A 144,179-nucleotide genomic window follows, 5' to 3' on the forward strand; every position below is an offset into this window, starting at 1 on the left:
GTACTGTTGTTGGAGTGCAAACATTATTAATAAAAATTGTGTCACTAAAATATAACATGAAATAACGTATTAAAAGGCCTATTTGAAATCATGTAATAATAAATAAAAAACCTGTAGCTGATATGGTGGACACCATAGACAACATGTATTAATATGAAATAATAATGTCTAATGAAAATGTATTTTGCTTTATTATAATTAAATGTAGTGAAAAAGATGATAATTAATATGTACTAAAAGTATAAATGGTTTAAATACTATGAAATGTTTTACTGGTTTAAAAGGCCTCACATTTTAGTAATTTTCCAAAGGCAGGATGCTAAAGAGTGTTAACTCTGCGAAATAATGGTCCTTCAAGCATCCTGTGTGACTTGCTCACTGTGGAAAAGTTATTTTCCTTGCTTGTAGCATTTGCTTCTGAAATGTGATAATAACGTACTAACTAAACAATAGACTTTAGTGCGCAATGTCCTATTACATGTTACAATATTTGTGCATGCTTGAGTTTTAGTTTTTGGTAGGAAGCACATGTAATGTTTTTCTACACTGCTTATATGACATTTTTGAGGGGAAACTGGTGATCAGGACTTAAAGAAGATGAGCCAATCGAAAGATACTTCTGAAATGTGGATCAGGGTTTATTTGGTGAACACTAATACACCACATAGTCTGGCCAATAGAAACTCAGCTAGTTGCTTTCTAGGATTTTAATATAGCAAAGTTTAGATGATGTATGTTTAGATTCCTTGCTTCTATGCTAGAGAGATGATGTGTTCCTGTATTCTGAGCTGTTTGCCTATGATTCTGTCAGTTCAGATGCATTAAGGTTAAACATTACTGAACTGTTCCCTATTATTTTATTGCCCAATGAAGAAGACCAGACGATGCTCAAATGATGAAGACACGTCACTGCTTGCTTATCCATTTAAGAGAGGTGTAACCAAATGTGCATTTGTTTTTCTTGTAGATTTTTCTGTTTTCGTTTTCTAGAAAATCCAACCGCTATTTCTGGTTAGCGCCCTAGGTAGATGTTTCCCAAATTGATTTTTGTCTACTTTTTCTTTTTGCATGGAGCCCAAATATGCTTATCGAATTAGAGTAATAGTTAGGGGTGCCAAAATCTAAGTTCGACTATTTTATGTCATTTGATTGTAAACAATCATCTGCGATAACTAAATATATTCTGTGTCAATTATTCATCTGATATTGCTGTTTATTCTGCATTGTGGTTCTTGAATATTTAATGATAAACATTCTGTCTAGACTGAGATTCTTCAGACGATTTTGTTAGCCTGTATTGTTTCTGTTCTTAAATCATTTGGTGTTGCATTTAATTTACGTGATCTTAGCATTGTTAATCTAAAGGGAAATAAATGTTTGAAATGTATTAAACTGGTGTGGTGATACATGGCCACACAGGTCATGGTGTGTACAAATTATTGACTCCAAAGTTAAAATTGATGTTTATTGATTTGATATCGTTAATGTTGATTGTTAGGAGATTATCACACTCCCATCTGAGTTAAAAGGTTAAGGTTGACCTCTAAGGGTAATAGATGGTTACCCTATGCGTGTCACCTTATAAATAAAATATCAAAGGAATATAAGCCTGGACACGCCCACACTGCTTATAAGCATATCTCCCCCTGGGATGAAATAATTCTTTCAGGTTTGGTGGCTCTAGAATCACAATTTAAAATCCTACCTTGTAGTGAAGTTGGATTTTAAATTGTATTCAAAATGCCACTTTTAGAAAGTTGAACCTTTGGTGCTTGCTGCTTGTCTCTAATCACATCTGGGGTGGGTGACACCTGGGCTTTGTGTATTCCCCCTAGATAGCCACACACAAAGGGAGCTTAGGCGTGACTTGATGGGCCATCCTGGTAGTATAGGAGGGAGAAGCTGGACCCAGCCTCACTTACATCTAAATAGGCTGTGACCTTTCCACACACAAAGGGCTGCCTAACCCCTTGTACCGAGTCTGGAGCATGGGCAGGAAGGGCAGGGCCTCTGCACTTCAAAGGCCTGTCTTTGAAGTCTTCCCTCTTCAAAGTCACCACTGGGTATAAGAACTGGATATCAGACACTACCACTTCAGTACACTATTGGATCTGTGGATACTTTGCCAGGAAGGACTGCTGTGCTGCTGAAGGACTGCCACTCTGCTGGACTACTCTCTGCTACACCCCGGCTTTTCAGTGCTGACCTGCTGCCCTCTGCCTGGGTGAGAAGGACTGGACCTGCATCGCTTAAATCCAGAACCCAGAGTGATTTCAAGGGCTAGTTGGCTGGCCTCTTCATCTGAAGTCTCAGGGACATAAAAGACTTCCAACCACACTGCTTCCGCACCTGGACTCTGCCAGCTGTGAGCCTACCCTGCAAAGTATCTCCATGCCAGTCCTGTATCCTTTGGAAGTGGGCCTAGGGTGCTTACCAGTAGAACTGAGGCATCCTCCCTGTGAAACGACACATTCCCGAGCAGAATCAATGCATGTACTTGGCTGAGTGGCACATCCTTAAGCAGAACTAACACATTGCCACTGCTGCATGGATTGGACCCGTCACAAAAGACTTGAATCCTTGCATCCTGCATCTTGGGTTCGATGCATCACCTTCGGAACCACAACTACTTGACGCTTCTCCCAGCACAAGCTCCTTGCATCTCACATCGATGGCAGCCTCGACAATGAAACTCCGAATTGCAGCTAGACTTATCAGAACCTGTGCATCACCTCAAATACACCCCACATCCTCGACACCCACCTTCGCATCCCAAGCACTATCGACAGGATCCTAGACGTTGACGCAACAGGATCTTGCACCGCAGCCTCGCTGCATCTTGGTACCAACGCATTGCCTTGGCTGTGCAACGCGTTTTTGATGCAGAGCGACATAAAGCTCCTCACTCAGCATTTAAGGTAAATTATTTAACGGTCCTAACTGGGCCCTTTAGCCGGCCTGTGCTCCATCATGGTCGGCCTGAACCTTTGACTTTGTCCCAGTTTGGTGCAACCAGAAATCCCCAGTAGAGTTTTGTGCTTCTTGGCGTTACTTTCTTTACTTAAAACTGAAATGCAATATCTCCAGTTCTACTTACTGGATTTTAGTCGTTTTGATCTCGTTTTATCTATTAAATTCAGATCTATTGTTCTAACCTGGGGTGGAATCTCTTTGTGTCATGTTGCCACTTTTCTACTGTTTGGAGTGTTGCACAAATGCTTTACACATTGCCTCTAAATTAAGCCTGACTGCTCTGTGCCAAGCTACCAGAGGGTGAGCAAAGTTTAATTTAGTGTTTGCCTGTACCTGACCCTGACTAGGATTGTGGTTGCTGCTTAACTAGGGCTCAGATCCCAGTCAACCAACAACCCAGTTTCTAACACACAAATATTGCTGTTGTTTTAATAGAGGCTTAATCATCTTTTTATAACACATGCTCGTCTATGGGATACGTCTTTCAGAGACCACATGGATGATGAGTTCCCAGAATACTGGTTGGTGCACGGGTAACACCTGCCCCCTCAAAGTAACAGATTTTCTGCCTGTAACATATTTTCAACGAGATTAGCTATTGTCTTTAAAATCACTACTTATATGGGATGCTGTTGGATCTGAAGATGATCTAGACTTGCAGGGGCAGCCAGTGAAGTAGGATTGGTCTTAGTAGGCAATGTGTTCAAACTATGATGTTCTTTGTTAATCCACCTGACAGTTATATAAGATGGCTCTCATAGAAGGGCAAAGGAGAGTGAGATATGCTAATAAAAGTCCTTTGTGGCGTCAAGGTGTGATAGTGGTAAGACTTCAAGGATTGCTTTAAGGTTTGCTTCAGTGAGGTATAGTTTTGTCTAGCATAGCAAGACGAGCTAGAGACAGGGGGAGATGTTTTCTTTATTTGTGTCCTGAAGAAAAGATAACTGTTGATCACGAAGCCCAGAGAGGCTGTGTCAGGGACATGATGCCGGAGAGATTGCAGGTACCCACTTCACAGCCGAGTTTGGATGAGGAAAGTGCGTTCACTGTGGCACAGAATGACATAGAACGAAAAAGCTCCCAATACAATTGGTTCTTGTTGGCCCGCTTGCAGGAGATGCATTTCACTTTCTTTTCCCAGCGAAGTTATGGGACGAGAAGATGATGTGGCATCAACGGCCAGAGCCGCTGACTTCGGAATTAGGAACCTAGGTTCGAGTACCAGCTCCGGTCCAACATTATGTGACTCTGGGCAAATCAATCAATGTTCCCGTGCCTAAAAAAATGAATCTGAAGCGCTCCAATACCCTTGGGCTGAGTTCGCATCATAGGGAATTTTTTAAACAAATGTGTCTTTCTTTCGTAAAGAGGAGAAAAATCTGAACTTGAAATCCAACTCCACAGTTCCGTGTTGTCAGACTTAACAACAACCAGCACTTCATTTCGAACCCATACTGAAAAATCAAAAACACACCAGTTAATGCAACAATTAAATAAATCAGACCTTTTGAATTCGTCTGAGTACGAGTCAGACTGGTCCCTGTAGAGTCTACAGTGTCTGATTTTGGACTTACGTTTCACAAAGGCTGACATTCATTCGGCTAACACTCTCCATTTCTTCAGTATGAAATATGTGTTTTGGTCTTTAAACTTTGCATGGTGCTTCCTCACAGGGGACATATAATTCCGGAAACAGAGGTGAAATAGATAGGGGATACATTCTTCTGAAACATGGTTTGCCAGGCAGCATGACTGTGTTGGAGTCTGCGAATAAATGAACAATGCTGCGAGTCTCTGAAATATGTATACACGTCATTCAATAACATAAAATAAACCACACCTTTACTAAACAGCGTGCTCTTTCTCCGGGTAGTTAGAATAAGAGAATGAGGGGGAAAAATTACTAACGTTTTACACTGGGTTTGCATCACAAAAGTGATGAAAGCTGTCACAAATTGTTGATTTTGGGAATTATTTTCCAATAAAATCCCGATTTGTACTGGAATGTAGCTTTAAGTAATGCAAAGAAGCGTTATGCTCTGCTTTGCACTACTTGGCGTCAAGGGTCCACACTGGGTGGTACATGTGCGTTCCCAAGCAACCAGCCAAGGATTTTGATGCAAATCTCTATCTCCCAAAAAGATATACAAGGATTTGCTTCAAAACATTGCAGGCCAGATTTAGTAAGCCCTTGTGTTGCCGTAGCATCACGCAATGCAAAGGGTTTACCTCCAATTTACTATGCCACGCAAAGCCACCTTGCATGGTCCTTCGTAGCGTGGTAAATCCAGAGTAACCCAAGGCAGTGCAATTCAATGCTATGCGTTACTCTGCATAGGGAAGGCATTCCATGGGTGTAGTATGAACGTTCCCATGCATCCACCCATGGATTGTGGTGCAATCCCAGATTTCCAAACAATGGTAATCCTGGGATTACATTAAAATGCTAAACCAGCCCAAAAGAGGTATAACAAGGAGAAATATCTTTATTTGTTCTGTTATTTCTTCTTTCTATATGTGGTGTATTCTGCAGCCCATGTAGAAAGAGGAAAATGCCTCTGAGGATTTTTTTGTGTGGGAAGTTGTTCCGTCCTACACAAAAACAATCCTGCCTGTAATACAGGCACCCTTGCACCATGGCACAAGAGTGGCTGCGTTACCACTAGGCAGCACTCAGTGTGCAAGCACAGGAAGAGAGCAGGAATGCACCGTGCCTTGAAAAATATTGTGCATTCCTGCTTTCTCCATTGGATGCAGCATTTGTAAATCTGGCCCTATGTCTCTTCAAGGCAGGAGTAACGTGAGAAAAACGTTATTTTCTCAAACATTTCTAAGTTTGCATGTATGCTGTAATGTAAAGCCCACATAGAAAACGTTTTAACAATGAACAAGCATACATTTTTTCACTATAAAGATCCCCTTCCAGTGTAAAAAAACACAACCTCACACACACACACACACACAAACACCCTTGCACTATGGTGCAATGGTGAGCACGTTTGTGCATGGCAGCATAAAGTGCTCCAGAGCAGGGAGAGAGAAAAACAGTCACACCTTCGTAGACAGGTCAGACTAGCCTATAAGGTAATCAAGCAGTGCCCAAGGGGATGGTCAGATAGGTCAGTGTGTGGGCTGGATTTTTAGACCTTTGTGGGCCTGTTTTATGGTGTAGTTGGATGGTCGTTAGTGTTCATTTATTTGATATTACCACAAACGTGCCTGTGGCAAGCATAGATATCTCCCATACCTTGCAAACACCTAATCAACATGTCTTTACAAACTTCCCTATTTGCAAATGTGGGCCACTTATTTAGCTGTCTGATTTGCTAATGGGGCCACTTTTATTTTGATGCTGGACCTATTTTCTGTTTCAGCTTAATCCTGTTAGTATATATAGCACTGTTCTGCTCTCTCCTTTTCAGGCAATGCAGCAACTTAGGTTGCCTCACTACATCACCAATCCTCAGTGAATTCATCCCACAGTGTGTGTGAGAAACAGAGTGGAGAAGAGAGCGCAAGAGATACAGAGAGAGAGCAACAGAGTGTGCAAATGTCATTATAAAGCTGAGAAAACTTAGAAAATGCATTTGTTTTATGCTTACAGAGGAAAATTAAAAACTAGCATAAAAGCTTGAAACTAATTGGAAATTCCAGCATTCACACATGAATGAGCAGTCGATGGATTAGCTGAGTGAGATGTTTCGTACGTTGGATATTTAAAATGAGATTCTTTCTAGCAGAGTATGTGTAGACATAAAGGACAGCATCTTCACTACTAAAAACTGTGGCTGAGTGTTTTCTAAGATCTACTGATGTTGGTGTTTAAGACAGGGTACTGAACAGGAGGGATGATAAGAGTTACTACTCCAGAGGCGTATTCAAACTAAGAGCTTCATTGTGTGTGTGGCTTGGAAACTGGAGTGATAACACCACTGGCTTATACCAGTATTGAAGTATAGAATAATGTCTGGATTCCCTATCACTGCACTATTCAGAGTTTCAATGTGAACAACTGATGCACAATGATTCTCATTTGTTTTGAACTCTTTCTGCTGATCTTTCCCTGTGTGCATTTCACCAGGTTTTTCCTGGCAAAGTGAGGCCTACCAACGATGGAAATAGTTTTACCATGTGGCAGGAGAGGACCAGGACTTAAAGTAGCAAGTTCTGAAGTGGGGGCAGGGCCTGGAGCCTATCACCACCTGAATAACCAAGGAGGGGTTGGAGGCAAGGAGAGGTGGTGGAGCTTAGAGACTTGCATGCCCCAAACAGACTTCAGAAAACAAAAAAACAAAGGCTTCTGAGGCTGTCGCAAATGTCCTGGAGATGTCGTAAAGCTTCAGATGGACATCATCTACCAAGGGCATCCAAATAATGAGTGGAAAAACCTGCACTCTCCAGAGGGTTTGAACTCACTGTGTGCACACCATGAGATATTGGTTCTTCAGCCGATATCGTGTGACACACAGTGGTGCCATGTGAGTTGGCAGGTCTGGAAAATGTGCTCAGGGATAGGAATTCAGAAGCCAGGTATTCCTGCACAACTCAGAATCCCAATTCAGCCTTAAACCTTTGTTGAGATCTGAATAGGGAATCCTGCAACTCACATACAGACAGCCTAAAGTGGAGGATGTGCAATCTATCCTAACTGTAGTTTTGACTTAGCCAAGTATTTACCGTACCAGGCACAAGGTTACATAGAGAAGGCCTTTGTGTTCATGCCATGTGGTTTCGTTTTCTGTTAAACCAGTGGTTCCCAACCTTTTGACTTCTGTGGACCCCCATTTTATCAATACTGGAGCCCGGGGACCCCCACTGAATCATTATTGGAACACGGGGACCCCCGAGGAGTCATTACTGATAGCTGGGACCTAATATTATTAAATGTTTTAAGCAGCTACGGACCCCCTGAGGAGGCTTCGCGAACCCCCACGGGTCCCCGGCCCACAGGTTGGGAACCACTGTATTAAACCATAAAGATTTCATATTTCCGAGTTCAGACCACCATTTCCCCGATCTTTGGGAAAGCAACATTAAATTTAAAGTACAATGATCGTGCCCAGTATCTTGCACACAATTATACTTAAACCTAAACCCAGCAAAGACAAAGTGGGGAATACATTAGTCAAAAGTCACCCAAGCTTTGGAAACTATGAATACTAAGTTCATTTTCTAGTTTCCTTTCGTTATCCTTTTTTTTTTATCACTGGGCGTGACTGATACTATATTGGGCTTGGAGAGAACCAAATGTGCTTGAGGCCGTTTTCCTACATGGGTATTTCATGTATTTGTGATATCCTACTTATTGTTCCACTACAATGAATTTAATCTCTGCCTGTTTCTCAGTAGCTTCTCTTATGTTCGACTAGTCAGTCTCGGGGTACAAACCAGGCCCACATCACCGCCAGCCAGCTAAAGCGTTTGGACTTTTGTTTATTTACTTATTTATTTATTCATTTATTCATTCATTCACCCATTTTATACACCACAAAAGCACTAGAACATTGTATTGTTTTTTTACATTTCAAGAACATATATAGCAATTCTTAACGAGGCAAAGTAGAGCACAAAGCGATATGCATTAATGCCTTTTTCATGGCAGTAGAACATACAGTTGGCCAAGAGAAGAAGAATTCAGTGTGCCTAGTTTGGATAAAGTTTGAAAATTGTAATCTTTCAATCGCAACGAATAGATTGCAGCAAAGTTCTCTTTCTTAAGATACCCGGTGGCAAATTCAAAAAGGTAGTGGCTGCTCCATAAAAGGATCAGTGGTGCACATGGAGTGTTTTGAATCCTGGGCTTGACAGTAGAAGCTTGTCCTGATTGTGAATCCTCTTTGCCTGCCTGAAAAATAGAAGATTGGCATAAGGTGGTGTGTTGAGGTGTTGGGCTTTGTAGGGGAGTCAGTCCAATTTGAACGTCATTCTTACCTCAATTTGTAGCCAATGGAATTTGGAGGATAGGCATAATGTGGTCAAATGTCCTTGTTGTTAACAGGAGTCTGGATGTTGGCTTCATGGTTCAGCGAAGAATGAATCAAACCTTGAAGGAGGGCATTTACAAAGTCAAAACGTGATATTATGGGGACACAGGATGAAATCTTAAGAAGTGCTGCAGCAGAGTGAGTACATGGAAGTTGGCAGCTTTGGTGCTTTATTTATATGCAGAACCTTTGAGACAGAGAGAGAGATATCACGTTGATAGTGATGTCACAGTGGATGATAAAAATGCCAAAAAACTCAGTGACTTGCAGTTCACTGTGTAGAGTTGTATCAAAATAGTTTTTTAGTTTCTGGGATGGCAATAGAAATTTGGGAGGTTGAGTTTCAGGAAAATGTTGCTCATTCAGCATGGTAGCTTGATGCCTGTGGATCGCGGGGTGGGGATATTGCGTAAAGAAGACGTTTCTAAATAGTGTTGGGTGTTTTCCATTTACTGATGGATAAAAACTGTTGCTTCCCTAGTATGAATTCAATGCCTCGACTTGCAAATTGAAAAGCATGGGAGCCAGTTTACTGCACTAACAGAAATCCAGGATGTGCATACATTACTTTCAACTGAAGGCTTTTCCATGATGATGCCATGCACTTCCACTTCACCACTGACAACATCTCAGCTAGTTTATGCTTAGGTTCAGTTTATTCTGCATACCTGCAGCAAGAGGAAATATGGAAGTTTACATATGATCTTTTGAAGCACAGCAACACATGAGGGCTTTAGTGTGCTACTATGCTTTGACAAGAGAGTATGAATCATATGCAAATAAATTTTCTTTAGAACAAACAATTTAGTCCTCTCTTTTAGCATTGTGTCTGGCCAAACCATCAGCCTCACCTTTTTTTTGATTATTGGGTTACATCAACTTTGGCAGGGACTGAGAAGACATCCTCTCTATTCTAACCTTATTTTGCTTGGGATTCCTTGTACCACCTGACTGTGCCCACTTACATAATGAAGCTCTCCATGAGAGAAATTGTGGTTACACCACTGAAAATAAATGCCTGACATTCATTTCACTCCCTCCATTGCAGCAGTATTATTACTGAATGTTTTTATTACCTCAATTTATGTGTCTGATTTTTCCCACACAGTCACACTATGGCTCAGAGCTGTGGTGATGCACGCGGCAATGGAGATTTAAGTCCCAATCTGCCATTTTGCATTAATAACCTTCGCCGTTCATGAAATAACAGGGTTTGCATCTGTAAAACCATTTTTTATTGTGCTTTTTGCAAGTCACAAAATTCGTTTTCTGATCCATTCTAATTCAAAATTATGAGGGAAGTGAAAGGTGCACTCCTTTGAATTGTGAGTCACAATAGTATGTATCAATGGGTTATGACCACAATTGAAATTGTTAACCATTGGTCAGTTACCAACAATTCAAAGGAAGTGGTAACTGATTTGCAAAGGTAACCCCTGGGACAACTTCCCACCTTGCAGCCAGGAAAGTAGTCCAAGCAGAAAATTACTCATAAGAAGACTGGTAAAAGACATGCAGAGGCCATATTTGCTTGACACCTTCTTTCAGTCCACTCTCAAAGTGAGTAGGAATCAAGCTTATACTTTTCAATAGTTAGTGGTCACAGAGAGCAGGTGTCCTAAGAGAACAGTATTTCAAAAGACTTAAAGCTTCCAAGCAACACCTGGCATTGGAAATGACAAAGGAGAGAACAACCTTTACAGAGAAATTCGTCCTGATCAATATATGAGATGGAATCAGTAATTTTGAATGTTTTTGAATACAGGCTAACGCTGAGAGTCTGGTGTTGGTGCTGGGATGGGACTTCATCCCCCAGCTTGTCTTTGAATTTTCTTCACACCTGAGGGCTATCACATCGCAGAGGAGACCTACATAAATCGTTGCAAAGCCCCACAGTACATGACACAATGAGAGTCGGGTGCTTGTGCTGGGGTGGGACTTCATTCCCCAGCCTGTCTTTTAACTTTCCACACACCTGAAGGCTATCACATCGCAGAGAAGACCAACATTAACAGCTGCAAAGGCCCACAGCGCAGGAAGCGCTGAGAGTCTGGTGGTGGTGCTGGGGTGAGACTTCATCCCCCAGCCTGTCTTTGAACTTTCCTCACACCTGAAGACTATCACATTGCAGAGGAGACCTACATTAGCAGCTGCAAAGTGTGGAATGGGCATATGCCCGGCAAAAACTGGTCCAAGAGCAGGCCTGTCTGCACCCGTCCATGGTCGTCGAAGGCTGGGCTGGGCCACCTCTCTTTCAGCTTCCTAAGAGGGCACCACTAGCTGTATCTACTGTGAGTACACAATCACTCATTAAAATTCCCCTGCTACAATATAGTAACCCAGTCTGACTGGTCCCTTAAGCTCGATTTCTATTTAGTACCTTCTCATTCCTCACTCCTCTCCCACTACTTGTAAAAGAGGGAAGTAGAAGGCGCAGTCAAGCCTAATACCCAAGGGCAATCAAACTGTCGCCTCCACTACACATTTTTAACTGAAGTGATGAACATTATCAGAAAAGAAATAGGAAACATAGAGGAAAGGCTGGTTGCTACTGTAAGAGAGCAAACATTAGTAATAAAATATGAGTAACTAAAAAAAAATGATTAACTTGTATTAAAAGGCCTAATTAGAGAAACTCATACTTGAAAAATAAAATGTGCATGTTTAAAACGTGGTTGACATGGTGTCCACCACTTAAATTTCTACGTGAAATAATAAATGACTGTAAAAATGTATTTTGATTAATATAATTATATGTACTGACAAAAGATGATTAACGGTATTGTACTACAATACTAATGGTTTAATTATTATTGAATTGTTTTATTCTTCATGTATTAGCATTAGTAAAAAGGCCTATGTTTTAGTATTTTACTAGAAGCACAGTGTTGAAATGGTATGCTGACTTTACTGAAATGCTGTTGCAAACATTGTTTATTAGACATCCTATTGAAAGTTCATAGTGGAATACTACTGCTTTCTCAGTTCTGTTCACTTCGTACTTCCTTGTGATAAATATGAGTTTAACAATGAGTCTTAGTTTCTGGTAGGAAGTAATGCTAGCTCAATGTCGAGTTCTGTGTTGTTGTTAACAAAGTTATTATTGCATGGAAACTGCTGACCGGAGAGGAGCTTGAACATGAGCCTATCTTCAAGAAGGAATAAAGAAATATACAAATGGAAAAGTTACATATTCCAATTGGCTGCTCACTATCACACACCATAGGCTTGTCCAATAGAAACCTAACTAGTGATTTTTGGGACTTTAATTCAGCAAAGTGTTAGGTGATTTAAGCCAGATTCTGTTTAGTTTCTGTTTAGTTCAGTTCCGCTATTCAGCTCTTCTCTAGCTACTTACGATTCTAACAGTTCAGATACCTCAGGCCCAACATCATTGAACTGTTGCCCCTTTCCATGTTCCTGATGCTGACCACTGAAGACCTGCTGCTCCTGTGCTCTACTGATGAAGACTCTTCTAGCTGCTGTCGAATTTAGGAGAGATATAGACAATGTGCTTTTGTTTTTCCTTTGCAGACTTTCCCCTTAGGAATCCTACTGCATTTTTGTTAGCGCCATAGTTAGATGTTTTCAAAATTAATTTTTGTCTTATTTTTAATTTTTGCAAGTGACAAAGCCCAGGCCCACGCATGCTTTCTGGATTAGAATTTGGTAGCCAGGAAGTTTGACTCAACAATTAAATTGAATGTTTATTAATTGATTGTGATTGATTCAACTGCACAACTAATGAATTCTGTTTCTATTTCTCAAATAATTATTTTGTTATTCTATATAATTCTTTTGGAGTGCTCTTATAGATTATTCAGACTCTTTGGACCACCTGTATTGTTTCTGTATTGCTATCCTTTGGTTTTGTGCATCATTTATATGACTTTCGCATTGTTGATATAATGGAAATAAATATTTAAACGTTACTAAATTGATGCAGTGATTCATGACCACATAGGCCATGGTGCATATAAATTACTGACTTCTTATTGGATATTGTTGATGGTTATGGCTATTATTTCTCGTTGTTTGATTTGATCATCTTATTACTCCTTTCTGAGTCAAAAGATTTGAGTCGATCTCTGAGGGCAGTAGATGTCACTGCCCTATTACTTGTCACGTTAGCCTAATTTTAGGAGGTCACACACTACTCAGTGCATGGGTCCTGCTGACGTTCTACTTCAGCCTTAAGCACAGTCAGCAACATCTTGGTTCCGTGTGTAATAGTCTCGCCCAATGATGAGATTGAGCCCTTGCCTGTCTCACCTCTGCAGTCCCCTTTGGGAAAAAAAAAAGGCATGGGCTAGGACCAGCGAGTGGCCGTAGCTACACAGGAGATACCATCTGGTAACCTTTCCATAGAGACAATGTTTCTTGAAAAACTGGTACACACTGCAATAAAGGATATTTAAGAGACTAGATAATTTGGAGAAAGGAATGAGTAAAGTATTGGAGTTACTTCAGAACCAACTACAGTTGGTACAGCCAGGCTTCCCCTGCCATGTGGAGCAGCCACAGGCAAATCAAGAGATAATATCTTCTGAAATGGGTGGGGTCTCTAAAACATCAAACTCACAAACTCACGTGGAAAAGCCAAATAGGTTGCCCAGACATATGCCTCCTCTTAACAGGGTGCACAGGGATACGCTGCAGGCAATGGGATTACACCTACTTCAACTCAGCTGACAGAGCAGATAGAGCCAGTAAGGGGGCAACAAAAAAAGAAAAATGGGCCGGTCTTTCACCTCCCACCGAATCAATGCCTTATGTCATAATCCTAATGGGCGTACCCACACTGACTTCTGTAAAACTCAAGTCGTATCAAGACCTGAAAAATAAAGTGGTTAACTGGCTTGCATTCAAGACTTTGATGGTTAATATATTGTACAGCCATATACTAACAGTTAGAAGAGTCAGGTGTATTGGGCATCAGATGAAGGTAAGTGACAGGGACTGCATAATAATTACCTTTAGATATCTGCGTATTCTAGAGGGACTGTTAACCAACAATAAAATCCTGAACTGTGGGAGTAACATTCAAGCGGTTTCTTTGAATTATTTATATCCCCTACCTTGATATCTTCAGATCCAAATATAGCAAAACTTTAGATCAATATATAGCTTAAACCGGCCTGCGATCTCATTGAGCAAGTGGCTCTCCCCTCTATCGAACTTGGAAAACATAGACTGACTCTGACGACCCATCAATTATCATGTTGCTCCTCAACGGGAAATTCTTGCACAAAGTAACCTAGGGCCAGATGTATCAAGGTTTTTTGCATTCGCAAACGGTGAGAATGCCCGTTTGCGAATGCAAAAAGCCAGTTCAGACTGTATGAAAGACATTCTGAACGCAATTTTAAGGAATCGCAAAAATAGTGATTCCTTAAAATTGCGACCCTGTTTAGAGAGTCGCAAATTGCGACTCTCTAAATAAGAAATGCAAATAAGGATTCCTTATTTGCGATTTCTTAGCACATGTATGAAGCCATTCCTAAATGCGATTTGGGCATTTAGGAATCGCTATTTACCACCAGGTTGAACCTGGTGGTAACCATGTGCAAAATTTAAAAATGCATTTAAAATGCATTTTAAAAATGTACATGTAAAGCACACATGCCCTTTTGGCATGTGTGCACCTTACATGTCCCTCCCAAAAATTTTGGGGTAAGCAGAGGAGGCCTTAAGCCCCCAGCACCCTGGGGTTTTGCATTTCCAAAATTGCGATTTCTGGTTAAGAAATCGCAATTTTGGAAATGCAAAAAATTTGCAGCTATGGGCCAACAGGCCCATAGGTGCGAATGGGGACAGATTCTCTATTTGCGATTCGGTAATAGCATTTGCGATTTTTAAGAAATCGCTATTACCGGATCACAAAAATCATACATACCTTTTTGCATTTCTGAAATAACGATTTATTAAAAATCGCTATTTGAGAATCGCAAATCGGTTGTATGATACATCTGGCCCCTAGTCCCTGGTGGCATTAACGCTATGGACATTGGAGCAATTGGCTATAGCAATCCCACTAATCTGACTACAAGATGATCTAACATCACTGGCTTCGCCTCATGGAATAATGCCGGACTGGCTAACAAACCTGTAAAAAAAGACTGGGAAGCCTATCTCTTGGGCTTGGATATTATCTGTCTCCAAGAGGCCTGGCTAACTACAGATATGGCGACAGATGATTACACAACTATCTGTACTGCAGCCTCTGCATCTCACAGGGGAAGCACAAGAAGGGGCTTATTGTCTTTGATCTCCACTGTGGCTCCTTTAAGTCTTGTTAAAACTAACGTGGCCTGAGCCCATTACCAATTCATTCTGTTAAACAATGAAGGAAATTTGGATCTATTGACCTTACATTTTTATAACAATGTATTTGATAAATCCAGGGAACAAGTCATTACTGAACTGGGATAAGCTCTTGAGGACTTTCTAATAGAAAGAGGAAAGGAGCTGTACATATGAGGGGCTGATGATTTTATCTAAAAGTACTCTCACAGTGAATAACATACGTAGCTTTGAACATTTCCAGGAAGATGGCACTGATCATTTTACCCATTATCTGTATGACACCCATCTTAATAAGTTAGCATTTAAATATGATCTTATGATCTGATCCCCTAGGCTCCCAACTTAAATGGAGAAGATTGTAAGTGCCATACATTTATTGGACCTATGGGGCAGAGTAGCATTGCCCATATACTGGTCTCAAGAAATCATAGAGTGATTCCATCTAATGTGGAGATAGGTAAAATCTGTGTCAGTGACCACAACCCTATAACAATGTCCCTTACACTGCCTTCACCCAAGAGCACAGATAAGGAATCTCTTGATCCTGATTACCAGGTTGGGCAGAAGTCCGTCCGGATTAAATGAGAGAATGTAGATCCTAACCAATTCATGGATGAGCTTGTAAAGGCAAATACAAAGCTTATTAATTCCTGTTTTGAGCGTAGCGTTGCACCTAACGTTGTGATAGACGTGCACAATCAAATCTCAAACTCTATAAAATTGAGTAAAAAGATTAAGGCAAAAACTAGAAGGCAAAAGGGGTGGTTTGACGTCTGTGCACAAAAGCACATAAGGAGTTAATTTGTTACTTACATGCATTTCCAAGGAACAGGTAGCCATCGCCAATTGCAGACGGCAATATAAGAAGGCTATTGCACTAAGAAAGAAAAACTTGTAGGACAAAGCCAGGGCAAGTCTTGTACAGGTGGCTGACACCAAGGATAATAACTTATTCTGTAGGACAGTCAATGCCCCCTTTCTTAATGATAACACCAGCCTGAATTTATCAAATTCTATCAGGGCAGACACATGGGTGTACCATTTTACCTCAATCTTTGCTCATCAATCTTAGTTATTTATTGATAATGTCCTTCTATATAATACAACTTCCTTTGATATTACTTTCGAGACTGGGGAAGTCCAGAGAGCTATAGGTAAATCCATACAGGGGAAGGCTCCCGGTCCTGGCAGAGTACCAATAGATGTATATAAGCACCAATTGGACTTATGGGCACCCCTACTTACAGAGGTGTGTAATGCAGAGAAAAAAAGAGCATCCCACCCTTTTGGTCAGAGCCTAGTTTAATACCTATTTACAAAAAAAGGCTCTAGACAGGACCCAAAATGCTACCGACCCATTTGGCTGATGGATCCCTCAGCTAAATTATTGGGCAGGGTATTATTGGAGAGATTAGAGGAATTGGCAGAGAACAATAACATACCTATGTTGCACTGTATGGTTTCAGAAGGGGCCTAGGTAGTGAGGAAAAATGCCTAAACCTGCACTTTAGAATAGGCAAATATCTAGATGTAAGGTCTGGCAATTTGTATAGGTGTTTCATGGACTTCAGTAGTGGTTTTGACCTGGTGAACCACAATAAGTTACGGCGCTGTATGTCTGCCTTGGGGGCCCCTAAGGGAATTATCCCTCTCCTTGCCTACATGGTTAAAGTACGTTATGGTAGGCAGGGGAGGTAACGGATCCCTTTCATATATGTAGGGGAGTTAGACAAGGGTGGTCCTGGCCCTTTTCTTGTTCACAATCTATATTGATGCCATTGATGTACACCTTCCATCACTAGGCAAAGATTCACCCAAATTAGGAGCCTGGTCCGTACCCATTCTGATATATGCAAACAATGCTGTCCTCATAGCTTTAACCCCAGTGAGCCTCGAAGCCCTCATAAGCCCCTTTAGTGACTCTATGGAAGACATTGACCTTGCAATAAATCAGGGCAAGACCTTTACAATGTCATGCTGCAAAACGAAAGGAAAATCTTATTCTTTGTACCTTAACGGCAGAAAAATCACCAGCACCAACCACTTTAATTATTTAGGTCTTAGGTTTACAGAAAACGGGGAATGGAAGAGCACAGGGAAATGGGTGTCATGAACATGGTTAGAAATAACGAGGCAATTTTTTTTTTTGCCACTAAGCTGGGGTCTAAACGTGTACTAGAAATGTTAACATTATGGGGCTGGCATATGGGGCCCAGAGAAAAATAAAACCTTGAAGATGCAAGAGGAGAAATCCCTGAAAAGTGTGGTAGCGGCCTCAAAATCAACCTCAAGCACTATCATTCAGTTCGAATTAGGTATACTAGAGGCAAAACCTCTGCTACTTTGGCACTCTATTTGCAACAAAAATGCAGCACAGCTATATAGTTGATAGATAACTAGGGATTGTATGCCATTGGACTGTATGCATAAAATCTCGTGGCTCACAAAGATTAAAAAGTCATTGCGAATTACTGGTGAGAACATAGATCTCTGGGAGGTTCAGGCGGACATAGAACAGTTCCCAAAAAAAGCACTGAAGAAAATGCTTGTGGAACAAGGTGGGCAAGAAAATGCGGGGAAGTTGCAAAGTCCAAAGGTCGTACTTTACTTATCCCACACTTTCCATCAGGGTCCCCAAGGCCATCTTGGCTGGATTCATAATTCTTACCATAGATTTCTCCTAACAGGATTCCATTTTTCTTTCACCACATGGTAACATTGACAAAAGGATTTAAGGGCCTGATGTATACTTCTTCAGCACCGCATTTTCAACTGTTTTTTGATGCAAATACAGCACAAATTTACAAAATTAAGTTATATTTTGTAAGTTTGCACCGCTTTGATTAAAAATTATTACACAAATGCGGTGCTAAAAAAGTATAAATCAGGCCCTAAGTGGGCTCAAAATGACATCAAATGCCCCTGTGACAATATGTCCATGCAATCACCCCTACATGTTACAATTTTTGTAAGTTGTATCTCGATGGCAGGAAAAAGTATGGAAGTGAAGGCTTGTCATCGTATAAAATAGCTCATACCTTCCTGATGGAAATGAATAACATAAAGACCAGCTATACTTTACCGTCTTTCCTAGCTTAAGTAGTTAGAACCTATAAAGCACTCAGGGCACTTTGATAAGCAGGGGACAGACCGGATTACAGTAGATAGTTAGGGTCTCTGTTTTTAACCTGCTGCGCCACTTTTTAGCTGAATGTTCTTAACTATTATCTTATTCTTTCTAACATTTTACCTTAATCTTCAGCTGAGGTGTTTGTCTTCTGTTTTTTCTTTGTTATAATGGACATATTACGTGCTTTTATGGTTGCATTGACCATTGGACATATTGATATATGGGCATAATATGTGCTTTTATGGTTACATTGACTTGTGCCGAATAAACATATTTGACCTGACCTAACTACAGGCTCGTTATACAACATCTAAAATGAAGATCTCACTCTTAGGCCCTCATTTTAAAGACAGCAGTAATGACCGCCACCGCCATACAGCAAGGCCGTTCAGACCGCCATATGATGAAAACAGTAGTGAACTGGCTGCAAAGCAGCCAGTTTACTATTACCCACTGCCAGGCCAGATTGACCGCCGGGCCGATGGTAGGCACTTTCAACCCGGTGGTGGAGGCCAGACCGGCGGTGGGATAATGTTCCCATTTCCACCATGGATTTCCTGACGGGATACCCGGCCAGGAAATCCCTGGTGGAAAGCAGAGGGGTGACAGGAATTCTCATTCCTGTCACGTGTATGTGACACGCCAGGGGCCCCCCTGCCACAACCCCCACCCACCCCCCCAAGCCCCTAGTACCGCCCCCAACCCCGAACCCTGAAAATCGACCCCCAGCCCGCCTCCCTCCAATCTCCCTGAAGGCCCTCCCCAACCCCCCTGACCATATTCCGACATACACACACGGATTCATACTCGCAGACGCACATCCCCCTTCACAAACACACACGCACACCCCCATGCACGCACTCACTCAACACACACACCCACACCCCTTCTCCCCCTTTCTTCTCAGGCACTGACCTGTTCCATGGCACTGCCCCGGGAGGGAACGGGCTCCTAAGATGCTGCCCTGCCGGCATCGCTGTGCCTCCATACACCACCACATCTATGACTGCATCATTATAGGCGTGGCGGTGTCTGGACTGATGTGGTGGTGAGGGTGGAGCAGCATCCACCCCCGCCACCGACCGTCAGCATGGCGGCCCTCACCGCCATCAATGGCAATGAGCTCCACCCGTCAGAATATGGTCGGATGTCTGCTGCCGCCACTAGCAATCTTCCGTCGACCGTCAGCATGGTCGGCAGCGGGCTGTCCCGTCACGTTTAAAATGAGGGCCTTAATGTTTTCTTAAGAATGGTTGCCTTATTTATATACACTACGTAGCCAGTGCTGTCTCAAGATTCTACTGTGCCAGCTGTATGTTTTCAAGGCTCAAAAGCTATCCAAGCTTACCATGATATCACCCATTCCAACCTGGATTGCGGAGTTACCAGCCACTTATTACATTCACATAACCAACTGGGCCCAGATTTACTGACATTTTGTATCATGGTTGAGCAACTTTCTTGGCGCAGCCACCATGGAAAATGTTAGTTTTGATTTACAAAGCCACACAAATTAGATTTGTACAGCTTTACCTGGGATTTTTCCCAACAAGTAACTCAATGCAGCGCATAGCTTTGCCTTGCATTACTTTGCATTTGGGAGGCGTTTCATGGGTGGAGCACGGGCATTCTCTTTCTTTGTGGGTTCGCCAACAACTTCTACTCTTCTCCAAAACTGCTACACAGTTTGGTGACCACAGTTTGGAGCATAAATTTGAAAACAACAGCCCTGCTTCTCAGAAGGGGATCTTCAAGGAAGATCAACAGCCAGTACCCTGGACAAAAAGGAATTCTGATAACCTTTTGTGTTCTGCCATATCCATCCCAAATAATACAATATGATCTTGGGGAATACAATATTAATAAAGTAATTTACCCATGGGTTAATAATTTTCTGGAAGAAGTGAGTTGCAGATACAAGTTCAATGGCAACCCTGCTTCTGAAGTAATTAGAGCTGTAAAGGCCTTGAACCTTTTATGCAGTATGATTTGATAGTATGATAATTTAAGGCAGGTTTTATGAAATATTTTGCATTTCCATAATCCAAATAATTTCATTTATATGTGTTGGCCACAAAAACATAATTTTTGTTGGGATAAACATTTCTCAGGTATACACTTAATATCGTGGTTCCTATCTATTTGCATGTAACAACTATAGGTAAAACGCCTTTGAGAATTTGACTTCAAAACGTTCACTTTGACAAATATCTTCAATATTTTCTTTACTTATTCTCTGATTATCACTTCAATCCTTATTCTCCTTACATGTATTCAGGACATTGTTCAATTTCAGTTCCAACCATTTAAAGAGGCTATTTCCACTACAATTGTAATTGACATCAGGCTTAACATTTAATGCACCGAGCTAGGGGCTGTGAAACGTTGCCTAAAAACCTGAACATAATTGATGGTGGAGCAGCAAATCTGCATGATGTATAAAAAAAAACATTATATTTTATTACAGACAATTACTTCAGGACAAAAGCATATTTAAACATTTTTCTGTGAGCCAGAAATCGCTTCTTACCAATCTCTCCTTACTGAATAACAGACCCATTACTCTTGAGACATCCACCTGTATAATACAGAGCTGTGTAGTAGCTGGGCACAAGTCATAAGGCATGGTACCAGAATATCATTTTTAATATAGTGTCTGACATAAATCATGTCTGCTAAATATTGTTTACAAAAATATTGCCCCACTGGTGGTAATATTAAAAAAAATCTACACGCAATGGCCTAATATTTTTGCAAAGGATATTTAGCATACAATATCTATGTCAAACAATATTTCTGCAAGCAGTGTACTGACAGACAACCAGTGATTCACTGACTTCCTTAGCAGTCAGGGCACCACAATTCTTAACAGTTTCCTCACAGCAAAGCCCTGTAGCTACCATATGAAGTTAGAGGTGTGAACAGTGAACTCTTAAATTCTAATCTCAGAGTCCATTTTTAGCCTGTTTAGCTACTAAATGAAGTTTCTTCTGAAGCGAACTTGAAGTGAAAAATCTTGTTTTCCTCGGGGATTTGAAGTACTGGTACTGGTATCTCCCCTAGAAGCAAGAACAAATGTAGGTTTCTAATAGGAATGTCCCCTGGCTACAATTCAGGAGATCTTTGAATGCTTAAGGCAAAAGCTTCATGCTGAGACCCATAAGAGAGCAATTTACCTCTCCCCAACCCTTTCTGTTTCCAGACACAGCCCTGCAAATAAATGTTATTCCAAGCTGGTGATGCTGCTTTGCAGCTCCTTCCCCCATTTCAACCTCACATGAAAGAAGAGGATACCAACTATGTCAATAATAAATGAGCCAGGAAATATAACCCATGTTGGGGAAGAGTGCTACATCTCGGAACAGGTGAAACTTTCCTTTACACAGGCATAATATCACATAAATCCCAATTACTAAATTTCACAAATTTGGGGTACATTTTCTTTTATGTTAAGTATACTATCATGCCGTTTTTGCATTTGGGAGACGGGTTTAAGTACATACAGGTACACGGATGCCCGCTCATTGAGCAGGTACCAAAGGCAATCCTTGAGTACAACTTACAAGCAGCTCACTGCCCAGTGCATTAAGTAGGTATCTTGTGTGACCTTTGTATGGAAGCACACACCTCACATACACTTGTTATGCAGAACATTTCTTAAAAGTAGTACACATATTACATGTAATATAGATTTAAAAAGTCACAAATTAAACAAGGGAAAAATTACCTGGTTTGCTTTCCTTTTGCTACCCACTGATGTGTGTGGTGCAGGAGAAACGCTGCGGATCCCATGACCCTAATTCCGTACCAATTCGTGTCCTACCCTGTTAGGAACTCCTGACTGATAAGGGTGAGCCAAGACAATTCATTAGAGGTATTTACAATTTATATATGGCATATATGCAGTGGCCATTCCTAAAAGCAAAATACAAAAGACCACTTTAACAATTGTTAAATATAAATATAACACTTGAATGTGAGAGAGATACAATTTTATTAATATATTAGTGGCATAGAAGTTAGCCTATGGTGCTTAATTAACCTACATTTTAAGGCCTAACAGACAAAATAACATGAGTTATAAAATGTGCACATTTGAACTATGGTGAACCATGTGGCCAAAATACGTATTGTGCACCACGTTTTAATATGGGCATTTTGCATTCATATCAAATGAGATACTAATGTGAATTAATATTGAGAGTGTTATTAAAAGTATTGAATTAACATGAATAAATCAATTTTATATTTAGCTAAATGGATTTTATTGATGCAAATTATAAATGTGCAGAAAAATAAATGCATGTTTAAAATTGTTCTAGCATGTTTGAAATGATGTTTGCAATAAAAGGTTTGCTTTGCATATATGAATTGTAAGTTGCATAATAGGGTTAATAATGCATTCATGTATTAATGTGTATTTAGCTTGACTAGGCCTGAAAAGACTCATTTAACAGCAGCAATGTAAAATTATTTGGCTATTCTCTCCCCTCTGACCTTTTCCTTAGGTTGCTAATGTGATGTTGAATGTCCTTTTGTACTGAAGGCAAGAGATATGTTTTAGAAATAACATTGTTACTTAATTTGTTAGAGCTGTCAAACAGAACAGGAAACTTTTAGGGCCACATGTAGCAAAGTCTGATTTTGAGAATTGGAAATTGCGAGTCGGTGCGACTCGCAATTTCTGATTCGCAAAATCGGATGCAGAACGGTGTCTCAGACACCGACTGCAAGTCGCTATGGGGTCACAAAGAACCACCTCATTAATATTAATGAGGTTGGTCGCATTTTGCGACCCCATAGCGAGTCCCTGCACTCACAGGGATGGTGGCCTGCTGAAGTCAGCAGACCTCCATGTCTGTGACTGCTTTTTAAATAAAACATTTTTTTTTTATTTTGCAGCCCGTTTTCCTTAAAGGAAAACGAGTTGCAAAATAAAAAAAATAACGAAACCTTTTGGTTTCGGTTTTTCAGAGTAGGCAGTGGTCCAATGGACCACTGCCTGCTCTGAAAAACCCTTATTGGCAACATTCACAAAGGGGAAGGGGTCCCATGGGGGCCCCTTTCCCTTTTGCGAATGGGTCGAATTGCTTTGCGACCGCATTCGCGGTCACAAAGCAATTTAGCATAGCGATGCAAGTCGCAAATAGGAAGGGAACACCCCTTCCTATTTGCGAGTCGCATTCACAATTTGCGAGTCGGTACCGACTCGCAAATTGTGAATGTGCATCGAAAAAGGCTTTTTGCATGGCGCAAACTGCGATTTTCGCAGTTTGCACCATGCAAAAAGTTGTTTACATCTGGCCCTTAGTTCTCATGTTTATTGTTTGTCATGAGAGAGGATCTCAAGTAACAAATAAATAAAGAATGTATTATTTTGTTGGAAGCGTGTGAAATCATTTGATGATAACTCACTTTGGCTGAGAAGATTCAGAAAAGTTGCAAACTTGGTGGCACCACCTCTAGCCATTGGATGCTGAAACTGACGCCCAGAGTGTGACACCTGAAGGAAAATGAATGGATTGTACATATTTTAATTAATGAGGAACCTTGAAATTTAAGTCAGTCTCCCTGAGGCAGTCTTCACTTTGTTTCCCTCCTGCCTCAAAGCTGTTCACTCCTGTATTAAATCTCCTGTCGCACTCCTAGTCTTTAAGTCCCAGGATTAGTTTTCTCATCTTAGTTTAATTGCCCTATTCTGTTATGTGGTTCAGTACAAATATGCCCAACTGATTCTGTTCTATTCTGCACTGTCCTGATGCTGCTGTCAATTGATGCCGGAAGATGATGACCGTCCTGCCTGATGAACTGTTCTTATCTGCTGTCCCACGAGGAGAGGTATAACGAAATGTGGTTTCTTGTTTCCCTTTCAGTTAGGTACTTTACACCAGCATCATTTTCTATAGTGAGTTACTCTAGTTAGATGTTTTTCCAAATTATTTTTGTCTTTCTTTTATTTTTCCTTTTGCTAGCATGTGTTAGCCTGCTCCCACACATGCAAGTCCTACTTTGGGTTAGTGATATGAATAGCCCAGCTCTGAAATCTGAAATCTGAAATTGAAAGTTAAAAACCGTATTTTGATGTCTTACTGATGTCACCATCGTCTGCTTTGAATTTCGTTTTGGTCCGCCTAATGTTTTCATGTATGTTTATAACTTAGTTTTGTGAAACATATTTGTGATATTGATTTTGGGATTGTAATAAACTTTGAAACTTTATTCAGTTGGAAGTTTGATTAGTGTTAATTTGTCAATAGTGTTTCAGATTCAGTCGACCTCAATAGGTGAGATTGGTGATGGTGTCTCACCTGCGCAGCAATGATTGTTGAACCAGAATCATAAACATGAGGAGACATCAGATTTATGCAAGTAAGAGGTGAAAGGATGCTATTTTAGCCTCAATATGAAAACAGGGCTTGCAGACCACAATAACAGGAAGATCTATTGCTAATATCTGACGGTATGCCTAATAATAAGACGCAAAACAGACGTCCTACACACAAAAAACAATAATTACTTTTTGATGTGACTGTTAAATGTCCTTAAAATTGAGATATTATTTTGTTTCGGTAATAAAAAACTGAAAATATAAAATCCTATGTTAGACCTTACAATGGTGCAAAGGTGTGCTCGTGGAACAGGCAACCTGCAAATTGCAGCTGTCAGAACAAACTTAATAGCAGATGCAGGATGCCGCTCTTAGAGTGAGCATAATTATTGCAAGTGAAAGTTCCAAGATGGGAAAATTACTGGCTTTGTCACTAGTTAGTAATGTGCAAATAATTATGCATCATATGACTTATTTAAACTTATATAACATCGTTACCTCAACTATAATAAAAGGATTTATCCAAAGTAAAAAATGTAAGACATTTTTATGCTCTTATGTGGCTTACGAACGTAATAACACAAAAATGCACACAAACAAGAAACACATGGATGTTTTAGTATATAGAAATTGCAAATAGAAAAGTAGCATTTAGTCCACAAATGGAGCAAAAGAAATTAAATTTGACAAGTTACTCCGTAAACTTGTTAGAAGTACAATGGTCCGTGAAGAATTTACTACCCGATTCCGGTTCAACTGTAACTCGCGCCCTTGCCATGCACAGTTTTCTTATCAATAGTTTGATTGAAAATGTTGCAGTGATAATATCAAAGATGCCATACAAGATCTCACCAATGATATAACATGTAGAGTAATAAGCTGTGCATGGTGAATGCATGAGTTACAGTTACCTTAGGGCGCGAGTTATAGTTACTTGAAATAACTATAACTATAACTGCTGAATTTCTATGGCTTTGTATGAGTAAATTGAGAACTTTTGTTTTTTTCAGTGAATTTCTATGTTTTTTTTAATGTAAAGTAATTGTAACTACTATATGTTATTCCAACGCCTGCAAACGCACAGCTGAGGCGGGGGTAAGTCACGTGGCGTGGCCAGCAGCCAGGCCTTGCAGCCAAGCCCTTATAACCACCCAACCTCCGGCCATGCACGTCCTTCAGCCGTCAGAAGCACAGGTTGGCCCAGGGCCTGCCTCTGTCAGCTGATCTGTGAATGGATGCATAAGTATTAGAGTGGTTTTGAAAGTGGGTGTGTGAGTCTCTGAGTGCATGTATGAGTGAATGAATTAGTGTATGAATGAGACTGTGGTTTTTGTTTCAAATTTTTTCATATTCACGAACATCTTGAGAATAATTGGTGGAAATTTGTGAAAATTCGGGAATATCACACATGGTGATGCAAAATTATTTAAAACCCATAATTTGCCAGTAAAACACACCTATATCACACCCCTGGGTTCCCTTCATCCTGACCCCTTATGCCACTTTTAATTTGGATTTTCACCCCTGGGGACCATGTCCCATGAAATAAAATGGCAGCCGCAACTTTCTAGTCAGGTTGCAGTCAGCCAATAACAGCGCTACATTTTGCATGCACAGTTTTCTGTTTAATTTCTCAAAAACTACTAAACAGATTTACAATAAATAGACGAAAGCACAATCTGCATATGTAAAGCTAGCTTTCTGCCAAATTTGGTGAAATTCTGTTCAGCGATTCGGGCTGTAGTTGTGTCTAGCGGTCCTATGGGAATTAACATAAGAAACACAACTTTTTGGACACCCCCTTTTTCTTGGCCCCTGCTTGACAGATCACCCTGAAACTTAGAATCACTGTGAAACTTTTTTGGGAAAAGTTTGTGAAGATTCCTCAAACGGGGCCAAAGATATAGGCAGGTGAAAACATAATTTTTCTAAGGAAACATGGACCACCTAGGTAAAGTATGTATGTATGTGTATATATATATATATATATATGTATATATATATATATAGGGGCCGAGAAAAAAGAGAGTCCAAAATACGAATTCATTCATTACCTAGGAAATTTAGACAAAGCTACAGCCCAAACCGCTGGACAGATTTACACCAAATCCAAATTCGGCAGAAAGCTAAATCTTGGTCCAGAAAGAGTGCTTTTTGTGATTTGATGTGACCTGTACAGTATTTATTGAGCAATTAATGCTCTTGTTTTAAAAAACGCTTCAAAGATGTTGTGTGGTATTTGAAACTTGTGATTGAGTACTGCTGTGAACTATAAAGTCTGACATTGTTTCTATGTTCTGCCAAAGTACTGAGGTGAGTTGGTACGTCTACAGTGTTGATGCAGAAGCTCTGCTTTTGTTTGTTCCAAAGAAAAGGAAAGTAAATTACTTTTTTTTACATTTTGTTTTCCCAACAAAATGTTCAGAACAAATACATTTTAACCTCAGCCTTTACTCTTTTCTGCTGCCATCACAGCAACATCTCTGGTACAAAAGCAATTATGTTTTGGACAACTTCAGATGTGTACCTTGACCTGAAAGAATGTACCTAATAAAATATGAGTAACAATATCAACTTGTACAGAATACTAATGTTTTACCTGATGGTGTTGGTGATAGCATATATTGTAAACCGAGTGAAGAACCAAATTATGCTACTGGTTTGTCTACTTAATTGCTAAATAATGGTAAAAAAGGTAAGCTATGGAAACACTTCCATGGTAGAATTATTTTCCAATTTTGTCATAATCAACCTTTATTAATTATGTGGCCAAATGTTTCATCTCATTAGTACCTGTTTAATACATTAATACTGTAATTTTCCGTGGAAAGGTGACCAATATACCTTTACAAAAGGTCTGTCACAACACAGCACCATGTGTGGCCCTTTTTGTTTTAGTAGCTTTTGATTTGTTTGAGATAGGAACAGATTCTGTTGATATCTGCAAATCAAGCAGCAGATGGTGGATTATGTGGCAAGTGGAGTAAATCCATAAACAAAACAGAAACTGCCACTGCGTAGAATCACTGAATTCCAGTGGCCAAAAAATATACATGCCATGCCAGATGCAACATTATTGGCGATGTCATTGGTGATGTTAAAATCAATGTACTAAAGGGATGTTAACATTAAGGGCTTGGTTACAATCTTGGTGGATGAAATATCATGCTTTCCATAGGATGTATAAATAATTGTAAAATGGCGGACGGGACATCCATCATATTTGTGATGGAGTAACCCAGTCTACCAAGTTCCTAATCAGGCTCTCAGATTGTAATAGTTGCCTGATTTCATGAGCTTAAAGCTTCCACTGGGTTCCATTTTTTCCCTTTTTGAAAACTGTGTTAAATATGTTGTAACAGTATGCAAGCTCTTCAAATGGGTTCTTCCAGGGTTTAATTTTGTGTTCATTGGTGAATATCCAAAACATTTCCATCACTAATCGAATGTCATAGTGTAATTATTATGTTTTACATGTTCTGTTAAGTTATAATCCTAAATTGTTATAAAGAGTTAACAAACCTTTTTTTACATGAGGAAAATGTAGCAGAAAGGCAGGCAGCATTAAGAAGGAATTTTCTTTTATTTTTTTAAATATATCTTCAAGAGTGCCATGCTTGATAAATTACATCAAACTCAGACCACATTGCCATGTTTCTTCTTCTTGAGGCCTTTATCTCATAAGCAGCTCTCTAAGCTCCTTTTGTGAGAAGGCAGAGGTTCCTGCTTATAGCTGCAGCTCTTCAAGGTGAAACTCTTTTGGTTCCCAGCTTCGGCAAGTCTATTAATTTTACTGTGAGCTCACTTGCTGGGCAGAAGCATATTTTATTACTGACCGAAGACATGTGGCAGCTGTGGCAGTATCTAAGGAATTTATTTCCCAGAGACCTTATTGCTTATTGAGGTAAGTATTTTGAAGCTCAAATATAGAAGATCTACTTTGAGAAATGTATAAAACAAAAGACTGCATATATTCTCCCTCATCCTCTACATGATTTCAGGTTCGAGGTCAATATAATTCCAATAAATGTGGATTACCTTGGCAGAATATGGATTTTTTTCTTCTTAATCTCATGATCTCCATATTTAGAAGCCATTGAACAGCAGTCTTGTTTTTAAGTTCCTAAGACTCTCTGGCTGTTTTTATATTGCTTTTGTGAACTGTACATACATGGGAAAAACCAGGAAATTGAAACTCATACAGAAAATGTAGTCTGATATGTCTATTGTAATTTCTGTTGATCTTGTTTTATTTTATCTAACAAAGGAGGACTTGCTCTTCTTTAAGCAAGATACAGCTTGTTCTGGGTCATCCAGATCTTCCACTTCAAAAAAGATATCTGTGGCCATATGCCCAAAGGTTACCTTTGCATGTGTAGATCTCCCCTTGTGTAGCTCTACACCTTCACTTAGGTGTAAATGTTCTCACGGATGGAATTTACCCTTTGTATATGTAGATTTACTTCTAGATGTAGATTTACCAGTTTGCAACCCCTCAAATGAGGAGGTAGAAACTCCTCTGACAAGAGTTATGAGTGCAAAGTTACTATTAGTGCTTTTTCTGCCCGTTTGTAGAACTCTCCACCACTGGGGTGGGAGGAATTTGAAACAAAACAAGATACTTCTAACTTGATAAAAACAATATTATAAATAATTAAACCATGGTTCCCTAACTCCTGTTCACCTAGGACTATCACAGTGATGAGGCGAAGCACACATGCACTAAGTTGACTAAGTTGTAATACATTAATACTTTATCACATTTAAAGATTTATGTTTTTATTTTCAATAATGTTTAATTTACTAAAATGAATCAAATGTTAATTTCCCTCCCCTACCCTTTGCATTAACAGTTTTTAAAAAAATATATCACAATCTTAAATACAAGTATACATTATTTTATTTGTGATTTAAATATTTTAAAAAAGAAATTGTCATTGATTATATATTGTATTAAAATGTATTTATGTATATGAAAACATATTTCAACATTTGTATTAAAAAAATGAATAATAAAAATAAAAATAATCAGATACAGTTTTATTTAAAATATTATTTTATTTAATTTATTTTGTATGTTTCTCTGTGAGGTAGTGCCATTCTCTACCTCCATTGATTTCTATAGGAGTGTCATTACCAGTTGTTGGGCATGGCTGGTGATTGACTTATTCTTTCCCTCTAAAATTAGACAACATTGAGATATTTGTGGTTTTCAATAAAGAGATATTCAGGTCACAATATCTGTTTAATCAGAAATTATATTTTATGCTGTAGACCCAGACAGATCATTTCCCTTAATTTTTAATGAGATGAATTATTTTTCTAGGGTTACACGATACCAATTAAATGTAGATAAATCAGAGATATTGCTACTTAACAAAATTTGTAAAAATCTACATTTGATCTTGGAATCGTACTAAAATTAAATACTTAAGTATTTGGTTCTCCAAATTAGATATAAGATGCTGTCAAATGGATTTTAGATAATGTTATAGAAGCACTAGGGGCCTCATTATGAGTTTGACAGCCCTACCACGGGACTTCTAAATTCACATGGAGGACGCCACCACCATAATGGTGACATTCCCCAAGTGTATTACAATGTTCTCGCCGGGCTGGCTGCCGGGAACGTTGTACTACGCATTCCTCCCAGGCTGACCAGTGGGAAAGGTGTTAGGATATTGGTCTCTGCTCATTAAAGGGAGCCAAGACCAATATTCTAAAACTCCAGCATCTTCAGAATGCACCCTGTCTGCAAAGCAAACAGTGCACTTTCTGATGGTGCTGGGCAGTGGGGCCCGCTGTGACCCCCAGCACTGGCTTTCTGCCAGCCTTTTAATGGTGTGCTCCCTGCCATGAAAAAGCTGGTGAAAAGAGGAGTTGTAATCAGCTAGGTGGCACTGAGTTCAGCGCCGCCATGGGTGGTTACAAGCCCGACTGCTGTCACCCTGTCGGGATCTGTGATCTTGGTGGGGACGGCGGTCTTTTGGCGGATCCGCCTGCCAATCTTGAAATGTGGCGGTGGGATTACCACAGCTGCAGCTGTCCGACCACCACTGCGAGGCTGGCGGTCCTAGGACAGCCAGTCCTGTAATGAGGCCCTTAATTCTACCATACAACAGTAGAATTAAATAGGTTTATTTTGACTGTGTCACTTAGACTAATGATAATGTGACCCCTATTGTAGTATATCCCTTATCAGTTATTATGTTGAAAAGCACCTAAAAACCTTTTTTTGTTAAAATAGATAACATCCTTTTAACATTTGTATGGAACATTATTAAAGTTCATATACATCTAGCTAAATTAGGAAAATCAAAATTAGAAGGAGGAATTACATTTACAGAAGTTAATATTTCCACACAGTATTTAATGTTAGGCAAGCCTCTTTTTAGTTAAGGTCGGTACTACTAAAAATTGTTAGGTTTGGGTCTTTCTTGAAAAGCACTCCATCTTGCCAAATTTTGTTAAAGGAACTCTTTAGATTAGACTGACTCAAACACCTAGATCTATCTATCCTCTGATTATTAGAAACCCACGCAAAATAATTTGGCATACTTTCTGAATAAATAAAAATACAACTTAATACAATCCACTGTGTTGTGCAATGGAATACCTAAGTGGAATAATAGATCTAATTTTGGCCCTCTTGGATGACAAAAGGACTATTATGGGTTCATCAATTAGTTGAGCTAGAAATGGCTCTCCCCTTTTCTAGGATCCAGCATATCTTTGGCCTTCCTAATTCCATTAAGACTAATTATACCAAAGCAGCTGTTTTTTTGGTAGTTTTAAAAGATCTTACAGAAATAACTGTGTACAGACTTTCTCCCTAAATTTCCTAAAATATATTTAATGTGTAAAAACATTTAACATGACAAAATACCAAATAACAACATCTAGCATTGATATTTTATGGGAAAGAAAGCTTAACATTATATGGTTTGTTAAAACATGGAATTTGATTTGGTCTAGGATTCATAAAACATCACAAGCTGCTGATAATACACAAACACTTTTTGTATACATTGCATTACTGTATACCCCCCCTTGTCTTCTATAAAATGTAATTGGGAAAATATGTTTAATGTTGGTGAAGTACTAAGCTGAACAGTGATCTTCTACATAAGTTTACTAATTATCCCAATTGTTCATAGTTTTTAGTAACAGGTATGGAGTTAGATGAATACATTTTTGATATTAGTTATTCCCTTTTCATTTTCCAACATATTCTTAGATAACGTATGTGATTGGGGTTTGCTAGAGGGGAAAGTCTCTTACTTGATTTACCTATAGCTACTATTTACCACTAATGGGAAAAATGAAGATAATATTTAATTTATAGCTTCTTGGAATCTGCAATGTTGTCACTTTGGACCAAATACTGCTGGTTACCTTTAATGACTTTCCTTGATAGAGAATCCAGAACATGTAACATACATTTGGATTCTTTCTTTAAATCTCCTTGACTTTCTTAAAAGTTGGTATTTCATTAATATTGTTCTTTCATAACAACTCTACACTTACAGTAAGTATTGTATTATTTAATCATAATTTCTATATCTGTATTAATCTTAGTGCAATGTAGATACATTGTCCCTTTCTCCCTCTTTTCCCTAGTACTTATTAATTCTTAAAAGCCACATCCTAGAAAATATTGGAACATTTTATCTTCTACTTTCAGATTTTTTTCACATTTCTAATTTTAGCCACATATGTTTGGTTGTATATGGTATTCAAGAATGTTGGTGATACTTTGAGAATTGTATATTATAAAACTTTCATAAAGCATTTAAACATATGACAAAATAATAGTAAAGAGTACCTGTGGCTGTCTCTCGGGTAAACAAATATAGTATTACTTCAGAAAAGGATGCATAGATGATGCCTCTTAATCAAGGCTTAATTTAAAAATAAAAAATAAAAATAAGTGCAGGGGTTCAAAGTTTTTTCTTCGGATCCTGACGTCCAAATGCCAGGACTTAGCAGATACCAAAGCTATCATGTCTTGGGGCTACTTCATACTTATTTCTTTCCACCACCCAACCAAAACTTTCTGTCTCTTCATCACATTCTTGCTGCCTCACTTTGCCACTGTTTTCCTATCCTTCTCTTTACTGTTTTTCTCCCTTTTCTGCCTAACTCGTGCTTGCACTAGGCCAAAGTCTGATGATGAGAAATAAGTCAGTGTTCTCAGCAAGCACTGGCAATGTCAGTAAGTTTGGCTTATAATAGAAAGTGCCCCTTCGGTCACTGATCGAGCTTAGTCACACAATAAATCATCATACGTCCACTCTGTCACAGTCAGTCAGTTAAATATTCTTTATTCGATTACTTAAAATCATAAAAGAGATATGTACATCACACATTAAAAATCGGAAAAAAAATCGCCACTATGAAATTGATAACCCATAAAATCATTCCAGTTAAAAAATATAAGATACAGGAATAAAAAATGCACCAAGTGTCCAATTTAATAACAGTCCTTAGGACTCGGAATCCAAAGTGGCTAAGCATTTCTTTATAGTATGCAAGGTCCCTCCTAAAAAGCTTACTACATTGAAACACTCCAGCACTTGCTAACATCTGTAAAAATAAAACAGCTGGTCTAGCCTGCACAAAAACCCAACCCTCTTAATACTGGAATAATATATTTTTGTTTCACAGAGCTATAATGTTCACAAAACATTACAAAACATTACAAAGTGCATAGTATCTTGAGGCGAGAAGATGTCAAGGCTACATTGGCCCAATTTGGAAGCCACATTCCAACCTGGTGGGTGCTCTAAGGGCAAATGCAGCAAGTTCATTTTAAATATCGTAAGTACAAACCAGTGCCAAGGAATAGTTACAATATAAAGATAAGTTTCTATTGCAGGGCCTGATTTTAAAAGAATGTGAGCCCGAACCATGAGTTTCTGCAGTTCGTTGGTTTCTCTTTCTGTTTGGGCCAGGAATAAGAAATGCTTCTTCTCTTCATTGCAGCTCCCTTCTGGAGATTGTTTGGGGCAAGCTAAATAATTACGGATGATTCAACTTAGCCATAACTGATCTGACCTAGTTGAGTCATGATATATTGTTGCCCTTCTCCAGTGCTAGGCAATCCTTTACAACCATATGGATCCATTTAAGTTCCGGGATAGCCCACATCCTAAGCCACCTGGTGACTAGGCCCAAGGCTAAGAGGTCAGAATTATAACCAGCTCCCTCGTCCTCCTACTTCCTCATGGACAATACAAGAGGCTACGGACTGAAGGACTGCTAACAGTCTTCTAAGGAACTTATTCGCTCCACCTGTATTTCAGGCATGAGTTTATAACACCAGATATCAAATCTATTGCTACTCAGTGTGATGCTTTTTGAGTGGTATACTTTAAGAAGGGCCTGAATGGGTTTATGGCCTAGTCTTTTAGCAAAATCAAAAGAAGGCTCTCACCATAACATATCCCTTGACCCTCTTTAATGCTGACCAATAACGTCTGTCATCAAACAACACTTCCAGGTATGAAAAGGCAGTGACCCTAATTATCTCAACCCCACCCCCACAAGCTATTCTTCAAACTCTTACTATTTCGTTTGGGGCCCAGAATCACAACATGCGAATTTGAATAATTAGTGGTCAGGTCAAGTGAGGTCATAAAATCCACAAAACTGTCTAAAGACATTAGAATCCTACCCCGTTCGGGCCAATAGCACGGCATTGTCTGCGTATAATAGGTCGGGAATCAAATAGGAACTCACACGTGGAATATCAGGCATTGTTGCTGTTAGACTTGGCATCCTTGGCATGGTCTCCCCTACCTTTTTGCCTCTACTTCTCAGGTTGTTTCTCTGTGCTGTTTTTGCTGTTTTTGTTTGCTCTGGACACTTTACCACTGCTGACCAGTGCTAAAGTGTAAGTGTTCCCAGTATAAATTGTATATGTACATTGGCTTATCCATGATTGGCATATCTGATTTACTAATAAGTCCCTACTAGAGTGCAATAGAGGTGCCCAGCGTCTGTAAATCAAATGTTACAAGTGGGCCTGCAGCACTGGTTTTGCTACCCACATTTGTAGCCCTGTAAACATGGCTCAGACCTGCCATTGCAGTGTCTGTGTGTGTGCACTTTTAAACTGCCAATTCGACTTGGCAAGTGTACCCACTTGCCAGGCCTAACCCTTCCCTTTTTATACATGTAAGGCACCCATAACGTAGGCCCTAGGTAGCCCCATGGGCAGGGTGCAGTGTATGTTAAAGGTGGGCTCATACTTATGTGTTTCACATGTCCTGACAGTGAAATACTGCCAAATTCGGTTTTCACTGTTGCAAGGCCTATCTCTCTCATGGGTTAACATGGGGACTGCCTTTAAATATAATTAAAGTGCAGATTCCCTTTGGGAGCAGATAGACATGTGGAGTTTGGGGTCTCTGAAATCCCAATATAAAAATACATCTTTTAGTGAATTTGGTTTTTAGGTTGTGTGTTTGAAAATGCCACTTTTAGAAAGTAGGCATTTTCTTGCTTAAACTTTCTGTGACTCTGCTTGTTCGTGGATTCCCTGTCTGGGTCAGTTTGATAGTTGGACTGTTTGCACCTCTCCTCTAGACAGTGACACAAAGGGAGCTGTGATGTAGGCTGCCATATCCTGATTGGCCATCCCGGCTGAGGGGAGGGAGAGTAGTCATTTACACCTGAAAGGGCTGTGCCTGCCCTCAAACAATGCAGTCTCCAACCCTCTGGTGTGTGTCCAGGGCCTGGCCTGGGCAAGGCAGGATCTTGAAACAAACAGAGACTTCTCTTTGAAGTAGGCCTACTTAAAGGCAGAAAGGGGTATAAGAAGAGCAACCAAAACCCCTGAAAATTAGATTACTTCTGGAACCAAGAGGTACCTCTGCCAAATAGAAGACCTGGAAGCTGGAGGAGGAGTATTGCCCCTTTGCCAGTACCTGTGCTTTGCTGGGTTGGCCTACAGTAGCTGCTTTTGCCTGAGAGAGGACAAAGACAGACTTTTGTGTGACTTCTCACCGGTGAGGAATCTCCAAGGGCTCGGACTGAGCTTGCTTCCTGTTTTTGAAGTCTCAGGGACATCAAAGACTTCTCTCTGTCAGCACCTGGACTTTCTGCTGAGAGTCCTGCTTGCCAAGTGGTGCCCTAACCTGTCTCTGAGCCCCTAAAAGGTGAAGCTGGTGGAAAAAAACAGAAATCCACACAAAGACCGCTGTGCGGGGAAAACTTTCAGTGCTCCACCCGCCTCGCGGCTGAGAAACGACCCGCCGACGGCCTCGCGGCTAAAATCAACGCTCCATCTGCATTGCGGCTGTCAGATCAATGCAACGTGGCTAGAGAAACGACACATAACACCTGCAGCAGCTACTGTTAACAACGCAAGCCCCCACGCAGTGCGGTTTCCTGACACAGTGCGACTGGATTTTGACGCAACATCGCTGGATACGGAAATCAACGCAAAGCCTGCACGGCTCCGAGGTGCCCCTCTGGATCGATGTATTGCTGTCTTGCGGGAGAGAAGAAACGACACACGCCAAACCGGCCAAAGAAGGAACAATGCACGTTCTCGCTTGCACGTTAGAAATCAGCACATCGCTGCCCTTTTTCGATGCACACTCACCCGTGCGGCTTTATTTTTGGCGCTACCCAGGTACTTTTACACACTAACAGTGTTCTCACTGTTTTCTAAAGGATTTACCACTCTTTTGCTTTTTAATTCGTAACTTGTCTATGTTGGATTTTTGTCATTTTGGTCTTGTTTTGATTAGATAAATATCTATTTTTCTAAACCTGTGTTGTGTCATTTTGTAGTGTTTTCACTGAGTTACTGTGTGTGTTGATACAAATACTTTACACATTGCTTCTGAAGTGAAGCCTGTCCTCCAGTGCCAAGCAGCCAAGGAGGTGAGCGGCAGTTAACTGAGGGTGAATCTCCTTTACCCTGACTAGAGTGAGGGTCCTTACTTGGACAGGGGGTAACCTAACTGCCAACCAAAGACCCCATTTCTAACAGTTGCACATAACCTGAGCCAAATTTGTTAATATACAAAGTAAAGAGTAATGGCGCTAGAATACAGCCTTGCCTAACTCCCCTCTTTACAATAAATGTGGGAAATAGGCTCCCATTCATGTTGTACCTCCCTGCGGCAGATAAATTATGATGTAAATCAAACAAACAATGCACAATCTCAGGGGCCATACCAAGATTCAGAAACAGGGGGCATAATTTGGACCTGTTAACTCACTTAAAAGGTGATGTTAAATCCATGTAACCAGCCTCCCTTGATTACTGTGTATTTTTCTATTATCAAGAGTATATTAAGGGTTGATCAAGAGTACCGATCCCTGATCTAAGACCATATTGCAGAATAGAAATAACTTCATTTTCATCTAGCCAAGACGCAAGCCTAGCAAGGATAACTCTTTACATAACCTTGACCACCCAGTCAATTCCTGAAATGGACCTGTTACACTTGGGTCCAGATCTGGCACCCTTTTTTAAAAAACTGGAATAAATATGGATTTCAACAAAGAGTCAGGGAGGCCAGCCTTTCTGGCAGCATTCATAACATGGGTAAGGATATCTGCCTAAAGTGCAGAGTCGGATTTGTAAAGCTATGCTGGCACCCCAACAGGACCGGGTGCTTTATCTTCATACATCAATACGATTACATTGGTGACCTCTTCTTCTTCAAAACTCAGCTCACAGGTTTCCCTGATGCTCCCCAACTAATCTTTGGGTAGTTCATTTCCCCACCATCGTATACAGACTTAAAGTGAGATACCAATGTGTCTGGCAGTACTATTCACTCCAAGACACTATTATTCATACTGGAGAAAAAAAGTACGACTGACAATCTCCCAGAATCTGGAGCTGTTCTTCCATACCTCTAAGTGAAGTAATTCCTGCCAAGCATCCTCTCTAATGTCCTTTTTATGTCTGGGAGAGGGCTATGTCACACATCCTTGCATACATACATTTAGTCATCAGCCCACTGATTTTTGCATTTTTCCACTCATCCATCCACTAAAGAAAAGACACACAAACCCAATAAGCATATGGATGATGAATTACAAAACTAAAAGTATAAGAAATAAAACATGCCACCTAACATTGGTAGGAATATGCTTGCAATACAACCTAAACTAAGCATAGCAGCTGTGGCGGCTGTCTTGCAGTGGTATTGTACATACCACATGTATTTTAAAGTTACATTATACTTGCCACATGTAGAAGCAATTTGTTGAAAATCTTGGAGCAAAACAAAGAATTATACACTATTCACAGAGTCATTCTATGGCCTCTCATTAAACATCACACTGGATAGCCATCTTTGAATTCTAAAGTGTGTAGTGTATCACTGATATACTGATGCTAGGTGGCCAAATAATGTTTCTAAATATGGTGGATACCATTGAACAGCAAAACAATGATACACTAAAGACAGTAGCATTCCAAGATGGCTGCCCAATTTAGAAATAGTAGCTGTATGGAATGTTGCACACGTCAAATGAAATGAGCAGAAAGCAAGTGATCGATTACGACTAACAGGGGTGCTGCAGGACAATCTAAAAAAGCAAAAGGAAAGAAATGAAAGGGGATGTAAAAGTATAAAATAAAATACCCAATATCTTGCTAACTGCCCAGTCTCTGAAGCTTTCCCATTTTCAGACAGATATGCACGTGATCAAGAAATATGATGTTGTTCACAGGGCAATAGAGTTAATAGCAGAAATTGGCTAATCCATTGTCCCTTGCAGTATGCTGCCATGGACAGAAACAAAATGTGAAAAACACTCATAAACTCATACAGGTTTAAAAAGTTTAACGAGTAGAAGACGGCTGCCCCCGAAGACCCTCAATGTATGTATATGTATGTAGATTGTTTATTTTTTTTATTAGAAAGGCCAGGCAGCCCTCACAAGAGGGTGTAGCACGTAGTATACACAGTGCAAATCTTCTACTCTTAGGGTTTGTCAAATAAAGTAACTAACAACAAAATCTTTGCCTACTGCAGTTATCTGCGAGATTCCATGTAACAAAATGGCATTAAGATAGTTTAATGTCAATCCACCCTTGAGGGAAACATCCTGAACAACTAGGTCTAAACCCCTACTTGCCTGAACCACTTATGCTAAACAACTAAAAAGTCTCTACAACTAAGTACTGAACAACCACTGTCAACAATTGCCTGAACAGCTAATTTTAAGGTAAGGTTTTCTTTTTGGTTTTTATGGTTTATTAGTTGTTTAGAATATATATATGTATATTAGTTGTTCAGGTAATTGTTATTCAGGCACAATTGTTGTTTAGACAGTAGTTGTTCAGTACTTAGTTGTAGAGACTTTTTAGTTGTTTAGTAGTAGTGGTTTAGGCTATAGTTGTTTAGGACCTAGTTGTTCTGTCACATATTCCACCCTTGAAAATCTCCTGATTTATTATGTGCTATCACAACAAATATCCCAGTCCTACTGTCTTTGTCATAACATTTCATAATAAAAAGAACTGTGTGTCAGCATCTGACATAGCGTTCCAAAATAAATAGGCCTATAGCCTTTATCATTGGTTTGTCACCATCACCAACTCAGACTTTTTACATAGAGTCAGTAGAACTAAAATTTTAAAAAATATAAATGACTTTTGGTGAAACAATATATACCCCCTTTAAGAAGGTCTAAAATGGATTGTCACAGTGAAAATATTATAACCCAAGAATTTAACCTTGCTTAATAAATTAATCAGTGAAATTATGTATAATAAAATAGTGGTCTGGAGCCTTTAACACAGTGTAAACCAACCCACCTTTGAATCCCTATTGGCTTAAAGGAATACATTTCACAATAAATAGGTCAAGCCTACTAACTTTGTGGTACCGTTTCATAATAACAAATTAGACCTATGGCACTTAACATAACTTTTCCCAATGAACCAATATACCCTACAGCCTTGCTCACTGGCTTGTTGCTGTAACCAACGGAGACCTCCTATATTGCACATACATTGACATCCATTAAACAAACAGTCATACAATTAGAAATGTAAACACAATTACAATCTACAAAGATAAACACCCCTGTGAAAAAGGCCTAACAAGGATTGCAGCTTCAAGTGTTTCTCAGAGGGGATAACCAAACCCATTACTTACTACAAGAATCAGTGAAAGTCCATGTAACAAAATGTCTATCTGTAACCATTAACACAGTATCCTGACAATTCAATTGTAAGGCCTATTGATTTTAACAAACACTTTTCACAATAGTCTTAGTGAACTTTGTGTATTTTTCCATAATAAACATATCAGACCAATGGCAGCTGACATACATTTCCCAAATTACCATGCATGCCTACAGCTTTATCATTGGCCTGTTACCTTAGCCATTTTAGGTCTATTGAATTCTGCCTATGCTTTACAACTAGGCATCCTTCACTCATGGATCCAAACAATCAATAGTATATATTATTAGTATATAGAAAAATATATGGCAGAACAATGTGGTTTAATTAATAAGTGTTATCAAATTTCAAATACTCTACCTGCAGTGTTTGTCAGCAGATGAAAGCAGAAGGGGAAACCAATACAAAATCCCTTGCCTTTCACTGTAATCTGTGAGAAACTATCTAACATAAGACATATATACAGGCATTAATATTGTGTAATAGCAATAAATCCTTAAAGACCAAGGGTCTGATTCACACAAAGGTAAATTTAGACTTTTCCTCCAAGTTTAGACCAAAAGTCTAAGTTTACTACTTTTAAATATTCACAAAGGTAATTTACGAATGCCATCTTTACGTCTGAATTCGGGATAGAATCTCCACACTTGGGGCAGAATCTCCGCCCGAGTGCAGAGATTCCACTCCAGGTGCAGAGAGTACACTCCAAAATACTATTCATAAATTATCTTTGTGAATAAAATTCGTAAATCTAGACTTTTGGTCTAAACTTAGATCAGAGGTCTAAGTTTACCTTAATGAATCAGGCCCCAAATGCCTTTAATAAACAATTTTTTACAATTGTTAAGTCAGGCTTCCTTCATTTGCAGTAAATTTTCATATAAAAAATATTAGAGTTATGGCCTCTGACGTAACTTTTTCCAATAAACAACTCTTCCTAAAATGGCATAATTAGGATTCTTAATGTACAAATCTTTTATTTCAAAGGTTTGTCATTGGGGTAACACCAAGACCCTTTCTTACAATGGTAGTCTAATACTACCTGTAACAAAATACCTGTCTACAAGATTTAACACATTCCAATAACAATCTACACTTAAAGGCCTATTAGCTTTAACATATTCTTTTCACAATAAATAAGTCCGGCCTACTCGCTTTGTTGTCACTTTTCATATCAAAGAAATCATGCCTATAGCCTTGATCAATGACTTGTCAAACAACTCAGTCTTTCCGTACTGCACAAATGCTTTCTCACAAGGTACAAATTGCAATTCAAGTGGTCTTTTTGAGGAGTGCATACCTTCTGCCCAGTCAAAAGCTGTACTAAAGAAAACCAACATTTGAGTAGAACGAAAGCGCCTCTCAAGGTCAAGGTAGTTGTTTTAGAAGCTCTTTTCTGTTGATCACTTAAGATCTGGCAAATCTTAAGCTTTCAGCTTCCACCTCCAGCACAAATTAAGCAGTGACAGTACTTGGAACGGTAAAGATGCACTCCTTTGCTCCTTTCATTTGTTCTCTTTCAAAGAACATTTTCTAATGTTTTCATTATCACTATCATAGTGTTCTCCTTCAAAGTTATCAGCTGACAAAATGTGTTGTAAAGGCATCCTTATTGGTCCTCTGTCATTCCACGTGGATGACACTTGTAAAAATGAGAAAAGGGCACCTTTTTGCCTTGGTTTAAATATGAAAGGAGTAAAATTGTAAAACACAAAGAGAACTTTGCATGGGCGATTCACATAGATTTTGCTATGACTCCTAGCTTATTCATGACTTCCAGAAGTAGGACCGAAGTGCTATGAGAGAAAGTAATAGCAAAGTCTTTGTATTTTGGACCCTGTATCTTTATCCCTGTATGTGCTTCACCACTTTGCACCTCCAATGCACACTGATGGCCATATATACAACAATAGGGACACATTTGTTTGCAGATCAGACCCATCACTGTTTACAGCTCTGACCCCACAAAGATACGCTCTTGAGAGACTACCCTGGTGCTTTCACTACTTCTATCATATGCCACTATCTTGATAGGATATCACTCTTACATTCTGCAGTAATTTAATGGATCTGTAGGCTTGCATGAATGCTAGATCATGTGTTGCACTATTTGAGGGCTGCACACTTGTATACTAGTATTATTTTCTTTGATCAAGCACTTAAACTGAACTTCGAAAAACAAGAATGGGACTAATGAGACCCTAGAGTCAACGTTTATGTATCTATGTATGCATAAATATGATATTCCTATAGCTCAATCAAAAAGGCAGTGGAGTGCTGTAAAGGTTCAAAGACAAGCATAAACCAATAAGTGATTGGAAAGGTAGTTGGTTTGTGGACTGTTAATGCATTGTGATTTGGTGTTCTTTAAAGGTGTGTGTTTTCAACTCTTTCCTAAACCAGAGCAGCATAGGGGTGGTCATGCTGGATAGTGAGATCCATCCTGGGTGCGTAGATGAAAAGGTTCGCTGCCACTTTTTAGTGTACAATCTGATGGTGCCTTGGTTGCAGCTGTGCTGTGAATCACTAGTGATGGTCAGTTTGCAGGATAAGGGGAAGGGCATGGTGATGCTGATCATAAATTTTGTAAATGAACAACTGGTTTTGAAGATGGTGTGGGCAGACAAATGGTGCCAATTGAGTTTGATCAGGAGGGATGAAGTGATCATATTTCTTCAGCCCCTAGATGATACATGCTACTGCATATAGCCTGCCCATAAGGGTGCCAGTGTGAAGTCTGGGAGGCCATGGAGCAGGGTTTAACCACCATCCAGATGAAGAGTACAAAGGCTTGACCCGCAGTTCTCCTTCTAGATACAGCGTAATTTCCGTTAGAAGAGAGAGCTAGCCCTGGGGCATATTTAGCTTTTTTGGCAATGTGTTCCTTCAAGGTGAGGTTGGTGCCAAGAGTGAATCTAAGTGTGGTGGAATTCAGTGGAATTTGGGAATCAAAGCCATTATGGTTCATGTCTTTAAGCCTGGTGTGTGCTCTTTCTTGTTTGTTTTTCTTGGCAAATAACAGGAATTCTGTCAAGATTAGTGCATGAAAATGGGTTACAATCCATTTAACCACATTAATTTCTTTCTTTTGGAATACCTGGTTTATGAATTTTTACCATGAACGAGATTAACTGTCAGTGTCTCACTCACTATAAACAAATGAATTGAGAGAGCCTGCCACCAGTGTCTGCCTTATAATACAGGGTCCAATGCTGCTAAGAGGCTTTGGGTTGACTGCACATAGACATGTATGCACATGCATGTGCACACATGTGCATGCTGTGTGAATGGGACTACCGTCCAGCTCAGCTAGGTATGTGGGCACAGGTAGACTATCACAGAAGGGATTTCTCGGGAATTGGTGGTGACCTGGTGTAGGCCTTACAGTGTGAGTTGGCATACATAATGTAAATCTGTAGTGCTTAACTTAAAAGGGTGTGTGCTTTACTGTGTTGTTAATTATGGGTGAAATCTACAACTAAGTATAGCTTTGACGTACTTAGGCCTAAAGACTAGTGTGATGCACTGATATTATGGTAAAAATGGATCTAGAGGGCATTTTCAATGTCACTTTTATCATATTTGCACTCTTCTGGCAGTTGAGCATTTGTTATATAGCTCTACCTCCGCTCTTAATTAGATGCCTTTAGTCCCCTTGCTCAGCCACATTAATAACTCTGCTTGCCAGCTGGAGGATAAAAGGCCTCTCTATACAACAGGACCATTTACCAGTGCTTTGGACAGTTTCTGAGAAGGGAAAGGGTAGGGACGGAATCTGCATGCAATAATTACTTTGAATGTTGCACCAGTCTTGGTAAGGTTTACTCCAGGGAAGACAAAGGGGAGAAACCCAGACCTCCTGATCAAATCACAGGAGGGGCTACCATTTGAATTTTTGGAGGGATGGGACCAACTGCTGTTACAACTAGAGGTGTGTTTTCAGGTTCTAACAGAACATACCACTCTAAGTTGCTATAATTAAATGTCCCAAAATGATGTGCAGTAAGTGTGGGACAGGAGTAGAACGATGATGTATCATAAGACGATTGGAAATAATTGTCTACCTGCTAGAACTTTCTGCTCCCCCCCACATCCCCACTAAAACACACCTGTAAAGAGGAGAGAAAGTGAGAGAGAACATGGAATCTGCACGACCCGGTAGAATACACAACCCTGTCTGGCAGCTGGAAGACCCAGCTTTTACCCTGGATAGGACTCTGTGAATTCACAACTCCATGGCCAGTGGCACTGACCCCTTACACCTCTTGAGGGTCTTTGAAGGGATCGACCAACTGGGGTATCCTGAAGGAGAAGAGTTATCCTGGGCCAACAGAGGGGTAACTATATTCAGAGGGTCACCCTGACTTCTGCATCACATGGGTGCTCTTCAAGTGGTCATGGAGGCTATGGGAACTTGAGAGTGCAGGCATGGAGGGCAGTCGTGGCTTGCGGTAAGGAAAATGGGCAGCACGTGGTGGGGAGTGTGGGGGGGACCCCAAAAAAATAATAATAAAAATCAAACTTACCTTTTCCCCACGCCACTCCATTCACTCTGCTCCATCTTTGCACTGCGGCCAATCTTGACACTGCTCAAAGCAGCACAAGGATTGGCTGGGAGTTGCCAGTAAGGGTGCTCCCAGGCAGACTGGGAGCCTTTGCAGGCTGGAGAGATCACAGTGCGCAAGTATGTTTGGCCGGCCTGAGACGGCTGGCCAAACATACTTGCACACTGAGGGGGAGTGCTGTGCACTCCCCCTCCGTCCACGTCACACCTGAGCCTGTGCCCCCACCCACTTTTATAGAAACAACATAATAAACTTGGTTTATTATGTTGTTTCTATTAACGTTTTGCAGCTTCTGCTGCTGGCAGGGGGTGGGTGAAGCTCCTCTGCCGTAGCGGAGGAGCTGCCCCTAATGGAGGGTAGTCTGCCTTGAGGGCTGTGTGTGTGACCTGCTGGAGGCCATGCCAGGCTAAGCAGAAAACCAGGTACTGTGCAGAGGATATGACCTGAGTCTGGAGCTATGGCATAGCAAAAGCAAGCTCCCCAAAGGAATCTAACAGTTATGAGGCCAGGAGGTTAGAGACTGCCAACAAGAGCAAAATAACACCTCCCCATTAAATCTGGGCCCTCTGGGGAAATCAGGAGGCGAAGTACAATCACACCAGGGAGATTGAATTATGGTGGGAAGTGTCATCCTCTACCCAATCTTCTAAGACCTCTATGGGGAGGGCCAAGCTCTTGGGGAAAAGATTGCCATGGGGTACCATGTGTGCTCTCCCATTTTCTTTATTTATATGTGATGAGTCTAAGCATTCCTGCTGTTCTTTAAAGTGCAGTGCAGTTTGAGTGTTCCATTCAGAGCCTTAAAACTGCTAGTATCTCTTATTGTTATGCTCTGAGGCAGATCTAAAGGAATGACTGCACAACAATAACTGATGCTAACTGTTGTTCTTCACTTGAAGTGACACTGTATGGTTACACATTGGGTTTTATGTTACAGCTGTTATTTCTTTGACCAATGCTGTTATGATGTACTTGGTAGCAGAGATAATTGATGGTGCCTGCATTAGCATGCTGATAACTGGAGCTATCCGTTTAATATATTGAAAAAGAGTGCCCATTATTTGTGGAAATACATTTTGAGGGGCATTTTGTGATAAAAACGGCACACCAGTTGGTAAAGAACATTATATTTTGCTGCTTAATAGCACCCTCAAGTCCTTACATTCTTTACCAACAGTCAGAGGCATATTTCTTCCAAAGGTACATAGGCAAACTGAGCATTTATCTAAACTTATTATACCCTTAGGGCCCACATGGCATGCTATAATGGCCATTAAAGGCCCGCTCTAGCTTTAAAGGCCTGAGCCGAAGAGACTTTAATTGCTGGTATAGCTCAGCTACTAGAACATTCTGCCACTAGAGGGCAGAATGTTTTAATAAACAAAACAAAGTCCTCACGGCCCCAAAGGGGATTTAAATCCCCCATGGCTCCATGAGGCCTTTGTTCACTGCTATTGCTGTGAACAAAGCACATTGGAATGTTGACGCTCTGGGATTTTCCAGCCAGTAAAAGCCCAGAGCACTCCAAGAGTCTCCAATGGTGCTCCCAACATTCCAATGTTATAATTTGACTTCAGTTATTAAGCTATACTAGCCATAGCTGGGTCCACCCAGCAACGGAAAAATTGCTATAAAGATTATAGCTTGAGATCTGAAGCGGACTGGAAAAGAAACATCCTATCCTGCTTTAAACTGGATTACTGGTGACTTTTTGGGGGGGAACAGGAGAACTAAACAGTTATCAAGATTTACCATTAATTCTTTTTAAGGAGACTGCCACCTTTGGTGGCAAAGGAGTACTCCTTGTCAGCTATGAATGACACTTCAATTATTTCATTTTTCTTGGTGTTATTTAGGACCAAATGATTCACAAGTTTTCAAATATGGAAATGCATTTAGAGAAATTGCACACAGTGCAGCGACTTTGCTAGTTGCCCTGCGTTGCGTAAACGATTAGTAAATATGCTCATTAATCCTTGAGTGACCATCGACTTCTTGAATATTTCTAAATTTCAGGACTATAAACTGAAAAGCTATTACACAGGTACTGCAGTAGAAACATCTTTTTTTTTTTACAAAACCCATGGCAAAAGTGACTACTAGTCTGAGATCAGTACTTTCTCAGGTTTTTGCAGGGTAAAAGAACAGTGCGTCCACTGTGATAACCTCTCTGTGTTTTTGCTTCTATTGCCCTTTCTACCTTAATTCCCCACCATCTCGAAATCAATATAGAATAAGGGAACATAACGAAACTAACAAGAACCACATTATACCACCGCTGACTTTCAGAAACAATTTAATGCGGTTTTACCCCACTTCATCCTGTCATGCTAGGAATCCAGTGAAATCAATACACCCTAATACAACAGCAATTCACAAGTGATCACTAAATGGCGCATATCTAGAACTGAAAATTGCTGAAATAATAGGCATTACGTTGTTTTTTGACATTTTGTCCTTGCTCTCTCCAGCTGACTGCAGACATCAGAATCAATAACACCACACGGGAAGGGTGTGAAAAAGTTTAAAGCAAAATGGATGCACACAGTAACTATTTTTGCTCTGCATCAGAGCAATTGCTAAGCTCTGCTGGCTGTTAATTCCCGCCTGAAAACAATAACGGTGCAAGTAAGTAACAGCACACCAGCAGATGGCATTATTGCAGCCATTTAGCTGTTTTTCTCCAACAGGTTGTTAAATCGGGCTCATTGTTTGAAGAAATGTGTATTATTTATTTGTTTATTCTCTGTCTTTCTTTTGGTTTGCTTTGGTCTGCCTGCTTCTCTATCTTCTTCGCTTCTTTAGCTATACCTTTATGTTCCTGTGTGTACCTATATAAGGTGGCCATTTCATTGCACACCAGGCGGACGCCATGTATCCAGTCCAGGGCTGTCATTTAAAAACTCTGTACATTCTGGGACTTGTGGTCTTTGTTTCCTTGATTGGAACCAACAGTGCTAACCAGTAGTGGCTCACGAGCCGCGGAAGCAGTGGGGCGGGGAAGACTGGGGGGGAGAGGGAGTGGAATAAACATTAAATTTAATTTTTTTTAAAACACTTACCTCCTCCGCCGCTCCTCTGTCCCTCAACGCCCCTCTGCCTCTGCAGGCACAGTCTCCCAGCCAGCCCTGCGCCAATCCTGACGCTGCTCAGAGCAGCGTCAGAATTGTCTGGGAGTGCCCAGCCAGGGCGCTCCCAGGTAGACTGGGAGCCTGTGCATGCTCTCTCCAGCCCAGCAAGAGAGCCTACAGAGCATGTGTGTTTAGCCAGCCTGAGACGGCCGGCCAAACACACATGCGTTGTGAAGGGGGAGTGCTGAGCACTCCCCCTCGGTGCACGTCACCCCTGTGGCCCGCCCCTTTCATAGAAAACCATAATAAACATTTTTTTTAATGGTTTTCTTTCAAATGTTTTGCAGCTGCCGCCAAACGGAGGAGCCGCCACTGGTGCTAACACATCTGTTAATAACTTGCTTAAACTGAACCTTCCCATAACTACTATACGATATATTTGTCTGTCCACGTACATACTATAAACACAAGGGCCTGTTCACAAAGAAATTTTGGATTAAATAAAGTAGTACTCCTGTAGTACAGGTTTACATAATCCTATAAGCCTTTGTGAATTTGCCCCAAACATCAGTAATGGGAAATAAAATGGGGCTATTCAAGAAATTTTCATACACAATGATTACAAACAGAAAGGACCGTGTCCTCTTTCCATAGATAGTTGGATGTTTCAAGCCTGGCTCATAAACATGTAAAAGTACCTAAGAGAGTACTCCTTTAGTATTTTCTCCCATACTTATAAAAGCTTTTGTGAATCACCCCCCCTATATTCATGCACTTAAATCACCAAGGTTCTATTGATTGTGTGCTATTTAGACAATGCCAAGATTTGTAGCTTTAGTTCATGGTTTCTTAACATGAATAGTTTGGTATTAATTTTACAAAAACTGCTGTGTCGTAGTAAAAATGTATATTTGTTTTGCCATTGGGCCATATTCTCTCTCTCTGTCTCATTATTATTGATGCTCATGCGTTCCATGCTTGGTACCACAAATGATGAAAAAACATATGGCCTAAATAGTCAATATAGGAAGTACGCCAATAATCATAGCACTTAACCAGCTCAATATTGCAGGTCTCAAATAAAACATTGTTGAACAAATTTGATATAGTTAGACCAGTGCTTTGCATTTTACATTCAACCCGCAAATTCTTTGTGGGACGGTATACATGCATAAAAGTAAGGCAATATCTGTCAGGGGAGTTTTCCTAGCCTCCTCCAAAACAGAATATTTTCAGTGAAATGTTCAGAGAAATCTACAGTTACCCAGAAAAACAGAAGTGTAATAATAACCCAGTAACCAGGAACTCTGTAGCAGACAGTTCTGCAGATAGACGTAATTATTGCCCCCAGAGCCAGAAAGCTTTAGGGCCATATTTATACTTTTTGACGCAAAACTGCGCTAACGCAGTTTTGCATCAAAAAAATTAGCGCCGGCTAACGCCATTCTGAAGCGCCATGCGGGCGCCGTATTTAATCAATGACGTTAGCCGGCGTTAGCCGCCGGCGCTGCCTGGTGTGCGTGGAAAAAAACGACGTACACCAGGCAGCGCCGGCGTAGGGGGATATGGAGCTTGGGCGTCAAAAAATGGGGCAAGTCAGGCTGAGGCAAATTTTTCGCCTCAACCCGATTTGCGCCATTTTTTTCGACTCCCAACCCCCATAGAAATGACTCCTGTCTTAGCAAAGACAGGAGTCATGCCCCCTTGCCCAATGGCCATGCCCAGGGGACTTATGTCCCCTGGGCATGGTCATTGGGCATAGTGGCATGTAGGGGGGCACAAATCAGGCCCCCCTATGCCACAAAAAAAAAATAATAATAATACTTACCGGAACTTACCTTAATGTCCCTGGGATGGGTCCCTCCAGCCTTGGGTGTCCTCCTGGGGTGGGCAAGGGTGACAGGGGGTGTCCCTGGGGGCATGGGAGGGCACCTCTGGGCTCCTTCCGAGCCCACAGGTCCCTTAACGCCTGCCTTTTCCAGGCGCTAAAAAACGGCGCAAAAGCGGCCGTACGTCATTTTTTTGGACCCGCCCCCTTCCGGGCGTGAATTTTGCCTGGGAGTGTAAATACGGCGCACATGCCTCGGAGTCAATTTTTTAGACGGGAACGCCTACCTTGCATATCATTAACGCAAAGTAGGTGTCCACGCTAAAAAATGACGCAAACTCCATGGACTTTGGCGCTAGACGTGTCTAACGCCAAAGTATAAATATGGAGTTAGTTTTGCGTCGGAATTGCGTCAAAAAAACGACGCAATTCCGGCGCAAACGGATTATAAATATGCCCCTTAACGTTTATAGCAAAAATTAAGTGGCAGATAACAGGCACAGAGGCAGGGTCGGACTACAACAGAAAATGAACGTGGGACTCAAAATAAAAGTGGCCTCCATTAGCGAATTAGAAAGCTAAAAAAGTGGCCCATGTTTTCAAATTGGAGAAGTTTTGAACTTGAACATACAACCCTATAAGTATTTTACAAGATAAGTAAGACTGCATGGATTTCAGCTTGTTTGGTTTAATATCAGGGAAATCTACAGTAACAACAGGCCTCGCAGACCTAAAATCAGACCCACAAAAAGCCACAACAAGCATTTGCAATGCAATGGGTCTCGGGTTTGCTTGAGTTAGAGATATTAGCATTGTAAATATCTAACTGGACTTTTCTTGACACATAAATTGAAAATGAAAAGTAAAACAGTTGACATAAGCAAGCTGATGCAAAGTGCCACGGCCGCCATGAGCATGAGCGCGAAGGAGAGACACAAAAAAAAAGAAGTTCGCTCTCAGTAAAATGTATCAGCAAACGTGCAATTATCCTTGTATCAGGGTCGATGGCCAAGGCGGTAACAAAACTGCCCCAAGGAGGGACAAACGTAAAGCATTTAACAATGATAACAAAGGATTTTTGAAAGGCAAGTCCATGAACGAGTGATAGTGATGGGCATGCAGTGGGTGTGGTTAAAAGCCCACAGATAGATTACAAAACATCAGAGCGCTTGGCACGCAGCCTAAAAAGGCCTTCACATTGACCTATCAGCCCAGTCCTGCTGGCACTGCCTTGTAGCCCTATAGGTCAATTTGACCCTGCATGGAGGTCTGACAATTTTGCTCACATGCGTTAACAAAAGTGAGCATGGTCATTCTGCTGTGGGTACACAGCGGCAAACACACAGATTGAACATGCACTATGATCTCCATAATGGCTTAAAGCCTGATATTTGGACGCATAACACATGTGTTCATGGAACCAGAATCAATTCTAAGGCCTGGATAACGAGTTTAGGTGTTATTTAACAGACCTGATAAATAACAATACCATGGGGTAGGTTATTTACCGAGTATGATAAATAACACAAATTATGAGTTTTGTCAGGAATAGCAAATTTTGATGTACAACGCACCAAAATGCTCCTGATAAGTTAAATATCATAGCTTTCCCTTTGATATATTTTGGCAGATTTGACCAGCTGAAATGTAATGAACATTGAATTATTTAACATATTCAATAATTATGGGGTGCGTTAAATACAGTCAAATGCATAATAACAACCCATACGTAAAAGATTAAGCATGGGTCGAAATTAACTGACCCACTCGTAATCAGGCCATTAAAACTCTGTTAGCTATTAAAAAAAAAAAACTTGTAGTTATTTTTCATTATTTTTGCTACAACATTACAGTAACACAATCTTAAACACTTCAGATTTTGGCACCAATCAGCTGTGCTATGGTCCTTGCCACTCACAAGAACATTCAGGTGTATAGAATAATATGTTCTGGGTCCTACTTTTAAGACCAGTGTTTTGGCTTAATATTTATTGTTCGACGGTTGTTTAAGGTTATATCAAATGGTTCAAATTATTGATGTTTGTGGTGAGGTGCACCACGATTACTTACCTGTCTAGAAGTTTTGAAAAGTATTACATTAATCTAATTTTCACGATTTTGTCTGGTTACCTACCTGACGGGCTGTTTTATCTTTAAAGAATGCCCACTACTATTTATTCTCTTTAATGTGTTGTAGTAACATGTGACTCTGATTAGTGGTGAATTATTGTCTACAAAAATTTAGTCATTTATTAAGAGTTACAGAAAGTGTAACTTTGTTAGTATCATGCTTTAAGGCTTGAAAAGTCCAACAACAAGGGACCATGCTTTGCACATTTATAAACATCTTCCGTCCCCACCCAGCTGTTTTTCGTTATCCTCTTTCAAGGGAAATACCTGTAATCTCCAAAATTTATCACAAACGAGGTTGAGCAGGTTACTCGACCCAGGTGGTACAGGGTAGACACAAGTTGGTCCATTCAGTATAGTGTATGTACAGCCCTGGATATCTAAGGGATGAATCCTTATCATTAAAATATGATACTATTGTTCGCATTTCCTTACATTCTAAACAATACCAGAAACTGCTAATTTAGCATTAACTGACATTGTTGGTTTAGTACCTTTTAACTTAATGGATCAGTCTACAGAAATTACTGAACAAGGTTCCGCTAGTGCTTAGTAAATTTACACTGAGTTTTGCATCTAGCTACCTGTGAAAAATAAAATTTGCGCTGGCTTACCCATGCAAGATCGTGATTTGGTACTGGTAAACAAGTGCAAACTTTGCCTGTACCGGTGTAATATTTTTATCCTTGCCCCTTGTGAGTGCGCTAATAACAAATAACATAACATTACATTTCCACCTTTCAGTACCACACGTACATGGCTTTTTTACATTTTCATTTTATTAGGCAACTCCTTCCTTCACTGGAGGATAATACAAAGGCAGGTCTGATTTAGGGCTAAACGTAAGTTACATTTGATTTCAGACTAAATCCATGCCAACCTTTTAAGGTTATAGGTTTTGCAATATATTTTTGCCTTGCTGCATTTTTGTTTTATCCCCGTTTTAATGAATAATATTCATTCCAGTTTAATTGCTCATCGGGCCACATAATTTGACATCAACATCAAAACAAGAATTACAATAACAAATACTTTTTTCAAATTCGTGTGATAATGTACAATTCCAATAATCTGATAATGTGCATATATTCTGCTCAGCAATCTGAAGTGGCCACTGCCAGGTATTCAGTGAAAACATATGTACATCACTTTTTGGTATTTCGTTGCTGAGTTTCCAAGAAATCAAAAATAGAGATTAAAAAAACAATGCAACAACTAGTTACCACGTGGAATACTGGAAAATTTCCCAAAAATGCATGTAATTCACCCAAGTAAGTTTTTAGTTACATTTGTCTTCAATTTACAAGCGAAGCTTTTTCTGAGCACTGTCGTGTGTTTTGAAAAGATAGACTGCAACAGGCATTCTGCCCATCTGGTTTTAATAGCAGCACTAGAGGGGGGTTCCATCAACAACTCCCGGCCTCAATTTCAATTTCAAAAATATCCTGGCATAATTTGAAACAAAATGCACTGTTCTAAACATATTTGCTAGTTTACATTTATCAGACACAGAGCTAAAACTGCATCCCAAACTTAAAAATTCAGAAGGAAACTACTGTTTTTTGGTAAGTCAATTTATAAATAGTTTATTTCAGCGTGTTGTTTGAGTTTCAAAAACAGTCAAAGTATATTATTAACTCCCTAATGGCTGAGATCCTTTTCTGGCTAGTCGGGGTAGTTTGCGCTCGGAGCTCTAAGATGTTCCTTTCCACAAACAATATCCATGACAAATCTGCATCCTTTTATTCCAGTATCCTTGGGAGTCTGAAGTTACCAGGGTTGTGGTTTATCCTGGAAAGGACCAAGAAAATATGCAAAATGTAGCTAAATATTGAGGTTATTTGGGAAAATAGGAAAAAGCTCCACAAAAAAGTGTCTGTTTTATTTCCTATAAGTGGCATCAAGGAACAGTTTGCTGCGCTAATGTCTCCATCTTTCAATATTTTAGGAACATGCAGAGCCAAAAGAAAAAAACCTATTTCTTCTCAATAGTTGACATTTTTCTAAGGGATAAGCCGTGTCTCCCATTTTTTGTGCTTTCAACCTACTTCCAGTTTGTGGTGGAAACCAGTGTGAAACCCATGAGTGATCCAAGAAAACTATAGATTTCTACAATGATTTCCTAAATAAACTAACTTTTGAAAGAAAGAAATGTTGAAAATAAGTAGGGAAAAAATGGTGGCTTGTGACATTTTCATCTGTAACTTTTTGTCATGATGGCCAATTTACAAACGAGGTATAGCATTACGTCAGCGAGACTATTCTGGTTGCAGGGATTTATAGCGTTTGTAGGTTGTCCAGGAACTTGAGAAACAGAGCCCACACCGGAGCTGTAGCTTACGATGTTTCTTCATTGTGTACCAAGCATGGACCAATTCATATGGTGAAACATGTAGAGTGACAAATAGGTATCAAGGAAACATATGTATTTCTGAAATGGGCACTAAATAAAGAGTTTAGAATTAATGGTTATTTCTACATCTCTGAATTGTTGGGTACCCATACTAGCACGTGGTTCAGAGGGCAGTTTTCGAAATGTCTTCTTTCTTACACACTGACTTATAATTGGAAGGCATAAATGAAGCAAAATCCAATTGGTGATAACAAATGTTCTACTACTCTAAGGCCCATATTTATACTATTTTAGCGCTGCATTTGCGTCGTTCTTTGACGCAAAATCGGCATAAACTTACAAAATACAATTGTATTTTGTAAGTTTGCGCCAATTTTGCGTCAAAAAATGACACAAATGCGGCGCTAAAAAAGTATAAATATGGGCCTAAGTTTCCACCTGTCCTCCAATAAAAATGGAATCTCACTTGTGTGGTTAGGCCTAGTGCCCGCAACAGGACACTGCTGAAAACACAAATATGGACACATTACATTTTCCCATTGAAAATTGACCCTTTTTTTGCAATGTGGGTAGCTGTGGATTTTGAGACCTAGCCCATCTGCACATTTTTGATAACTAGACACCTAGGGAAATATAGGGTTAGGGTGCATTTCACCAGCTTTTCTTATCCAGGAGCCTTTGCAAACCACAAACTTTGACTGAAAAAACACATTCTTCTCATATTTCTGTGAAGAAACCTTCTGGAGTCTGTGGGGAGCCAAAATATTTCCTACCACCTAGCATTCTCCCAAGCCTCCTGATATAAATAGTACCTCACTTGTGTGGATAGGCGTACTGCCCAAGGGCCCAAACACAAAATGGACAAATCAAATGTTTCCACTGAAAACTGACCCTTTTTAAATTAGGTAGTTGTCTATTTTGGGCCCTAACTCAGCCGGCCACAAGAGAAACCAAGCAAACCTGTACATGTTTTTTAAATATATTTATTCTTTTCCAGAACAAAAATCAAACAAATACATCAAAACCCACACAGTGTGTGTAGATATAATTTGTCAGTACAGCAGAGGTAACGGAAGAGGCCCTAACATATTCAATGAACAGCAGGATGCAGGAATCAAGATCTAGCAAGCGGGAATAGGCAGCTTGTACAATCATACAGTGGAGGCCCACCACATGAGCAGGAACATTAGGTCACAGTGTGCAGGAGACGTTCAGAAGGACATGGTCAGCACTTCAGCTCTGAACATCTGGGTCTATAGATAGCTGGTAGACCTGGAGTGGTTGCCAAATGTTCTTCGGCCTGGCAGTAGGAGGTTGAAGCAATGCATAGACTTCACTCGTCATGTCACACTAAATCATACTGTTTAGCCAGGCATCTACAGTAGGTTGAGCACCACCGGAACAACACAAGGCTATCTCCCTTTTAGCTAACAGCAAAGCTATGGCACTAGACGTACAAGTACTCTTCAGCACATCAGCTTTATAGCTCAGGAGCTCCATGATTTGGTCTGGCTGGACGTCCATCTCTGTCATCAAAGAAAGGTGTTCAAATACCCCACACGAGAATGTGCAGATATGTGGACACGTCCATGTCAAGTGGGCAAAATCGCCTCTGTAGCAATGCATTTAGGGCATTGAGAGGATATTGTGGGGTCAAGCCTGTTGAACGAACTGGGAGTGGTGTACGCTTTATGTAAGAATTTAAAATGGAGGAGGAGCTTATGTCTGTGATTAGGGGAGAATGATTTTGGCTACATGCAGCAATAGTTCCCTTCTTTGTCTGATAGAGGGCGGCCCAGGTCATGTTCCCAAGTCACACAGATTTTCCCATATTGTGTATTCTTCATGGCTATGCATGCATGATAGAGTTTAGAAACCAGTCTTCCCCTGTCTGCATCAGATATTATTAATGTCAAGGAGAGGAAGTCGTCCAAGGACAAAGGGTAGGAAGGGATGCGTGCACTCAGGCCCATATTTATACTTTTTGACGCTAAACTGCGCTAACGCAGTTTAGCGTCAAAAAATTTAGCGCCGTCTAACGCCATTCTGAAGCGCCATGCGGGCGCCGTATTTATGGAATGGCGTTAGCCGGCGCAAGCAGACCGGCGCTGCCTGGTTTGCGTGGAAAAAAACCACGTACACCAGACAGCGCCGGCGTAGGGGGAAAATGGCGTATGGGCGTCTTAAAATGGGGCAAGTCAGGTTACGTCGAAAAAATCGTCGTAACCCGACTTGCGCCATTTTTTTTCGACGCCCATCCCCCATCAACATGACTCCTATCATTGTAAAGATAGGAGTCATGCCCCCTTGCCCAATGGCCATGCCCAGGGGACTTCTGTCCCCTGGGCATGGTCATTGGGCATAGTGGCATGTAGGGGGGCACAAATCAGGCCCCCTATGCCACAAAAAATAATAAAAAAAATACTTACCTGAACTTACCTTAATGTCCATGGGATGGGTCCCTCCGTCCTTGGGTGTCCTCCTGGGGTGGGCAAGGGTGGCAGGGGGGGTCCCTGGGGGCAGGGGAGGGCACTCTGGGCTCATTTTGAGCCCACTTGTCCCTTAACGCCATCCCTGACCCAGGCGTTAAAAAGCGGCGCAAATGCGCCGTTTTTGGCCACGCCCACTCCCGGGCGTCTCTTTTGCCCGGGAGTATAAATACCACGTAAAGGCCTGGGAGTCATTTTTTAAGACGGGAACGCCTCCCTTGCATATCATTAACGCAAGGAAGGGGTTCACGCTAAAAAATGACGCACACTCCGGGCACTTTGGCGCCCGAAGCGTCTAACGCCAGAGTATAAATATGGCGTTAGTTGGCGTTAGTTCTGCGTCGAATTTGCGTCGAAAAAAACGACGCAAATTCGGCGCAACCAGAGTATAAATATGGCCCTCAGTGTGTTGTGCATGCGCCAAAAAATAAAATGGTCCATGGATGCGGCATTGGCAAATCTAGTGTCATTTTGTATGTGTGAGGACATGGCCATCAGGGAAGAGGTCCCATATGGTTTGCAGGTCATGGTTAATCAATGTGTGTTGGATGACTGTCTCTTGGGTTAAGGGGAGCCACAGGTTTTTTTGCGAGTGGGAGGGCAGGTGAATCCAAAGGGCCTCCCCCCAGGAGTCAGCAGAGTTTTTTCCAAGCACCGATCATTGTAGATAAAGTCTGTGTGTCAGGAGGGTCTGACTTAAGACCCTGTGGTAGTATAGATGCTAATGGGATCGCCCCTGCCTTATCCCGTTCTGGTTTAGCATAAGGCAACCAGACATCTACATGAAGACAGGGAGATGCAAACTGGCGCTATACTGCACAGTAGTATAATTGAAGGTCAGGAACCTTACACCCACCCCATTCATAGGGGATGTTAGAAACAAGGTCTCTAGCAGGCAGTCAGCTTTCAACCTGTTCAAGTAGGGACCCTCACTCTAGTCAGGGTAAGGGGGATACCTAGCTCAGATAACCCCTTCTTATCTCAGAAGCATTGTGTAAAGCAGTTGCACCTAACACACAGTAAGAGAGTGAAAACACTACAAAAGGACACCACACCAGTTTTAAACAAATAGCTACAATTTATCTGGGTAAAACAAGACCAAAACGAGAAAAATCCAACATACAGTAATAAAGTTTAGAATTTTGCAAGAATTACTTAAAAATACAGTTCCTTGAAGTCAATAGCTCCAACTGGGGCTCTCTCAGTGCCGTGAACAACAAATCCAACAGTTAAGGCCGGATGTGAGTCACGGGCCAGCTACGGTGTCGGGAAGACCCGCAAACAGTAAATTGGAAATATAGGGCATTGGGATCCTAGTGATGAGATTCTGAGTGCGGTGTCACTGGCGTCGGAAGGCATTAGCGGGCGTCGGTTCCGGAGGTCACGGCAGGGGTCATCGGGCCCTTGAAGTCACATGCGTTGCATATCAAACTCCGGGCTGATGAAGAAGTCCAGAGTGCTGGCGTTGATGGTGTCAGGACTGGGGTGAGAAGCGGGACAATGCAACGTGCAGTGTCCACAGGTCAGGGTGCAGACATTGGCTCGGTGATGGCATACTGAAGTGTCAGTGAGACAAGAGTTGCGGTGTGAAGTGGAGCGGTGCGACATGCGGTGTCTCCAGGTCGTGATGCAGGCAGAGGCGTGGTCGATGCTGAAGTGCTGTTGTTGGTAGGCCCAAGGTGGCTGTATGATGTGGGCGGGCTCCGTGCGGCACCCACGGCCCGCGGTGCAGACAGGGGAATCTGTTAATGATGCTGGAGTCGATGATGCTGGTGTTGGTGGACCGGGGCTGCAGTGTGTGATGGGACGGTGCTTTCTGAACCTCATGAGCGGTGTCCTCAGGCCAGGGTGCAGGCAGTGGCATTGGCATCAGTGTAGAGTGTCAGCATTGTGGATAACAGGGCTGCAGTGTGGGCAAGGCGATGCGGAGTGCAGGGCCCACAGGTCATGGTGCAAACAGCAGCTGAGTGACGGCATCAGGTGGCAGCATCAGTGAGATCAGGGTTGTGGTGCGATGCTGGGCACGGCGCATGGTGGTTTTTCCTCTGTTGCAGCACAAAACGCACAGTTCCCTGTGCTGTAGGCAGATGAAGCTGAAGTTTTTGATATCCCTGAGACTCCCAACAGGAGGCAAGCTCTGCTTCAAGCCCTTGGAGAAAATTCACAAGCAGGATACACAGCAAAGTTCAGTCTTTGCCCTCTTTAAGGCAGAAGCAGCAAGTGCAGGCCAACCCAGCAAAGCGCACACAGCAAAGGGGCAGTACTCCTCCTCTAGCTTCTCCTTGGCAGAGTTTCCTCTTGATCCAGAAGTGCCCTAAAAGTCTGGTGTTTTGGGTCCACTACTTATACTCATGTCTGCCTTTAAAGTAGGAAAACTTCAAAGGACAGTCTCTGTTGTTCACAAGATCCTGCCTTACCCAGGCCTGGCCCCAGACACAGTCCAGGGGGTGAAAGACTGCATTGTGTGAGGACAGGCACAGGTGCAGGTGTCAGCTCCTCCCTCCCCACGTTAGCCCAGGAGACTTATTAAGATATGCAGGACACACCTCAGCTCCCTTTGTTTCACTGTCTAGAAGGAATTCACAAACAGCCAGACTGTCAGTCTGACCCAAACTTGGATTTCACAGGCAAGCAAAGGAACAGAATTGCTAAGCAAGAAAATGCCCACTTTCTAAAAGTGGCATTTTCAAACAGACAATCTAAAAACCAACTAAAAGATGTATTTATAAATTGTGAATTCAGAGACCCCAAATGCCACATTCCTACCTGCTCCCAATGGGAAACTGCACTTAAAAGATATTTAAAGGGCGTCCCCATGTTAACCTATGGGAGAGGTAGGCCTTGCACTTGTGAAAAACAAATTTGGCAGTATTTCACTATCAGGACATGTAAAACACACCAGTACATGCCCTGCCTTTCAAATACACTGTAACCTGCCCATGGGGCTACCTAGGGCACACATTAGGGGTAACTTACATGTAGTAAAAGGGATGGTTTGGGCCTGGCAAGTGGCAACACTTGCCAGGCCAACTTGACAGTGCAAGACTGCACACACAGACACTGCAGTGGCAGGTCTGAGACATGTTTACAGGGCTACTCATGTGAGTGGCACAATCAGTGCTGCAGGCCCACTAGTAGCATTTGATTTACAGGCCCTGAGCATCTGTGGTGCACTTTACTAGGGACTTACCAATAAATCAAATATGCCAATCACGGATAAACCAATCGCCAATACAATTTACACAGGGAGTACTTGCACTTTAGCACTGATCAGTAGTGGTAAAGTGCAGAGAGACAATAAAGCAGCAAAAAAAGAGTCAAGCATACCATAAAAACAGGAGGTCAGAAGGCAAAAAGACAGGGGAAAACATGGCAATAGATGTGAGGTCTAACACATGTCCCCTCCAGCTGAGAGTGGGGAGAACTACCAAACCCCTCAGGAGTTCTCCTCACTAAAGAGGAAAACCCTTGACCGACCATCAGTGTTGGTGAGTTCAGTGCCAGAACGGTGTTCAACCATAATGTCCATCCCCTGTAGTGAAATGAACCACCTCAACAGTTTTTGGCTCTCACCCCTCATCTTCATTAACCATCTTAAGGGCCTGTGGTTGGTCTGAACCCAGGAGTGGGACCCAAACAAGTAGGGTCTTAGCTTCTTCAGTGCCCAGACCACAGCAAAAGCTTCCCTTTCAATTGCACTCCAATTCTGATCCCTGGAGAGTAGCCTACTGCTAAGGAAGACTACAGGTTAGTCTAGGCCCTTTTCGTTCAGCTGTGATCAATCAATCAATCAATCAAAAGATTTATAAAGCGCACTACTCACCCGTTAGGGTCTCAAGGCGCTGGGGGGGAGCTACTGGTCGAAAAGCCATGTCTTGAGGTGTTTCCTGAATGTCAGGTGGTCCTGGGTCTGGCGAAGGTGGAGCGGTAGGCAGTTCCAGGTCTTGGCGGCTAAGTGAGAAAAGGATCTTCCTCCGGCGGTGTAGCGGCGGATGCGGGGTACGGAGGCGAGGGCGAGGCTGGCGGAGCGAAGATAGCGGGTGGGGGTGTGGAAGGTGAGTCTGTCATTGAGGTAGGCTGGGCCTGTGTTGTGGAGGGCTTTGTGTGCGTGGGTGAGGAGTTTGAAGGTGATCCTTTTCGATACTGGTAGCCAGTGTAGGTCTCTGATGTGGGGGAGATGTGGTTGCAGCATGGGATGTCAAGAATGAGGTGGGTGGATGCGTTCTGGATTCGTTGCAGCTTCGTTTGGAGTTTGGCCGTTGTTCCTGCATATAGAGCATTTCCGTAGTCCAGTTGGCTGCTGACCAGGGCGTGGGTGACAGTTTTCCCGGTTTTGACGGGAATCCACTTGAAGATCTTGCGGAGCATGCAGAGAGTGTTGTAGCAGTAAGAGGAGATGAAGTTGACCTGCTGAGTCATGCTGAGTGTGGAGTCCAGGATGAATCCCAGGTTGCGTGCCTGGGTGGTGGGCGAGGGTGCGGTTCCTAGGGAGGTGGGCCACCAGGAGTCGTTCTATGCTGAGGGGTTGGCGCCAAAGATGAGGATCTCTGTCTTGTCTGTGTTTAGCTTGAGGCAGCTTGATTCCATCCAACTGGCGATGGCGTGAAGTCCGTTGTGGAGGTTGTTGTAAAGAAATGCCTCCTTGGCATGGTTACCCCCTGACTTTTTGCCTTTGCTGATGCCAAGTTATGATTTGAAAGTGTGCTGAGGCCTGCTAACCAGGCCCCAGCAACAGTGTTCTTTCCCTAACCTGTACCTTTGTCTCCACAATTGGCACACCCTGGCATCCAGGTAAGTCCCTTGTAACTGGTACCCCTAGTACCAGGGGCCCTGATGCCAGGGAAGGTCTCTAAGGGCTGCAGCATGTCTTATGCCACCCTCGGGACCCCTCACTCAGCACAGACACACTGCTTGCCAGCTTGTGTGTGCTGGTGGGGAAAAAAATTATTACGTCGACATGGCACTCCCCTCAGGGTGCCATGCCAACCTCACACTGCCTATGGCATAGATAAGTCAACCCTCTAACAGGCCTTACAGCCCTAGGGCAGGGTACACTATACCACAGGTGAGGGCATAGGTGCATGAGCACTATGCCCCTACAGTGTCTAAGAAAAACCTTAGACATTGTAAGTGCAGGGTAGCCATAAGAGTATATGGTCTGGGACTCTGTCAAACACGAAGTCCACAGCACCATAATGGCTACACTGAAAACCGGGAAGTTTGGTATCAAACTTCTCAGCACAATAAATGCACACTGAGGCCAGTGTACATTTTATTGTGAAATACACCCAGAGGGCATCTTAGAGATGCCCCCTGAAAACATACCCGACTTCCAGTGTGGGCTGACTAGTTTTACCAGCCTGCCACACACCAGACATGTTGCAGGCCACATGGGGAGAGTGCCTTTGTCACTCTGTGGCCAGGAACAAAGCCTGTACTGGGTGGAGGTGCTTCTCACCTCCCCCTGCAGGAACTGTAACACCTGGCGGTGAGCCTCAAAGGCTCACCCCCTTTGTTACAGCGCCACAGGGCATCCCAGCTAGTGGAGATGCCCGCCCCTCCGGCCACAGCCCCCACTTTTGGCGGCAAGGCCAGAGGAGATAATGAAAAAAACAAGGAGGAGTCACTGGCCAGTCAGGACAACCCCTAAGGTGTCCTGAGCTGAGGTGACTCTGACTTTTAGAAATCCTCCATCTTGCAGATGGAGGATTCCCCCAATAGGATTAGGGATGTGACCCCCTCCCCACCGGGAGGAGGCACAAAGAGGGTGTAGCCACCCTCATGGCTAGTAGCCATTGACTACTAACCTCCCAGATCTAAACACACCCCTAAATTGAGTATTTAGGGGCCCCCAGAGCCTAGGAAGATAGATTCCTGCAACCTGAAGACGAAGAAGGACTGCTGACCTGAAGCCCTGCAGAGAAGACGGAGACACCAACTGCTTTGGCCCGAGCCCTACCGGCCTGTCTCCCCACTTCAAGAGAAACTGCAACAGCGACTCGTCCTACAGGGTCCAGCGACCTCTGAAGCCTCAGAGGACTACCCTGCATCTAAAAGGACCAAGAAACTCCAGAGGACAGCGGCCCTGTTCCACAAAGACTGAAACTTGCAACAAAGAAACAACTTTTAAAGAGCACACGTTTCCCGCCGGAAGTGTGAGACTTTCCACTCTGCACCCGACGCCCCCGGCTCGACCTGCGGAAAATCAACACTACAGGCAGGACTCCCCAGTGACTGCGAGCCCGTGAGTAGCCAGAGTTGACCCCCCCTGACTCCCACAGCGACGCCTGCAGAGGGAATCCAGAGGCTCCCCCTGACCGCGACTGCCTGCTTCAAAGAACCCGACGCCTGGTAAACCCACTGCACCCGCAGCCCCCAGGACCTGAAGGATCTGACCTCCAGTGCAGGAGCTACCCCCAGACGGCCCTCTTCCTAGCCCAGGTGGTGGCTACCCTGAGGAGCCCCCCCTTGCCTGCCTGCATCGCTGAAGAGACCCCTGGGTCTCCCATTGAAACCTATTGCGAACCCGATGCCTGTTTGCACTCTGCACCCGGCTGCCCCTGTACCGCTGATGGTGTACTTTTTGTGCCTGCTTGTGTCCCCCCGGTGCCCTACAAAACCCCCCTGGTCTGCCCTCCGAAGTCACGGGTACTTACCTGCTGGCAGACTGGAACCGGGGCACCCCTATTTCCATTGAAGCCTATGCGTTTTGGGCACCACTTTGACCGCTGCACCTGACCGGCCCTGAGCAACTGGTGTGGTAACTTTGGGGTTGCCCTGAACCCCCAACGGTGGGCTACCTTGGACCCATCTTTGAACCTTGTAAGTGCTTTACTTACCTATGAAACTAACAAATACTTACCTCCCCCAGGAACTGTTGAATTTTGCAGTGTCCAATTTTAAAATAGCTTATTGCCGTTTTTGCCAAAACTGTACATGCTATTGTGATGATTCAAAGTTCCTAAGATATCTGAGTGAAATACCTTTCATTTAAAGTATTGTTTGTAAATCTTGAACCTGTGGTTCTTAAAATAAACTAAAAATATATATTTTTCTACATAAAAACCTATTGGCCTGGAATTGTCTTTCAGTGTGTGTTCCTCATTTATTGCCTGTGTGTGTACAACAAATGCTTAACACTACCCTCTGATAAGCCTACTGCTCGACCACACTACCACAACATAGAGCATTAGAATTATCTCTTTTTGCCACTATCTTACCTCTAAGGGGAACCCTTGGACTCTGTGCATGCTATTTCTTACTTTGAAATAGTACATACATAGCCAACTTCCTACAGTTGTAGGGTAATTCGTGAGGGAAAGGATCAGCTGGGTGACGTCTGTGTAGGATACTATGTTGATGTTGTGGGTTAATGCGATGTTGGCGAGCGGGGTCATGTAGACGTTGAAGAGCTTAGGGCTGAGAGACGATCCCTGGGGGACGCCACAGATGATCTTGGAGGCTTCTGACAGGAACGGAGGAAGGCGGACTCTCTGGGTTCTGCCAGTGAGAAATGACGAGATCCAGTCGAGAGCCATGTTGCGGATTCCGGCGTTGTGGAGGCGTGTGCGGAGAGTGTGATGACATACCGTGTCGAAGGCTGCAGAGAGGTCCAGGGGGATGACTGCTGCTGTTTCTCCTTCGTCGAGCATGGTCCTAATGTCGTCTGTGGCAGAAATGAGTGCGGTTTCGGTGCTGTGATTTTGGCGGAATCCGGACTGGGAGGTGTCGAGCGCCTTGCTGTCTTCCAGGAACCGGGATAATTGGCCGTTCACGATTGTTTCGATGACCTTAGCTGAGAAGGGGAGGAGGGAGATCGGCCGGTAGTTCTTGGGGTCGTCTGGGTCTGCCTTGGGTTTCTTCAGCAGGGTGTTGACTTCTGCGTGTTTCCAGCTTTCTGGGAAGGTGGCTGACTCGAATGAGCTGTTGATGGTGTTGCAGAGGTGGGGAGCGATGATGTTGCTTGCTTTATTGAATAGATGGTGCGGGCAGGGGTCCCGATGGTGATCCGGAGTGGATGGAGGCGATGGTGCTGGCGGTGTCTTCTTTGTTGACGAGGGTCCAGGCGTGGAGGTAGGTGTTGCTCGGGGCGTTGGGTTTGTGGGTGTCTGAAATCAGTTGGTGGGTCTGGGGTTTGAAGCTGTTGTGGATTTCTTCTATCTTTCAACGGAAATGGATTGCGAGGGAGTTGCAGAACTCCTGTGATGGCGGGGTTCGTTGGATCAGGTCCTGGGGGCGTAGGGCTCTTTGATGATGCCGAAGAGCTCTTTACTGTTGTGAGTGTTTTTGTCAATGTGGTTTTTGAAGTTGGTCCTTTTGGTGGTGCGGATCAGCTGGTGATGTTTGCGTATGGCATCCTTGAGTGCGATGTGGTTGGAGTCTGTAGGTTCGAGGCGCCATGTTTTCTCCAGTCTGCGACATAACCGTGTGGATTCCAGTAGGTCTGGGGTGAACCAGCTGGCCTTGGCTCTGTGGAGGGTGTTAGGGGATTTTTTGAGTGGCGCGAGGGTGTTGGCGCAGTCTTCTATCCAGCCATGCAGGGTGGCGGCGGCTGTGTCAGGATCTGGGGTCCCAGGGGGTGGGGCCTGGGTGATGGTGGAGATCAGTTGTTCAGTTGAAATTTTGCTCCAATTGCGTCAGGGGGGTTGTGTGCTGTGGTGGTGAGTGACTGGTTTCTGGTAGGAGAAGTGGACGCTGCGGTGGTCTGTCCAGCTGAGTTCGGTGGTGTGGTTGAAGGAGACGTGGATGCTGGCTGAGAAGATGGGGTCGAGTGTGTGGCCTGCAGAGTGGGTGGCCGAGGTGACAAGTTGTTTGAGGCCGAGGTTGGCGAAGTTGGCCAGCAGGTTGGTGGTGTTGGTGTCGTTGTTGTTTTCTAGGTGGAAGTTCAGATCGCCGAGGAGGATGTAGTCCGTAGAGTCGAGGGAGTTGGCACTGACGATGTCGGCAATGGTGTCGCAGAATTGGGATCGGGGGCCCGGGGGTCTGTAGATCAGAGTTCCTTTGAGGGTGGTGCTGGTGTTGATGTGGATGTTGAAGTGGAGGTGCTCGGTGAGGTTGAGAGTGTCGGGGTGCTGCTCGAGACTTTGATGGTGCTTTTGTGGACTATGGAGATTCCTCCTCCTGGTTTGTTGGTGCGGTCTCTTCTGGTGATTTTGCAGCCTTCAGGGATGGCTATGGCTATGTCGGGTTCCGAGGCCGAGTTTGTCCAGGTTTCGGTGAGGAAGGCGATGTCTGGTGAGGTTGAGGTCAGTAGGTCCCAGAGTTCAATTGCGTGTTTGTTGATGGATCGGGTGTTGAGTAGGATGCAGCAGAGGTGGATGTCAGTAGTTCTGTCGTGGTGCTTTAGGGTACAGGTGATGCGGCAGGCTTAGCAGGAGAAGGGTCCCTTGGTGTTCTTCGGGGAGGACTGGAAGCAGGTGGAGGGGCGTCCTGGATTGAGGGCATGGAGGTCACTGGCAGTATAACGACGAGCGGAGGTGCGGGAGCCTTGCGGGCCAGGGGGAGTGGAGCTGGGCGCGGTCCAGGTGTGGACGGGGGCAGACGGGCTTGCCTCTGGCGCGCCTCTGGCCGCCATTAAGAAGGGGAGGTGGGAGGGAAGAGCAGCTGGGAGGTGAGAGGAATGAGCGAATGGGGGCAAGAGGGGGGCGGGGCTGCAGGGACGCAGCAGCGGAAAGGGAGAGAGGCTGAAACGGCTCGGGGGAGCTGAGAAATGGATCGCAAGGGCAGGGAGCGCACAAGGGGCAAAATGGCCCAGAAAACAAGGCAAACAGTGGAAAATAGGCACAGTAAAAGAAATAAGGCACAATGAAAGCAATAAGGCACAATAAAAGAAATAAGGCACAATGAAAGCAATAAGGCACAATAAAAGAAATAAGGCACAATGAAAAATGGACAGAGAAAGGAAGCACAAGTCTAGGAGCGCTTACCAGAACAGCCCCCTAGACACCAGGGATGAGGCACAGGCGGGTGCCTGCGGGTGGTGGAGGGCCTCGAACAGGCGACAGGAGAGTGGGTGGGGTCAGAGACACAGGCACAACCTGGTGGAGCTGCACTCGTGGGGAGCGAGCTCTAGACCCTAAAAGCGGGTCAGGGGTCACTCCCTGCGAAGCGCAGCGGGCGCCATTAAGAAGGGGAGGTGGGAGGGAGGAGCAGCTGGGAGGTGGGAGGGGCAAGCGAATGGGGGCGTGAAGGGGGCGGGGCCGCAGGGACGCAGCGGCGGGAAGGGCGAGAGTCTGAAACGGCTCGGGGGAGCCGAGAAATGGATCGCAAGGGCAGGGAGCGCACGAGGGGCAAAATGGCCCAGAAAACAAGGCAAACAGTGGAAAATAGCACAATAAAAGGAACAAGGCACAAAGAAAGCAATAAGGCAAAATAAAAGAAAGAAGGCACAATGAAAGCAATAAGGCACAATAAAAGTAATAAGGCACAATGAAAAATGGACAGAGAAAGGATGCAGCCCACTAGACACCAGGGATGAGGTGCAGGCGGGTGCCTGCGGGTGGTTGAGGGCCTCGAACATGCGACAGCAGCGTGGCGGGGTCGGAGACACAGGCGCAACCTGGTGGAGCTGCGCGCGTGGGGAGCGAGCTCTAGACCCTAAAAGCGGGTAAGGGGTCCCCAGAGCAACGCTTCCACACCATAATCTGAAGCATCTGTCTGTACCACAAGTTCCTTGGAGAACTCAGGGGTCAGCAGCATGAGTGCCGTGCACATGGCCTCATTCAGGGTGTCAAATGAAGTTTGGCACGCCTCAGTCCAGATCACCCGTCTAGACTGCTTCTTGGAAGTCAGCTCTGTCAGGAGGGCAACAATGGTGCCATAAGCCTTGACGAATCTCCTGTAATATCCAGTGAGGCCTAAGAAGACTCTCACCTCTGTCTGGGTCTTGGGGGGTGCCCAAGCCCGCTTGGTGTCAATCTTGGGCTGTAGGGGAGCCACCCAGCCGCTTCCTACCTGGTGTCTCGAGTACACCACTGACCCCTGCCCTATCTGGCGTTTGCTGGCCTTGGTAGTGAGGCCTGCGGCTTGCAGCGCTGTCAACACTTCCCAAAGGTGGTACAAGTGGTGGTCTAACAGGGAAGAACAAGTGGACCCCACTTAATTGGAGGCTCACAGTCAGCCCAAATGAGTCTCATCAACATGCTGCGAAGGGTGAGAAAAAATGTGTGGGTGAGAGGTATAGGTATGTTTAAGAATACAGAGAAAAACAGGGGAGGACAACCATTTTGATAATGGTGATACAGCCCAGCATAGAGAAGCGAAGACGCAACCACTTGTGACATTGGACTGTGAGCTTGTGCCATAATTGAGGCGGATTATCTGTTCTTTGTCACAGTGCAAAATAATGCCCAGGTAATTAATGGACTCCTCGCACCATCTGAGTGGTTACTCACAGGGCACGGGTGAGATGATATCCATGAAGGGAAACAGCTCTGACTTTGCCCAGCTTATATTAAGACGAGAGAAGCTACCGAACCTGATGATTTCACGCACAATAGGGGTGCGATTGCCCAAGGGATTGAGGAAAAACAATAATATAACAATAAAACATCGTCCGCGTAGACAGATAAGAGTAAGGGGCCTGAGGTAAATCTAAGGCATGGTACATATGATTTTCCTGTAGATGGCAAACCAGCGGGTCCATAGCAATTATAAAATGGAGTGGTGATGGGGGGAAGCCTTGCCTTGTACTCCTGGCTATGGAGAATGACTCAGAGACCAAGCCACTTACCCACAACCGGGACACATGATTGGAGTACAGCAGCATGAGCAGGGCAGTGACGTCCTTGGGTAACCCCAGTTTTTGCAACATCACATGCAGAAAGGGCCACTCCAAAGCGTCAAAGGCCTTTTTTGCATCTAGCAGAGCACTGGCCTCTGATACATCTGAACCTGTAAATTTTTTTAAAATGGACGAGGGGAGTCGAGGGGTGCATGACTCAGGTGGCTCTCACCTGGTAATTTTATCCGGAAACCGTTGCAATCCTCAAAATGTCACTAAAAACACATTTTTGTCACATTTATGTGACAGAAAGTTCTGGAATCTGTAGGAAGAAACACATTTTCTACCCCCCTGAGTTCCCACACATATCAGGATAAGAACGATGCCCCACTTGTGTGAGTGGGCCAAGAGACTGCTACACAATACTTACCCACTTGAACCCTTACTAACACCTTCAATTGCTGACTACCTAAAGCACATTAAAACCTGTCTTTCATGAGCCTTTAGCACACTCACTGTGCTAAATCCAACTCTTTACAGTTTGTGGATGCAAGTTGGGGATGTCCGAGGCTGCCTTTTAAAGCCCACATTCCTCAAACTGAGTGAGCAAACCTACCTTTGAAACTAAGGCAAACATGCGGGGGAAAACTGCCTAAGTTCTCTAAAGAGCAATTTAAAAACTACTAGAGTTTAAGTTTTGGTCCCAAAGGGTGCTCTGCGACAATGTGGCTTATGTTCCATCCACCTTCATGTGCATTGAGGTGACTCGAATGCCCTTCCTATACAGGGAAGAGAATATCTACCACATTTTGACAATGGAAAAAGGTGTCAAGCAGACCACTAGTAAGTCAATGATTTCCAATTTGTACAATTTGAATATGTTAAGGCAGCTCCATCTCAGTCAATTTCCTAATATTTCACTTTTGTATGGTACAACATAAGGAAAGTTGGAAAACATAGGGCTGATTGAGATAGGTACTTGGGACAGAAACAACAAGTCTCCTGCCTTTTTCCTTGCTTAGAGAAGACTCTGCAACAACAACATGGTTGAGTCTTTCTAGTTGGTGCAGGAATGCAATTGGCAAAGTGTTGATTCTGCAGCCTTGCCACATCCTCCAAAGCATATGAAGTGGAGGTTGCCACTTCTGTAGCATTAAAACTTTGAACAACGGCCAAATGAAAGTCTGACAATAGAAAACATACTCATTGTTGCCACCTGAATCAGGTGGATAAACAGTCTCTTATACCAAGTGCACGTTTTATGACTCACATTGTATGGATGAAGAACCTGTCATTCTTATCTACTCTTCCCATGTACTTGTTGTAACCAAGTATACAGGTGGGCTTGTGAACTTTGGCCAACTAACCACAACTGTGACAAGGGAAGCGCTCTCATCACGGATTGTAGTGAGCACATACCCATCACGCGATCAGATAACTCGACTGCAAGCAGTTTGGAACTCAATTCAGTGCCCTGGGATTTTTGGAGCTTCTTGAAAACAAGCTCTTGTAGGAATCCTTTGCGGCAACATCAAATTCTACAGCATGCCATAGTGCCAACTTTGTACAGCTCAGTGAACAGCTCTACTACGGTATAGAAGATGTCCCTATAAAGGTTACAACCTTTACAACCTTTATGAAGGATTGGCTGGACATGCTCCCATACAACCTTTGCAATGACTTCTAGCATGGGAGAGCGGAGTCCTTCTCTGCATACACTCTCATGTATGTATAGCCTGTTGACATCTCACACAGCATGTGCAATTTGATTGTATAACAAGCTCCTTTTCTCTGTTGGTACTGCCTGACCATCAGTTGCCCTCTGTACAGGATGAAGGACACATCAATGACCAAATTCTTTCCAGGAGTATAAATCTCTGGAAACCTGGCAGACAAATGTTCCTTGAAAGGCCAAATGTTAAACAACCTGTCATGGTCTCGATGGTTCCAGGGCAATGCAGCAGAATTATAATTGAAATGCAGCATACATTGCAATGGCAAAAAATCAATCTCTGCTCATGTATGGTGCAAAGTTGGGTGTTACCCAAACTTAGCGTGTAGACCAACAGGACTGCACGCTTGGTATGTGCACTAACCCTTTTTTTAGTGTAACGCCCAAAAATGTCTTCAACTCCTCAAGTGAAGTGGGAGTCCACTGGTGTCCCCCAGAATGAGGCCCAAGAGTGCCTCCATGCTCCCTAAGAGATTGTTCTGCGCTCAAATTTGTTTGGTGCACGATTTCCTCAAAGAAGTCAACGTCCAAAAAGAGATGGCCTTATTCAATCAGTTAAATATTTACTGAGTTGGACTTATATCCAGATTCTCCAGTGAGCAGGGGAATTTGGGGTTCCACTAAATCGGGGGGCTGCCAAGAGAGCAATCCATCTGTGCTTGCTGCCATCCATCCCTGCTCTCTGGGTTGGTGTACCCTGCTATAGTTGCTCCACTGCACAGACTATGCTTGGGGAGGGACATCATGACTACCATGACCATGTAACTCAGAATCACTGGAATATATGTCATCCAAGAATCACTTCCAGCTTCTGCTCTATTTATCTCTTTCTCAGATGATATCTCAGTACCTAATTCTGCCTCAGAGCTGTCCGTCATAACTCATGTGCGGACCTGGGTAGCAGTCATCCACCAAGACGTCATCTCTGCTGTCTAAAACCTTTCTTCTAAAACACTGTTGTACGTAGCAGGTAGAAGAAGTGTTCTAAATCAGTTGGTTGGTGTGTGCATCTGTAAGGTGTGTGGAACAGTAAAAAAACTAAAAATCACTTAGCTCACTCGATGCAGCTGCAGGTTCTTCAAAGACACTAAAAGAAAAATACCCAGTATTCCTTGACCTTCCCACATACCCCATACCACGGCACACTTCAAAGTACAAAGGGTTGAGCCCACTCCATCCACTGTTCATTAATTATGGCACTGGCATTTAGCAGATACAATTGTAGGTGGGAGATAACTAAAGATAAACATATCTGGTAGAAAGAACCAAAAACTAGGCTAAGGCATGACAATAAGCCCCCCCATTAGAAAATGTGAGATCTAACAGCCATTATCAAAGACGAAAGTCTTGTAGTGATCGCCAGACCTATTTATAAATACTTGTTTTGTCATGTCTTATGAAGAAATATTATTGTTGTGGGAGCTTCTGGGCCACTACCAGTATAAAGATAATTCCCTGAAGGCAAAAATCTCAAAAAGCACGCATTCCCATAGTAGCTCCTGCAATGTTGTATGCAGGTGTGCTCCTTGTGAAAATTCACTGTGCTGCTGCACTGGGTTGAAGAATAATGTGAGTGACACAACAGTCCTATGGATGATACGGTCTGTTTATAAACCAACTTCTACTATTTTTTTGAAATGTTTGTTTTCCACAGGGGGCAGTGGTGTAACATTAGCCCCCATAGCCCCTGCGGTGTGAGTGTAGGGCCCTGAGCTCAAGATGGGCCCCTCAGCACTGTACACTGTGCCCGCCGGCCCCTTGCCTGAGAACTCCTGACTGGGGGGAGGGAGGCCCTCTATGTACTTTGCGGGGGTGGCTCAAGTTCTGTATTTTCTCCTAGGGGCCCGATCTATCTCCTCCCTCCCCCAGGGGAAACACACATTTAAAAATATATATAAATTTGGCCCCGAAAGGGGTCAGCCCGTATGCCAGAAGGACTGATTCCCTGTCTCTTCCATTTCCAAAGATTCCTCCCTGAAACATGGGGAGGTATCATGGGTCCAGGAAACCCCAGCAGAGCGGGAGGGAGCTTTGCCTGCTTGCTTCTCCATGTATGAGGGGGAAAAAAAAGAATCCTATGGTGCAAGCACAGGACGATCCTTTTAAGTCCTCCCAAGAGTGGGCCAATAGCAGATGGACACACTGAGACAGGCAGTGGGGGGTGCTTGCCACTGACTGTAAGTCCTCCACTTATTGGGTTAACAGCTTAAGCTGGGGTGGGCTTGTTAAAGCTGATCTCCACACACAAGGAAGGGTACTCCGCCAGAAAAGATAGAAGAGGTGGATGTGGAAGTCCCAGGGCGTAGGTTTGTTAACAGCATTTGTACTATGTGAGTAGTAACCTTTTTGTAGTACTCTACAGACTTCAAATTCAGTTTGGAATTCTTACTATTCACTACCAGAAACTGTAGTTTTTCAAATAATTCAGGCAGCCTGCTCTGGATGTGTCAACAAATGGATCATTTAAGGTTTATTTCACTGAAATGAAAAGGTAATGGGCTGATGCACACATGCTTATGCCAGGAAGAATAACATGTTGCCCAGAGCTGCGATTCCTAACTTAGCTGCTGCAGCATGCTCAATACTGTATAAACTCTGCTAGAAGGAGACCTCTTGCAAACCTTGAGAGAATGAGCATACCAAAATTGCCACACATGCCTGTCAGAAGTATTTATCATTTTTACCATTCAGTATCCAGGGGCGTTCATCCTATTGTGCAAGAGATAATCAGAAATATATCAAGAATAGCTTCAAGTCAAGAACAGACACCATTGTGCAATGGTAGAAAAATTATATTAATGTCACCCTCACCTCCTATTGACCTTAATCCACAAAGGAAAGAAAAACATACAGAAGTAATCTGATGCACATCCACCAATAACTATATATTAAAACCAAATATTCTCTGGCTATGTAAGGACTGCCAAGAGAGAGCCATCAAGGTGAAAATGTATCTGGAAGACCAGACTGCAACTCATCACAGCTAGGTTTTTCACTTTCCAATCCTATTTAATCTACATGATTGGCATTTCCTAAAGTAAGTCTCATCAGTTCATGACTACTCAAGCCAAAACACACAAAAAAACACAGTTGTACAACCCTACGCTATCGTAAAGCAACCCATTCTTGGAAAATAGTTAAAATTTAATCATAGAACCTGATGCCATCAAACATATTGCACACAGCCTCCAGCTATGCACAAAGGAAACCATGAGCAAAGGGGTTGCATGAAAAAAATCCAACTAAAAAATGTTGGCCTTGATCCTCAAAGGTAAACTTACACTCTATATTAACTTTACTCATTTTCAGTATTCACAAACTGTGCATAAAGTTTTACGACTCCTCACTTCCTATACTTATGTGTGTGGAGTTTTCTACACCAGGAGACTCTACAGTCAGGTTGGAGAACTCCACACTCTTAGGAAGTACTGAGTCGTAAAGCTCTGCACGTAGTTTGTGAGTTGTAGTATGTTTTGTAGCACTAGAAAATGTACTACAAATGAGGCTTGAGGATCAGGCCAATAGTGCACAAAAATGTAAGTCTATGACCAGAGGAATGACAAAGGCCCCCATGGTGCAGGGGGGCCGAAGCTTCAGGGGACCCCCCACAGCACAGTACCTGAGCCTGAGAGTTTGCGAGGGGGGGCCCTCCAGGTACTTTGCAGGGGGGCAAACTCAAGTTTCGTTACGCCACTGCCAATGATGGTTGCACCATGTATGCCGTGAGTTGCATATATTTGGATGTGAATTTAAAACAATGATGTTCAAAAATGTGAAATTTACCTCCTCTATTATTTCACCAACACTCAGGGGCTCATTCTGACCCTAGCGGTCTTTCACTGCCAGGGCCGCGGTAGCGGTACGGACCGCCGCAGACAGGGTGGTCTGACCGCCCCATTCTGACTGTGGAAGAGCCGCCACTGTCCAACCGCTGACACCGCCTGGCTACAGCCAGCCTGCAGCCTGGCGGTCCCGGTGGTTGTAATCCATCAGGGCAGCGCTGCAAGCAGCCCAGCGGAACACTCCAAATATGACAGGCAAAGGACCTCCAGTACTGGCGGTCTTTTGCTTGCAGCGGCTTCGGCGGTCCTGTGAAAGCACCGCCGAAGTCGGAATGACCCCCTTAATCTTTACCATATCCTGAAGCCTCTACCTTAACCATAACCCTAAACCTGTTGTTTACACTCAATTCAAACCTACCATCCTTTACACCAACACTAACCCCACCCCGAAGCCTAACTTTACCCTCACACAATACCACCCATACCCTAACTCATCCCTTAACATAACTGTTCACCTAAATGTTACTCTAAGCTAATCCCATTGCCTAACCCTAAACAAGTACCATATTCATTAACCTTATCTTAATTTAATAGCCTACCCTTGTTCTACAGGCTGAATATATTATAAATTGATACTAAATGTTTTTTATATTTACCATCCAAAAGCAAATGTTTAATATAAGAACAACATTTTCTAAAGAAAAATAAGACCTTTTTGTAACATCCATTAATACCATTACATTTGAATTTGAAACTCGCAAATATTTTATTTCCTGGTTGAAGCTGGGCCTAGACTCAGTCAAAGTATAGTTCTGCTTTAGGCTTGTCTACTACAGAGCAGAGCCACTGATGTGGTTATAGATTTCATGGGACCAAATCTCACAATCTGCCAGTATCTTGAGATGTTTTGGGTACTCATTTTAACATGTTCTAGGATTGTATATCTTCTTAGAGGGTCAATGTTCTTTGATCTCTGGTGTGTGTCTCAGGAAAAGCAACAAGATCCTTCACAGAATGACACATCACCTACCTGCATAGAAACCACAAGGCAAAACAGTGTTTGATGGGAGTTGGATTTCAGCATAGCAAATCTTGCACAGTGTCAGGACATAGATGAAGAAGGCATAGAGTACATCAAGGTATTAGAGTGCTAAGCACTCTATCAATAATAAAGATGAGATACATTATAATGTGCAAGCAAAACATGTAAATAGCTGGCCATCATTAAATGGTGGAGATGTGTAGAAGGTTTTTGTTCTCGTATGCCACAAAAAAGAAAACATATCAAGAGGCACATGTACTCCATGGACAATAAACTAGTGGGCAGAAACAAGCAATGTCAACCAGTGGACATGTTAGATATACAATGGAAGGTCCATGACACTTAATGATAGAAAGATGAAAGGTGGAGAGATGAAGGTGATGTACTTAGAGGTAAAGAGAAACAGGTTTAATAGGAAAAGGTATAGCCTTTAGTAATGAAGGATAAATAATTTAAGGGAGAAGAGTAACAGCTGATTTGAGGGTGAAAAATGTAAGCTAGTTTGAGGGTTAAGGGTTTAAGAAATAGAGCTGAAGGCATTAGAAGTCTAGGGTGAAGAGTATAAGTGTGAAGAGTAGAGTTGGTGGGTGAAAGGTATGGAGGAGAAGGGTTAAGAGTAGACAAATGAAGGGCTTAAAAGTGAACGGTAAACAGTAAAGCATATAGTAGCTATCATTGAAGTGTTTAGCGGTGAATAATGATGAGTAAGATATTAAAGAGTGAAGAATCAAAGACTGAAAGTTTTAAGGGAGAAGGGTTTAGTGAGGAGTGCTTTAGAGGTGATGGTATTAAGAGTGGAAGATTTAAGGGTAAAAACCATATGGGCAGAAGCAGAATGGTTTAAGCTGAAAAATATGGGGTTCAGACTGAAAGGTGATGTGCTTATAGATGGATGTTGAAATATTTTTGAGTGGATATTGAAAGGTGAAACTCAAAAAGAGACGTTTTTCACTAACGGACTGCTAATCAGAACACTTAGGGCCCCAACTTTTGGTTTGCAGTTCATAAATGGATGATCCAAAGAAAAAAGGTCCCTCGTCCAATTATATCATGTCATATTTTAATTTAGCGCTTGCAAATCCACCACAAACCCATATTCATGAAAGGTTCAAGGATTAATGTCGGGTACATCAAACTCGATTGAAAAGTGACATGCATTTTTGGCCTTCTAAAGACACTTCTCCAATGGTAATTTCTCCAAACACAACATATGCAATTTACGTCAAACTAAGCAAAGGTGCTTTCTTGAGTATAGTTCTACATTCATTGCAAATTTCCTGTAATTCTGTTGAGCTGTTTTTCTGTAGCAGAGACAATACATTTTATGGCAATTAAAATGGGAAATGTTATTGTTTTGATCCACCATTTTTTACCCACGCTTGACAGAAGAGCATCAAACCTGCCATGCCAACCGCAAATCAGATGCTTTTTATTTTAAGCTTTCTCGCAGATTCGTCAAATGGTGCTAAAGTTAGGAAAAAATGTAAACTTCTACCTAACTAGAAACATATAGGAGGAAGCCCTACATGTATAATATATATTAGATACAGGACAAAAAACTGACTGAGTGCTGATCTACTCAGTGAGATTGTCAGAGTTCAAAAGAGGAAGGATCTGAAGTTCCATCTGATGGCACGATAGTTGTAATCCAGTTCAATTAAGATGAAAGTGTATTTCAAACACTGGCAATTTACTCCCTACTGCTGATCAACCATCAAGTGTCCTCTCACAAAATGGTGCCCCCTCTGCAGAATGTGACGAGAGTCTCATCGTCTTCGCTAGCTCATAGATATTCATTGGTTTTGGGCTTTAAGGCCCACCTGAATGGTTGAGGGTTCCTGGAGGATTGGGGGACCCCCTGCATGCAGTGGCTGCAGGGGCCTATTTTACACCCCTGAACCCATCACCAAAGGATTGAAAAATAGTGGCAAAAAATGGTTTTGGTCAGATGACCTCAATTTGTTTCAGGAACAAAGGGACAGATTGTACTGCAGAGAAAACAGGAGCCAACCGATGTAAGCAAATGTTGTGAATAGACAGGTATTTGAAATTAATTCTGGGCTCCAACTGGAACCAGTGGAGGGATCTTCCTGTTCCTGAGAGGAGACCTGGTCCTTTATCCCGCACCCACAGGTTAAAAAAATGTCTGCATTGTGGTTCTTTCAAGTTAAAACATTTCAATGGGAGGTTGCGACTAGGAGTTTACTGCAGGAATCTTGATAGGAGTTAACTAGGTGTCCAATGAACACTGGGTGTAAGGCAGCAAGGATTCATTTAAGTATTTTCCTATGGTGAGACAGTTAGAAGATAATACTTTTTTTCATTGAGTGATGATAGCATGCTTTAAACTGAGACTAGACGTCAGTTAACCTGAGGGCTTTATTAGCAACAGTGGCAAAAAAGGTGTGCAGTGAGTGTGCAACATTATATGAGTTCTTACCAGGGGCAGGGCTGTAAGTGTGTTGAATGTCCTTGACATATTTTGAAGAGCTTATCTGGTTGGCATGACAAGTGTGCAACAAAACAAAAAGACCTTGCAACTGATATTGACCCTTCAGCCCCATTATTATGAGAGGCAAGATAAAATTAGGTTTTACTCAGCCCTAATGTGGATCAATCCCAGTTGTGTAAGTTGCCTGGATTTTATGACTGGAGGGAATCCAACACTGAGTTACATAGATGGTGCTAGACCTAGGCAAAGGTCAATAATCCAATAAGCCTCCTTCATCGCACTGTAAATGGAGTATGCTTACCGCCAATATAATGGTTCACCTGCCCGACTTCTATGCGAGCGGACCATAGTCTGCAAACGCCATTGACTACTCCATCTCCGCCAAACTTCTCTGATGCGCTGATGGAGCGAGGGCTTTTAGAGAATTGGCTACATGTCTGCCTGCCCAATTTAGATGGGTGGAGATAAAGAAGTTTTTTACATGTAAGAAGACAAAGGGGGTCATTAGGAGTTTGGTAAGCTCCCAGCAAGGAGACCCCCCATCAAACTCCCAGTGTGAAGACCGCCACGGTTTTGGTGGTCTCGCCACTGGCCCCTTTACAACTTTCCCATTGGGCTGACCGGCCGAAACCAAGGTTTCTGCTTGTCAGCCCAGTGGGAAAGGTGCAGCAGCATTGTTTCCGGGTCATAATTAAGCCAGTGGTAATGCTGCTGCATGCAGGGTGCACCAGCACCCTTGAAATGCACACTGTCTGCACCCTGTACATCTTCTCTGCCACCATCAAAAGACTGGCAGAGAACAAGGTTGTAATCAGCACAGCAGCTCTGACTTCAACGCCACCGTGGTTGATTACAACCACGACTGCTGTCAACCAGTCTGGATCATTATCCTGGCGGAGATGGCGGTCTTTTGGTGGTCCAACTGCCAACATCTTAATTTGAATGTCGGACCGTCAAAGCAGTGGCGGTCCAGCCTACCACCATGAATCTGGCTGTCTAGTGACCACCAGACTCATATTTAGCCCCAAAATCTTTAAAATCTTTAACCAGAATGAACCTGATTACTACATCTGACCTGTGCTCCATTTTAGTCAGCCTTAAATTATGCCTAGGTCCATGTCTACCGCAACCATTGACTATCATTGGGACCGTTTGCTTTATGGCACTATGTAGCCGGGTGGCGGACTTCCCAGCTACATTCAACGCCGGTTCCCGATCGGAGAAGTACCTCGGGGGTCCCGCAGGGAACGAAGCCGCCGAAGTCGGGAATCCGGACATCCGGATTTCCGAAAACCTACCAATAGAAGCAGGACAGAGAGCGCAGCGTGCAGAGGAGGGAGAAGCCGCCGGAGCCGGGAACCCAGATATCCGGGTTCCCAAGAGCCTAAAAAGAGACGAAGGACTGCGCGCGCGGCGCGCAGAGGAAACAAAGGACGCCGAACGGAGAGACGCAGAGAGTGCAGATGAAGGAAACATCGGAGAACATGAGAGAGAGCTTGACTCGGACATTGGGGAAGGAGGACCATTTACCGCCCAAGGCAACACCACGGAGGGACAGGAAGGTCCCAAGAAGCCAGAACTCCGCCACGTCCCTGGAGGGGCGTGGCTACAGCAGGTACGGTCCTGCCTAAGAGATAAATTGCGATCTATTGTGGGAAGGGAGGAGGGTGGAGGAGACGAGTAGAAGGAGGCAGGGAGGGGAGTTTGGAAAGGGAAAGACAACAGCACAAGAGAAGCACTAACCACTGAGCACAGGAATAGAGTGGTTCTATTGGTGTAAAAAGGAGCCTGAGTCCACAGAGGTGAAGGGACGGGACCCTGTAACCCCTAAACATTAATTCCTACTTTCTTTATCTTTCCATTGGGAGTGGAATCCTATACCCAAATCACCCCATTCACACTCTCTCTCTCTCTCTCTCACTCTACACACCCTCCCCACACAATAAATAATACAAACCAGTTCCCAGATACACTACTTACCTATCTTTCGTTCCTCTTTTTCCAGTCTTCCTGACAATACCACCGCCGGGGAACCATCCTCAGCCACTGGGAACCCTGAGGAAGAAGAGAACAGAGGAGATCACCAAACATAACGACCACAGATAGTGACTGTTATAAAGACATCAGTGAATCTCAATAAAATCACGTATATTCAACCACCCACCTGAGTGTCGCTTTATTCCCTATCGCTATACCCACTGCCACACACTATTTCTATCTAAAACTTTAATATTTGATATCTCTGTTTGCCCTCATTTGATTTTTTTTTATCATTTTGCCGTCATGATTTTAATGACATTTTATTCTAATTTTCTAATTCAGTTTGGTATTTCTATTGTTTTGCATTTTGCATTTATTACTGTTTTTGTACTTCATAAATACTTTACATAAGTTAAGTCTGTCTACTCTGTGTCATAGCTTCCAGAGGGTTGAGCTCAGATTAATTTATCAGCTTTGAGGGTTCACCCAGACAATGTTTGTGATTATCCTTATTGAGGTTAATCACCAACCCCAAAAAACACTCCAGTTTCTTACAGAAGCGTAACCAGATCATGAATACTTCCTAACCCACAAGAATGTGTGTGCTAGCCAGCCACCAGCACAGAGAGGATATACAGAAGGAACCCTATCATCAAGTGAGCCTGTTGGTAACTATGCCTAATTCCATAGACAGTATTCCTCACAGTGCAAGGCAATTGGAACAGTCAGATTAGATTTACTAGATTAGGGAACCTACTCAGGAGTCGGCAGGAATTTTACTAAATGTGTCTGTTTTATGTCTCTATAATCAAGCCGAGCCGTAAGGCAAGGAAGATGGTGTATGTAGGTCCTTGATTTATTAATTTTTACTCAGAAGTATTTGTACACAAAAGAAACAAAATATGCCCAGCCCTGTTCCTTCACAAAAATATCAGTCAGTTCCGACACTGAGTCAGTATTCCCCTGTAAAGTCTCACCTGGGCATTATCAAGGTTGTATGTACAGTCTTTCAGTCCCCGGATTCTATTCTCTGGGTTTTCTTTCTACAGCACTGGAATTAGGTGTTATCTCCCTATTGATTCCCTACTTTGGATTCCTTGGGAGGTCAGGTAATGGAGGTGTAGCTTTCTTCTAGACCATGTCCCACCTTGGGATTCTGGAAGGAAAAGAGAGGAAGTAGGAGGCTGGTGTTCAGGTCCCTTCTGCAGGTCATCACACTTTGAATACTCAGCCTTAGAAACTAAAGAGCATCCTTCTTCCTCCCTTCCTCCGCGTTAATGATATATGATTTACTGGAGAGGGTCTGGTCCCGAGCCAGGAAGCTCCCCTTATATAAATGGCACTCCACCTTCTCTGAAGGACAGAGAACCAAGAGGATTGATGGCATTCTTATGTAGCTTTATTGCTAGCCTGGGGAAAAATGTTTCCCAAGCTTTGGGTTCCAGGCCAGAGTTTAAAACAACTCCTGGGGTTTGTGCTGGAGCAATCCAGAGAGATGGGCTGTTCCTGCCAAGCAGAGGTCACCCCCCTGTAGTTCCTTTCATTTAAAAGAGGAACATGGCAGACACACAGGAACAGAGGCATGTCTTTGAAAAGGGTTGGTAGGCTACTCTAAGGAGGTATTTGGGCATCCCTTCTCAGTCCTGTATTAGTCACAGCACCTTCTTTGGAGATCGAAATATCAGCTGGGAGGCAGCGGCATAGGCAGGGTGGACAATTAAATACAGGAAAAAAAGTCAGCCAATCTAGTACCACCAGGGTGAACAATGCGGACAATTGAATACAGTACAAAAGTTCAGCCAATCAAATACCGCCAAGGTGGAGAAGGTGGACAATGGAATACAAGGCAAAAAGCCATCCAGTCTCAAAGGATGGCATGGATGATGTGGTCCTGAAAATTAAAAAAAGGCTGGAGGGCAAGAAACCATAGCAAAACTGTTGTATTCCTGTCCTTATAGAGAGCAAGCCATTGCAGGGGCACGTGGTCTGTGATGACAGTCAAGTGACAAAACAACAATAATACCGAACAGCTTAAACAGTTCATTGAAAGGCCAGACATTGCTTCTAATAATCCTCCATGGCACTCAAAAGTAATTGATTGGGTATATACTTCTTCAGTAGCAAGGTCAGCAGTTCAGCCAAAGAGGAAACATAAGGGAGGGTGCAGTAGTAATTGCCCGCGAATTACAAATAGGAAGTCACTCTTCTTGATCATTGGAAAGAGTATATTTTCCAAAGCCTCTAATTTTCTAACATCGGGCTGTACCTCACCTCTTCCAATTCTGTATGCCAGACACTGGACATAAGCAAAAAGAACAGATAATGGATGGAATGCTGAACAATGCGAACATTCACCCCTAGTCACAAAGAGCTGGGTTTAATCCAGCATTTTTCTGGCCACCATGCCACCCCAGTTTGGACCCAGCCATATACAAATCTGTTTTGACCCTGTTCCCCATGGGAACAGTCCAGCCTGAACTGACGGGTCAGGTCCTCCCTGGACCAGAATGAAGCGTTCTGGGACTTGTTTCAGGGTATCATCCATCATCAGCCAGGCTAGCTTGAATCCAGTGGCGCAGTGAGCATGGGACCAATGCCGGGGCATACCTTTCCCACCTAGGGTGACAAAAGCAAAAAGAACAGAAGATGGACAGAATGCTGAACAATGTAAACATTCATGCTGGAACTAAGTAGCTGCAAATGTACATTTAGCAGGGTTGGCTGTCAATTCCATTGCAACTAGCTCTTCCAAGACTATCACCAGTCTCACACCTCAACCTCTGCTCCAGGCTCCACACAGCCGGCATTTGCAGAAAGGTCCTACAATGGATACGCTCCTTCCTGTCTGGCCGAATACAGAGTCAGACTCCCGCCTTACCTGTCAGAACCTACAGAGATCAGCTGCAGAGTTCCACAGGGCTCCTCCCTGAGCCCCACACTCTCTGTCTATATGGCCCCTCCTGCATCCATCGTCAGGGGCGACGGACTGAACATCGTCTCCTACGCTGATGATACCCAGCTGATCATCTCACTGACCGAAAACCCCACTATGGCCAAGAAGAATTTCCACAACAGGATGGAAGCCGTTGCCACCTAGATGAAGGACTGCTGCCTGAAGCTCAACTCTGACAAGACCGAGATCCTCATCCTGGGACCATCCCCATCAGCCTGGGATGACTCCTGGTGGCCATCAACCCTCGGCTCCCCCAACCACAATAAACCACGCACGCAACCTCGCCGTCATCCTGGACTCATCGCTCACCTTGACCCACCAAGTCAACTGAGTTGCATCCTCCTGCTTTCACACACTCTGACTTCTACGTAAGATCCCAAAGGACTGCCACAAAACTGTAACCCATGTCCTGGTTAACAGCAGACTTGACTATGGCAATGCCCTCTATGCTGGTACCACCCCGAAGAACCTCAAGAAGTTACATCACATCCAAAACACCTCTGCCAGACTCATCATGGACATTCCCTGTAGCAAGCATATCTTCAATCACCTAAGAGACCTCCACTGGCTCCCTATCGAGAAGAGAATTAGCTTCAAGCTCTTTGTCCATGTCTTCAAGGCCTTACATGACCTAGGACCCGCGTACCTCAACCACAGCATCACCTTCTACTCCCCGACCAGACCTCTCCACTCTGCTCAACAAGCACAAGCCAACGTACCCTACATATTGAAGACCTCAGCTGGTGGGAGATCCGTTGCCTACCTGGAATACCCTGCCCCTGCACCTCAGGCCATCACCACCGCTACCCTAATTCAAGAAGGACCTTAAAACTTGGCTCTTCAACTGAAGCTCAGAGGACAAACCCCCTTAGCGCCTTGAGACCCTTACATGTGAGTAGTTGCTCTTTATAAATCCGGATTTGATATTGACCAAATGGTATATGTGGGGCCTTCAATGCAGAATAAAAGCTCCAAAACGGACTACATAACTAGCTGAGACAGACTAAAGATGCACCAGGATTGAGTCCATATAATGTATGACGGTGGTGGAGGCTCTATGCATCATAAGGGCAATACTTTCAATTGGAAAAGGGGTTGAAAATCTGGTGTTATATCAATGTGACTCCAACAAGAGAATCCGCCTGAACCCTTTTGCCAGTTCAAAAGTGCTGACGTACTTGGTTGCTCCTATTTGTTCTATGAGGTCGTCAACCCAAGACATCAACATTATGGAAATTTACAATAAATCTAATTGAACCATCAAGCTTAAGTACCAAGACTATGGGTCACATCCAGTTGCTTTTGGTGGGGTACACAAAGTTTAATTCCAACATGGTGTGCAATTTGACATGTTTAATTCAAATGTGGTGTATGGTTTGGCTTTACAGCCTCCTCAAGGGCTTTGCAGAAGTAGTAGGGCTGAACTCTAATTTTACATTCAAGAGTGGTGTCTATGTTATGGTCTACTAAGATGGTGCAACGAAGGAGAGGGGTAAATACTTGCCTTACTCTTTCCTCCTAACAGGATGCTGGTCTTTATCTGGGAAAGGATATATCAAACAATCCACACCAAGGCATGGGTTGTGGGGGGTCTACCCATTTGTTTTAAACCGATTACAATGATATATTAAAGAAGTATGTTGTCTATCAGGTTGGGCTAATCAGTAAGTCACATCCTGAACCTCTTTAAATAACTAGTAGAGTTCTGTCCCCTTTGGCCAACCCCATACTATCCCCAATGAGTAGCAAGACAAGAGTTTGGTGGCCCACTACCAATGAGCAAAGATCTACTCCTTTATTGCAATACATTTCTTGTTTCTCCTGGGCATTTTCAGCAGTCATTTGTCTGATTGCTCTCAACCTATCATTCAGGGCAAGAACATAGTCACCCAAGGAGATGGGTGGTGATTCTGACTCAAACGACTTCCCTATGGTTGTGTCAAAGATGACCCTGCAGTGTCACCTAAAAAGAAGTTAAAATGGTAAAAAAAACAAGGATGTTTGTCAAATACTATAGAGAGTGAACAAAAAAGGGGTAACACTCTGTCCTAGCATGTTAAGGCCATTCTGCCTTTCTCTATTTCAATTTCAGTGTTTTATTGAAACTTCCTAATAAGCCATCGGTCTGAGGCTAGTATTCTGACACTGCAATCTGCTATCTATAACCAATGACAAAACTGGTCCATGAGACGGGAAAAAGATTGGTGTCTAAATTGGTTAAGATCTCTTCTGGCAAAACCTCTTTGCAAAATAGGGAATAAACACATCGCAAATGTGATCGGTGGATGTACCTTTTAACAAGAAGGCCTCCTGACAGCAAGTAGCACAATTCATTTGTCAATGTCTACTCATTTGAATGGCCAGGATCTGCAGGAGCGATAACTATCCACCCAATTCCTCAGTCGGTTAACCCTCAACACTTGATGGGCAAGGCGGATATTGACGGTTAACCTTCCAAGGGACAGAAGGTTGGGACAGAGAGAGAGAAAGTCCGGCTCGTGACCTCTGGGTAAATCAAAGCAAACTTTTCTCAGGATTTCAAGTGTTCAATGTGCCTGTCAGCTCTCAGCTTGCTTCTTTCAGACTCACTGTGTGTCTGCACTATATGTACACAAAGAGAAAGAATTGAGAATTCCCCACCCCCTGCAATTACAATACTCCTCAAACCCCCTTCCATGACAGCACCTCCTCCCCCAACCCCTTCCATAACAGCATCCCTTGCCCCACCCCTTCCACGACAGTACCCCCCCTTCCTGCATACACGCACACACACACCCACATACACCCTGCATACACCAACACTTACACACATGCATACACCAACACTTACATACACGTAATCACCAACACGCATACATACACTCATTCACACTACAATTCTAACATGCACTCACTTCAACAATCACACAGCATTCACATTTACATTCACACATGCATACACACACGCAGACATGCACCTACTCACACATGCATACACAACAGCCCCACCCTCCCACCCACTCGCCCAGCAAGGAAGTCGTCCGCCATCAGGACACCACCACGCTATATTACTGTTCTAAGTCCTTTTTGCGCGATGGTGACGGCAGTGGAAGCGCCTCTGCGCTGCCGACCGCCAGCACGCCTGCTGAAGGATTTCCACCCAAATTTCAGCGGAAATCCTTCAGTACTCGTAATATGGCAGTCGGAAGAATGCGCCGCTTTGCCGGTCTGTGTAAAAGACCACCAAAGTCGTAATGAGGGCCAAAGTGTGTAATCACAAACTGTAATAATCTGTACTATCCCTACATGCGCAATGGTCTTTCAAGTTCTTTTGTTCAGTGCACTGACCTTTTTAGGTGTGATGCGTAGGCAGAGATCTTTCTTGGAGATGAAACACAGTGACATATAATCACAAATTCTTTACATTTTCCATGGATGCAAAAATGCAGACGCCATCAAGAACTTCTCACCTGGAGCCAGAATTGAGGCGCTATAGAAGATCTGGGGAAAGGGAATGCGGGAGAGGGAGCGGGAAACAGGAGTGAGAAGTCCTCTCTGCAATGCCAGTAAACCAAGCAGAGGTTTGGGAACTTTGGGAACTTGGTGTGGTCTTTATGGACCATGCTCGAACATGGCCCCCAAATCTTGCAGGTGCTTGAGATCCTGCAAGATCTCAAGCAAAGTTCAAAACCATTTGCTCCAAAGATTTGAGCCGTTAGAAGACCTTTAAACTCTATGGGTATTATGAAGAGGCATGATAGGATCCATATATACAGGTGGAAGTCAGGTGGGCATGGCTAGGCGCCAAAAAAATAATACATACGGAAGGAAATACAGCAGATGTGCTTTGGTTACGGTGATGTGCATGGGTGTGCACTAGGATTTTCGGGCATGCAGAGCATACTAGGTGACTACAGTTCTTTGGCATATTCAGTGTAGGAGGCTGGCCTGGTTTGTAGTGAGTACCAAGGGGTACTCACACTCTGCACCAGGTCCAGGTATCCCTTATTAGTGTAGAAGAGGTGTCTAGCAGCTTTGGCTGATGGAAAAGGGTAGCTTAGCAGAGCAGCTTAGGCTGAACTAAGAGACATGCAAAGCTCCCACTATACCACTAGTGTCATATGCACAATATCATAAGAAAACACAATACACAGATATACTAAAAATAAAGGCACTTTATTTTTATGACAATATGCCAAAAGTATCTCAGTGAGTACCCTCAGTATGAGGATAGCAAATATACACAAGATATATGTACACAATACCAAAAATATGCAGTAATAGCAATTGAAAGCAATGCAAGCAATGTACAGTCACAATAGATTGCAATGAGATCACATAGGTATAGGGGCAACACAAACCATATACTCCAAAAGTGGAATGCGAGCCACGAATGGACCCCAAACCTATGTGAGCTTGTAGAGGGTCACTGGGACTGTAAGAAAACAGTGAGGGTTAGAAAAATAGCCCACCCCAAGACCCTGAAAAGGAGGTGTAAAGTGCACCTAAGTTCCCCAGAGAGCACAGAAGTCGTGATAGGGGAATTCTGCAAGGAAGACCAACACCAGCAATGCAACAATGATGGATTTCCGGACGAGAGTACCTGTGGAACAAGGGGACCAAGTCCAAGAGTCGTGACAAAGTCGAGATTGGGCAGATGCCAGGGAAATGCCAGCTGAGGGTGCAAAGAAGCTGCCAACGGATGGTAGAAGCTGTAGATTCTGCAAGAACGAAGAGGACTAGGAACTTCCCCTTTGGAGGATGGATGTCCCACGTCCTGAAGAATCTTGCAGAGGTGTTCCCATGCAGAAAGGCCACTAACAAGCCTTGCTAGCTGCAAGGGTCATGCTTAGGTTTTTTGGATGCTGCTGTGGCCCAGGAGGGACCAGGATGTCGCCAATTGCAGAGGACCGGTGATGCAGTCTTTTGGTGCCTGCGGTTACGGGGGGAAGATTCCGTCGACCCACGGGAGATTTCTTCGGAGCTTCTAGTGCAGAGAGGAGGCAGACTACCCCCACAACATGCACCACAAGGAAAACAGTCGAGAAGGCGGCTGGATCAGCGTTACAAGGTTGCAGTAGTCGTCTTTGCTACTTTGTTGCGGTTTTGCAGGCGTCCAGAGCAGTCAGCGGTCGATTCCTTGGCAGAAGGTGAAGAGAGAGATGCAGAGGAACTCTGATGAGCTCTTGCATTCGTTATCTAAAGAATTCCCCAAAGCAGAGACCCTAAATAGCCAGAAAAGGAGGTTTGGCTACTTAGGAAGGAGGATAGGCTAGCAACACAGGTAAGAGCCTATCAGAAGGAGTCTCTGACGTCACCTGCTGGCACTGGCCACTCACAGCAGTCCAGTGTGCCAGCAGCACCTCTGTTTCCAAGATGGCAGAGGTCTGGAGCACACTGGAGGAGCTCTGGGCACCTCCCAGGGGAGGTGCAGGTCAGGGGAGTGGTCACTCCCCTTTCCTTTGTCCAGTTTCGCGCCAGAGCAGGGCTGGGGGATCCCTGAACCGGTGTAGACTGGCTTATGCAGAGATGGGCACCATCTGTGCCCATCAAAGCATTTCCAGAGGCTGGGGGAGGCTACTCCTCCCCAGCCCTGACACCTTTTTCCAAAGGGAGAGGGTGTAACACCCTCTCTCTGAGGAAGTCCTTTGTTCTGCCTTCCTGGGCCAAGCCTGGCTGGACCCCAGGGGGGCAGAAACCTGTCTGAGGGGTTGGCAGCAGCAGCAGCTGCAGTGAAACCCCGGGAAAGGTAGTTTGGCAGTACCCGGGTCTGTGCTAGAGACTCAGGGGATCATGGAATTGTCTCCCCAATGCCAGAATGGCATTGGGGTGACAATTCCATGATCTTAGACATGTTACATGGCCATGTTCGGAGTTACCATTGTGACGCTGTACATAGGTAGTGACCTATGTACAGTGCACGCGTGTAATGGTATCCCCGCACTCACAAAGTCTGGGGAATTTGCCCTGAACAATGTGGGGGCACCTTGGCTAGTGCCAGGGTGCCCACACATTAAGTAACTTAGCACCCAACTTTTACCAGGTAATTGTTAGACATATAGGTGACTTATAAGTTACTTAAGTGCAGTGGTAAATGGCTGTGAAATAAAGTGGACGTTATTTCACTCAGGCTGCAGTGGCAGGCCTGTGTAAGGATTGTCAGAGCTCCCTATGGGTGGCAAAAGAAATGCTGCAGCCCATAGGGATCTCCTGGAACCCCAATACCCTGGGTACCTCAGTACCATATACTAGGGAATTATAAGGGTGTTCCAGTATGCCAATGTGAATTGGTGAAATTGGTCACTAGCCTGTTAGTGACAATTTAGAAAGTAATGAGAGAGCATAACCACTGAGGTTCTGGTTAGCAGAGCCTCAGTGAGACAGTTAGTCATCACACAGGGAACACATGCAGGGCACACTTATGAGCACTGGGGCCCTGGCTGGCAGGGTCCCAGTGACACATACAACTAAAACAACATATATACAGTGCAATATGGGGGTAACATGCCAGGCAAGATGGTACTTTCCTACATTAAGTCACTAGGGTTAGTCACTACAGTTCTCGGGTATGCACAGCATATTAAGGTTCTCGGGCATACTAGGTCACTAGGGTTCCAGGCATGCAGAGCATATTACAAAGACAGAGTGATTCCTCACATCACTATCATAAGGATTTTTGTGGCCTCTATTCAATGGTTATACAGGACCTGTCAGGTCTATGCCTATCCATTGCTGCGTTCTGTGATCACTGAGAATGGCTTAAGGGGGACTTTTGGAGTAAACCACAGGTGTGTGAGCTGGCACTCTTGAGAATTTCTGGCAGCACCTGTTTCTCTCAACACCCAAATGGCTCCCAGGAGGTAGCTATCTGCCAATTTCCATTCAGCCACTGCCAAGGACTGCAGTATCAGAATCTGCAATATGGCACGGCCTGTGGCCTGCTGCAAATCCCAGTAGACTAACCTCTTCTGCCACGGGAAATGAGGACAGAGCAATTTGGGCCTGGTGTGCTCTTCCTTACATGCTTGCCCAACAATGTACACTCAAGAGGGATTATAGTGCTGAGCCTGTCTAGATGTGCCTTTCGGTCAAACTGTGGGGTGTATTTCCTTTTGGGCAACAAATGCTCAGAATAATATTTCTCTTCTTTTCTGTTGTCAGGTCTTCTGTACCTAGTGAAAGGGTGGGTTTTTATCCTATGTGAAGCAGGTAGGTTCCTGCATGCAGCATGGTTTCAGGGTAGAAGTAAAGAAAAGTTCTAGGAATTGGAGGATGTCTATTCCTAACATTGCTGCTACTTGTAACATAGGAAGAATCCCAACTCTCAGGGGAAGGCTCTTGGCTACTGCTGTTAGGGTCACTTAAAGAGTGGATGTCTTGGTGCCCCCATGTACCCGGTTTACCAGCATCTTTCCAGGAGGTTCCTGCTGTATTACTTCAGGACTAAACACCATCTGGTGGCACCCACTGTTCATCAAATCCGTAACAGTTTTTCTGTTGATACTATCATTCAGTAATGCATGCCCCTTGGGTCTGAATCCCCATAGTGTATCCCCACTAAGCTGGCTTCTGGGTGTTCTGGTGATGGTTTATTTTGATATATATGATCAATGTGCCCCATTTCCTGCGTTCGACATATTGGTGTATCAATGGGGAATAAGTACACAACCTATGATTCTCTCTCGATCCAGTTCTCTAATGTGCAGTTTCTTCCTAGCTCTGGCCTCATCACTGGCACTATTTCTTGGGTCTTGGCATGACCCTACTGGATTACAGAGCTTTGCGGGTGTCTGGTGGTTAGCACGCTGATGTGGGATGTTTTTTCTTCAATTGTTGCTTTGTTGGAGGAAGACTGCCCAAGCACTCTTTCTTTATGTGTGATGTCTTCTTTTGTAGTTATAGTAGCATTGACCTACCTCTCCCCTATATCTGTATATCTGATGTCCGTAGAATAACTCACGGAGCTCTCTGTTGCTATTAGGTGAAGACTCCTGAACTGTTGCCTATATACCCTCATCAAAGCCCAAGAGCTCCAATATGGCCTATTTTATTTATCCATATGTGCTAGAGGCCTTGCTTGTTGCATGGTATACAGTCTATAATTCTCCTAAAAGCAAGGGCGTAATATAACGACTCTATCTTTACAATGGCCAGGCAGCATCACTACCCATCTTCTAGGTGGGGGGCAGCTCCTGAAGTGTACACCTGTAAGAAAGATATAGGTACATTGGAAGGTAATGGGAATTCAGTGATGATTTACATAGAAACACCATGGCAGCTTTTTTTTTTTTTTTTAAAGGCTGCTGTCTGACACTCCCCCGTGTTTGCATAGTCTGCCAGTCCTCCTGTGCTTTCAGCTGGTATTACTGAAGGACTTAAGTTAGTGTTGACTCCCACAAGTTTTTTAAAGAGGGCCTCCATTGTGGATTTCATGTTTTTTACTTCTCACACCACTATAATCACTGGTAGGTAAGAAGCCAGGAAGATGGTTTTGGGAACGATATTGATTTCTTATGTTTTACTTATGATATGGACACAGAGAAAAATACAATTTCAGAGTCCTGCTCATTCAGAAAACATCAGCCATTTCTGACATGAAGGCAGTATTTCCCTTGCCAGTCCCTCCTTGGAATCGTCAAGCTTGTATGTATATAGCCTTTCTGTACAGGGATTATTCTCTCTAAGTTTTCTTTTTACCATTTTTGGAATAAGTGCTCTCTCCCTGTTGGAAGAAGGAGATGGCTGGTGTTCTTGTCCTCTCTACAGTTGCTTATTATATCCCACACTCACTCTTTAAAGTGCCACAGATCTGGTGCCTCAATATTTTCCCTGCTTTATCCCTGAACTATATCTCAGGGCCTGAGCTGGATAGCCTCTTTTCTGGAAGGAAAGCAAATAAAGTATTAGGCGGAAGTCTGGTGTCTTCTTCAATCCACCAGTCTTTGGTTATTCTGCACTATATACTAAATGGTTTCTCCATACTCCTTCCCTACTTTCAGTTGGTGGTACACAATTGGCTGGAGAGAACCTAGCTACAATTCGACAACGCCCTCTCCTAAACCAGTATGGATACAAACCCTTAGAGGTCCCTCCCCATATAAAACTAGTGCTACACTTTCTCAAAGGAAGAGAGAACAGAATGGGTCGATGATGTACTGGTTGCAGCTTTGTTGCTAGCCTGTGAAAATCCCCCTTTCCAAGAGTTGGGGACTGTGCAAGAGTTTATTGAAAAAAAAAACTGGGTTCCCTTTTGGGTCAGTATACGAAGGTGAACCCGTGTCTGCAGGGGGCATGGACTCTTCACGACAGTATTGCATATGGTCACTGGTGTTTCCCTGCAGGTAAGGAGGAATACGAATGGAAAACCGGTAGAGGTAAGTCTTTTAACTATCTTTTCAGGTACTTAAGGAGATGATTTGGGGGCAACCTCATGCCCAACTGATAGGAGCCACTTTACCTAGTGCAGGGGCCACCATGCCAGTTTGAGGTTACACAGGGCACAGCAGTATCAGTGGCCAGCGTATGTGGGCAATAAGAAAATAACAGTGGAAGGACTGCACCGTGTTACATTCTCTTGCTAACCATATTCTCTAAGTAAAGTATACTTAGAGGTTAGCTGTCGAATTCTTCCATTTTCTGCTCAGGCATGCTCAAATCTCTGCGATGACGAATGTTCTCCAACTAATTCTTTTCAGCAACCAACATATTAAGACTAGTGTTTCATCCTTGGCAGAATGGGATGTTGGTGCAAAAATATCTTAGAGAAGAAGTACACTATAAGTTATAATTTACTGTCCCAGTTTTTGACCATTGTTTCGGACCACTAGATAAATAGGCAGTGGTTAGAGTTCCAGCACAACACAGATAGTCACAATAATAGGTTGCCAAATGGGCAGATATGTAACACAGATTAGAACATTGGAATGTTGGGAGCTCCACTGAAAACAATATAGTGCTCTGGGCTTCTAATAGCCCCTAGAAGTCTGGAGCTCCAAAAGTCCAATTGTTTAGTTCACAGCTGTTGCTGTGTACCAAGGCCTCACAGAACCTGAAGGTATTTCAATCCCCTCGGGCTCCGTGAGGCCTTTGTTTTATTTATTAGAACATTCTGCCCTTTAGTGGCAGAATGTTCTAATAGCCTCATACCCCTCTGTATCTGGGCTATCCCGGCAATAAAGTCCCGCTCCCTTGTTTAACGCTTGAGTGGGCCATTAATGGCCAGTGTAACTTGCTACCGTGGGCTATAAGGCTATATTAAGTGAATCGTTTTCACTTATAGCTGGCAGCTGAATTGGACAGCAATGAGTGGTTGGCCTAATACTATAAGGGCTACATAGCTCTCAGTTCTGGAATGATCAATAGCCCTTCAGGAATATCTGCAAAATTTAAATCTTTCACGCATGAGGAAATGTAGCAATTGGCCAATCAATCATTAAAAACAAATATTACACCTAATGCAATTGATAGGGCTGGAAAGAAATTTTATATTAGGGTCTCAAAGGAGGAAGGGCTAGTACTGACTGGACTTTCTAGGACATCTAAACCATAGAGCATACTAACACATAATTTCTAACAGTACAATACATGGGATTCTGTAATCCCTGTATAAACACCAGTATCTAATTTCTTTTTAATCAGTGATGTGTTACACCTAGTCGCCGATTTTAAAGGAAAGATGTCAGAACTCAACTATTATGAGTGATTACAGTCGAGTTCTGAAGTCACAATGCCTGGTGCCAGAGCCAGCAGCCGAGGTCAAAGGCAGGTCAATCACAGAGCATAACTGAAGCAGCTGTTTAAAGCAACAAAAATAGACATTGCTTTTCTTTCTTCTGCTCTGTTGTTTAGCTTATAATGACAAGCAGAGAGAACATGTTATTTTTTGCACTCCTTACATAGAGAACAGCTAGAATCTTTCTGTATGTTTCTACACATTCCGAGCTAGTGAAGCATGTGTTTTTTTTAAATTGACTTCTACCAAACTGTTTCTAAATCTGTTTATAACAAATAACTGACAGGTTTTGATGTGTTTAATTTTGCACTAGAGGTTTTATTTTGTATTATTCATGTTTGCAAACATGCACGCTCTTTCATATGAAATAGCTACACACTAAGGGGGTCATTCTGACCCTGGCGGCCGGTGACCGCCAGGGTCACCGACCACGGGAGCACCGCCAACAGGCTGGCGGTGCTCCCTCGAGCATTCTGACCGCGGCGGTTCAGCCACGGTCAGAAACGGAAAGTCGGTGGTCTCCCGCCGACTTTCCGCTGCTCAGGAGAATCCTCCATGGCTGCAGAGCGCGCTCCGCAGCCATGGGGATTCTGACACCCCCTACCGCCATCCTGTTCCTGGCAGGTCTCCCGCCAGGAACAGGATGGCGGTAGGGGGTGCCGCGGGGCCCCTGGGGGCCCCTGCAGTGCCCATGCCAATGGCATGGGCACTGCAGGGGCCCCCGTAAGAGGGCCCCACAAAGTATTTCAGTGTCTGCAAAGCAGACACTGAAATACGCGACGGGTGCAACAGCACCCGTCGCACCTTCCCACTACGCCGGCTCCATTCGGAGCCGGCGTCCTCGTGGGAAGGTAGATTTGCCCTGGGCTGGCGGGCGGCCTTTTGGCGGCCGCCCGCCAGCCCAGGGCAAATCTAAAAATACCCTCCGCGGTCTTGCGACCGCGGAGCGGTATTTTGTCGGGGGTAGACTGGCGGGCGGCCTCCGCCGCCCGCCAGTCTTGGAATCACCCCCTAAGTTTTTAAGTGGTTTGTGGGAAAGGTGATGGTGTGACAATGTTTTATATGGGTTAAAGTACGCCCCAGCGTACATGGTAAGGATAGTTCTTCGGAGTTCCATAACCTTATAAAGGAACTTGGTCTTCAGCCATGTTCCTCTTTATGATTATGGAACTCCTCTGTGACTTGCAATATTCTTATAATGTTCAGCAGGGGGTACGTAATCTCTTACATCAAAATTGAATGGCAATACATAGGATCTATAAAACTGATAATAAAACAGAGGATTTGTTAAAAATTCTAATTCTAATTCAGATACACATGAAAAACAAATATAAAATGTATATATATTTTTTTCACTGAAAAAAACAAAGGTTACAGGGACGTTATAGTTAAGCTGTTTTACCCGTACTACACCATAGAAATTGAGCAGTTATAGTTATACTTATAGTCATACTTATCTCAAGGAACTATAACTAATATCCTAAGGTAATATATAACTTGTGCCCTTGCACCGGTGAAGGCCAGTAGGTAGTTATACTTACGACCGACGTTTCCCATAGAGGAAGCTTTTTTGTTTTGCTATGAACCATGGTGCCGTTTGACAAATCTTCACAAAATTTTCAAAGTACTTTGTCACTAACTTTAGCTGGTACGTGGAAAGTTTCAGGGTGATTCGTCAAGCGGGGGCCAATAAAACAGGGGTAGGATGTCAGGAAATGTCTCCTTTGCATGGTTACCCCCTAACTTTTTGCCTTTGCTGATGCTAAGTTTTGATTGAAAGTGTTCTGGGACCTTGCTAACCAGGGCCAATCACCAGTGTTCTTTCCCTAAACTGTACCTTTGCTTCCACAATTGGCACAGCCCTGGCACTCAGATAAGTCCCTTGTAACTGGTATCCCTGGTACCAAGGGTCCTGATGTCAGGGAAGGTCTCTGAGGGCTGCAGCATGTCTTAAGCCACCCTGGGGACCCCTCACTCAGCACATACACACTGCCTGACAGCTTGTATGCGCTGGTGGGGAGCAAATGACTAAGTCGACATGGCACTCCCCTCAGATTGCCATGACAACCTCACACTGCCTGTGGCATAGGTAAGTCACCCCTCTAGCAGGCCTTACAGCCCTAAGGCAGGGTGTACTATACCACAGGAGAGGGCATATGTGCATGAGCACTATGCCCCTACAGTGTCTAAGAAAAACTTAGACATTGTAAGTGCAGGGTAGCCATAAGAGTATATGGTCTGGGAGTTTGTCAAACACGAACTCCACAGTTCCATAATGGCTACACTGAAATCTGGGAAGTCTGGTATCAAACGTCTCAGCACAATAAATGCACACTGATGCAAGTGTACATTTACTGTAACATGCACCCAGAGGGCATCTTAGAGATGCCGCCTGAATACCATTCTGACTTCTAGTGTGGGGCTGAACAGTTTCTGCCAGCCTGCCACAACCAGATGAGTTGCTGGCCACAAGGGGAGTGTGCCTTTGTCACTCTGTGGCCATGAACAAAGCCTGCACTGGGTGGAGGTGCTTCACACCTCCCCCTGCAGGAACTGTAACACCTGGCAGTGAGCCTCAAAGGCTCACCCCTTTTGTTACAGCACCACCGGGCATCCCAGCCAGTGGAGATGCCCGCCCCTCCGGCCACTGCCCCTACTTTTGGCGGCAAGGCTGGAGGAGATCATTCGAAAAACAAGGAGGAGTCACCCACCAGTCAGGACGGCCCCTAATGTGCCCTGAGCTGAGGAGACCCCTGCCTTTAGAAATCCTCCATCTTAGTTTTGGAGGATTCCCCCAATAGGATTAGGGATGTGCCTCCTCCCCGCAGGGAGGAGGCACTAAGAGGGTGTAGCCACCCTCCAGGACAGTAGCCATTGGCTACTGCCCTTCCAGAACCTCAGTGTTAATGCTCTCTCTGCTTTTAAAATTGTCACTGCAGGCTAGTGACTCATTTTAACCAATTCTGATTGGCACACTGGAACACCCTCATAATTCCCTTGTATATGGTACCTAGGTACCCAGGGTATTGGGGTTCCAGGAGATCCCTATGGGCTGCAGCATTTCTTTTGCCACCCATGGGGAGCTCAGACAATTCTTACACAGGACTGCCACTGCAGCCTGAGTGAAATAACGTCCACGTTATTTCACAGACATTTTACACTGCACTTAAGTAACTTATAAGTCACCTATATGTCTAACCCTCCCTTGGTGAAGGTTAGGTGCAAAGTTACTTAGTGTGTGGGCACCCTGGCACTAGCCAAGGTGCCCCCACATTGTTCAGGGTAAATTCCACGGACTTTGTGAGTGCGGGGACACCATTACACGCGTGCACTACATATAGGTCATTACCTGTATGTAGCATCACCATGGTAACTCTGAACATGGCCATGTAACATGTCTAGCATCATGGAATTGTCACCCCAATACCATTCTGGTATTGGGGTGACAATTCCATGCATCCCCGGGTCTCCAGCATAGAGCCCGGGTACTGCCAAACTAACTTTCTGGGGTTTTCTCTGCAGCTACCGCTGCTCCAAACCCTCAGACAGGTTTCTGCCCCCCTGGGACCTGGGCAGCCCAGTCCCAGGAAGGGCAGAAAAAAGGATGTCCTCTGAGAGAGGGTGTTACACCCTCTCCCTTTGGAAATAGGTGTGAAGGGCCTGAGAGGAGTAGCCTCTCCTGGCCTCTGGAAATGCTTTGAAGGGCACAGATGGTGCCCTCCTTGCATAAGCCAGTCTGCACCAGTTCAGGGATCCCCCCCAGCCCTACTCTGGCACGAAACTGGACAAAGGAAAGGGGAGTGACCACTCCCCTGACCAGCACCTCCCAGGGGAGGTGCCCAGAGCTCCTCCAGTGTGCCCCAGACCTCTGCCTTCTTGGATGCAGAGGTGTGAGGGCACAATGGACAGCTCTGAGTGGCCAGTGTCAGCAGGTGACGTCAGAGACCCCTCCTGATAGGTGCTTACCTTTCTCGTTAGCCAATCATCCTCTGTGGGCTATTTAGGGTCTCTCCTGTGGGCATCTCACCTGATAATGAATGCAAGAGCTCACCAGAGTTCCTCTGCACTTCCCTCTTTGACTTCTGCCAAGGATCAACCGCTGACTGCTCCAGGACGCCTGCATAACCACAACAAAGTAGCAAGAAGACTACCAGCAACATTGTAGCACCTCATCCTGACGGCTTTCTTGACTGTTTCCTGGTGGTGCATGCTCTGAGGGCTGTCTGCCTTCACCCTGCACTGGAAGCCAAGAAGAAATCTCCTGTGGGTCGACGGAATCTTCCCCCTGCTAACGCAGGCACCAAACTTCTGCATCACCGGTCCTCTGGGTCCCATTTCATCCTGACGAGTGTGGTCCCTAGAACACAGGAGCTGGGTCCAAGTGTCTTCGACAGTCCAGTGGCCCTTCTGTCCAAATTTGATGGAGGTAAGTCCTTGCCTCCACATGCCAGACAGTAATCCTGTGTACTGCGTGAACTGCAGCTGCTCGGGCTTCTGTGCACTTTTGCAAGACTTCCTTTGTGCACAGCCTAGCCCAGGTCCCCAGCACTCCGTCATGCATTGCCCAACTCGCTGAGTCGTCCTCAGATCTTCTAAGTGCCTGTCCAGGTGCTTCTGCGGGCGCTGCCTGCTTCTGCGTGTGCTCTCTGTGTTGCTGAGCGTCCCCTCTTTCTCCTTTTCCAAGGGGTGATCTCCTGGTCCTTCCTGGGCCCTAGCAGCACCCAAAATCCTCCTCCATGACTCTTGCAGCTAGCAAGGCTTGTTTGCAGTCTTTCTGCGTGGAAACAACTCTGCCTCCTCCAGCACGCTGTGGGACATCTTCTGACCAAAGGAGAAGTTCCTGGCACCTTCTGTTGTTGCAGAATCTCTGGCTTCTTCCACCCGGAGGCAGCCCTTTTGCACCTTCATCCAGGGTTTAGTGGGCTCCTGCCCCCCCCGACACTTGTGTGACTCTTGGACTTGGTCCCCTTCCCTTACAGGTCCTCAGGTCCAGGAATCCGTCTTCAGTGCTTTGCAGTCAGTTGTTGTCCTTGCAGAGTCCCCTATCTCGACTTTGCTATCTTTCTGGGGTAGTAGAGTAACTTTGCTCCTACCTTTCAGGGTCTTGGGGTGGGGTATCTTGGACACCCTTAGTGTTTTCTTACACTCTCAGAGACCCTCTACACACTACACTAGGCCTGGGGTCCATTTGTGGGTCACATTCCACTTTTGGAGTATATGGTTTGCGTTGCCCCTAGGCCTATTTCTCCCTATTGCATTCTATTGTGTTCTACAGTGTTTGGACTACTTTTCTAATGGTTACTTACCTGATTTTGGATTGTGTGTATATATTTTGTATATATTACTTACATCCTAAAGGAGTATATCCTCTGTGATACTTTTGGCATATTGTCACTAAAATAAAGTACCTTTATTTTTAGTAACTCAGAGTATTGTGTTTTCTTATGATATAGTGCTATATGATGTAAGTGGTATGGTAGGAGCTTTGCATGTCTCCTAGTTCAGCCTAAGCTGCTCTGCTATAGCTACCTCTATCAGCCTAAGCTGCTAGAACACCTCTAATCTACTAATAAGGGATAACTGGACCTGGCACAAGGTGTAAGTACCACAAGATACCCATTATAAGCCAGGCCAGCCTCCTACAAGGGGCACCCAAGAACCCAGGAAATCAGATTCCTGCAACCTGAACTACAAAGAAGGACTGCTGACCTACAAGCCTGCAGAGACGACGGACGACGACAACTGCTTTGGCCCCGCCCTACCGGCCTGTCTCCAGATTCAAAAACCTGCATCCAACAGGGACCAGCGACCTCTGAAGCTTCAGAGGACTGCCCTGACCCCCAGGACCAAGAAATTCCAGTGAGCAGCAGCTCTGCTCAAAAACAGTAACATCTTTGCAACAAAGAAGCAACTTTCAAAGACATCACGTTTCCCGCTGTAAGCGTGAGACTTCACACTCTGCACCCGACGCCCCCGGCTCGAGATCCAGAGAACCAACACCACAGGGAGGACTCCCCGGCTACTGCGACCCCGTGAGTAGCCCGAGACGACCCCCCTGGACCCCCACATTGACGCCTGCAGAGAGAACCCAGAGGCTCCCCCTGACCGCGACTGCCTGTAACAACGGACCAGGGGCAGATGTGGCAAACTTTTGCGAGTCGCAAATGGCCCGATTGGCTATTTGCGACCCCGCAAAATCGGAAATGGGATGCAAAAATCCCATTTCCGACTCGCAAAATGCGAGCCGAGCCGGTACCGACTCGCAAAATTTGCAACCCCATTTTGCGACCCGCAAATAGGAAGTCGCAATTTGCGAGTCGCAAACCATATGCAATAGCAACTCGCAAATTGCGACTAGTCGCAAAAAGCCCATTTTGCACTTCCAATTTACCACTAACTCAGAGCAGGTGGTAACCATTACCAAAGTATAAAAGGAGACCCAGAAGGCATCTGGGTTACTCAAGATGTCGGAGATATACCTGATAGCAGTGAGGAGGAGAGCACACGCAGCCCAGCAGAGGAGGAGGAGGAGCCAGAGACAGGAGAAGATTTACAGAACAAGGCAGACAATCTTCCAGCAAACTGAGGAGGAAATATATGACAAATATAGACTTAGCGGTGCAGCTATACTAGATTGAATAGATTTACTCAAACCACAGCTAGAACGCCAGACTGTGCGCGGTTGCGCCATCCCTACGCATGTGCAAATGCTATGCTCACTGCACCTCTTGGCCTCGGGTATCTATCAGGGGGTCATTGCTGTGGCAGGTGGGGTATCCCAAAGTGCACTATCAAGGTTCTTCAGGGCATTCCTAGATGCCATACTCACACACATGTCCCGATACATATACCTACCCAGGAATGAGGCAGAAATTAACAGCACCAAGTTGGACTTTTACCGGATTGCCAACTTCCCCCATGTCATAGGGTGTGTAGACGGGACACATATTCAAATATGCCCTCCTGCAAACCTGGAATATCTGTTCCGCAATAGGAAGTGTACCCACTCACTCAATATTCAGGTGGTATGTGACGCCCATTATGTCATCACTGACATGGTTGCTAAGTTTCCAGGCAATACTCATGACTCCTACATTTTTAGGCACAGTGGGATACACCAACGCCTGGAACGTGGGGAGTTTGGAGACGGATACCTCCTAGGTAGAGCTGAATACACCTTGAAGACATGCACACAGATCAATGTGCAAACCACCCATGCCTTGTTAACAGTGTACGTTTTGTGCCCAACAGGTGACAGTGCATATGCATTACGTCCATGGATACTGACTCTGTACTTAACACCCAGCAATGAATGCGAGAGGCGATACAACAGTGCACATAAGAGGACCAGGAACATCATCGAAAGAACCTTCGGACTGCTGAAAGCAAGGTTCAGATGCCTCCACCGAAGTGGAGGTTCCCTCCAGTATACCCCAATAACGGCATTCAAAATAGTTGTCGCATGCGCTATCCTGCACAACATTGCCACCCGACGTGGGCTACCTCTCACCCCTGAAGACCCAGATTCGGAGGATGAAGAGCAAGAGCAACCACATCACCATCATGGGGATAGGAGCATCGCCAATCAAGGCAGACTGAGACGGGAACACATTGCAAACCAATACTTTGGAAGGTACATGCCAACTCCTACCATACTCACCAATAGAACAAACAGTCCATGTGTTAAGTGGAAAGAACAAAAGATTTAATAAGTGCAAATAAGTAAACTATATACAAGAAAAAACAGTTCAGGGCCTTCAATAGTCCACCTGGCATGGGACACATTGCCATCATGTGCCCCAACCCCAGGGACAGTGTTTAGCTCACACCCTACGGCGGGCTCGGCCAGCCTGGCTGGTACTAGGTGGGTCAGCAGTGCTCTGCCTTGTGCTCCCACTACGTAGCACCCTGGTGTCACCGGCAGAGACACTGCTGACAGTGGAGCCCTCCTCACTGTCTTGTGGGGTGTCACCTGTGCCCCTGGACACCTGCTGTGCCTCCATTAGGTCTATTGCATGGGTGATCTGGCCCAGTCCCCGTGCCACATCACCCGCAAAGTGGCCCATGTCAACCTGGAGGCTGACTGTTCTCCTAGACAGCCCAGTTGTGTTAACTGCCAGCCTAACGATAGAGGAGGCCATCCTGTCCAGGCGTTGCAGCAGCTGGCGGTCCCTGCGCCGTGCACTGTCATTCTGCGTTAGCAGTCCAGCCACCAGTTCGCACATAGACAGTGCAAGGTCACCTGTGTTGTTCCCAATGACCTGCAGTTGTGAATGCACCTGCTGCATGCTGTGGCATGGTTCCTCTCAAAGCGCTGCAATACCCCACTAATCCTCCTTAACTGTTGGTTTTGCAGGCGCTGACCCAGTAGCAGTTGGGCCTCCGTTGGTGTTGTGGAGGGAAGCCCTGACTCTGCCTGCTGCGGTCATCCTGCGTCGCCTGCGCAGCGGTGGAGGCCCTGTAATGTCTGATGTGGCACTCTGGCTTGTACCTGGTGCAGGCTCCAACACCACTGTTGTAACAGGTGTTTCCAGAGAGGGGATGTTGTTGGTGGTGCAGGTGGGAGTGGTGGCTGGTCCTGTTGTCTCCTCTCTGTGCTGGCTGACCATTGGCACCTGGCTGCTTGGGCTGGTGGGGGTGTCTTGTGGGAGACCTGTGGGACATGGGGAACACACTGTCAGTGTCTACTATCAGATAAGAACTTCCTAATAAACAATTGCCTATGAACTGCCTACTTGACTACATTGACCATAATGCATCATTCTGGTGTTTGCTACTCTAAAATGGAGCTATCTTGGTTGTGCATGCCCCTGTGTACATGGTGGGTGGGGGTATGGCATTGATGGGGGTACAAGCATATCACATGGTACTCACCGGTTGATGGTCCGGGCTCAGAGGTGTCCAGTTCTCCAAATCCAGTGACAGCCTCCGGCTCAAGGGTCTCCTCAACCCTTTCCTCCAGGGGTGTGGGTGGTGGTATGGTAGATGGTCCCCCTCCTGTGCCTCTCATCTTCCGGAGCCGTTCTGCTACTCTCTCCTTGGTCCGGGAGCGGAGGTCGTACCACCTCTTCTTTAGTTCTTCCACACTCCGTGGCTGATCCCCAGGGAGTTTACCTTGTCCTGGATATCCTGCCAAATTCGTTTTTTTTCTGTGTCTGGCACAGTGAGGGCTGCCGTGCCAAACAGCTCATCATGGTGCTGACAGCACTCATCTGTTAGCACCTCCAACTCCTTCTCAGCAAACGTGAGCTTCCTTTTCCTGGGAGTGTCAGCCATGGTTGCTGGTGCTCTGTTAGCTGTGCTGCAGTTAAAAAGGGTGTGGTCCTCCCTCCTCCCAGGTATATTTGTAAACTTCCTGGCTGTGATGTCATCATCATGTGCCAGGAAGTGTTTTCCTGAGTGTTCTGCAGTGATTTCTAGAGTGTTCTGCAGCACCTGCTTTCAATTTTCAGCACAGTCGCTATTTGCGACACCCACTCGCAAATTGCGAGTCCGTTTTTTGCGCGGTCGCAAAAAGTGACCTCGCAAACAGCGGACTCGCTATCTGCGGTGCGACTCCGGGTGCAAATTGTCCGCGCACTTTCTACCTGAATTGCAAATTGCGAGTCGCACATGCTCGCAATTTGCGAGTCGCTATTTTTTTCCTACCTACATCTGGCCCAAAATGCCTGGACCAAACACTGCACCCGCGGCCCCCAGAACCAGAAGGAACCAAACCTCAGTGCAGGAGTGACCCCCAGGCGACCCTCTGTCTAGCCCAGGTGGTGGCTGGCCCAAGAATCCCCCCCTGTGCCTGTCTGCACCGCTAGAGTGACCCCCGGGCCCCTACATTGTTTCCTATCTAAAACCCGACACCTGCTTTGCACACTGTACCCGAACGCCCCTGTGATGTTGAGGGTGTGTTTTGTGTGCCTACTTGTGTCCCCCCGTGCTCTACAAAACCCCCCTGGTCCGCCCCGAGGACATAGGTACTTACCTGCTGGCAGACTGGAACAGGAGCACCCCTGTTCTCCATAGGCACCTATGTGTTTTGGGCACCTCTTTGACCTCTGCACCTGACCGGCCCTGAGCTGCTGGTATGGTAACTTTGGGGTTGCCGGAACCCCCACCGGTGGGCTGCCTATGCCCAAGAACTGAGACTTGTAAGTGTCTTACTTATCTCACAATCTAACTATCACTTACCTCCCCCAGGAACTGTTGATTTTTGCAGTGTCCACTTTTAAAATAGCTTTTTGCCATTTTAACAAAAACTGTATATGTTATTGCTCTAATTCAAAGTTCCTAACTCATCTGTGTGGAGTACCTTGCATTTTATGTATTTACTTCAAATCTTGAACTTGTGTTTCTAAAAATAAATTAAGAAAATATATTTTTCTATATGAAAACCTATTGGCCTGGAGTAAGTCTTTGAGTGTGTGTTCCTCATTTATTGCCTGTGTGTGTACAACAAATGCTTAACACTACCCTCTGATAAGCCTACTGCTCGACCACACTACCACAAAATAGAGCATTATAATTATCTAATTTTGCCACTATCTTACCTCTAAGGGGAACCCTTGGACTCTGTGCACACTATTTCTTACTTTGAAATAGTATATACAGAGCCAACTTCCTACATAGGCCCAAAACACTTTTACCCCAGGCAATGTCTATGATGACAATTTTCAGAAACGGCTGCAGCCTGAACCACTGAATAGAATTACACCAAATTTGGCAGAAAGGTAGGTCTTGGTCTAGAAAGAGCCCTTTTGTAATTTAGTTTAAATATTTTCAGTAATTTTGGAGATATTAAAGGTAAAAAAAATATAGATAGCTAAGGGCAGGGATCCCCGAGGGACCCCTCATATGCAAGAAATTGTCCTCAATATTTTTTGTCTGATCTGCAGATCCACCAAAGTGCTCAGGACAGCCCCAGATGTATCTTCGTGAAGTATCAGCACAATGAAAGAAATGCACTCACTCACAAACACCGACCAACCGGCTAAAGGCCATGCGTGGCATGGGGTTGGGTGTCAATGGGACTGGTGTGCCACAGGGCCTGGATGCATGTTGTATTAATGTATGGTAATTATATCTTACTTTATGTTAAAAAAACATGCAAATTCACTGAAAAAAAATAGGTTTTTGGGTTGTTATAGTTAGGTTCACGTTTTACCCACAGAAAAATTTATTTTCCAAAAGGGAACCCATAGCCGACACAATTGGTCTTCCCGGTTGATTCAATTTATCTTTATGGACCTTAGGTAAAAGGTAAAATATAGGGCTCTTTGGATAATTGCATTCTTTTATAATCAAATATATAGACAGTTGCAAGGGCTTGCTATGGGAACTTGCTTTGCCCCCAGCTACGCGAATTTGTTCTTGGGCTTGTGGGAGGAGCAGATTTCCACTGAGATCAGGGAGTTTGTAGAAAAGGTGATTTTGTGGTGGAGGTGCATCGATTATATTTTTGTTATTTGGAGAGGAGATGTGCCATCGGGCTTTAGATTTGTTCAAAGCTTAAATCAGAATGAATATAATTTGAAGTCTGTTGCACAGCATATCAGAACAAACATTGAATTTTTGGATGTTGAGGTGGTGGTAAAGAATAATGTTCTCACTTCCAAATTATATAGGAAACAGACGGCGGGAAACAGCTTACGTTACGCTCGGAGTGCACACGCTTCCAGCTTAGTTAAAATTACTCCCTATGGGGAATTATTAAGAGTACGACAGATTTGTAGTGATATATCAGATTATCAACCTGAATGTGAAATCGCGTGAAAGGTTTAAGGAGAGAGGATATGACATGAAGGTCATCATACAGGCAAAACAAAAGGTGGATCAAATTTGTAGAGAAAATCGATTATTTGAGGTCTGTCCCAAGGAGGAAGGAATGGAAACAATCAGATTTATTATGACTTATAGTAACCAATCCTACAATGTAAGAAATATTTTGAAGATAATCTGGCATATACTGCAGACGGATTCAGTGTTATGTAAATATATACGAGATACACCACAAATCACGTTTAAAAAAAGCAGATCTTTGAGAGAGGATTTATGTCACAATTTTGTGATGGGTGAGCAAGGAAAGGAAACTACAAATATGATGTAATTAGGATTTTACTGCTGCATTCAATGTAAAGCGTGCAGGAACAGTGTAAATTGCAAACAAATAGGAGTGACAGGGACTATGAAAGACCCTGTTATTAAAGGACATTTTAATTGCAACACACCATATTGTGTGTACTGTTTAATATGTCCTTTTCAGAAGATCTATGTTGGTAGCACAATCCATTGTGCCAAGAAAAGGGTATTAGAACATAGAAGAGCTATTAAAAATCATGATAGCAATTATCCAGTAGCAAGACATTTCCATGACAAACATTTTGGAAATGAAAACTTACTTCGGTTTGCAGCGATTGATCAGGTGAAAGCAAACTGTTGAGGAGGAAACAGAGAATGGGAATTATGGATTTTGGAATCGAAATATAAAATAGAATTTGATACACTGATCCCTTGGGGTTAAATTCCAGTGAAGAAATGTGTATACATTTGGGATAGAAAGAAAAGATCTCTAAATATACAAGCCAGTTTGAGATGTACAGTATTCTATTAATTTTAATGTTACTAATATTGGATTTAGGGTTGTGGGTATTTTTTGATTTCACTGATTGGCTTTTTTTATAAGTTATTTGTAATTAGGTGGAAGTGCATTAAATTAAGATGGAGATGTGTGGATAATAAGGATGTAAGTGATTCATATAATGAAATATGGGACATATTTTGAATTTAGTTTTCCGGTTAAAATATACTAAAGGATTTGTGGATACCCAGTTGTATTAAGAATTGTAAAATTGATTTTTTGGTAACATTGAATATGAGTTTGCCTACAGGGGCATGATGGTTACCCAGTTGAATTAAGAATTGTAAAATTTATCTCTTGGAAACATTGAATATGAGTTTGCCCACAGGGGCATGATGGTTTTTCTAAAGAATTATGAAGAACATGACATATTATATATACGTAAGAAAGAGATTAACAAAGTAGATGTATGTATATATATTTATATTCTTACTGGTACATAAAATAAGGATATATAAGAATAAGATCAATATAAAAGTAAAATATAGATAAAATGCACTGTTTCATATATGAAAGAAGACACTTACTTATATGATTAGGAATTACCGCACAACTCCAAGATGGCCTTCACTGTGGGAGTGTTAATACTGAGATGTGGATGTACGTACGTTTTTTATGTTTGATGTTATTAATAGATGTGTTTGCATACCCACTCCATCCGTGACCAAGTCTACGGCCGAAACGCTTTGCAGGGGAGTATTTTCTCCTTAATGCATTTTATTTATATTGACAGCAACTTGGAGGTGTCCCGGCTTTCCTTAAAGTAAAGAGGACATTTTGATATATATATGTTTATGAAGAATCTAGAGAAAAAATTATTGAAACTAGAGGAAGAGATCACCAGTAAAAAACAAAGGAAATTCATATGAGAATTTAAGGACTATCAAGCAGGTCGTATCCTAACTTTCCAACGAAAATAGGATCATATGTACAATGAAGAAATGTCTGAAATAAATGTGAAAGATTTGGAAATGATCAGCAAACCAGTGGAGGAGCAAGAGGAGAGTGATGTTTCGGATGGGAATCTCTCTGATGTACTTGACACCATACTATCCAAAAGTTTAACATCGGATAAAGAAATCGATAGATCGAATTGCTTTAAACAATTTCGACTTTTAAATCAGGGACGGATAGATCAACACAAAGAATCTTACCCTCAGAGGGGCAAAGGACGAGGATTCAGAGGAAGAGGAAAAGGAATAGACAAGCCAAGAAGAGGGGATGTGGGAGAGGACACAAGATCTTTGGGAGTGGTAACCCGCGCCCGCAAGTAGATATTATAAATGTTGTCAATCTCTCCAGTAGAATATTGTCTGCTGTTGAAGAGGATCTCTTATCTCTGGGCCTATCCTTTTGCCCGATGGGTCATTTTATTTATGCTCAAACCAGGATAGATATCTTTAAGTTTATTAGCACACTAAAATTGAAAAAATTGTATCATACGAAGGTTAAGTATAATGAGAAATCAATGACGAAAACAGATTATAGCAATTTATGTATTTCTGATATTGAGGTGTTACATACACTAACAGATTTGTGTGATGGGGTGGTTGCCCATGAAGATCCAATTTTTAATTTGGCAGGATTGGGTATCCCTTTGGATGGTACATGTCCGAGTAATTTCAAACCCAAATCCACTTTCTTACCGACCATTCAATGTGACGCTCTTGATGTTTTTGAACGTGAGATTACTAAACAGCTGAAAAAGTTAAGATATAATGTGAGGAATGTGAAGAACATGAATTTATCAGGTAAACAATGGAAAGCCCTCTAAGATTTGAAAAGAGACCATACCATTGTCATTAGACAATCTGATAAGGGGGGCAATGTAGTAATCCAGGATACCATTAAGTATGTGGCTGAAGGAGTGAGACAGCTTAGCAACAGAGAATGTTATAGGAAAGTGGGTTGGGAAGATGTGAAATTGATGAATGAGAAATATCATGGTATGTTGATCGACTGGAGAGACAAGGGAATGATAGAATGGGAAGAATTCTAATTTCTTAAATGTGATCATCAGAAAATTCCAATACTATATCTTCTACCCAAGATTCATAAGGATAAGGTGAGCCCTCCAAGTAGACCCATAGTTTCGGCTATGGATTCTCTTCTGGAAAATACAATGAAGTATATAGACTATTTTTTGCGTCCTTTTGTTGAGTCAGTACCCTCGTGTGTGAGAGATACCACACATTTTTTGAAAATCATAGAGGGTATTCAATGGGAAGATGACTTTTTATTATTGACCCTGGACGTTACTAGTTTATATACTAGAATAGATCATGACTTGGGGGTTAAAGCTGTTAGACATTTTCTTAGAGCTAGATCGCTATCATTGTTCTTCCATTCAGAAATGTTGTGTGACATGATTGAGTTTTGACTTAAGAACAATTTGTTTATTTTTGACAATCAGCTGTACAAATAAGTGCAGGAGACGGCTATGGGCACTTGTTTTGCCCCCAGCTATGCAAATTTGTTCATGGGCTGGTGGGAGGAACAAGTGTCGGAGAGTATGACTCAATTTGACACCAATGTGGTCTTGTGGTGTCGCTTTATTGATGACGTCTTTGCAGTTTGGAGGGGGGATGAAAGTTCGACTTTGCAATTTGTACACAAGCTAAATGACAATGAATACAACTTGAGATTTACTGAACGTCTTTACCCAAGTCTTATTGAGATGTTGAAATTTCTGTAATTAATAAAAAGGATTAGTTTCCAAATTGTATAGGAAGGAAACAGCTGGGAATAGTCTGCTATATGCTCGCAGTGCGCATCCGACTAGTTTGATATACGGCATCCCTTTTGGTGAATTGTTAAGAGCTTGGAGAAACTGTAGTGATACAGCAGATTTCCATCAAGAATGTGAAGTGATGTGTGAAAGATTCAAAGATAGAGGTTATGGGGTCAGTATTATTGATCAAGCCAGACAGAAAGTGGAAAGCTTGAATAGAGATGATATTTTGTATCATACAAATAAAATTCAGAGAAAGGATAACGATTACATTAGATTTATCACAACTTTTAGTGATCAATCTTATAGAGTACAGACTATTTTAAATAAGAGCTGGCATATATTGCAGACCGATCCAGTTCTGAATAATTGTATTAGTGATAGTCCTCACATAACATTTAGAAGGTGTAGATCTCTCAAAGATGATCTTTGTTGTAATGATATAACATTGAAGGGCAATATTAGAAATAACACAGAAGGAGGATTTTCCTGTTGTATGAAGTGTAAAGCCTGTAAAACCAGCAGTAGCTGTAGGAAACTGAAAATTCCAGGGAGAACTGAGGATTTTGTCATTAAGGGAAGCTTCAACTGTAATACAACATATTGTGTTTATTGCTTAATATGTCCGTGTGATAAGCTATATGTTGGAAGCACAATTCATAGTGCAAAGAAAAGAGTTCTTGAACACAGACGAGCTATTAAGAACCATGACAAAAGCTATCCAGTAGCTAGACAATTCTTCAATCATCACTTTGGCAATGAGAATCTGCTGAGGTTTGTAGTCATTGACCAGATTAAGATGAATAAGAGGGATGGCAATAGAGAGCGACTATTGCGAATCATGAAGTCGAGGTATATAATAGATTTTGAGACATTAGACCCTGTGGGGTTGAACTCCAGTGAAGAGTTGAGTTTCCATTTGGGATAACTGGTATATATTTGTAGAATGTTTTGTGAATTATGGTGTTTTTAAGGGTAGTATTGTTTTTTAGATCAATGAGGATATTATCATGCTCTAAAAAATGTGTTTTTTTGTATATGATAAATTGGGTGAATGGTGGTATCTAATTATGTAATGTGTGTCTTTGATAGTTAGTTTTGGATCTTCAATATTATAGGAGCTTCTTTTGAATATATATGCCCACTTGGGCGTTAATATGTTTAATGCAATTATGGTAAATATATATGATATAATTATGTGACGAGTATTTGTGTTTTTTACACTGTATAATAGAAAATTTGAATATAGTACATGAAATATTGCAGATAAGCCTAAGTTTTGGATTTACAATATTATAGGAGCTTCTTTTGAATATATATGCCCACTTGGACATCATTAAGCTATATGCAATCATGGCAGATATATATGATATAATCATGTGATGACTATTTGTGTATTTTACACTGTATAAGAGAACATTTGAATATAGCACATGAAATGGTGTAGACAAGCCTTTCAGATTTAATGATTTAAGAGGATCATAATGAATATCAGATATGACCTTGATTTGACTCATTATTACTAAAATACTGCATGAATTGTCATCTACTCATGTTAAAAGTGGATATTTTAAGATGGCCGCTGTTTTTGTATTCCAAATGGTGTGTGAGCTGTAGCTTTGTCTATTTTTTATGGTTATGTTTTGATTTGGGCTACTTATTTGCACTGTTATAGCAACATTCTATCCGTGATTAAGGCTGTTGCCGAAACGCGTTGGATGATTTGCTGAATAAACTGGATTTTCGTATATCGGAGGTGTCCTGGTTCTCCTTATATCTGAAGGGGGCATTGGAAGATATATATATATATATATATATGTGTGTATACATATATATATATATAAAACAAATAAATACAAAACATTACCATAAACATACAAATAGTTCTATTTAATACTTTAAATTAAATATACAAACTAAATATAAAACTGTAGTATATGTGCGTATATATCTTTATTTAAAATGTTATCAACATATTTACAATTAAATAAATACAAAAATAATGTTAAAAGTACAACAATTATAATAGGATGCCTATGGTAATAGAACAATTAAACTAATATAACGAATATACAAATTTAATTCAAACTTTTTAAACAAAATAATATGAGCACTAACAACAATACAAACTATTAAAAAATATGATATTAAATAACAATACAAGAACATTCTATAAATACAGTTCAACTAACATTGCATCAAATATTTAACTTTTAAGGAGTTACTTTTCTATTTCCACTCCATCCTATGAAGCAGTAGAGAAAGTGTTTAAACTCGACAGGGGTTAGATCAACTATTCCCACTCCAGTCCAAGAAACAGTAGGGAATGTATTGGACTCTGGAGGTGTTGGATTTTCATGTCCCACTCCAGGGCTGCACAACAACAGGGGAAGTGAGGGGCCCAGCAGGGGTTAGACTTTCCATTCCCACTCCATTCTACACACCAGAACAGAAAATGCTGGATTTTGGAGGGGCTACAAATAAAATACCACCTCATAATCATTTTGTACAAAACATGAAAATAACTATAATCATAAAGAAATAAAACCACATTATAAATAAGAAATATATATTACATCGCATTAAAAAACTAAGAAATACATAATAAAATTAACAAACAAATATAAATATTGTAAATAAAATGTACACCCTTAACTACAAAAAAACAATAAAAACACAAACAAATTACTTGCATAACAAATACAGACATATCTAATTTAAAATATTCCTTAAAGAAAATCTTTTAAACACAATAAATTAAAATACATTCACAAATATTATACTTAATAAAAAATACTATTCATATGTCCACCATTGAAAAAGATACATAATTATCAATTAATCAGTCAGTCAGTTAGAAAATCTTTATTCGGATCTTTGATAGAAAGCCATAAAAGAGCATATGTAAAAAGTTAATTAATAGGTTAAAAAGATAAGAAAAAAAACATCAATAAATAGCAGTAAAATTTGTGTACATAAAATGATCAGTAGTATATTTGGAGCTTCTAAAAAATGTGCATACCTGATCAAACAGTCATTTGGTCAACTAAAGTATTATTTGCAGAACTGTACCTCATAAAATAGCAAATGTGATATATATATATATATATATATATATATATAGATCAGTACAATAATTGGACCCTCTTAAAATTTGCATACCTGATCAGATAATCATTTGGTCATCTAAAATAGTGTTTGCTGAGCTGTGCAAATTTGTAGCAAGGTGCTTAGTAGTTAGAATCAAGATACTTCCTTTCTTTTATCGCTGCAGCAATAAAGCGATACATAGCTATACAGATTATATCAGACTGGAGTAGCTGCAGATGAAAAATAGCTTCCTTACACCTCCTGATATTTAGTGATTTAACAAGGGGCATTAAAAAAACCTTCCTCTGCTCTTTGTACAGCTTACAAAATAAAAACATATGCATTTGCGATTGTTCTGAACGCATTTCACATGGACAGGGTATTAGGTCCCTATTGCGGTGCACCTTAGGGGGATAAGCCACTAAAAAGTGGGCCAGGCCCAGATGAAACCTTGTCAAGAAAAATCTATGGTGCTGCGGGACAGTTAAAAGATAAGGTTCGATTTTAAATGTAGTATATAAGGGTAGATACACTGTCACCATGCCTTTCCCCAGAACGTGTCTCTCTCTATCAGTAGCTAATTTCCATTGGAATTCATTTTTTACTACTGGGATGTCCTGCTTGCCTATGGCTCCAGGGTTAAACAATACGTCTCATCTGTTAAGGCTGCTCAGGGACTCTTTATTGTACATAACCCAGGGACATCTCCGTACTCCATTCAGCCTCATGCAGTCCATAAGCAGTGTCTGAGTGAGAGCTGCTTTCGGCCTAGTCCAAACAGACATCCAGAGGGCTAAAAGGGCTAACTTAATCAGGTCCTCCAGAAAAGGGAGACCTAATTCTGCATGTGGAATTATAGTGGGAACGCTCTAGGAGAGTGAGAGTAGTCTTTTCAGAATTGTATTTTCTCTTATTTGCAGAGATGATGCACCCGTATAGCCCCATACCCCAGCTCAATAGCTGACAATCGAAGTAGGCCTTGCCTTATAGATGGTGGTAATGGGCTTTATTGGTGCACAGCCTATTTTGATGATGAATTTGCATAGAGCTGCTTGGTTGTATTGTGTGATCCTGATTTCTCTGAGGTGCTTCCAGTTAGACCCATTGTCAAAGGGAATCCCCAACTATGTGAAGGTATTCACACTGCTCAGTTGGATACCTTCAATATAAAACTGAGGGGCTCTAACCCTTTGGCGGCTACAAATCATAGTGTATGATTTTGTTTTATTTGTAGACAATCGCAAGGCCATCTTGAAATCCACAAATCTGCTTAAGAGTTTTTGGAGCCCCCTCCCAGTCCGTGCTATCAGAACACAATCATCGGCGTACATTAATACCGGTTGTGGTCTCTCTGCAATCTTAGGGGGATCTGCCTTTTCGTCAATCAGAGCTCCCTCTAGACCATTTATATAAAACGTAAAAAGGAAGGGTGCAACAACACAACCCTGCCTTACCCATTTCCTAACATTAAAGGGGCTGGTACATTGTTCCTCTTGCCCAAATCTGACCTTAGCTTCCACATCATTGTGGAGTTGGGCCAATAGGGACTCTATCTTTGGATTACCACCTTTATCGGTGAGCATCACCCATAATTTGGTTCTGTCCACATTGTCAAAAGCTGCAGTTAGATCCATAAATGCCTAATAAACACCCTTGTTTCACCCCCACATACTTTTCTCTAATCAGGTGGAGGTTCAAAAATTGGTCGACTGTCCCCATCGCCTTCCTGAAACCCAACTGAGACTTGGAGATCATGTTATTGTCTAGAGCCCAGGCTTCCAAATGGTGGAGGAGAATTCTCCCAAAAATCTTTGCGGTGGCGTCAGTCAGAGAAATTGAACGATAACAAGCAGGGTCACTCTGGTCTCCCTTCTTAAAGATCGGTACAATAATGGCACTAGACCATGATGGAGGGAGGACAGAGGTTGATGAAGCTCTGAAAACGTTTACCAAAATTGGTGCCCAAAGATCAATGTTGTACTTAAAGAGATCAGCTGGGACCCCATCTGGCCCTGGGGCCCTATCTGGCAATGAGCCCTTAATAGCTAGTATGACAATGTTCAAGTGAATGTCCAGTTCCTCAAAGCCAGGCATAGCAGGGGCATTTATGACAGTTGTTTTGCAGTCATCCGAATGACCTTCATACAGCTTTGTAGAATGACTGACCCATCTCTGCTCTGGGATGTGTACTTCAACACCTTTGTTTGTGTCAGAGCTAACAAAAAGGGGTATTGACGACTTTCCAAAATTGTGTGAGGCAATGGTCAATTTCTCCCATGCTTCTCTTATTACGTTCTTCCTAGCTGAAACTGCCTTCTAGTACTGAGCCCTGCATTTCGTGACCTCTGATTTGTTTCTCGGAGTGGATTATAATGCCTGCACAAGATTTAAATGGGCGGAAGTGGTTGATTTATTGAATTATTTTACAAGTTTGATTTTGGGAGATTGGGTAGGTAGAGTTAAATGTGTCCCAACTGCCATGCAGATGTCTGCAAAAGCTCCCAGGATCTGAGACGGGGGTAACTCAGTGTTTAGGCAGGTTTCAAAGGTATCCATGTTTTTGCCCACAACCCGACTTAGGAGAGTTTCTTTGTCTACTTTTTGCCATTACATAGCACACCTTTATTCCTATGGTATTCCAAAGGGCCTCCCATTTTCTGCAGACTTCTCTTTTTGAAACCATATTGGAATGATAGGACCAGTGGATAATGATCGCTGGGGCCACTTGGCACAACCTTAAAAGCACCCAGTTTGTCCCACCAGGACCTTGACATCTTTACGTGATCAATTACAGACCCACCCCCCTCCCAATAAAAGTAATATCAGGGGTGTAAAGGTCGGTGAGATGCCACTGGCCAACACTAAATCATGAGTCCTGATAAAATTAATTAACTTGTCCCCACAGGGGTTGTGGGGAAAGCGGAAATAGTTGCAATCATCTTCATCATTTAATCCACAGATCCTATCATCCCCTGTGGAACAAAGGGAGACATTGAAATCCCCACCCCATATAATTATAAAATCCTTATCCAAGCAGCAAACCATTTCCTCAATGGCCTTCTCTAGGGCGTGTAAAATCTCAACATTAGATCTCACAAAATTATTATGGTAAAAATTAACCAAAAGCATGAACGGGCTGCCCTTTATAGACAGCAACACCAGCTGGTAGCAAGGGGAGTCAGTCCTACATTTAGTTACCTTAGCGCCTGAGGTGATATTGATCAGCGTCATCAACCTCCCACTGCTGCGCCCGACAGGCTTTCGCGTAGCCAGGATCGTGACTGACTGAAACCCATTGATCGCTCTATTGGCCGATGTTTCTTGGAGGCAAACCACCTGCTTGTTTTCTAACAAGGCAAGCCAATCATCCCCAATGCCCACTACGTTCCAAAAGAGTGTCTGCCAGTGCTGTGTGGAAAATCTTTCAGCCCCCACATGCTTTAAAATAGAATAGTGCCCCTGTATATCGGAACTCTCAACTTCCAAATTCTGGGCGAGAGCGTTTTCCTTTCTGCATTTGTGTTCAACCACTAGCGGGACTATTTTGAGGGTTAACTTCAGTGATGATTGGCTGTGTCTGCATTCGTCATTTATGTCAGAGTGAGCGAGTGGGTCAAAGCCAAAGGACTGTTACTGTCTTTCAGTTAATCAACTTCATCTAGATAATGGCCCAGAGAACTATATCTTTTCTGAGTGGGGACAGAAAATTTTGGGGCATTACCAGGGTTGCTGCCGACGATCTTGGGTGGCTGATAAAAATAGCCCAGCGGTACAGCCTGGATGATGACATTACTTTCCTACGCGGTTTCACACTGCTTGAGTATGCTGTGGATTTTTAAAATTTACTACCACACAATCACCTGGGAGGCTTTTCTTACTGTTACCCAGCCAAAGTACCCTCCTTACTCCAATAATATCACTTCAAAGACACTCACTGCTCCCCCCCCCCCCAGTGTTTTATTTAGCCAATGGACTACTTTATTCCTAATTTGGTCATCCTGCTCATTAGTGTTGAGTGACACGGGTGGGATTTTATTAGTACAATTACGTAGGGGGTACATTGAGGTGGAAGTTGCAGAGTTTGTAGGTTTTTTCCCTTAGGTGAATTATGTGCTTTAAACTCCATCAGCCATGTACTCCCAGGGACCTGTCCTCTCCCATTTTTCCCTAGAGGTGCAGATAAGGATTTAGCTGGAATAATACTGCTACTGGCGGGCCGGTCCATAGGAGTATTTATCAGCTTATTCGGTCCTCCTGTTCTAGGATAATGGCCCTTATGATGTACTGCAGCACAATGTTCTGCTGCTGTGCCCAGGGGACAGATCACTGTGTCTAGCTCAATGGTAAGGGTAAGGGCTGGGCTACACTTTGTAGATTCTAGGAAGTGTTTTAGTGAAGAGTCTATACTCGTCAACAAGTTTACTAGAGGTTTAAGGGCTCTCTCTAACATGGATTCCATGTAGACTTTCTCCCCATGTTCGGCCACAGGATCCTGGGGACCAACAGGGTCCACCCTCTGTTTTTTTCCCAGCTATAGATGGCTGACAGACCAGGGAATTGCCCCACTTAGACCCATTGGATTTGGAGGCTTTTGAATTGGACATGCTCGAATTCCCAGGGGTGGACTTCTTCCGGGGGAGAAGCAGTATCTTCCACACAAATAGGAGCATCTTTATCTATAATGGACAGGTCGTCTTCTCTACCAGAGGAGATGTTAAGTTCGTCCTGCAAGATGCACCCCCTTTCGTATGCTTGTTATCTTGTATCCCTTCTTTGGCTTACTAGCCTCCAGACAGGTCCCGCCCTCCTCCCCTCCCATAGTTACAATGCTACTTGACTTGGACATGGGAGGTGGCGAGGAAGCAGGTATTTTCCTTAATACCCCCAGTCTTTCTTCGACCAATACAATTTCGGTGTTTAATGCGGACATGGCCGTGGTAAGGTAAGATACTATGGAAGTTGTAGGTTTAGTACCTTTCAAGGAAGTCATAGTGCTTACCTTTCCTTTACCCATTTTAACTTGAGTGCACTAGAACCCATAGGAAGAAAACAGCAATAAGATGTAAAGTAATGTAGAACACCAACGGAGCCTGCTTGATGATAGATGTAAGCAGTCTGGGACTCGTAGTCCTCCTTTCAATGTTCAGTGAGTCTCATGTTGCGGTGTCCCCCTGGCGCTTTATAGCGCTTGCTGGCAGGTGAGTTGGGGCAGCTGGAGCTGGAAATGGCTGTCTGCTGGGGCCCAAAGCAGTCTGGGACTCGTAGTCCCCCTTTCAATGTTCGGCACGTTCCCAATGAATCAATTCAATAGTAATAATAACATTTAAAAATATAACTTCAATATCTTTCCACACTATTCCCCAGCAAAACCAACAACCTGCTACTAACAAGAATATAACAATTAAATAGTATGTATAATGTAATAAAATAATTAACACAACAATTGAAAACTAAAACAATTTACATAATTACATTTCAATTAACAATTAAAAATTATTAGCATTATTATAAAATTATTTGTAAGTTAATTATCTTCCACTCTATTCCCATACAAGGCAAAGAACTCACTACTAACGTATACATTGCTAATGGAAATATAAGCATTTAACTTAACTGTAAATATAAAAAAATTAAAAAATAATCATCAATAAAATATAAATCAATGTACATAATAATCAATTGCCTAATTAGCAATAAAAAATAACCAATTAAACTTAACTAAAATAACCAGTTAAACAATTTACATAATTATTCATCAATTAAATATCTAATTTAAAATACAAACTAAACAATAAAATAACTATGATATTTAAATTTACTTCCCATCCTGTTCCCCTACAAACCCAACGACCTGATATTACATCATAAATTATTAACTTAACCAAAAAGATTCAACATTTTAAATTACAAACATACTTAACAATTATACTAACGATTCTAACACCTAAAATTAATAGATTTACTAAGATATATTACATTAAACAAATATATATTTTCAACTATATTTAAGACAAAAACACTATTCTTGACCATGGTATTCTGAGACACTTTTTTGTGCACTAACGATATTCTTGACACTATTTAGGTATCACAATATTGTAAACTCAATAATTTGTGCAATTACTCTGCTCCTTTTGTTTCTAGAAACGGTGTTATTCTACTTGCACTACGTGCAAACTGAGCTTCAAATTAATCCCTTACTGATTCCAACACTAAGGGGGTCATTATGAACACGGCAGTAAACACCGCCGTGTTCATGCTGACGGTCTTTCCATAGACCGCCCGCCCCCTTGAGGCCCCGCCAGCCGCATTACGAACATTCTGCTGGGTCGGGACATTGCCGACGGCTCCACATGGAGCCTTCATCAATATCTCAGTGCGGCAGGTGCAGCAGCACCAGTCGCGCAGATCACTGCCCGTAATTTGGCGGTGGGGCGGCCCTCCCTGTGTTTATTATATGGCGGTTCAGACCGCCATAGCAGTGGCGGTCTTTTCCGCCACCACCAGCATGGCGGTCTGACCCGCTGGGTCCATAATGAGCCACTAAGGGCCCAATTACGAGTACGGGAGGAAATTAGGAAGAAGTGGAATGACTTGAGGGGGAAGGTGTGTTCCTTGACCTCCAAGCAACACCTGGAGGCCAGCACCCCAATCAGATGGTTTCAGTGGGAGGAGAAGTTCTTGCAGATCCTACAACCTGAAGGCCTGACAGGAATACTTGGGGAGTAGAGTCTAGAAAGTTAAGTCTCACTAACTATCACAAAACCTCTATGTCTTGTTTGCTCCCAATCCATCTTTTACCATTGTGTTGTCTAACTAGTTTCATAACATATAATCCCCAAAGTATCAGAGATGTTGTTTTTTTCAAAGTCAATTTTTATTGTTGCATATGAGATCACATGTTTCAATCACCATCACATGTTGTAATGGTGTCTGTTAGTGTAGTCCCACAAAAATCTCATTTTAGGACCCATGATATGTGTCAATAGGTAACTGTATTGTCCATCCCAACTGCATTTTGTTGGTTGGATGTGAACAGTATGCTACATTAACCCTTTCATAACTGTTGGCAGGTAGAGATTGTAAGTATTACAACTACCATGAGGCCCTGTTTTTGTAACTCTAAACATAACAAAATTGTGATGTTGACCATTCTTGCTTGTCTGATATATCACAACTGGTGTCATGTATTGAGTAATCTACATACAATGCTCTACTCAGAGCTATTTCTGCCTACTTTGCTTTCTGTTGACCTGGTCTCCTTAAATGAAACAACTGATGGAATGAGTGACAGCATACCAAGTGTGTTGCCCATATATTTGCAAAACTTCAAACAACAGCAGTTCTTATCGATAATATTCATAAATTGCGCAATAGCATCAATTTGCGCAGCAGCAGGACATACAGACAGTAAGCTACCACACATATGAACATCTCAAGTGTCTTGTTTAAAGTTTTCAATATGCATTTTTCTTTCATGTGCAAGGTATATAAATACAAAAATACACATACCCCAAAAACACATACATTCAGGCAAGTTATATGGAAAAAGTTATACAATGCCTCATAGACAAGAAACCTACGACGTATACTAGAGCACATGTATCTTAGTACAGGATTTGTATATCCAACGTCGGTGTCTGTCATACCCAGGAACAACCATTGTCCCCATTGTACTTTCAAACAGCATCATATACCCACAAATATGACATCTCTCAAATGTCCAAATGATGATACCATGGTGAAGGTACCCAAGACAGAAAATAAATGAAAACTAGCTGTCAAACCATACAGATAAGACAATTCAGAGAGTCAACTCCTGGAGAACACAGTCCAGGACAAAAATCAGAACAAAAAAGTAACACAAACATAATGACCATGTGTCATAACCTTGTTCAACAAACACCTTCCACCTGGATTAGCCAGAGTTTGTGCTCCCTGATATTTTCCCCAAAATACATCATCACAACAGGAGTTGTTGTTACCATCCAAGTTATGACGTTACCAAAATACTTACACTCATGAGAAGAAGATATTGATGAGATCTTGATGCAAGTCAGCGTCTTCCTCTTCACTATCATCATCATTTGGCATTTCAGGATCTTCATCCGATGGCACTTCAGGGTCTCCATCCTCTGCGATATAAGGAATGTTCTCTTGCAGGGTTAAGTTGTGGAGCATGCAGAAGGGCCCCGGTGATTTGAAACACCTTCCTGGGTGAGTAGAGGAGGGCTCCCCTAATTTTGTCCACACATCTAAATCTGGCCTTGTGGAGCCCAGAGGCCTGCTCCACTGGCCACCATGTTCTTCCATGGGCCTCATTAAGGCAGACTATCCCTGGCATTGTTGGATCCTCTGCGGGGCCAACAACGATGGCTGGTTCAGATAGGTTGATTCTCCTAGATAGAAGACAGACATATGTGCAACAATAAGTTACACACTTCCTGTTTAAACTACCTGACATTACCCACACAAAGTTAGGTCAGATCATACTTACCAACAAGCCAGGCCCTCTCTGGTAGTAGCTGTGACATCAACTGGGATACAGTGCTGTTCTGCATGACAATGGAATCATGGGTTGATCCAGGGAACTGGGCACAGAGGTTTGAAATACAAATTAGTCAAGCAGACAACTTGGAAGTTGATAGAATGGAAGTTATTCCTCTAAACAGTACACTTGTTCAATGACTTGCGGTAGTGTTAAGGCAATATGGGGGCCATCAATGGCTCCAACTACATGTGGTAGCTGAGCTAATCCATAGAATACAGCCTTCACATTGACTAAATCCTAATGCCTTGGGAACTGGATGTAGCTGTCCAGGTGTCTCATCATTTACGAAAGCACACAACAGAACATTGGTTGCGACACACCACTAATTGCCACTGTGTATTGAAAGGAACTGTTGCCAGGAAATGCAATACTGCCATAACTTTCACAATTGGTGTGATACATGTGGGATTTGTGTTTTGAAGCAGGAGATCAAGCTCCAACTGATGACATAGATCCAGCAGCATGGTTTGCCTAGTCAAACAAATCTTCTGAATGATATCTCTTTCTTCCATGTTTGAAGGTCTGGAAATGGGCGGTACACTGGAGGTTGTTGTCTCCTCCCTCTTCCAGGGTACCTATGTGTGAATTGAAAACTGCATATGAAAGTTGTTCACAATGTCCACAGTAAGAAATGTGAAGAGTAAGCCAAAACTCACGTGGCAGTACATAAATGTTTCAAATAGCAATATATACATATTACTTCTAAAGTCTTCTTGTGCAACATCCCTCATCAATCCCCAATGTGGTCTTGACATGTGTCTTGACCATTACTGTGCAAATAATACATCTTGGAGGTATAATTTGTACCAGTTTTTAATAAGCATTTGCATTTGGACAAAATACTGTCACCAACGGTGTACACTGCACTGCACTAACCTAGCCTATAAGCACACTAACATATTAGACAAATGAAACGTTGAGTCAAATGTAAACGGGAATAGATTTGTACAAGTTTATACATCTAACCCCTCATTTGGGTGGTGGTGATGCAGTTAACAGTAACTAATGCAGTACTTTCAGCCACTAAAATGGCGAATGCCTGACCTCGCATATTGGACATTGTGCATCTGACACCACCGGCAGACGTTGATCGTGCAGCGGGTGATTGACTCCACGACAGACAGAGCCATAGGCTAATGTTGGTGATTGTGATGGTAGAGGGCCAATAGCTGTGTCTGGATACGCTGATGACGGTGTATGTCGAGTACATGTATGCCGCAGTTTGAAAAATACCTCTCTTGCCACCTGACACTGCTGCTATCAACACCTCCTCCATCTTTTGTGTTCAGTCAATACAAATAGTGGTGCACTGATAAATTATAATTAATTAAAGAAAAAGTTAATTTGCACATGTGCTTTGACCCAAATCATCCTTTATTCTCTTCGGTACTACAAAACGAGACAGCCAACACATTTTGTTCACGACATGTGAACTTCCTCAAGGCACTTAAAGTTCTTTGCTTCTACATATTCCCATTTGGTCCTCATATTCTCGACTGGTCCTAATGCCCTCATGGGTTCTAGACTGTTACGCCATTTTAATTAACACCTGAGTATGTGTCCTCAGGCATCATATTGCCTTAATAAGTGTTCTCCTGTCCCCAAACAAACCGTGGAATATGAGGCTGTTCCTACTTCGTCCATGTCCACCACCCCAGTTTCACCTCCACCCTCCCTGTTGCTCCCCAACCAGTTGTCCGGGCCCGCTCTCCTCAGATGGGAGCCGTCTCCTTTGCTCCACGCACCTCCGGCCTTGCCCCCCTCCCTCCTGTGCAAAGTGAGGGGGATATTGACCTCCTGAGAACCATCTCTGTTGATTAGACTGCCATTCTGAATGCTATCCATGGGCAAGGCAGCCTTCTGCAGCAGATGGTGGCCTGCCTGGAAGGTATTCACAGTGCAATGTCTGGCCTAAAGAGATCTTTTCAGGCTCTGGCCTCCTCCATCAGAGCAGCCTCCCATTCCTTCAAACTTCATTCCCTCCCCCTGCTTCTTCCCCATTCCAATACCCAATTCTCACAAGTGTCCAAACCACATTTACACACACTAACTCATAAGGCCCAATCAGCACATCCACACGTAAGCACAAACACAAAAACCAAGGCAAACATCCAAACATACAGACACCGCACTCAACACCACCCCCACAGACACCGCCCAGCAATCACATCTACAACCACCACTGACAAAGCCACATGCACACACCACACCCACACCACCACATCTGGCACAGACAACACCACACTCACATGCACCCTCCACCCCCCATCATATCCATTCACACACAACATACAACCATACCCACTGTCACACCACATCAACATTCACAACACCCACACCCAGCACTTTCACTGCAGCAACATCCACAGCTCCAACATTCACATTCTACACACCTAAGACAAACAGACACATACAATCAAGCCCCCTTCATACACCATGTATGCAAGAAACACTCATACTTGCTCCACATATACCTGACATACATGCACCTACACCCAGCACATCAGTCACTCCCTTCCCAAGACCCCACTCCTTCCCATTGTTACTCCTAAGTACTTTTTTGAAGATTTTTCCCTTTCTCTAGGCCTAAACCCTCCCAAACCTCACACCATCACTCTCAAGATGGTCCCTGTCTTTTCCACATCCCAGACCACCTCTCCCACCTCCAAAACCACCCCTATTATCCACATATCCGCCCCTTGCAGGTCCCAAAGAACCCCTGCAAAATGTCTTACCACCCCTTCCACTTCCCAAACCCCACTCCTAAATGAAGGTTCACCCCTTTCTCTTCCCAACCCACCACTTCCCGTACAAAGGACACCCCTCCCAATTCCAAATGTCCCCCTACCAAATAACAGCTTTGAGGTGCCTGCCCTTCAATGGATGCCACTCTGTGAGGAAGTTACTCTGGCAGTGTCATCTGAGGCAAGTTTGGTGTGCTCCCCACATTTATAGTTGGACAGGCCCTTGGCCTTTGCATTTAATTTTTTTTTTTATCAAATGAAAAATAAAAATCTGTTTTTTGCAGGATACATTAGTCCTTGATTTCCTTTTCCCTAGCTAGTTTTGGGAAGCTACCAATGTTGCATCAGTTACCTTGTGATACAATGTCATTGTGTATACACATTTTGGCAGGTTATACAACACATGTTTATAGAGTACTTTGCTATGTACATACACAATTTGAAATAGTATGTGTTGGTGATGGGCTTTTTTGGGGCAGGCATTCATCATGTGGTTGACTTAGGTTGATTCTCCTGGATGGAAGACAGACAAATGTACAACAATAAGTTACACACTTCCTGTTTAAACTACCTGACATTACCCACACAGAGTTAGGTCAGATCGTACTTACCAACAAGCCAGGCCCTCCCTGGTAGTAGTTGTGACATCAACTGGGGTACAGTGCTGTTCTGCATGACAAAGGAATCATGGGCTAATCCAGGGAACTGGGCACAGAGGTTTGAAATACAAATTGGTCAAGCAGACAACTTGGAAGTTGATAGAAGGGAAGTTCTTCCTCTTAACAGTACACTTGTTCAATGACTTGCGGTAGTGTTAATGCAATATGGGGGCCATCAATGGCTCCAACTACATGTAGTAGCTGAGCTAATCCATAGAATACAGCCTTCACATTGGCTAAATCCTCATGCCTTGGGAACTTGATGTAGCTGTCCAGGTGTCTCAACATTTCCGAAAGCACACAACAGAACATTGATTGTGACACACCACTAATTGCCACTGTGTATTGAAGGGAACCTGTTGCCAGGAAATGCAATACTGCCATAACTTTCACAATTGGTGTGATACATGTGGGATTGGTGTTTTGAAGCAGGAGATCAAGCTCCAACTGATGACATACATCCAGCAGCATGGTTTGCCTAGTCAATCAAATCTTCTGAATTATATCTCTTTCTTCCATGTTTGAAGGTCTGGAAATGGGCAGTACACTGGAGGTTGTTGTCTCCTCCCTCTTCCAGGGTACCTATGTGTGAATTTAAAACTGCATATGAAAGTTGTTCACAATGTCCACAGTAGGAAATGGGAAGAGTAAGCCAAAACTCATGTGGCAGTACATAAATGTTTCAAATAGCAATGTATACATATTACTTCTAAAGACTTTTTGTGCAACATCCCTCATCAATCCCCAATGTGGTCTTGACATGTGTCTTGACCATTACTGTGCAAATAATACATCTTGGAGGTATCATTTGCACCAGTTTTTAATAAACATTTGCATTTGGACAAAATACTGTCAACAACGGTGAACACTGCACTGCACTAACCTAGCCTAGAGGCACACTAACATATTAGACAAATTAAAAGTTAAGTCAAATTTAAATGGGAATGGATTTTTACAAGTTTACACATCTAACCCCTCATTTGGGTGGTGGTGATGCAGTTAACAGTAACTAATGCTGTACTTTCAGCCACTAAAATGGGGGATGCCTGACCTCGCATATTTGACATTGTGCATCTGACGCCACCGGCAGACGTTGATCGTGCAGCGGGTGATTGACTCCACAACAGACAGAGCCATAGGCTAATGTTGGTGATTGTGATGGTAGAGGTACAATGGCTGTGTCTGGATACGTTGATGACGATGTATGTTGAGTACATGTGCGCCGCAGTTTGAAAAATACCTCAATTGCCACCTGACACTGCTGCTATCAACTCCTACTCCATCTTTTGTGTTCAGTCAATACAAATAGTGGTGCACTGATGAATTATAATTCATTAAAGAAAAAGTTAATTTGCACATGTGCTTTGACCCAAATCATCCTTTATTCTCTTCGGTACTACAAAACGAGATAGCCAACACGTTTTGTTCACAACATGTGAACTTCCTCAAGGCACTTAAAGTTCTTTGCTTCTACATATTCCCATTTGGTCCTCATAGTCTCGACTGGTCCTAATGCCCTCATAGGTTCTAGACTGTTACACCATTTTAATTAACACCTGAGTATGTGTCCTCAGGCATCATATTGCCTTAATGAGCCTTCTCTTGTTCCAAAACACACCGTGGAATATGAGGCTGTTCCTACTTCATCCATGTCCACCACCCCAGTTCCACCTCCACCCTCCCTGTTGCTCCCCAACCAGTTGGCCGGGCCCGCTCTCCTCAGAGGGGAGCTGTCTCCTTTGCTCCACGCACCTCCGGCCCTGCCCTCCTCCCCCCTGTGCAGAGTGAGGTGGATATTGACCTCCTGAGAACTATCTCTATTGGTTAGACTGCCATTCTGAATGCTATCCAGGGGCAAGACAGCCTTATGCAGCAGATGGTGGCCTGCCTGGAAGGCATTCACAGTGCAATGTCTGGCCTAAAGAGATCTTTTCAGGCTCTGGCCTCCTCCCTCAGAGCAGCCTCCCATTCCTTCAAACTTCATTCCCTCCCCCTGCTTCCTCCCCATTCCAATACCCTATTCTCACAAGTGTCCAGAGTACATGCAGACATTTACACACACCCACTCATAAGGCCCAATCAGCACATCCACATGTAAGCACAAACACAAAAACCAAGGCAAACATCCAAACATACAGACACCGCACTCAACACCACCCCCACAGACTCCGCCCAGCAATCACATCTACAACCACCACTGACAAAACCACATGCACACACCACACCACCACATCTGGCACAGACAACACCACACTCACATGCACCCTCCACCCTCCACCCACCATCACATCCATTCACACACAACATACAACCATACCCACTGTCACCACCACATCAACATTCACAACACCCACACCTAGCACTTTCACTGCAGCAACATCCACAGCTCCAACATTCACATTCTACACACCTAAGAAAAACAGACACACACAATCAAGCACCCTTCAGACCCCAATGGATGCAAGAAACACCCATACACATTGCACATATACCTGACATACATGCACCTGCACCCAGCACATCAGACAGTCACTCCCTTTCCAAGACCCCACTCCTTCCCATTCTTACTCCTAATACTTTATTGAAGATTCTTCCTTTTCTCTAGCCCTGAACCCTCCCAAACCTCATACCATCACTCTCAAGATGGTCCTTGTCTCTCCCACATCCTAGACCACCTTTCCCACCTCCGAAACCACCCCTATTATCCACCCATCCGCCCCTTCCAGGCCCCAAAGAACCCCTGCAAAATGTCTTACCACCCCTTCCACTTCCCAAACCCCACTCCTAAACAAAGGTTCACCCCTTTCTCTTCCCAGCCCACCACTTCCCGTACAAAGGACACCCCTCCCAATTCCAAATGTACCCCTACCAAATAACAGCTTTGAGGTGCCTGCCCTGCAATGGATGCCACTTTGTGAGGAAGTTACTCTGGCAGTGTCATCTGAGGCAAGTTTGGTGTGCTCCCCACATTTATAGTTGGACTGGCCCTTGGCCTTTGCATTTTAATTTTTGTTTCATAAAATGAAAAATAAAAATCTGTTTTTTGCGGGATACATTAGTCCTTGATTTCCTTTTCCCTAGCTAGTTTTGGGAAGCTACCAACGTTGCATCAGTTAGATTGTGATACAATGTCATTGTGTATACACATTTTGTCAGGTTGTACAACACATGTTTATAGTGTACTTTGTTATGTACATACACAATTTGAAATAGTTTGTGTTGGTGATGGGCTTTTTTTGGGTGGGCATTCATCATGTGGTTGATCACTTGCCCCACCTAATTTCTGTGAATTGATACATTGGGATGTGGGACTGCATGTTTGTTATTTTAACCCTGATTGGTGATCAATATAACTAGGTTTGAATACATAAAGTTTGGGACCAGTTCTGGCCTTACACAGATCAAGGGGAACAGGTCCATGGATGGATATGTGGGATGTATCCAATGTTGGGCAGACTTTGATTTGAGTGGTATTTCAAATGGTAAAAATTTCAGCTTGTCTTGTGCAATGCCAACCTCATCTTGCTTGCACTTCACCTTATGATGCATGTTGGACATGTGTTGACTGTGTGCAAGTTAGTTATTTGTTTATCCACACCTGGAGGATAGTTGGTTGTCATGGCGTCTTGTCTTCTATTTGTGACATGTTTCCATTGTTTTGTGTGTATCTTACACCTACTTTAGTTATGTGTGAAGATTGCAGTTACTGGTGTGTTTGTTTTATATTTTGCACTTACACATTACACACATATACATGGAACTTGGTGATGCTACTGGTTGTCCCTGATTATACTTTAAGCCGGGTGGCCAGTGCACAGAGGTGTTTTGGGGCATGGGCAAAATGGACTGTGGCCCAGGGACACTGACTTTCGGGGTGCCTCCTGATTGAGCCAACCTGTTCTACAAAGAACGTTTCCAGGTTGTTTGGAATTCCATCTAACAAAAAATATTTTTTGATGTGACTGATATGTAAGAATTTATTGCAGTAATTTTGCAGAGAAGGGGTGTTCCTGTTTCATGCAATATTCCTACTTAAGTTTGTTTCTTATCAATACCGGACTGAGCATATAAGAAGTTGGAGGGTGTTGCAATGATTATTTGCCGTGGTGTTAGTGAGGACCTTCTGTTGTGTTACAGTATTGTGGACATGCATCTCTATCCCTGAAAAATTAGTTGTTCACACATTTAAAATTTAGAAGAATGTGCCTATGCAGTATCAGTGAACTGGTCAACGAGCTGACTTGTAATCATACATTGGAGCTGTTCCGAACAGGGACCAACAAAACAGATTTAGGCCAGGCCCCTCATGCACCTTACGTTTTGCCTGCCTGTGCATCTGTTAACTGAGGAGTCAATGGGAATGTGTACTACTGTGACTTACTGTCAGTTGTGTCCACGACGGTGTGTGTTTTGGATGTCATGAAGCAGCACCAGCAGTTGCAGGATGTGCACGATCGGCTCCATGGCGGCAGAGGATGTGTGCAGGGGAGTAAAGGGGAGTTTCTGACTTATATTCATCGCTTTCCACTAGCTCAGGTGTGGAGGTTTTGCCACTACAGCCATGTCAGCAGGAAGTGGCATTGTGACTGGCCCTGCGTTGAAACTGGCGGTCTGCCCTTCGACATACGCATTGGCCTCTAATGCCACCGTTGTGGTTGGGATTTCCTGGCAACGATGGTGGTGCAGAGGCGGTCTTTCGGCCATGCACCTGCTTGCCTCGTAATTGGGCGGGCGGACAGAAAAGTTGGGCGGCAGGGAAAATGATGCTGTTTCTATGGTGGATCTCTTTCTGCCAAACACGTAATTAGGCTCTAGGTTTTTTTAAAGATAATAATGCAATTATGCTAGTCAGTTTACTAAGACTTGCTTACAAACGTTTGTATTTGGCCAATGGCGTGTAGTCATCACTTATTGTTTTGGAGGGGTAGTGTATAACCAAAACATTTGATCAGCTCATTCACAAAGGACATAAATCATTTATTGAGTGTGCAACAATCCTCTTTGAATCTCACGATATAACAGTCATTTTTCATTGCTTCTGACACCTCTGAAATTTCTGTTTTGGTTATACCTTTAATTGGCAATTATATTCAGCTTTAGTTGTATTTAGTTTGTCAAAACAACTATTTGTTTACATATAAGGAAAGTTGCTTAAGGATTTCAACAGTCTAACATTTAAAAATACAGATTGTCTTCAAGCAAACAATGTGTTAAATAAGGAATGCCCGAACTGTACTTTAAAATGGAGTTTTCTAGCTGCATATATTATCCAGCACCTCCCTTAATTATACATCCTTATAATTGGAACATATTAATAGGTATTGTAATAACCATGTAATTACTTCCTTTTGCAGAAGGAGTACAGGCCAATAATTCAAACTCTCGTACTGAAAGCAAACTGTATGCAGAGTCTTCCTTTCTTAGCACCATTTGATGATCACACGCATTACATACACAAAAGGTTAACTTTGTTAATGAGGTTCCATGGAACTCTGTGTAATCTCAGTTCTTGTTAAAAAGTTTGGAAGCTAAATATAGCTTTAAACTGTTCCTGTTCGTAACCATAATTTTCTAATTTATTTTTACTGCATTAAAAACAATTGAAGTCATTTCTGAAATTGAACAGATTTTCTTTCTCAAACTTTTCAAGTCATTATCAGTCACTTCAAATGTTCCTTATTCATTGTCTGCTCTATTTCTCTTATGTTTTGAAGAGCTTATGCAGTGTATTATAGCTATAGCAGTTAAAACAATAAATAACATGTTATCCTTTTCTGTTTTTTGAACTGTTAAGAAAAACAAATATTCAAACTTTCATGCAATGCATCTATGTATTACCTATTAGCTTCTAGTGCAAAATCATTTACTGAATCTTCACATAACTTACCCATACAGGAAGTCTCAACATGTACTTTGTTGTGCCTATGGTTTAATTTATTAGCCAATGGCACCACCAGTCCTTTAGCAAATCACTGCTAGCATTCATTTGTCAGAAATTTCCATACATAAGTATTCCTTGACTAAGGAGATGCATTTTTAAAAGAACCATTAGTTATTTGATTTTGTGCTCTTTCCTTTATCAGGTAGAGAATAGAGAATACATTTCTCTTGAAATTAAAGGTGTAGCAATTCACTTACATCAACAAAAACCTGAAAATGTTATTGTTAAATTGTATCATTGAAGTATACAAAATACTCTGGAAAATAACATATTGGTAATAAAGTATTTGACCCTTGAATCTGCCAACTTTCAGTTCTCCAAAACTGGTGTGGCTGTATTTTAGGCGGAATAACTTTTATCATTAAATTTGTCTAAGAATCCAAATGACTATATCACTTTGTTCCTAGAAAGAAACACACAAGTAAGGTGTATTGCACTTTCTTTAAAGAAACCCGTGTCAGCATTATTTTTGTACATCATTGGAGACTTAAAATAGGCAAAATTATCTTATCTTCTAATTCTGGTTTGCTCCCAATCACCGGAGCTGGGAACTGTTCCTATTGTTTATGTTAGTGTAATATTCCTGTTGCATTCGATATATGTAGATACCAGTCAGCATATTGGATGTAGCAGGGCATTTGCTTGTCATTCTATACATTAGGATGAGAGTAACTGTGGTACATCAGAGCATGTGTTTGTAGTTCCATTAGTAAAATGTTCACAGTGTCTCTAACCCATTCACTTGTGAAGAGGGTTAAAGGCAAGATGATATCTAAATCAAGACAAAGTATGTGAAATTTTGACAGTTCTTGCTGTTCCTAAAAATTGATAATCTAGCTGATCCCAATAGACAACATCATGCAACAGGGTAGCTACTATTCTTCTTTCAGGAACTCCTGTAGTAACTCTATGTATTTCACTTTATTTACCTTTTTAACTGTTGGATCTGGACTTTCCGCATCTGGAATGTATTCTCTATGCACCTCCAATACAATGAAAACCACCATTATTGACCAATTCTTTAGCAGAATCAATGTTAATGCAAACTCATCCAAGGTGGTCTAACTTATTCTTTTATACTTTTTTTAAGTCTTTCCATTTGTTTTGTGAAGAAGGCTTTTCATTAACGTTTTTCCTATATGACAGACATTCTGTTAACAAGTAATGTAAAGAAATGGCCTCACATTCGAATAATTCTGTACCTAAATCCTTACTCAAGCATTCAACATTTTTATCTAATTAATTTTCTAATTGTAGAGGTGGCGTAGTTGGCAATATCACATTACCAACAGTTCTTTCAGTACTAACTGCTTGTCAAAGTAAAATGTTTTTTAAACAAATTTCACATTCTAGTATATATTGTGCGATTTGGTTTGGCATCTGTCACCACCAGTAATGCTCCTATAGGATGCGTAGTATTGCAGCCACCCCAGTATACCCGGTATATTCCTTCATGAGCAGCTTATATTAAATTTGGTCTGGTAGATTCATGTGATATATAGCATTCTTGTATTTTATGTATTATGTATTATGTATTATGTTTACACTAGGAAGCCCATCTTTTCCCAGGAAGTAGTCATACTTTTCTGGACAGCCAGGAGGCATTTTGTTTTTTTGCTGCATGATGATTGAACTGCTGAGTATATGTCTGGGTCAATCATTGCTACTACATTACAGATCTGCACTTGTACAGCAGACTTTGCAGCTTGATCTGCACCACAATTGCATTTAGAGTGAATTCCCTCACTCTGATGTGCCGGCATGGTGTAAACCTCCACCAATGAAAGCTAATGTTGGAGGGCAGCTATTCAAGTCCAAAGCTGTTTTATCATCTTTCTCCAAGAGTCTTTATAATTATTGGTCTCCCAATGTTTTAAATCAAAAATGTATCCCTGCACACAACATGATGAGTCAGGTATGATAAAGGTAGGAACTGATGTATTTGTTTTTTGGGAGACTAAGAAGAGTGAATTTAATTATGCAATTTGTACAGTTCAGTCACTTAAGAACTTAACATGTATGTTTTCAATTTTAAATTCATAACCCTCAAATCTCCCTTGCACTGCTGCACAAGCTGTGGAGCATCACTGTTTTGTGCCTTTTACAGTCTTTTCTGAACCATCAGAATAAAAAAGTAATGATGTTAAATTAATGCAACTGTTTGCAGACATGGCCACATGATTCCCTCTTGTGCTCAATGTATGGTCACACTGTCATTGTACATCAGTAATTGCAGGCCTTATTGCATGCAACAGATGCGCAATGTACATGAATTTGGGATGCTTGCCTTAGTGGCAGCTGCCAAGTATAGTAATTGTGCTATTAATATTATTTTCTTTTGGTTGGTGTTTCTCTTTGACAACTGCAGTGCACAGGGCAGTATTTTTTCTATTGGAGCAAATCGCGCCTCTGAAGAAGTATATTATGTGACACATATGTAATAGGGATGGTCTGTCCTTTATTGTACAAAATATACATATGGCCTTTTTTTTTTCAACATAACTTAATTGAATTTTATAGTTTACGAAAGTAATATCAAGTACAAACAATATCCAGTCAAATCAATTACTGGAGATCTGTATTTAAGATTGACAACATTGTAACATACAATAGGGTAATGATATTGTGATATATAAAGTAGACAGTATCTATGTGTTTTGCAAACATAAGGTTGAACCCGCTAACTTACCTACCCACCCACCCTTGACTGACATGCTTACTCAGCTGTTCCACAGTCATGATGGGGACTAGACCTGTGTAATAATATGAATAGACATTTAACAGTCTTGTCATGGTTAACAAGGCATTAGTGCAGAAGCCTACAAACAGTGGCTAAGCGAAGAATGGCACCTGGAGTCCATGCCCAGGGGAAAGCCAATCTACCATAAGTACAAGCAGCATGAAACATACCGGAGAAGAGTAGGAGAAAGGGCTCCTCTGCACATTGATCCCATGATAGCACTTTGAACACCACCCCCATCACCGTCCTGTGGAGAACGTTTCTCTAACATTGTGTCCCATTGCATCGCTACTGGTCGTTTACGTAACCCTTTATACTCCTCGCGGCGGATGGCAGTACTTTCTGCCAGTCCCCACCGCTTAACCTCATCTCTCCATTGTTGTAGCAACGGGAGCCTGGGGGATTTCCAATGGCGTCAAAGTAAACTCTTGGCCAGCAGAAGTGCCATGTCTGCAAACCGGGAAGTCATGGACGCTGATTTGGGTCTCGGGTATAAACCTAATATGCAATGTGTTAACGTTTGCCAGTGAGTCTCACCTGTTACAGTCATCAGTGCTGTCCTAAAGTCTTCCCAATAAGAACGCAGTAGTGAACAAGACCATAGCATATGTATTAGGTCCGCACTCTGCAGGTGACTCCGTGGACAGGAGGCTGAGGTCGATGGGAATATCAGACTAAATCTATGTGACCTGAGGTAGGCCCAGTGAAATATTGAATAACTGAATAAATTTGAAGCGTGAATTTCGGGATATTTGTTTTGAATGCTTTAGGAGGAAGGCCATTCTCCGTCCGTTAGCATCCTCTGTACATCGAGTTCCCATCTGTTCCGTAGGGAGACCATTGAGATTCCCTACATGTTTCCTAAGTCCCATGTAAAGCCATTTATTTAATCGTCATTCATGCCCAATAGTGTGCATTGCCTGCAACAGTTAATGCGTTTCAGGCATGTGGCCGTCTGGGGCCCAGTGTCGACGTACACAATTAATAATACTAGCATGTGTTAAAAACAGGGTATTGGAAGTCCATGCAGATGCATACATTCTTGGTGGGTCAGTCATACTCCCTCCGCAACCAGGGAACCTATGGTTAGCTCCGCCTGCTGGTTCCAAGGGTGCAGCATTTTATTTGTAAGAATATCGATAGATAAGGGAAGACCACATAATGGTATATGTGGAGAGAACGGGCACGATGAATGTGTGTATTTCATGGTGAGCTTCCAGTACGCAAGTGCAACTTTTAGTAGCAGAGGGCCTTTTGCGGGAGGCACAGAACCCGGACAAAGCAGTGTATGTAGGTTGCCAGTGTGTAACATATGTGGGGTATAACCCATTTCTTCTAGATTATGGCCAGCCAACCAATATGCCAGCCCGTGTAACTGACTGGCTATGGAATAGGCTTTTACATCAGGAGCCCCCATACCACCCTCATCAGATGGCAGCTATAATTTAGTCAGGCTGATCCGCCGTCAATCCACACCCTATATAAGGTCTATTAGTATTGCATTAAGTGTAGCAAAGGTGCATGGCGGGACCAAGACCGGCAAATTGACAAAGTAGTACAATAGGCAGGCAGGAGGACCATCTTGGCCAATGCAAGCCGGCCGGCTACAGACAAAGGCAGAGTCCTCCAGATGTTTACCTGTGCTCTCAACTCTGCTGTCGCACGGCCCAGATAGCCATCTCAGTGGTTGTCTGGGTTGCAATATATTTGCACCCCGAGGTACCTGAATGATTGTGCAACTAATTGTATCTGAAATGGTCCGAATGTAATCTGGCCTGTATCCAGCTGACCGCTGAAGGAGAAAGCATAGGACTTATTTGCATTTATCCATAGGCCTGACAGTTTCCAAAATGTTGTCATAAGCTGGGCTGCTGGCTCCAGTGAGAAGCGCAGATCCCTGAACTAAAGGATCATATCATCAGCGTATAGAGATATCGTATGAAGCGATCTGTCCACTCGTATACTGCACGTCTCCGCTCGTTGTCGAAAGCATTGGGCCAATGGTTCTAACGCCAGAACAAATAATAGGGGGGATAGGGGCAGCCTTGTCTGGTACCATGTGAAATCTGGTACGAATCAGAGATACAGGCACCACTCTTAGCTCTGGCCGTAAGGGACAAGTAGAGTAGCCGAACCCAGCGGATATACATGGGGGGTATACCATACGCCTTGAGAGCCGCCAACGTGAAATCCCAGCCAAGGGAGTCAAAGGTCTGTTTTAGATCTAGGGAAAGGCAGCCAGTGTAAGGTTGGAGAGTATGGGAGGAATAATCTAAGCATGTTTAAGGAAGTGTTTCTACGGGGGACAAAGCCACATTGGTCAGAGTGTAACAGTCGTGGAAGCAGAGTGAGTAAACGGCCAGCCAGTGTCTTGCTATGGATCTTGTACTCGGTGTTAAATAAGGAGAGGGCTCTATATGAGGACATCTCAGCAGGGTCCCTACCAGGTTTCAGAAGAGAGGTCACCAATGCTTCTCGCTTAGAATGAGGGAGTATCCCAGATTCTAGCGAATCCGTGTTTAAAGTGATGAGATGAGGGGCCAATAATGAGGAGTAGGTAACATAAAACTCCGCTGGCAGGCCATCTGTGCTGGGCGTCTTATTACAGGCCAAGTCCTTAATAACATTACGTACCTCACTTGTTGTTATAGGAGCCTCCAAGAAGTCGCGTTCTGAGGATGCAACCTGCGGTAGCGTAAGTCAGGCCACATATAAGGCCACCGCCTCCGGGTCTGTCATGTTGGGTGCCATGTAAATTCTGTGTAATAGTCTTGAAACGCTTGATTAATTTTGGACTGGGTACGTATTAGACCATGTTTTGGTGTGTTGATCCTGAGAATTGGGGTTGGGGACTGTATAGGTTTAATCAGTCGAGCCAATAGAGTGCAGGAACGGTCTGCCTCTGAATGCATTTTAGTTAGATATGTTCTCTGATCAATAACCCATAGTCTTTTTAGTAGGTCAGCATATTCAATGTGTGTATTCTGGAGGTGAGAAGTATATTCTGGGTTTTGTGCAGCTCTGAGTTCTAATGGGCCCAGCTGGTTCTCAACTTGTGTCCGGTCACGCAGAAGTTCCGCTTAGCTCCCACTAATGTTTTGATTGAGACACCACATATTACTGCCTTGAATGCCTCCCATTCTATCTGTGTAGAAGAAGCCGTGTGAGTATTTTCAGCAAAGTATGTAGTAATAGTTTTTGCGAGAGTATTGTGGTATGCTGCATCCCCCAGTAGTGTAGGCTGTAATCGCCATGTAGGGATCGGGTTGGGACGTGTCCCCACAACAGTGATATCTCTAATGGGTTATGATCTGAAATTGTCTTGCCTAAATATCTGGTGTGCTGTATTTGGGATTGAAGAGTAGAAGTGCATACAAATCGGTCCAGTTGGGAGTGCAATGCATGGGGATGGGAGTAAAAGGAGCATTCTCTCATGCCTGCATTACGGGCATGCCAGACGTCCACCAGTCGCTATCCCTCCACCCAGCAGCACAGTGATTTTGCTTGCCTGATCGAGTTAGCGGTCAGCAATGGAGATTGAAAACAATCCAGATCAGTATCAAGCACTGCGTTGCAGGGAGATGTGCCCATTCTGCCAGTACCGTGGAGAGATGAGCAAAAAATGCATCCTGGTCTGTATTAGGGGCATATACACATCCCAGCACTATTGGCATGCCATCCAATCTACCCCTTATGAGTACATAATGGCCCTCCGTGTCTATTTTGGATTCCTGGTGGGAGTAAGGGACCACTGCTCGCAACCATATTGCTGCCACTTTCGCATATGCAGAGTATGATGTATGGTATAGTTGACCTCTCCATTTAGAACGGAGCCTCTGTGCTTCATGTAATGTAAGGTGTGTTTCTTGAAGATAAGAAATATGGGTGTGCCGTCTGTGTAACTGTGCCAGTACACAGTGGCGCTTTTGCGCGGAGCCCAGGCCATGGATGTTCCCTGTAAAAATTGTTATAACTAGTAGGGGTAGAGATCATCTCTCTGTGAAATATTACATATGTGGCAAAACCAATGATAAGAACAGTGTCCCTTAATAAATAGCATGAGCAAGTCAGACTTATGACACCTTTGTAACTTCCCCAGTACTCGGTCCAGCAAGCAACGTCTATTCGACCAAACTTTTAAGAAAAACATAAGGAATGGAATAAGGTATAACTTGGGCATTCACCTGTGGGGGAGTAACCTGACTGTGGGGTGTCGAGCATGCAATTTGTACAAAGTACTAATCAGGCATCCTGGTCTGGACCATATACATTATACATCTGTGACATTGTGCATTGATAAACCTATATCATATCTAAAGTTGGCAACTGGTCTCTTATATTGGTGGTAAGTGGGAGCCAACCACAAAGGATGCGCAGTAGTGGAGAGGACACAGGTATCATCAGGTACTTGCGATTATTCAGTGAGCACTACAGGTCGTGTGCCTTCTGAGGTGTCATTGATGGAAACAGTGCCATGCTGCCATCAGTGTCTGAGTCAGCCGCACTGCCCCCCGGTGAGCTATCACTAAGGCTGTGTTGCTGTACCTTGAGAGCCGCCGCCAACAACAGGGCCTCACACTGACTCGCCTTGGCCTGGTGCGCCATCGGTGTAGTTCGCAGCACCTGGTCCAAGGCTCCCCCACCACGATGGCGGCGTGGGTGCTGGGGAGAGCCTGCAGGGGGGGGGGGCCGTCTGGGCATCCATTTTCTGAGAGTCTGTTATTGTTTGGTCCATCCACAAGCATGCAGCTTCCGGTGTGTCAAAAAAGTGAGATTGACTGTCATAAAGGATTTTAAGTTTTGCAGGGAAAATCAGAGCATAAGTGAGACCAGCAGCACGCAATTGTCTCTCAGCAACTGGTCACGATCTCTATAGTTCAAGATCGTGGCTACTGTGGGTCGTGGCGGCACACCGGGTGCCGGTCTCCTTGTAGACACTCTATGTGCTCTTTCTACAGTGAAAAAGGATGAAAGACCTGTTGAAGATACCACCGTACTGAGCCATTGTTCAATAAAGTGTGTTGCTTGGGTGCCCTCCATGCCTTCCGACATACCAATGATACGGACATTGTTGCATCGCACACGTCCTTCAGCATCTTCTGCTCTGTCCTGCAAATGCTCCACTTGTTTGCGCAGCTGCAACGTTATGCATACTTGGTCATTCAGGTGTGGCTCTAGAGTGTCCAGTGTCTTTTCTGTTGTGTGCACTCTGTCTGCTAATTTATGGTGCTCATCCCTGATAATAATTTATGTCTGCAGATAGGGTGCCAAGCTGTGTTTCCATAGCAGCTCTTGATTCTCTAATTTCCAGGAGGATCAGCTCAAGCTTATCCATTGATGTCGTCTGATCCGTAGGTGGCACCATTTCAAGGGAGCGCACTTCAGGAGAGCCATCCAGAGGAGGGGCAAGAGTAGTAAATAGTTTTTCCCGACCCGACTGCTTTGTTTTGGTGCATCCCATGGTATCTTCACTGTGACGGCGGGACATCAGGGGGATACAGCGTTAAGGTGGGGTATCCAGTTTAATCGGGATGTAACAGGTACGGTGGAAAGGAGAGTAGCAGCCACGTGCGGGAAACCAGCCTGCAATATACGATAAGGCCAAGGGCAGCCAGTGTAAATTCCAAGAAATAACGGCCGATCTGGTAGCGGAGTTTTCCTATAAAAGCAGGATTAGCCAATGAGCTAAAGCTCCAGACCCTCTCCAGGCTGCACCACTGATCTGTATTCACAGCTTCCAATCCCTCTTCTGTTGCAGGGAGTTAACAAACCCCAGCTCACATTCAGCAGTCTGATCCCGCGACTTCACTCCACAAGACGCAAGGCATTTCCTCTTCACAGCCGGGGGGGCTAGTGGGCTCGCATCGGGCCATGTGCAAGAACTCACCCGATGTCCCACTATCCTCGTGCGGGCCCCGGACAACACGCACCCGGGCTGCCTCCAGACGCCCCTGCCGGCCCAGGCATGCAACTCTGGCCCAGCGACCGGCGAGTCTCACTCCCGACCGCGGCACTCGCCGGTCTACCAGGTCTAACTATAGGCTCCGAGAAGCAACGTGGGCCATGGCACACAGGCCGGCAATCATGCGGCATAACCTCCGATCCCTGCCGGATCAGTGCAGCACACTCCTCTCGCTCCCCACGCTCCTGGACATCACAGCAGTAGTATTGAGGACGCAGTGCAGTCAGGACCGTGCACAACACTGTGCATATCAAGAGGTCTGGGCCCGGAGCTGAGGCATCAGGCGTCCGCCATCTTGGCCTGTACCAATGCCCCCCCCCAATATATACATATGGCTTTATTGACTAGATACTACCATAATCACCAAATTGATTGTTATCCAATGTTTGTAAATATGCTGTAGTAATCATGTATCTCTATAAGTTTTACGGTATCTGTTTATAATTCTTACTTTCAATCCTTTCTATAACCTGTAGGCGTAAATAACTGGTATAGGATTTCCACTCAGCAAAATGTGGCAAATATGTCTTGCTGAAATTTAGGAAACCAATTAATCATTGTAATTCCATAAGGGAATTAGGAGGCTCAAGCATCTCACATTTATCTGGGTGCAAGTACTTTTTCTTCACTGGATAATTCATATCCTAGAAAAATTACATTTAAAAATCATATTTTAGTTTAATTGAAATTCAATTTATAACCGGCTTCTGCCAGCACAGTAACTATATTGTCCCTATGTTGCAAATGTTCTACCATATCATCTGTTAAATAAAATAAAAATTATATATATCAACAACAGGCAGTACACTCAAATCACATTGTAGTAATACAATTTTGCAGAAAAAAACTCCAAGACTGTTTTTATACTCTGTGGAAAATCATGTAATGCTGGACTGAATTCATCTCATGGAGAAGGAGGGTAAATAATATGATTAAAACAAAGTGAATACATTTGCTGTGTTTAGTATTTTATACTTTTGAGTTAATTGCATCATTAGTCTTGTGCATGTGCATTTTGTACTGCATATGTTTTGCAATGTGAATTTGAAATTGATAATCTAATACAAATCTCCAGGACTTATCCTGCTTTAATATTGGGTAAACAGAAGTGCTTTTAGTTGATTGACATGTGACTACTATTCACATAAGATTCTTTTAAGATCCTTCTGAGTCTCTGGTTTCATTGGCTATTGTTCTTGAACCAGTGATTCATCTCTGAAAGGAATTACATGGGGAATTGTACCTGTGTCTAATGCTGCTTCATTTTTTAATAGTGTGGGACCCTATTGTAATGCCCATTTTGTGGCATACTGGTATTTAAGTGTCTTGAGAGTGAGGAAAATACTTCCATTATAACTTATTCCTCTAGTATTAGTGTATAATAGGAATTAATTAAGTAAATCCAAAATAAATCATTGATATTGTTCCTTCAATGTCCCTTTCAATTTGTATTTGAACTGTGTGGGATAAATCTGGGCTGTTTAGATGCTCATCGGGCGTTTCTATTTGTCACAAGTCTTCTCCATGATTAGGAGGCTATTTGAGTTTTTGATAGGCTATAGTTATTTCTGCTGCACCATCTATTATGGCCATTGCCATGTGATGTTCCTCAATAGACCTCTATTTCTGTTAGACATTGTGTCCTTGCTGGAGCTGCACTTTTCCTCTGAAAATGTGGTCCAGGCCCTCGACTATCTCTCTTCCCTGCTGATTCCTTATAAAGTACTAGGAAAGAGATTAAACATTTACTGGATCCTGCCTACATATCTTTATGACCCTGTGAAGAATAAGAATAGCGTTATCATAGGACTGATATCTCTCTGCAGCCCTTATTTCTCTTCTATCTATCTTTACAATAAAATGATGGCATCTTTTTAACTCCGCCAAGAATTTCATACTCTTCTCCTCAGGATAATTGTCGCTCTGGCTTTCTTTCTTTCAGAAGATATTCCCCTTGCTTTCAAATCTACAGAGATTTCGTACTCTTCTCCTCAGGATAATTGTGGGTCTGGCTTCCTTTCAGAAGATGTTCCCTTGCTTTTAATTGGCATCTCTGATGTCTCGCCCATAATATATCTCCCATCAAGGAGAGTAAGTCAGTAAATTTTCTCTTTCTGAGCGTGTGGAGTTGCAGTATAACGTTGATGAAAAGCCAATAATGCTGCATCGCTTCTAATATTACCAAACATTATCTCAGCTACTGTGTATAAATTCCCTACACAATTTGTTTCTAAATTCACTGCAAGTTAAGCTCCCTGCTTCCTAATCTGTTTCAATTCTTCAAGCATCACTGCAATTGAAGACATGCCATGCCTAGTCATGTGTATGGCAGGAGGCACAATTCCTCATGTTGTATATTTGGTACAATATTTATTAGTGAAAACGTTTATTATTCTGTATACATTAATAATAGCAGTGAGCATCTCCCTAGTTTCGACTATAGAGAGGTGGTTTAGTTCTGCAAGCAGTGTGTGTGTAGCCAGACCGAACCACGTTTTCCTGGCATTATAAGTGGCCCAAAGTGTACCCTATGGACAACATGGGGTGTTTTCCCTGAAACAAAGATAAATGTTCAGTGTAAGTCAAAGATGCTTCAATACACACAAATGTATATCCTATCGAGATGAAGGGTCAATCTTGACATTCTTTGTGAATAGCCCTGCTTCCTCCATAGCTTCTAGTTCAATCCAGGAGGAAAATACCTCCATAGTATACACTGGGTCTGCTCCCAGTATTAGTACTACTTTACCTCAATAAATAGGAATCCAGTGCTATCAGGTGGGCATTAAGGGCAGGTCATACATTCTCTGAAATGTCTACCTCCTCAAACTTAGCTTCCTCTGCCGTTGCTCACAAAGACTTTGACACAGTACTTATGATAAGGGCTAATACCTTGTATCTGTTAAATGCTTAACAAACCTCAGTAGGAATAGGGGACACCTCCCCTAACATGAAACACATCCAGACCTATCCAGATAACTTCTGGGCATCAGGCCTTCAAATGGTCCAAGATTTTTGGCAGGCAGATGAGTGTTGTGTTATGAATCCCTTAAATCAAATCAAATGGCCCACACAGGAAGATTTACTCAACCCCAATGGGATCTTGCACCCACTCCAGAGAAGAGGAACACAGACAGTTGTTTCTCTTCTCTATGACAAGTTAGGCAAAACTAGATCTAGAATGCTATGAGTCAGACAATCCTGCCAGAGTAGCTCCTATCTGCAGTTATTTGTAAATGCATGGAGCCTAACCCCTCACCTCCAAAAGCAGAAGAAACACACAGCAGTTGGTGTTTCATAATGATCAGTTATTTATTAAGCACAATAAGCACCAAACTCGTATGTATCAGAATGATGAAAACTAGTATTGTAATCTTAGCAGTCGCAATACAGAATAAAATAAACTTTGAAAAACCCAAGCATTTTATATTGCACAATCTTACTATTGGTAATGAATGGCCTAAACTCTAGCTAATGTTTTTATCTATATTATTATGATCCTCATAGTTATTAGGTCAGCTAAATGATTATTGCTTTCACTGACTACCTCTTGCCAAGCCATCTACTTCCCCTGCAAACTGTTAAAAAGTTCCCAAACCTGAAGTCAGATAACACCTCTCCGGCATTTCCCTAAAGCAACCTATTTTCGTACTTGCCCCTTCCAAATTCTTTGGTTTCTTTATACCTTTCACCCCAAAAATACTCTATGTAGAGGGAGTTGTTGTGCAGTCCTTTGAACCCACAGCACTGCATGAACAAGGACTCCGTTAGAGACCTGGCCAAAAAGGCAAGCCACTGTGCAACTGTATCAAAACATGGTTCTTTCCACATTAGCTCTGTGCCAGGCCGGACAACCTTGTAAGGTGGCTTACCACTTGTAGGTCTCTGGATAGCAGAATGGAAGCTTCCTCTTTGCCGCATTTCTGCTGTTTTTATTAGTGTGACTAATACCAACCTGCTTATAAAAATATGCTAATCTTGCAGGCTGATAGCTATTACCAACATTCTTAGCATTAGTCACCTGTGCCCTAAGCATTCACATGCACACTCTGAATGGTGCACTCACGGTTATCATACAGTTAATCCTAGTTTGTATGTGACATGCCCATGTCACCAGAATGCCTTGCCAAACACGTCAGTATGTTTAGGCACATTTCAGCCCTCCCATGCGGCAATAAAGCAATTAAGTTCCAGTAATGTCTTGTTTGTCATCTTTAAGTTTTATTACCTATAGTTTGTTTTCGATTCAACATAACCTGCAATCCATGGGATTTCTTTCTAAAATTTGAAAAAGAATACCAAAGTTTTCCCTCTGCCGAAAACCTTAAAATGCCACAATGTATACTTTTGGAAACTGTAATGGATGCAAAGGAATTGGGTTAGCCTAAACTAAATCAAAGCACAGATTTTGATGCCATCACCTAAAATTATTTTAAACAACATACAATGTTATATATGGATAGGCAGCCACCATTACGCAAGTGGATAATGTTAAAACACAAGTTGGCATTTTTTGGCTCTGAAACGTCCGTGTTTAAACATGTGAATGCTTTATTAAAAACTTCCAATGATCACCTACCGAGGATGATTTGTTGTTGTATGAGCTTTCTAGTGCTAGAGTTTTGAAAGCAACTGCAGGCTTGACACTCAGTAGGTACTGAGAATATCAAAATTAAGAAGTTGCACCTTCTACAAAGTCTGCAGTGCAAGTGGGGACTAATGCTCTTAGAAGGATGCACATCATTTCAGATCTGAGAATAAATAATATTCTGGAAGCTAGTACAGTCTCCCCAGACCTGCGTATTAACATTTAAAACCCTAACTAGCTTTATACCAAAAAGGCAAAAGTGAAGCAATTCTTCACTGCAGACATTGTTGTACGTGGAACACGTTGCCAGAATGTATGCAGATTTAAAGCTTCGTTTCTGTGCAAAGAATAATTAAATACTCTGCTGTTTTAATCATGTTTTGCACATGCAGCAAACATATCACCTCAGATGACTCTCTCCAGCCAGTTTAGCTCTATACAAAAAACATGAATATATTGACAAGGCCACCCAGCCAGTTTAATGCTGGTCTGAAGTCCTCGTAAAGCTTAGTCCTTACCCGGTGCGCCCACGTTGCCCTATAAAGATCAAACAGGGAGCCAAGGCCAACAAAGCATCCTTACGGATGGCTTCTGTTTCCATCAGGCTAGGACCATCGCTTGTTCCGAATACCTGTTCTTTATTTATCAACAAATCTGCCTGACAGGCTATAGAAGAGACTTCAATCTTGATGTAAAGGGTGACGGGATTGCCTCGTTGCTTAAACAGAAAAATCCAGATAAGTAAAATGTTATCTTGAAGGATAGCCTTATCCACACCTTATGGGCTTGGACTGAGACTCAAGGCAAAACCTCAGAGAAATATTTGCGAGGTCAATGGTGTAACACGAAAACTGTGGGAACATTTTTTGTATCTTCAGGGCAATCGTGGGTTACTGGACCCAAATAGTAAACAACGAGGGCCTTTTCCTATTGCTGTCCTGAGGCTTAATAGTATTTTTTAACCCAAAACAGAGCACCAAGTACAACTTTAGAGCATGAACCAAGGTACAGCACTATAATGCTTAGTCATGGAGATGGTGTTAACTCAGAAACCAATAAAACGTAACTTAAAAAGCAATAAATAATTGTCCAATATGTGTTTTAATCAGACACACAACTAAATACTGCACACGAAAGGCAGAGTAGAAAAAACATGCACTTGCTAATAAATGGGAGATTAATTGTGTTATGGACTTACTCCCCACGTCTTCTACATTTAGTAGGGCAGAATATGAGTCTGTCCGAAGGCTGACGAGCACAAGCAGAGTCCAGAATGTAGCTCTGTTACAGTTAAAGGCACGGGGTCGGGGGTGGGTGAGAGAGTCATGGTCATTCTCCTGCCCCCCACCCCTCTCCATATAGCTATTCTGCTATTCGTCAGTCATCATACACTCTTGGTACCTTCCGGATGAAGAGCAATGTCACTATGCTGCCATCAGATGACTGGGGGAGAGGCATCACTTCTGCTAGAGTGCCATCTCCTAGACATGTTTTGGGAAACAGCTTTTCTGATTCAGTCTCATAGGCTCCCACGATGAACTTCCAGGTCGTGGTTAGTGCACAGACTGAATCTCTGGTCATGAAGAAGAAGGGCTACGCATGCACTCTCCAGTAGAGGGGTACTCGGATAATGTGAAAAAAGAGATGGAAATCTTTGTTCCTGGATCTTCCTCATGCCCAAACTCAAACCCACCTCCTAAACAAGTGAAGAGCTGTCGAAGAGATCATGGCCAAGGCTCTATGATGGCTGATTATTTTGCAAGTTCCTTCTAGCGTCAAGCTGTCATAGCTGTTTCTGTGGGTAAAACTGTAAAACATGGTTCCACATTTCCTTAGCACCAGGACGTC

The sequence above is a fragment of the Pleurodeles waltl genome, chromosome 11, assembly GCF_031143425.1.
Source record: "Pleurodeles waltl isolate 20211129_DDA chromosome 11, aPleWal1.hap1.20221129, whole genome shotgun sequence".
In the NCBI taxonomy this organism is placed as follows: domain Eukaryota; kingdom Metazoa; phylum Chordata; class Amphibia; order Caudata; family Salamandridae; genus Pleurodeles; species Pleurodeles waltl.